Below are 144,179 nucleotides of genomic sequence, written 5' to 3' on the forward strand. Positions count from 1 at the left end.
AACACACCAAGACACATCATCATTAAAATGCCAAGAGCAAAAGACAAAGAGAGAATCTTAAAAGCAGCAAGAGAAAGAAACTCAGTTACCTACAAGGGAATACCCATACGACTGTCAGCTGATTTCTCAACAGAAACTTTGCAGGCCAGAAGGGAGTGGCAAGAAATATTCAAAGTGATGAATACCAAGAACCTACAACCAAGATTACTTTATCCAGCAAAGCTATCATTCAGAATTGAAGGTCAGATAAAGAGCTTCACAGATAAGGAAAAGCTAAAGGAGTTCATCACCACTAAACCAGTATTATACGAAATGCTGAAAGGTATCCTTTAAGAAGAGGAAGAAGAAAAAGGTAAAGATACAAATAGTGAACAACAAACATGCATCTATCAACAAATGAATCTAAGAATCAAGTGAATAAATAATCTGATGTACAGAATGAACTGGTGATTATATGAATCAGGGACATAGAAAGGGAATGGACAGACTATCCTTGGGGGGGAAAAGGGAATGGGAGATGCGGGAAGAGACTGGACAAAAATCGTGCACCTATGGATGAGGACAGTGGGTGGGAACTGGGAGGAGGGGAGTTATGGGGGGGAAAAAGAGGAACAAATGTAATCTGAACAATAAAGATTTAAAAAAAAAAAAGAAAAGAAAATATTTTTTAAAACCCCTATAGTCAAATTATTCTATCATTTAATAAGGAAATAATACAGAATTATTAGATTTTACTGAAGATAAAATTCTGGAAACTCAGTTTGACTTAAAGTTTTCCTGAAAATTGATATATTAATGAGAGAAATTGAATTTTCATGACACAAAGTCAATCTGCCCTACAAAGCCACCTGTATTTTATTCTATAACTTGGAATTCTCCAACCTTTCAAATATATTTCAAACTTTAAATTTCTTTCAAAAGTACCAACTATCGAATAGTGTTCAGCATCTTCTCTCTTATGACTTCTATGTCACGGGAGCACAATTTCCAAGATTTGCTTAATATAAGTACAATCTGTAGGTTAGAATTAGAATTAACACTTGATTTACAATGTGTATTATAAAATTTGAATCATTGTGGTTGGAAAATTGCAAGGCATTAAGAAACAGAGACCAGTGAAATGTCTTCAGTCCCTCTCAAATATAATGATCAAACAATTTTTATTTATTTATTTATTTTGTTGTTAATTCTCACCTGAGGATATTTTTCCATTGATTTGTTAGAAAGTGGAGGAGAGAGGGAAAGACAGAGAGAAAAATCAATTGGTTGCCTCCTGCACGGGCCCTGACCAGAGCCTGGGCCAGAGGGGAGCCTGCAACCAAAGTACATGCCCTTGACTGGAATGAAACCTGGACTCTTTGGTCCGCAGGCTGACACTCTGTCCACTGAGCCAAACTGGCTAGGGTATGACCAAACAATTTTTTATACCAAATGCAATGCCTCCATCCTTCTGCAAAATGGTACGACCTGCCAATAATCTGAGAGACTAGGCTCCCAAGCTGGTGTTGCCAACTGCGTCACCAGGAAACATATGACTGAGAGAACTTGGCCCCATATCTGCACTACAACCCAAGTGAGAAGTGTTAAGCAACTATTTGGGCAACAATTTGTGTCCCTGGGGCAGAAATTTTGGGGTAATGGTTAAATCTATTTACTATTTCCTTTTCCCTCACCTGTCAAATAAATAAATATGTCAGTAATATATCTATTAAAATACACATAAAAACCAGAATAAGCAAATAATGTATACACACTTTAACAGCTGATAGCTCAATTTTGAAAATGAAATGTATTTTAATAAACATCACATCTATAATTATTCAGTGTGTGTATACCTTTTTTGGAACACACTATAGAAGGAGTTTTTAAGTTAGGAAATGCAAACATGACCTAATCTCTCTAATGTGATACTAGCATTAGAGAATAATGTCCAATGATGTTGGATTAATTTCTCAAGAAAAATGGTGATAAAATATCATACTCATTTGTTTCCATGTGAAGAAAAAAAGTAATTATGTTTTATTGTAGGTATCTCAGCAACAACTTCAGGATTTTCTCTAAATTATCTTTGAAATAATCACATATTACCTTTTTGTTTCCTTATAAAAACAACAAATCCATGGAATCTACTGTATTGTGGCTTCTGCTTACAGCCTTCCTTTAATGTGTATCTATGCTTGACAATTTTGCTTCTCTGCCATGTATTAAATATTGTGAATATTGAGAATATAACTGAAATACCCATTTCCATTCAGAAGAGAGACAGTGTTGAACAGGTTAATTCATTGCAGTAACCACCAGCATGTATAGACTTAGTTTCCCTTAGATAAGCCTCTAATGACTGGTGTATTAGGCAGTGAATAAAATAGGAACATCACGTGCTATACAAATGATCATAAAAATACCTGTTAGTTTTCTGAAGGAGTCAATAGACTTGGTATGCACTTATATAATCACTTATGGCACATGAGGTAACAGATGTTATTTAAATGTTAGTAATTATTATAATTATTCTAATTGTTCAATTAATGGCTACCAGCAAAAAAATAAACATTTAGGTAATTAACAATTAATTATTTAAATTATATTTATAATTTTATGTAAATATTTACATAATGTATGAATTTTATTATAAAAACTACATATAAACTTATAAATAAAATATAAGTATAAAAATTAAAATGACAAATGGAATAATTTAAAGGTAAAACAAGATTATTATGCATAGAAGAGAGTTTTGGAACCTTTAATGATTCAATAACCTAAGGATTACATTCCATTTATTTCATTGGAAGTGATTCAAGAAGGAAATATTCTCAGGCAAATGTATGAAAATTAAAATCCTTTCAGAGAAAGGAAAAATGTATGAAGGCTAAAAATACTCAGGTGATTCTTAGATCATGTCTAAGGTAAGTTGTCACTCTAGTTTAGAGTCAATAATTTAGAAAGGACGGAGGTTTTATTATTATTTTTTCTCATTAATGCTTATAATATTTTTATAATACTTTAATGAAAGTAATGTATATTCATTCCCACACAAAAAATAAGCTTAGGGAAACTCTAAATTTAGAGACCTATAGTCTATAATAATAAAAGGATAATATGCTAATTAGACCAGACGTCCTCCCGAACATCCTTCCAAACGAAGCCGGGGCCAGTGGGAAGCCCAGGTCCCGGGTGCTGGACGGAAGCCGGTGCCAGCAGTTGGGGGAAGGAAGGCCTACTCTTGCATGAATTTTCATGCATCGGGCCTCTAGTATTTAAATAATAACTTGCCCATGAAACAGGAAAAAGAGAATATTTGGGTAAATACACTTAAATGTCAAATAAAGCTCATGCAATAGAAAATGAACCAATATACTCTAATATAAATTTTTCTATTAATATATCATTTGTTGATCAAGAAAATGTGTAGGTATAAGAGCACATAAACATTGTTGCCTTAGAAAAGAATCAACCATGAACAATATAATACGGAAAGAGCTAAAGTTCAAATAGATGGAAAGTAAACTTCTTTAAGCATACAATAGAGAGATATTCATTATAACCATAGAAACTAAGTAGACTTCAAGAACAATTGGTAAGATTTGAAGTGCAGAACATCAACTATTGAATCTGTAGGAAAAAGCATTCTGAATAAGAAAAATAAAGCAGCATAAACAAAAGAAGGAGGGTTTAAAAGGAAAAAAATTCATATCCTATTGAAGTGTGGAAAGTGGTAATTAGACATAAGGCTGAAAATGTAATTTTGTCTGAAAAGGTTTCAATTGTTTATTAATTTAGCAAATTTAATTGATTCTCTTCGATAGACAAACATAGACTTAGCTACTAGTAAATGTATAGTTGTGAACAAAACAGATGCACACTGTTATAAACAGACTATCAAGAAAAATGACTCATTCTAATTGTTATCACACTACAAATAAAAAAGTACAAGGTATTATGTGATGACATAAATGATAGCTCTTAAACTTCTAGTAAGGTGACCATATGTCTCAAGTTTATTTTCTCTTCCTTTTCCCACCACCAACAACTTCCTCATAGTCACACTTGATGAATGACCTAGCTTTTTATTTCACTAAGAAATCTCAAGTATGTGCAAAATCTCTTAGGCTAGAAAGAACTTGATGCCTTCAAGTGTCTGAGAAACCTTTAGGCCTAGAATATGATGGGAAAAACAAGAGTAGGGTGTGATTATGACTTTGGAGCAAAAGTCAGGGTCTAATAGACCTGACTTTAAATGAGGCATGTGGCCTGCCGGCTGGGAGTTTGACATGCTTGGTTGGTGCTGGAACTTTCATTTGTTATTCAACATATATTTACTGAGCATTTATAGTAGATCAGGTGCTGCTCTGATGCAGGAGACACAATAGTGAGCAAGAGTTGGGGAAATTCCTGATTCTAGTTAGGAAGTGTAAGGCAATAAATGAATAAACTTTTTATACATGTCAATCATATCTCAAAAAAGTGGCTAAAATATAATAAAAGTAAATAAAGATAATTTCATAAGTGCTGTGATCTCAAAAGGAAATGAAGAAGGTGATGTATTAGCAAGTGTGGGTTAGCAATTTAGGATGGGGAGCGGAGATATCTATTTAACTGGTGCAGTTAGAGGAAGTATCTCTATGGTGGTATCACTTGTGATTTAAATGAGGAGAAAAAGTCAATATGTGATGAATAAGAACATGTCAGAAAGACCCGTGTGAACAGGCCCCTTCATTAAGTGATATTGGCATATGTAAAGGAGAGAAGAAAAGCAAATATGACTGAGTTATTGTAAACCTTGAGGAGTGAGATAAGAGATAAAGTAAACAAGAGACATGTGATGCAGAGTATGACTAATGATAGAAAAATTTGGACATTTTTCAAAGTGCAAAGAGGAGCATGATTATAAGCTGGAGAGTGTCATGTTCTAAATTATTCTTCAAAAAGACTACTTTGGTAAGTAGAAAATGAAATGTAAGAGACTGAAAGTAAAACAAAAAGACTGTTAGGAAGTGTTTGGTAGTTCGTGCAAGAAAAAAATGTTGGATTATATTCTAAAGGTAGAGGTGGTGGCAGAAGAAATGTACTGCTTGGGATGTATTTTGGAATACACTCAGAGGAGTTGCTGATAAAATGGAAGTAGGAATTGAAACAAAGAGAGAAATCAAGGATAGGAGGCTGCTTTGCCGAGGAATATCAGAATGATCTTATTTTAAATGAATTAAGCTTACAATTATCTTTATTCATACAAGTAAGAAACTCAGTTGGCATTCAGATTTTGAAGCTAAAGTTTAAGGTTTTTGTTAGGATAGAAGCGATGTGCATTAATTGATGAAATAAAATTATTGTGGAACTCAATAAGAGGAACCAAAAGGACAAAAGCATTGAGCCTAGAGGCTTTTCATCATTGTTTATTGCTCTACAAATATTTATGAATTTCCTACTATGAACCAAGCATGTTCCTATGTTAATGAAATATACCATTTGAAAAATAGACAAAACTCTACTTTTATTGATTTATATTATTTAAGAGTAAGAAAAATATGATTTAATATAACAAATAAATTATATAATAAATTAAAACTGGTAAGTATTAATGCCAAATGCAGCAAAGTAATTAGGATCAGGCATACCAGGGTTGGAGGAGGTGCAGTTTTATATCGTGTGTTCAGGGTAGCCCTCTTTGAGGTGATATTTAAATATAGGTTTGAAGAAGGGGAGGTAAGTCAAGTAGATAATTGACAGGAGAATAATGCATGTGAAAGGAAAGCTAATGAGTAGGTCCGATAGTGGGAGATTACCTAAGGTGTCTGAGGGACAGTGAGAAGTCCAGTGTGACAAGTGAAAAATGATCAAGGAGAGTGGTTGGACAAGAGAACAGGGTTAAAAAGGAAGACAAATGAAATAGATTACTGATATATTTTATGACCTTCTGCTTTACTGCTGAATGAGATGGGCAGCCACTGGATGTTTGTTAAGCAGAAGTTTGACATGATTTTGCTTAAGTATTAAATTGTCATTTTATTAATTTTAATTTAAAAGAAACTTGGGAGTTTTAATTGGTACAAAGAGACCTGTATTCTGGGAAATAAGTAAATGTTGCTCAGATAATGGTGATAACAAATAAAGTAGTGAGAAAGAGATTCTAGATGTTTTGTAGGTAAATTCTTAAACATTTCAGGTCATTTGAGCTGGAAAATTGGAAGAATGCAATTGAAATAAGTCTGTTTAACTTGAAATGCCTACCAGATATTCAAGAATAGATTAAAAATAGGTATTTGATAACATGAGTCAATTCTCTAGGCCAGGAAAGAGATGTAGGTGGAAAATGTAACCCTTTTAGTGATGCTTTAAGTCATGAGACATAAAAGAAATCACTAGGGAATAAGTGTATATGGGAATTATAATGTGACCAAGGACTGAGGTTGAGGATTCCAATATAAAGTGATCTGAGAGAAGTCGAGGAACAAGTGACTGAAAATAAGAGGTGTGGTGTTCCACTGGCTTGGCTCAGGGGTTGAATGTCGACCTATGAACCAAAAGGTCACGGTTTGATTCCTGGTCAGGGCACATGCCCGGGTTGTGGGCCCAATCCCCAGTGTAAGGTGTGTAGGAGGCAGCCAGTCAATGATTCTCTCTCATCATTGATGTTTCTAGCTCTCTCTCCCTCTCCCTTCCTCTCTGAAATCAATAAAAAAAATCTATATATAAATAAAAGAGGTGTGGTTTGTGGTATCCAAATTAAATAAGTAAATCACCAAAAAGGGATGATCTACTGGGTTAAATGCTTCTTATAAATTAAGATGAGGGCTGAAAATGAGTTCAGTATTGATATGAATAAGCTGTTGGTGACATTGGTGAGTACAGTTTCAGAGATGTTTTAATGAATAAAGCCTTAGTGGGATGACTTTAAGAAAATAAGAGGCAGCACCATAACAACTCTTGAACATTACTGCAAAAAAGACATAAGAAACATGCCAGGAGTTGGTATGGAAGTGAGGTAAACAAAAGTGATGTTTTTTTAATGGGAAAATAATAGCATACTGTATGCTGAATCAAATAATTTGTTAGAGAGGAATAATTCTTTTTGAGTAGAAGATTAGACATTTGAGGGGAGATAAGGACTACAGTTAAAAATCTGAGTGACTTCAGAGGTTAATTAAATGTATAAATTGTCAGGACACTTTTTAATTAAACTTATTGGTATGACATTGGTCAACAAGATCATATAGGTTTCAAGTGTACATTTTTTATGATATATAATCTATATATTGCATAGTGTGCCTACCACCCAAAGTCAAATATCTTCTATCACCATATATTTGTCCCCCTTTACCTTTTACTAACTCCCTCCCTCCTATTCTCTTCCCTCTGGTAGCCACCATACTGTTGTGTCTATGAGTTTCAGTTTTATATCCCACATGGTTCTTAGTTTTTTCTGACTGACATTTCACTTAGCATAATAATCTCAAGATCCATCCATGTTGTTACAAATGGCAGTATTTTATCTTTTCATTTTTATTTTAAATTTACTTATTCATTTATTTAAAATATATTTTTATTGATTTCAGAGAGAAAGGGAGAGAGAGAGAGAAACATCAATGATAGGAGAGAATCATTGATTGGTTGCCTCCTGCATGCCCCCCACTGGAGATTGAGCCTGCAACCTGGGCATGTGCCCTTGACTGTACTTGAACAGGGGACCATTCAGCCTACAGGTCAATACTCTATCCACTTAGCCAAACTGGCTAGGGATAATTTTATTTTCAATTTCTATTGTAGTATTACATTAATTTCAGGTGTACAACATAGTGAGTCATCACTTATATACCTTATAAAGTAATCAGCACAATAAATCTAGTAACTATCTGTCTAAGATGCCCAAAGTAACCATTGTTTTAATTATTAAACATGTGGGGGCAGGAGAGTGTGAGGCATCTGTAATACTATTAGCAATAAAAATAAATATATTAAAAAAACAAATAAATAAAAGAAAAAAATTAAACATGCTACTAATGTGAAATTAGGAAATTTTTAAAATAGTAGTATTTTTTCAATATACTTTATTTCTTTTAAAAACTTTATTAAATTTATTGGAGTGACACTGGTTAATAAAATTATATAGGTTTTAGGTTTACAATTTTATAACACATCATCTATATATTGTTTTGTGTGTTCACCCCCTCCGCCCCCCAGTCAAGTCTCCTTCCATTTATCACCATTTATCACTGCTACATCCTCTTCTACTTCCCTCAACCTCCATTTCCTCTGATAATCATCATATCACCATATTGTTTCTGTGTGTTTGAGGTTTTTTATTCTTAATCCCTTCACCTTTTTCACCCAGCTCTGCAACCCCCTCCACTCTGGCAGCTGTCAGTCTGTTCTCTGTATCTATGAGTCTGTTTCTATAGACTCATACTGCGAATAATACTGTGATGAACGTAAGGGTACATATATCTTTGTGAATAAAAGTTTTCAAGTTTTGGGGGTTAGTACTTAGAAGAGGGATTGCTGGGTCATATGGTAACTCTATTCTTACTTTTTTTGAGGAACCGCCGTACAGTTTTCCATAGTGGCTGTACCAGTTTACATTTCCACCAGCAATGAAAGAGGGTCCTTTATCTTTTTTAAAATTTATTGATTTCAGAGAGGAAGGGAAAGAGAGAGAAAGATAGAAAAGTCAATGATGAGAGAGAATCATGAATCGGCTGCCTCCTGCATGACCCCCACTAGGGATCGAGCCCACAACCTGGGCATGTGCCCTGACCGAGGCTGAACCGTGACCTCCTGGTTCAAAGGTCAATGCTCAACAACTGAGCCATGCCGGCTGGGATGCTCCTTTTTCTTCACAAACTTGCCAACACTTGTTATTATCTGTCTTGTTAATAACAGTTATTGTAACAGGTGTGAGGTGGAATCTCATTATACTTTTGATTTGCATATTCCTAACAGCTATTGAAGTTGAGCATCTATTCATATATCTTTTGGCCACTTGTATGTCTACTTGAGAGAGGTTTCTGTTAAAGTCCCCTGCCCTAATTTTAATTGGATTGCTTATATGTTTGATGTTGAGTTATATGAGTTCATTATATATTTTGAATATTAGCCCTTTGTCAGACCAACCAACTGAATGGTAGGTGATATTTGCAAACAACTGCGCAGGATACTTTTGATGTGTCATCTGAGTTTTATTTCATTGAATTTAAATTCAAAGCAATAATGTTACTTCTGCAGCTATCTCTACCATTGTTAAGTTGCTTGAATAATGTTACAGAGTGAGAAAACACTTGGGATTACTGGTTATAGGATTTCCCAATTAAAATAGAGAAGTGTAACAGAATTAACGATATTTGATGTCATGTGATTAGTGTTGGGCAATGTGTTATTAACTATATAAGGGCAGGAAGAGATATTCATCATGTAGATAGATCAATTAATTGGAAGTTTCAAAATATTTTGTATAAAATAGGGAAATTGGTCAATACAGGAAGGAGCTGGTAATCTGATTAAGATGTTTATAATTGAGATTTTAGATGTTGCAGATATTGGTGGTAATGTCAAAAAAGAACATTCTAAGAAATTACAATTGATGGGAAGAAAAATCACTGGGGGTCAGAGAGTCATAAAGTAAGATCCAGTAGAGTTGAACATATCACACTTGTGGCTGTTTTTGTCTCCAGATGATGCTTGGAATAATTGTGAATAGAGTGATCGTAAAAAAAGTGCCAGAATCTGTGAATAAAGAGGAGTGTTAAGAAAGTTGGTAGGTAACCACAATGAAAGACAAAAGGTAATAGTGTATGGAGGAATACATTTAAAAATATTATACTTTTAAAAAATATATATTTTATTGATTTTTTAAAGAGAGGAAGGGAGAGGGATAGAGAGTTAGAAACATCGATGAGAGATAAACATTGATCAGCTGCCTCCTGCACACCCCGCACTGGGAATGTGCCCACAACCAAGGTATATGCCCTTGAATGGAATTGAACCTGGGACCCTTCAGTCTGCAAGCTGATGCTCTAATGCACTGGGCCAAACTGGTCAGGGCATTACACTTTTTGAATTAGAAATAAAGAGAAATGTGAAAACAACAGCAGTGGGGAACACATAGGATATGATACCACCTTCAGACTCAGAAGTACATGTTATAGAAAAAGAATATTCTTTGCTTAAGAGGGCTGCTGGAGGGGAAAATACCTTCAAGGCATAAGCAAGATTAGATTCTTGTAAATCACATTGACTTTACAGAATAAAATAAAAATAAGAGTCAGGGTGAAGACGAGAATTTTTTCAGTGAGTGGACCGAACAGGGAAGGGAGGCATGATAAGATTGATGCAGACTGTTTCCTAATAGTTCAAAAGTGTATTTAAGTGAAATTCTATTACTTTTTACACTGTTCAGCCCAAAATTGGTTAATATAGGCCAAAGTTTCAACTCTTTTGTACATTGAGAGTTTTAAGGGCATAAGTTTCCAGATACTCAACTTCTTTGGAAAATGGATGTTGAGAAAATGGCTTTAGTCAAAGTATCATGTTGGTTCTCACTTCTCATCCTTTATCAAAATCACTTTAATATATATCCTCCAAGCTAAATGTTTGTGCCTCTTGTTTTCCTTAATAGGAAAGGGTTTGTTTGTGTAGTTTTAAAAAGAATATTGTAGCATTCACAGGTATGAAAGTACTTTAGCATTTGGATTCCATTGCTTATCATTTTAAAAGGAAAATCACAGTTTTATTTTGCAAATTTGGCAGTATATTCATAGTTGAAATTGTGTCATTGCTCTGAAGTAAACTTGAAAATTTTAAATATAAGAAGGCAACTTAAAATGTTTAAGGAAGTACTGAGGATTAAAACAAACAAACAAACAAAAAAGAAAGTTAGCAAGTATATGACCAGAAATGTTTAAACAGTATTGATAACAGGCAATTATAAAATATTTTGAACTTATACTGAAAACCATAAAATATTTTTAATAAAATATTCATGATTATTGTATTTATACAAATGGTGTGCTACACAAATCATTCTTAATTTTATAGGAAACAAAAATAAAATTAAAAAAATAAATTTTGGAAGTTATGCTTCTATCCACAGCCTGTCACTACAACCATGAAATCTACTTGACATGACAGAAAGAAAACATCATTCTTTTGAATTGGTAAAAGCAAACATGTTACAGTGTGTGCATGTGTGATAATTTTAGTTTTAATTCTAACAAACATATGTGATGTACTTGATATGTGAAATATCAATCAATATATATTAATTCTGTGAGCATAAATCATTGGCATATTCCCCCCTTACACTTGGAGGATACATTCAAAGGCTCCCACCCATAATGACTGAAACCACAATATCAAGCCTTATATATACTATGTTTTTTTTTCTATACATACATAACTATGAGAAAGTTTAATTTATAAATGAGGCCCACTAAGAGATTGACACCATAACTGTTAATAAGATAGAACAATTATAACAATACACTGTCTTGAAGGTGGCATTATTAAGTAAAATAAGAGTTGCTTGAACACAAACGCTGCAAAACTGCCACAGTGGGTCTGATAATCCAGAGGACTGTAAGTGACTAATGGGCAGGGAGCACATACAGTTCGGATACTCTCTACAAAGGGGCAATTCTTATCCTGGCCGGGACAGAGCACATTGGTGCGAGATTTTATACTCAGAATGGTGTGCAATTAAAAACTTACGAATTATTTACTTATGGAATTTTCTATTTAATATTTTTGGACTTTGGTTGAGACCCCAGAAAACAAAACTGCAGATAAAGGGGGAATATTGTAACAAAATGTCCTCCATGATCTTTGCTGTGACACTTATTAGAGTTCCCCATATTCCAAAAGCCAAAACTGTCACACTTTTATCATGCTTACCAAGTTCACAATCATGGAAGATTTATGTTTTAAATGTGCACAAAATTATAATAAGACTAGGGGCCTGGTGCATGACATTCCTGCATGGGTAGGGTCCCGAGGCCTGGCCAGCAATCAGGGCCGATTGGAGCCATCTGGCTGTCAGCCGGGGCCTGCCTTCATTTCACGCTGCCCCGTGGTGGTCAGCGCACATCATAGCGAGCGATCGGACTCCCGGTCTCCCGGTTGAACTCCTGAAGGGACATTTCACATATTAGCCTTTTATACATATAGATTACCAGTACCTCAATATTTTAGAAGTAGAAGATTAGGAAGGCTATAAAAAGAAAAAAAAATAAGTTTCAGGTTAGCAGTTTAAACAAAGAAGAAAACTCAAGCTTAAAATATGCAGGAAAAATCAGAAAGCATAGAATGTAGTTTTTGTGTCAAACATCAGTAAAAATTTATTATTTGATTACTCTGTATTTGGGTGCTAATAATGATGACCTCAAGCCATCATAAAAGCTTAAATTATGTTAATTGTTCTCTGTTTTAGATGGCAAATCATTATAAAATATGCTATAAAATAATCAAAAGAATTATGTTTTTAAAATGTTTTTGCTGAAAGGCTTAAACTTTCATTAGCTGTCATATTTGCTATTTTGATACACTACAATGCTCAACAATATCAGGTCAAGCAGACATTATTTTACCAGTTTCAAGATACATGGAGCTCATTATATCTTAACATATTTGAGTGGACATTTTTACTTCAAATTTATTTAATGAAAACCACAAGTTTCAGGAGCTTTTTAGAATTGCCTGACAAGAGAGTGCTTGACATTTATAGCATAAGATAATGTTACTGCAAAAGATGACTGTTTTCTGATATTTCTGAGATTGCACATTTTCTTAATTAGCAAATCCATTTGATGTCAAGTAAAATGATTTACATATACAATTGATCTTTGATAGTATATATTTAAGATAGTTTTATGTTAACAGACTGTTTGGGCTAATACAACCAGGAATGGATAATTCTACTCTACCATTTATCAGATATCCAGATATCTTTTTTCTTTTTTTTACTCTTTATTGATTAAGGTATTACATATTCTCCTTTTCCCCTTATTGACCTCTCCCTGGCCACTCTCACCCCCCAGCACATGCCCTTATCCCCCTAGTTATATCCAGATATTTTTTATTTCTTCTTGTATATGAAAGAATGCAACATTAAGACTAGCCATGTACGTATAAGTATTACAGAATTTAAGAAAAACTCTTACATTTATTTTTAAAAATTTATCTTTATTGTTGAAAGTATTACAGATATCAGCCTCCCCACCATTTACTCCCTTCTCCTCACTCCTACTTCCTTTCAACGCACCATTGTCTGTGTCCATGGGTTATGCGTATAAGTTCTTTGGTTAATCTCCCCCTCCTCACCCCTTTCGCCTCCTTCCTCTTCCTTCTGAGAATTGTCAGTCTGTTGCATGCTTTCATGCCTTTGGATCTATTTTGTTTGCCAGTTTGTTTTGGTCATTAGATCCCACCTGTAAATGAGATCATGTGATATTGTCTCTCTCTGACCGGCTTATTTCACATAGCGTAATACTCTCTAGGTCCCTCCACGTTGTTTCAAAGGGTAAGAGAAAACAATAAGTGCTGACAAGGATGTGGATAAAAGGGAACCCTAGTACACTGCTGGAGGGAATGCAGACTAGTACAGCCACTATGGAAAACAGTGTGGAGTTTCCTCAAAAAATAAAAAAAAATGGAACTGACATTTGACCCAGTGATCCCACTTCTAGGAATAAATCCTAAAAAGCCTGAAACACCATTCAGAAAGAATAGATGCACCCCTATTTTTATAGCTGCGTTATTTACAATAGCTAAGATCTGGAAACAGCCCAACTGCCCATTAGTAGATGAGTGGATAAAAAGCTGTGGTACATTTATACAATGGAATACTATGCAGCTGTAAAAAGAATTATCTCTTACATTCATTTTTAATCAATTATATCTGATTTATGTTGAAATAACCTAAACACAACAATTTAACAAAAAAAACTCAATACAACTTTGTAAAGTTCTCACCAATTACACAGAGCTAAATATAAAAATAAATATATAAGATATGAAGCAGGATATATATCAGAAATCTTTTTAATTTTAATTTTACCTTAATATTAAAATTAGATTAGCTTTTATATATTCTCAAGGAAGACTAAAGATCAAATGTATAAAGCTCTAAAGACATATTTTATTACATTTAAAGAAAGATCAATCTAAAGTAACAACTATTTTGACTTTAATAACAATATTTTAAATGTCAGCCTGAACAGTCTCTAGAGGTAGTCACACATTTGGTGAAGTAGTTATATAGAGACAAAACAAAACAGAAAACAAAAATAAAATTTCCGTTAAGTAAATCCAATTCAGTGCCCTGAATAAAACTCCACAGAGACTTTGGAAAAATCTTACCCATCAATCCTGATAATAGAGAACACAATATAATCTTGTGGACATATTGTCTTCGCTAACATAATATAGTAATGATTTTTGTACAGATATTTCCCATAATGTCTCTGATCAAAGGCCAAAAGCACAACCACATTTCCTCAAAGCAATTCTAAAAGTGGCCAAAACAGGGTAGTTACATTACTGAGTGCCACAACATTACTATTATGTAAGTGATTAAAAATGGTGGTTACCCTGTACATCCTTCAGAAATCCCTTCAAAATAGCTATTCCTTCCAATATAACTTTAGATAAGAATTAGGCAGCACAGCCTTGGTGGTTTGGCTCAGTGGGTACCACGAGGGCCTGTGGACTGAAGGGTCCTGAGTTCGATTCTGGTCAAGGGCACATGCCAAGGTTGTGAGGTTGATCCCCAGTAGGGGGTGTGCAGGAGGCAACCAATCAATGATTCTCTCTCATCATTGATGTTTCTATCTCTCCCTCCCTCTCCCTTTCTCTCTGAAATCAATAAATATATATATTTTTAAAAAAGAATTAGGCAGCACAGAGTATAGGGTTATATTATCTGGGATAAATATCTGGAGTACAAATTTGATGCAGATTAAAGTCAGGTCCATATGTTTTTCCAATTAATGAAGCATCGTACACAAAAACTTTATTGTATAAACAGAGAATGAAGTGGACCAAGCAAGGACTTGTGGATGGGGCTGAAACATTCCTGAAGAATAGAGTCCTTGGAGTTTTTGTTCTAAATCACAATAATAAATAGAGCAGAGCTAAGCAGGTGTTCAATTTTGTGAAGAAAATATAATGAATTGTTTGAGATAGCAATGGCTAATCTCATTAAATATCAAATAAAAATATATCCATTTTAACAAACTAATTTCCTTTTGATTCATTAAATATATATATATATATATATATATATATATATATATATATATATATTACAGGAATAGATGAGTTATTTTTCTATGAAAAGATGTTAGTTCTAAGATTATTAATTAAAAGGTCTGCCACAATTTTGATGACTTAGTTTTGACAATAACAATTCTGAAATCATTCTCTTACAGTAATTTAGTAGTTGGGTCACTTGACTTTTGAAATCATACCTAATTCAAAGCAATAAAGTGATATCATTAGAATGTTGCCCATTCTCTAGTACTATAAAGAAACAGAGAGCTTATTCAAGAAGTTGTGAAAAAAAATAAATGTACAAATGGGTAAGGAAGAGCCAAATTAAGGACAATATTACAACTGAAGAAATTTTCCAGAACATGTTTCTGTCAAGATTGCAGTCATTTGTTTTTGGTTTTTTTAAGGACCACTAACAAGATGAAATATAGGAAATAGGTAGAATATGGGTTTATTTAAATTCTACATCATAAAAGTGAGGGCCAAGAAAATATTGGTTAAGTTCCTAAAATATACAATTACATGTGAATCCTCCATTATTTTTCTATATATGACTTTTAGTAGAATATGAATGATTATTAATATCTAGAATCCACCTCTCCTTATGTAGAATAATTAACTAAAACCACAGAATTACAACTTTATGAAGAAAAATGACACATTTAATATAATAACTACTAATAGGTTTATATTAGGTTGTCATTTAAAAATGGCATTCTGAATCCAAGAGATCAAATCATGAACTTATGTATTAACTGGAGGCCCAGTGCATGACATTCATGCACTGGGGGGATCCCTCAACCTGGCCTGAGACCTATTGCAGTCCGAGACCTCCGAGGGGTCCTTAGTGCTGCTACAGAGGTGGAAGAGGCTCCCGCTAGTGCCACTGTGCTCCCCAGCCTTGAGCCCAATTTCTGGCTGAGCAGCGCTCCCACTGTGGGAGTGCACTGACCACCAGGGGGCAGCTTCTGCATTGACCTTCTGCCTCCTGGTGGTCAATGCATGTCATAGCGACCAGTTGTTCTGCCGTCCAGTTGATTTGCATATTAGGGTTTTATTATATAGGATAAAAACTCTTAGAAATACTGTTGAGGTGACATTTAGACAAGAAAGCCAGAAAATATTAAAAAGTTGTCTCTATTTTGAACTTTGTCAATAATAATATATGAGAGATATTTTTACATACAAGACAAAATGTTTGTTGTAATTTAAAACATTTAGAGGTGTTGACTTGCATACATATATGAAGCAAAGAATAAGTCTCTATGTGTCAATCTGTATTTTGGCTTCAATAAGCTCCTTCACAAAATGTAAGTTGCAAAAAATATTCCTATCTTTCCTTATAAATTATTACCACCAGCTAATATTATAAGAACTCAGCTGTGAATTTTCTATGGAAAGATAATATTCTAATATAATTTAACTTGTTTTTTAAAATTCATATATTTATTTAAATTGCATTTTTGCATCCTCTATATTTTCTCCCTGAAATGAATATGGTGTGTGTGTGTGTGTGTGTGTATGTGTGTGTGTGTGTATAAGTATTATTGAAACTACCTCAAATTCTTGTCTACACAGGTATAAGAAAAATGAGCCTCAAGTTTTTACAAACACAGATGTGATGAAATTAGCTACTTCATCAACAATGTTTTGATAGGAGCTGTAAGACAGATATTTTTCCCAAGGCGTCCAAAATGTTGTTTTAAGACATACTCAGCTATGCTTTCATTAAATTTGTTGTATAAGAGTACTTATATCATTAAAAAGATGCTATAATTGTAAGTAAAAAAAATAGCTCATGAAACAGAATGCCCATTATGATTATCATTTTAAAATTATTATTTTTAAAGTATACCTATAAAATTATAAACTGAATTTATAAAAATAATTATTTCTGCATGGTGAAATTACAATAATTTTTTCTGTCAAATTTCTTGTATTTTTACAAAATATACCCAATAAGAACTTATAGATTATTAATAGAAGAGGAAGTAAATATTAGTGATTTTAAATGTTACCAAAGTTAACATTTTTTTTACTTCATATGTACTGCATCTCATGTATAATCATGAGTGTATATCCCAATTAAGTTTTCTCCAAATAGTGAAAAAAAGAAAGAGATAGCAATCAGAAATGGATAGTTTTTATTTAATCTATGACACCACAACATAAAATAGAAATAGTAATTTCTTCCCACTTTGTACCATGGGGTGTAGTTCTATATTAACAGATTTTGCATGTAAACATAGTGAATTATAATTCTCTTTTAGATTAACACAATTCACTGTAGTTTTTAAGCCTGTGGAATCTGCCTGACTTGGGCTGAAACTAGATTTTATCAATACTACCTTTGTGGCCCTAGAAAATCCCTTAACTACTTTATTTATCACTTGTAAAATGGGAATAATGGTAGAGTTGTTGGGATTACATGAGTGAATACAAGTAAATCTCTTAGTTGGCACAGTGACTGGCAAATTGTGAATGCACAATTCACAATTACTAGTATTATGTTTATTTTTTTGTTGTTGCTGCTGTTTTTGCTTTTATTTTCTGCCCCTATGACAATGAACCAAAATTAATCTTTCCTTTGCTCAATATCCAGTTATTTCTGCTAGGACTTCTTTTCACTTTTGACATTCAAATATTCTCAGATTTATTCAAAGTTTGAACAAACAAATAAAATAACAACAGAAGTGTATCTATGACCACTGTGGTCCAGGAATAACAAAAGCACAGCCTTATGTTAAACTAGAGGCCCGATGCATAAAATTCGTGTAAGAGTAGGCCTTCATAGCTGTGGAGGCTGCCTAGATCCCTCCCTCGCAGCTGTGGTGGCTTCCTTGACCCCGCAGCTGCAACCCCGGCTTTGTCTGGAAGGACATCCGGTCTAATTAGCATATTATGCTTTTATTATTATAGATCATATTCTCTATAAAAATAGTATTATCCTCATTTATAGATGGGTTAATTGTGGAAGTAACAGGTTAGGAATTGCCCAGTGTCATATTATAATTGGCAGAGTCAGGATTTGTTCTCTTGAGTTCTATTTCTTTAAACACACACACACACACACACACACACACACAAAACCACACAGGCACACACATATGTACGCACACGCACAAGCACACAAGTGCACACACGCACAAATACAGCCTATAGAAACAAACTAAAAACCATATCCACTATCTTTATTACAGTAATGGCAAAATATTTACAGTCAACCTAAGGATTAAAAACAAGAGGAATAATAACATAAATCATTGGACATGAATACTATAGAGTTACTTTAAAATTATTAAATAATAAAAGTATTTGGATTGGCATAAGCCTCTGTGATGTTTCATTGGCTAAACAAGCATGTTGCTAAACAATATAATATAAATAAATCTATGAAAACATGTATATATATGCATATATATATATATATAAATTATCTCGAAGAATTCTAATTGTTAAACTTGGTAATGAGGCAGGGCAAAGAAAGGGTGGTGAAGGTCTGACTTCCTTTTTACGTTTACAAAGAACACTCGTTACTATGAACTTAAAATAATAACTTTTTAATTATATTTGTACAATATTTGCTTTTATACTTGTTAAGGCATAAAATTCTGGGTGGCTTTGCTCATGGAATCCACATAGAGTCTTAGTTGAAAAGTATCAACTATATTCAACTTAGCCATTCATAATTGCAAGCTCCTAAGTAACTACATAGAAGTAAACAAACAAAGCTATAAACTCTGTCAGATTGGTTGTTAAAGTGCAAAGTACTCATCACTTCCTTACATAAAAAATCATTTTTGAGATTAAAGCCAAGATTATGTTTTAAATTAGCAATGTTATGATGATGGAAGAGAAGATACTGCAATGTTTCAATGTTTATTTATGAGAATAAAACTTTTTACTGGCTTAATTGTGCTTATATATCATGTGTATTACTTTTCTTCTGTTGGTATTCATTGGGAAAAAAGGTTATACTTGATATTACTAATTTATTGGCAGGAAAGCCCTTTAATATCTTTCTATTTTTTATATCATTGCCTCCAATTCATGAGATGTTGCACAATCTGAGGTATTAAAATCCTAATTCTTTCAATTATTTACATTTTTTTACCTTAGATAAATTCGTTTGCTATCTCTATTCATAATATTAAAATGAAGACAAATCTTTTAACTTAAAAGTGTGTTTTTTTCTGGATAATATCTAAAGTGATTATGAAGCACATTTAGAGCACAATAAAGTTGAATAACTATTTTCATTGTAATCATTTTCCTCAGGTTACCTAACACATCAGGGAGCAAATCAATATCCTTATTCAATTTCATTTTCCACTTTCACACAGCACAAATGCTTACACATATGTTTATTTCATGATTTATACAAAAGAAATGATACTAATTACCTAACATTTTATCTCTTTATCTGGAAAAGCAATTATACCACTTATGTGCTAGTATTTTCCCTTAACAAACAATTGCTGTGAAAGCTTTACTAGTTTGGTGTTCCTTTCTGAGAATTCTGTTCAGTGACCCCTCAAATATATTTTCTGGTGTGCTAAAGTATTATCTGTATTATTTCTGATTTCAAATGTCTTTTTTGTTTGTTTATTGTCTTTTGTTTTTATCACCAAAATTTAAATATATATTTATAAGATATATTAATCACATTACTAATTAATTATGTGGTTGTAGATAAAGAGAATGCTCAAATAAACATCAGAATACACATGATACAAGTGAACAAAACATAATACAAGTGTTAAATAATTCAAATAATTTTAAGGCATACTTATACAAAGTGATCTTGATGCATCCTCAATCTCTATTATTAATTTCAATTGCATATTAAGTATTTTATAAGTCAAGGGCTTTAAAAGACAAATCTATTATTAAACCACTTTATTTCTAAATTAATATTTGATGTAATTAAATTTAAAATTAATAACCCACATTTTATTAACCCTTAACTTTAACTTAAGAAATGCTTACATTTTCATATTTAACACTAAGTAATACTCTTACCCAGTTGTACCTGTTATTCTAATAATATTGAAAAATATTAAAACATTCAATGTTGCTTATTCCAAAACTTGGAAAACTCAAGTTTATTATTAAATTTCCTCACACAATAAATAAGGAGTACATATTTTGTATAAAATTTACAAGAATAAGATATCAAAATATCTTTAATCTCTGTGCAATATTAAATACACACAATTTGTTGTTTATTTTTCAACTAAAAATAAGTTGAAGTAAGGAAACATTTTGACATTGAAATCACTATGGTAGTTTATAATTATAGCTAATATGCAGGATTTTCACATAATTATAGGTAATTTACACCAGTCATATATTATCCAAATGATTATTAAACGTATTCCTAAACTAACATAGACCCTTAATATATGAGCTTGAAATATTTCACTATCTTTTCATTTATAGACACACATACCATCTGGTTACTCAAAATTCCCATTAGGAGAGTTATTAGACAACTAAAAGTCAGCCCCTCCTACTCGCCCTCCCAAATCTGCTTTGGCATGAAAATTAATTCAGTAATTTTAAATTAAAGTTAAATACTTCAAAAAAATATTAGTTTGGTTAATTTTATGTGTTAATTGGGATAGGCTATGGAGCACAGCTATTTGGTCAAATATTTGTCTAGTTGTTTCTGTGAAGGTATTATTAAAGATGTGGTTAACATTTATTTTTTCATTTATTTGTATATCATAAACTTTTTTAATTTCAATTATTAGTTTTTTATGTCATTATTGTTGAAAGTATTACAGATGATCCCCCCTCCCCTCCATTGCCATCCTCCACCCAGATCCCACCTAACCCCAGGCCTTCACCACCCCATGGGTAATGTATATATGAGTTCTTTGGCTAAACCCTTCCCAAATACCCTTGCCTTTGAGATTTGTCAGTCTGTTCCATGTTTTCATGCCTCTAGTTCTATTCTATTCATCAGATTATTTTTTCCACTAGATTTCTTGTTCATTTATTTTGATTTTTAGATTCCATTGTTAGATATGCATTTATTGACATTTTATTGTTCATGTTTTTTCTCTTTCCCTTCTCCTCCTCCTCCTCCTCCTCCTCCTCCTCCTCCTCCTTCTTCTTCTCCAACATACAATCCCAAACTGATGGTACATTGAGTGGTGATGAATAACAAGGGAGATGAAGTAATAGCTGTGGCAATAAACACATCAAGTCATGAAGACTCTTTAATGTTTCTTGTAACACTGTTTTGGTGGCAATGACCCTGTTACCTTTTTCTTGTCTGGGAAACTATTTATCTGACCTTCAATTCTAAATGATAGCTTGCTGGGTAGAGTAATCTTGGTTGTAGGTCCTTGCTTTTCATTCATCACTTTGAATATTTCTTGCCACTCCTTTCTGGCTTATGAAGTTTCTATTGAGAAATCAGTTGACAATTGTATGGGCACATCCTTAGAACTAAAAAAGCAGTAGGTAACTAACTGCTTTTCTCTTGCTATTTTAAGATTCTCTCTTTGTCTTTAACCTTTGGCATTTTTGATGTGGCTTGGTGTCGGCCTCTTTGTGTTCCTCTTGTTTGGGACTCTCTGCACTTCCTGGACTTGTATGTCTATTTCTTTCATCAGATAGGGGAAGTTTCTATCATTATTTCTTCAAATAGGTTTTCACCAATATCTTGCTCACTCTCCTCTCCTTCTGGCACCCTCATAATGTGAATATTGTTAAGCTTGAAGTTGTCCCAGATGCTCCTTATACTATCTTAATATTTTTGGTTTCTATTTTCTTTTTGCTCTTCTAATTGGGTGTTTTTTGCTTCTTCATATTCTAAATAGCTGATATGATTTTTGGCATCATCTATTCTACTGTTGATTCCCTGTAAATTATTCTTCATTTCAGTTGGTGTATCCTTTATTTCTGACTGTTCCTTTTTCATTTCTTTGATGTTTTCACTAATTTCCTTAAAAGTCTCATTAAAATGATTGAAATTCTCAATAAGATCCTTGAAGCTTTCATTAAGATCCTTGAGTAACCTTATAACCATTGTTTAGAACTCTGTATCTAGTAGTTTGCTTGCTTCCATTTTATTTAATTCTTTTTCTGGAGATTTCTTCTGTTCTTTCATCCAGACATGTTTTTTTTTTGTTTGTTTCTGCATTTTGGCTGCTTCCCTGTGTTTGTTTCTATGTGGTAGGTAGAGCTGCTATGTCTCCTGGAATTAGTAGAGTGGTCTTGTGTAGTAGGTGTCCTCAGCCTCCTTAGTCACCTGATCTGGGCACTCTAGGTGCATCTCTGTGTGGGCTATGAGCACAATCTTATTATAGTTGAGTCTTGATTGCTGTTGGCATCACTGGAAGGAATTGACCCACAGTCCAATTGGCTTTGAGGACCAGGTGGGACTACTGTGGAAGAGCTGCTGTGTAGAAGACATCCTATGGAGCAGGACTTGCTTAAGTGGGGCTTTGGTGCTCACTGAATCTGCTCCTTGAGTGTATCACTTGTGGATGTGTAGAGTTGTAATCTGGCATGGTCTGAAGCTGTCCACTGCATGCACTGGCTCTGGGGCCTCCTAGGGTATTCAGTCAGCCACCACCTGTGCCCTACCTGGGGCCAACCTGCATGAGCTACAGAGTGATCTATAGATGGCTACTACTGTGTTAGGCTTGGAGGTTCCCAGAGAGGTCAAGCTGTGAACCTTGGGAAGCTGCTGCTAGTGCCAAACCTAGGGCCACTTGTCAAGAGGTATGGACCACACTAAGTCCAGTTGCTGCTTATTTGAGAGAATTTAAGAAAGTCTGAAGCCTGAGCCAGAACAAGCCATTCTATGAAAAAGACACTGCAAATAGCTTGGGTGGGGCTGCAAATTGGGTGGGGCAGGATCTCAATGAATCACCAGGAAGGGGTGAACAGTGTAGGCCAGGTTGATGGAGACACAGATATTGCTCCTGCCAGTTAGCTATGTTGAGGGATGGGGTCTGGGAGAAAGCTGCCCCCCGAGTTCTTGCCCAGATGCCAGACAATTTAGTTCCTTTAGTTCCTTCCCATATGTTCCTGGATCCTTTCAAACTGCTGTCCCCATGCTGGAGCTCAGCGGGAATGAGTCAGAGGAAGTAAGTCTGTGAGCTAGCCCTTTAAGAGGAGTTGTCTGGGTCTCCTGCATACTCCTTGTCACTCAGTTATAATCCCTGCTGGTTTTTATAGCCCAAAGTTATGGGGATTTCTCTTCCTGGCTCTGCAACTCTGAGCTGTGGGTCTGGTGTGTGGCTGGGACCTCTTTCTCCTAATTGGGGGAGCGGGGGCTCCTTAGTCAACATATTCTTCCTGGTTAAAAACACACCACATGTAGGTGCCTGCCCAGCCCATTCTACACTTCTGTCCCTCCTATCAGTCTCTATGTGTTTTCCTATTTACTTCTGTAGTTGTAGGACTTCCATTCAGCCAGATTTTAGGCGATTCTAAATGATGGTTGTTCTGTATTTTAGTTGCAATTTTGATGTGGTTGTGTGAGGAACCAAGTTGGCAGTGTAGGTAAACATCGGTTGGGAATACCGATGTTTACCTACACTGCCATCTTGGTTCCTTTTCATGATTAACTTTTAAGTCAGTAGATTTTAAATAGAATGGATTATTCTTCATAACATGTATGCATCTCATTCCATCAAATGAAGACCTTAAGAAAAAAGACTGAAGTTTCTTAGGAAAAAGCAATTCAGCCTCAAGATTGAAACATAAAAACCCTGAACGAGTTTCCAGTCTGAAGGCTTAAGAATTAAGATTGCTACTTCAACTCTCCTTTCAATTTCAAGGCTGCTGAATTGCTCTACATATTATAGATTTGTCACCCCCTACAATCATGTGAACACATTTAATAAAAATCTCTTTCTCTCCCTATCTTTCTCTACACACACACACACACACACATAGTTCCCTTTCTCTCTTTCTCTGGAGAACCCTGACTAATACAAGCATTGACTTACTTCTATGAGCTAGTCACTGAGTATGGAGAGATGCATATAGCAGGAGTACTTATTCTCATAATTCTAGTGGGGGCAAGTGGCACTAAGCATATCAGGTTATGAAAAGTGTTATAAAATAAATTCTAAGGAAGTAAGAGGTGAGAGAATAAACTGAATTGGAGATGAAGCTTAACTTTCAAATGGTTAGAGAAACCTTCTTTAGGGTTATGACAAAGGCATGGATAATGTGTGGATTTGGGGGGCAGGCTTTAGGGTTAGGGCAGAAGCAAGAGCAGATGTAGAAAGAAGCTTGGTACCTTAAAGGAATAATATTAGGCTGATTTGTTTGAAGACAGTACTAAAGAGCAACACTGAATTTAGAGAGCGATGCAGAGACAAATCAATCTGGCCTACCGTAATGGTTAGAAGTTTTGATTTTATTCTAAGCCTTTGGAATCTCTTGAATAGAGGGGATGATTTAATCGGAAAACACCAATTACTTAATCATCTCAACATAGAAAAAGCCTATTATGACAGGCAAGCACAAATCAAATTGCAACTGATGAGACCCACTACATGATGAAACTGATTGTATGTTGAGTGGTGATGAATAGCAAGGGAGATGAAGTAATAGCTGTGAAGATCACTGACTCCACTATAAAGAGAGCATAGTCCCACACTGTTACCTTTTCTCAGACCTTCAAATCAGTGAATGATGCCTGACCTGCTGAATCTATTTACCTGAAGTCCAATCTCAAAAAATAATATTCAGGTGTTATTTCATGAGAACATCCATTACCATGATATTGCTTGTTAACACTGTGCCTCACCCACAGCTTTATTCTCACCTGTACTTCCTGTTATTTGCCTCTTTCTCTTCTGAATATTCTATTTTGTTCCCACCTCAAATCCTCATACAACATTTGTGGGAAAATACCCAGTATTCTGAGCATTTTTTGAGACAATACTTTGAGGAGAAAGAGGAGAAGTTTGATTTTTAAAAAATATAGATAATTATTATTTTTTAAATATATTTTTATTGATTTCAGAGAGGAAGGGAGAGAGAATCATTGATCATCTGCATCCTACATGCACAGGGGATTGAGCCTGCAACCTGGGCATGTGCCCTGACTGGGAATCAAACCCTGACGTTGATTCATAGGTTAATGCTCAACCACTGAGCCATGCCGGCCAGGCACTAATTCTTAATTTAGTTCTTTATATATAAAAATTCCAATCATGATTCTTCACATAAACTTTATCTTAGATATACTGTGTCTTTGTTACAGTCACAGGTTGGGTTCTTCTGGAAGCCAACTGAGATGAAAGACTACTAGGAACTTCTGCAGAAGATTTATTAGGAAGTACTATTGAAATCAACACCTATGAAAGGAAGAGAAGGGAAGCTGGCTTGGGTAGAATAAGTTTAGTTGTGATGCATTTTCCAACCATGATCTTGGCTGATCTCTCTGAGTGATCTGAAAGTGGAATAGTCCTTCAAAGTTCAGTTAAGATGGCTTGGCCTTTAAAGCTCCTGGTTGGTCAGTCATTGAGTTTGGGTCACTTTGGAAAGGCAGACTGGAGAGAGGCCTCCTTTTTAGCTATGGCATCGCAAATAAAACTGAAAACTAATAGATAGTATTCTAGCGTCATTCTCAGCAGTTGAGGTAACACATTCTTCATTCCTGAAAAGAAATCTGAGCATGGCATCATGACATTCACCACAGAGTGGAAAAAGGTGCTAGTGAGGTTACCTATCAGGGTAAATTGTGACCATAATCACTGGAAATAAAGATACGGGATAATGATAGAAATGGAGAACCAATACAGCTCATGTTTATAAAATTCAAGAAAAGCAAAGAGTTTTATTATGAGAGCTTTTAAAAACTTTCTATTCTTTTTTTTTCACCTCATGGCTTTTTCTCAAATAATTGGCCTTAACAGATAAATCAAAAAACCTCAAAACATCTAATCAGGGGTGGGCAAATGTAGGTTAAAGTTGTGAGTATGCAAAAGAGTGTTTATTCTTGTATTATTATTATTTTTTGGAAGTAGCCAAGAAAGGTCTATATTTACAAAATAAAAAAGAAGGAAGAAAGCCCAGAGGGAATAGGAGGACAATGAGGGTGGAGAGTCTCAGGAGTCACTATAGTAACCAATTCAAAAGGGAATATTGACCAATCAGAGGGATATCAGGGCACAGGAATTGCAGCCTTTATAAACCATGGAAACAGAAAGTCGGTGGGACCCTTTCCCCCTCCTCACGTGGGAGTCCATTCTGTGGGACTCTTTCCCTCTGCTCACGTGGGAGTCTGTACTTGTTCTTCAATAAATCTCCACAATTGCTATCCTCTGTTCGTGCATTCATTCTTCGACTCCGATGGACAAAGAATCCGGGTTCCAGTCCAAAAATTTCATTTCATATCCAAAATTAAACCTAAGGGAATAAGCACAGTGACTTTTATTATACAATCTATTAATGTTTCAGAATTAGAGAGTACAAAAAAAAGGAATCAAGGACCCTGCAAAGTCAATTTAGGTGTTAAAATATAATTAACACAATTGACAGGAAGATCAAATCATGTCTCAAATAAATATAAATTAAACACATTAAGTATTTCAACACATTAATTGCTGAATCAAAGAACATTTGAGAAGCTAAAGTTCTTAAAAGATGGCAAAATTGCTAGGTTAGATTAAAAAGCAGATGCTTAATGTTCCACAAGGCTATAAACTAGTATTTCCACGGTTATTTGCTCCATTAGACACAAATTGCATCTCTACTGAACAAAAAAAACCTATAAATTAACCAGTGGGTTCTCTAAGTCTGAGATAGTTAGTCAATAGTAAATACAAAACAGGATGAAATATATTCTCTTAGAATCTAGATAATTCTTGGATAACCTGAACCCCATAAACACTGTTTATGTTGATGTTTCAGATATTTTTTTTGACAAAGATTTAATGTAGAAGTATAAGAAAATAATAATTTATTTTAGATTTCAAGAACTAGCTACATAAGGATTTAAGAAGACAACTGGGATCTAAAGAAGAATTACCGAAAGTTGTGATTGAATGACAAAATACAGATTAAGAGAATCCTATCTAATAAAAGGGTGATATGCAAATCAACCATCACTCCATCACAAAGATGGCGGCACCCATAGCCACAAGATGGCGGTGCCTAGTCCCCTCAGCCTGCTGCTGGAGTGTCCGGTCCTGTCAGCCTCACTGAGGGGAGCAGCGGCTGAGTGGCATGGCTGGATCCGCCCTCAGGCAATTAGGTCCCCGGCAGGTGGGCCTCTGGCCAGAGGCCGGCCGGGGGGGGGCACGGGACACTGGCATTGTTGCAGGCCAGGCTGAGGGACCCCCTCCCACCACCCGTGCATGAATTTCGTGCACTGGGCCTCTAGTGCTACTATATTTTAGCATTTAAATTCTTTAATTAAGCCTTTGAAAAATTCTAGTTAATAGTTTCCAGTTACAGTATACTTTGGCTCATGAGTATTTTTATAAAGGTATCTACACACTTATTTTTTCAATGCCCAGAAGCATTTTAAGGTGCAGCCATCATTCTGATAGGTATTTACCTTTGAGAACAAGGTGCTTCTCAGTTTTAAACCAGGAAATAAAGACAAAGAGGGCTGTGATTGGAAAAGGAAGAAGCAAGTTGCAGCCTAGAGCATGACAAGGAAATAGAGAACAACTCATTTGCAAAACTACTAACTAGCCAGGAATGGAGAGTGGAATTGAACTAGATGAAAGAATATTAGAATGCCAACTCATATTTTACCCTCTTTCATCCATGTAATTCTGCCTTTTTTTTTTTTTCAGATATCACCTCAAATCTTTCCCCTAGAAAACTTCTTCACAGACCATGTCAGTCCAGAGTGAATTTTAGATGTCATAAAATAACGAATCTTACTCATTTTGTCTTTTATTATTTATTCAATTACTAGAGGCCTGGTACACAAAATTCATGCACTGGGGGGTTGGGGGTCCCTTAACTCAGCCTGCCCCCTCTCACAGTTCGGGAACCCTCAGGAGATGTCCTACTGATGGCTTAGGTCTGCTACCCGTCTGGCCGCAGAGGCTCGGAGCAGGTGCCCCGTGTGTGTGTGTGTGTGTGTGTGTGTGTGTCTGCTGGGGACCTTCCCCCAGCTGTGCCATGGAGGCTCGGAGCAGGCACCCCATGTGCGTGTGTGTCCACTGGGGGCCTTCCCCCAGCCACGTCATGGAGGCTCAGAGCAGGCGCCGTGTGTGTGTGTGTGTGTGTGCGCGCGCACGTGTCCACTGTGAGCATGCCCCCAGCTGCACTTCGGAGGCTTGGAGCAGGCACCCCTGTGTGTTGATCTCTCAGGCTCCAGACCACACCTGTGTGTTGTTCTCTCAGGCTCAGGGTCAGGCCAGGCTCCTCCTCCTGAGCTGGTTGTGACCCTTATGGAGTCCTGTCCTCATTTGCATATTACATATATATACACACACACACACACACACACACACACACACACACATGCACACACTAGGGGTCCAGTGCATGAATTCGTGCACCTTGAAAGGAATTGTGGACTGCGAGTGAGGCTGCTGTGGGCACAGGGGCGGGTCTTGGCCCATACTCAGCACCCTGCCTCACCCCTCCCTCCATGGCCCCCAGTTCCCTGTCTGCCAGCAGCCCCGCTCCCCCCACAGCCGCCACTCCCACGTGCTGATGGCGCTGGCCCTGCTCACATCCGCTGACAGCACAGAGCAATTGGAGCCAGAGCTAGCAGTGGGTGTGAGTGGTGGCTGCTGCCCTGATCACCCCTCAGGAGCAGGGGGAGATGGAGAAGCCCTGAGGACGATCAGGGCCGGGGGTCAGCACCGGCAGCAGGTATAAGCACTGGGTGGGACCACAGAGTGTGGGAGCAAAGAATTTTCAGTAACTACCAAAGGCTCACCCCAATGACAGCAACCAGCACCCCACCTTGGTCTGGAGCTCCTGCTCACCTTCTCCACCATCCTGCTGAGGCTTATGTCTGCCATGTTCCTCACACGCCCCAGTGGTCAGCGCACTTCATAGCTACCGGTTGTTCGGTTGTTCCACCATTCAGTCTATTTTCATATTAGCCTTTTATTATATAGGATAGATATAAAGTTTGATATATTTAATCTTTTTTAAACTTATGCCTAGCATTCAAAAGTATATTTTAAATTCTTTGAGTTAAGACACCATGTAGTTTTGCGTGTATACCAAAACATTAATGCAGTAGAATTTAGATCAATGTTTTTAAATTATTTGTTTGTAAGCAGTGTAGTTCCAAAGATAGAGTCACAGTGTCTTTTGTAAGATATAGAGAAGGAATGGACTTGAACACAGAAACAAGGCCAGAATATTCCTGGAAACACAGAAGAATTACAAATTAAAAATGTCTAAAAAAATTAACCAACAATGCTGATCTCTACATAACATTGGCATTTATTTTTCCTCACGTTTTATTTCCTGAACCTGATTCTCCACATATATATTTTTTCAATAAAATAATGACATAATATACTTGTGAAATATTCAATATTGTCCTTTAATGACTTTATTTGATTCCATTTGAGAATGTTGTATAAATTCCTTGGCTATCTAGAGAACGATGTGTGTTTAATTAAAAGACATTCAAGCAAAGTAGAACTCTTTTTTAAAAGGGGTATTCTAAAGCAATTTCTCCAGCTTTCCAGCATTTCTTTTGTCTTTAGTCAAAGCTTATCTATATATACTAAGGTTTTTTTTTATCATTTCATCCCCAGTAATATTAATGAATTTTACTTTTAATTGTATATTACACTAGTGCATGAAATTTGTGCTTGGCGGGTGGGGGCGGGGTTCCCTCAGCCCAGCCTGCACCCTCTCCAATCCAGGACCCCTCAGGGGATGTCCAACTGCTGGTTTAGACAGTTGGACATCCCTCTCACAATCCGGGACCGCTGGCTCCTAACTGTTCACCTGCCTGCCTGCCTGATTGCCCCTAACTGCCCCCCCTGCCAGTCTGATCACTCCTAACTGCCTCTGCCTGCTGGCCTGATGGCCCCCAATTGCTCCCCCCTGCTGGCCTAGTCATCCCTTACTGGCCCCCCTGTTGGTCTGGTCGCCCCCAAGTACCCCCCTCTGCCAGCCTGGCCATCCCTAATTGCCCCCCCCCACTGGCCTGGTCACCTCTTACTGACCCCCCTGCCAGCCTAGTCACCCCATACAGCCTGCTGTTGGGTCGTTTGGTTGTCCCTCACTAACCCCCTGCCAGCCTTGTTGTCACACACAGCCTGCTGTTCAGTCATTTGGTCATCCCTCACTAACCCCCTGCCAGCCTGGTCACCCCATGCAGCCTGCTGCTTGGTAGTTACTGTTACTGTGATGGTATCCCAGACAATTTGCATATTCCTCTGTTATTAGTATAGATAATAAAATATAACAACTTTTTGTGTTTGTTACCACACCTGATCTTCACAACAACCATATGAGAAAAATGCTTTGAATTCTCAACTTACAGGTAGATAAGTACACATAGAATTGATAAATAATTTGGCTAAGACCACAAAGCTAGTAAGTGAGGAAGAGAAATTTTGAAAAAGTAAATTCTTAGAACTGTTTTAACATAATTACACCACCTCCAATGTATGGAATTTCAGATATGTTATTTTCTATGTCAATTGGCTACCTTATTGCTACATACATTGTTCCGTCCCTTTGAGAAATGCCAACATATTGACCATACCATTTTTTCATTGTCCATAATTGTCATCCTGTCCTTAATCCTTTCCTTATTTATCACAGAGACCTGCTTACTTGTATATACTCTCACTTGCTGTGGTTGTCAGTGCTCTCCAATACTTGGTTTTCTTCTTTTTGTGAGAACATGATTATTGTACTTCTCAGTGGTCTTGTAATTGGGCTGGACATATAAATTGTTCTGGTTAATGGGCTGCAATAGAAATGACATGTATGATTTCCCTACTGAAGCATTTCAGGCCAGTGTGGGCTCTTCTACTGGTTCTTTTTCCCAGCTGTTGTGGAAGAGAAGGCTGAATCCCCAAATAGTGCAGCCAAAGACAACACCTGTATTCTTGGGTAGCTATATGGCTATTGAGAGTAGTTGATATGCAACATCATTGAGAACTAATTTGTATTAAGTCTGAGATTTTGGAATTGTTTGCTTCTGCAACATATTCTAGTTAATCTATATATATATAAAAGCCTAAGTGACCAGAACAACTGGAACGACTGGTTGCTATGATGCACACTGACCACCAGGGGGCAGACGTTCAATGCAGAAGCTGCCCCCTGGTGGTCAGTGCACCACCACAGCCAACCTCCCCCAGCCCCATCTGGCCAACCTCCCACAGTTCCTCCCCCGGCCCCTGGGCTGGGAAGGGGAACCAGGGGTGCGTGGCAGTGGATGCAGCCCCTTTCCCAGGGGGTGCTGAGGGTCCACTCCCTCCTCAGGGCTGGCAGCCAACCTCCTGTGCCCTGTCCCTCCCCCTGGCCGGCAGGCTCCATCAGCCTGCTGCCTGCCTGCTGTGGTGAGGGAAGGAGGAGGTGGGGAGGCGGAGAACTATGTTGTTGCAGAGCAGAGCGCCGATGGTTGCGTGAGCACCCAGCATCTGTTCCTTCCACACCCAGCCTGGTCGCCTCCTCTCTGGCCCAGCCCTGATTGACCTGGCCCCATCAGCCCTGATCGCCGGCCAGGCCTAAGGACCCCACCCGTGCACAAATTTTGTGCACCAGGCCTCTAGTCACAGCATAATCTTGCATAGATCTCTCCCTTTTAGGTGCTCACCTGGAAACACCACTTTACTCTGTTTATATTAACCTTGTCATTGGACAAGGCTTAAAGAAACACATATAGCCTCCACTTTATAATCTTAGATAGGATCTAAAAGCCAAGCATGCAATCTATTGTATATTTTTATCAGTTTTATATTTCATTCTCTGAAAAAGCCAGAAGGCATCTCCTCATCTTCTTGTAAAACTCCTACTACCTTCTCCACATTCTCACCTGAGGATGTCTTTTCTGATTCTCCTGAAATATAGAAACAATTTGAAGAGAACTACCTCAAATACCTACCATCAAGTTTAATGTTATCTAGGTTTCTGTATTCACACTTTTCACCTTATTTTTGGGATCAATTGTTTTTAATCCTACTTCAAAATCAGCTTTTCACTTCTGCATAATATCTTCTCCTGTTTTGCTGATTCCACTTGTTTCTTCTTACTATTCAAGTATTGATTTGCTACCTCTCTAGGATCATTTCAATTTCTCACACACATATTCCCATCCCAAACTAAACAAAACAACAGCAACAACAAATCTCCAAACAAATCCTGTTTTAGTCTCTAATCTCTTTCAATAACTGTCCCTTTTCTCTGTACATGGGAGTAAAATACACAATTATCTTTAGATCCTACAACATGATAATGGACTACTAGAGTGTCCGTTTTTTAACCCTGGCCCCTCTTAGCCACAGCCTATCATTGTAGCATCCAGAGTAGTCTCTGCTAATATAAATCATATGATACATTCAATTGAGCAGAATTCCAAAAACAGTTTTCTGTAATACTGGAATAAAGGCCAGACTCCTTACTATCGAATATAATTGTCTATATGGTCTGGCCCTTGCCTACCTCTTCAACTAATTTTTCTATGGTGCTCATTCTTGTCCAATTAGTTTTTTTAGTACACTATGCTAATTTCTACTTCCAAATTCTTTAACATACTATTTACTTTGACTAGAACATTTTCCTCCAACTTTCTTATAGCTTTTTACTAAGCATTTTCAAGCCTCTGCTCAAATATCTCATTCTAAAAAACCATTTCCTGAACACCCTGACTAAAAAAGCCCTTCATAAACACATTCAAATGCAAATACCTCTTCTCTCTCCATGTTCTGATGCTGCTCAATTTTTCTTTAAAAATGTATTATTTCCAGAACTTATACACATTACACATAAACACAGAATAAGAGTGATTAAAATTCCTAATCCATAGTTTTTCCACTGAAGTTTTCTCGGGGGGCTTCTGTAAATTTCAGGACTATAAAATCAAAGAAATTTTGTGAATATATGTGATATTGAAAAGATGGAGGAAGGGACAAGAGATAAAAGTGTTGCACAGCTGAGGGCAATAAAGTAAAGCTAGTTAACTGTTGGGAAATATACAATAATTTCCCCAGCAGGCTCTCAAAGTGCTATGAAAATTTCATGATGTATGACATCTGATGTTGATTAAGAATATTAGCCCACTGAGGGCTCTATTGGCCAATAATAATTCCTCTGCCTTTTTAGTTCTGTTTAATCAATTTTCTAGACTAGAACCTTCAAGTAGGTTTTCCTTATTCATCTACATAACAAAATCTGGTATTCCTTTATAATGATCTCTGGGTATCTCTACATATTTTGTTTAATTATGAACATCAAATAAGTTACTAGATTTGGAAAACAAATTAAAATATCTCCAACAACTATTTAACATACTTAAAATAATCCTACATAGGTTTTCAAAACCTATATTAAAAAGTATAATTTGCAAACTAGAATATATATCAGATGGAACAATCAACAGTGAAATTGTATTGCCTTAAATAAGTTTTGAATATGGTGAATATTCAGCTACTTTCTCACTAAATATCTACTTCACTTTTAAATTTTTATCAATTTAAATAAAATGAAACATAACATGAATTGTTCTTTCCTTTCTTTTATGATGTACTACATCTATATTATACTTAAATCTATATATATTTATTTTTTTCACAACAGCTTTTACTTCCAAACAAATATAAAATGGAAAGACAGTTAAATTATAGTAGCAAATATATTGATTAACTTAAAAATATATTAGTGTCTTTTTTTAACTTTTGTTTTTTTTAATGTTGAGTGGTTGATATTTATTATCTTATCTACTTGAAAAAATGCTCTTTCTCACATCACTTCATGTGCAATATGTGAAATATCTGAATGAGAAAAAGTGAACCAGAAAAACAGTTCCAAAAAATAAAAATAGTAACTATATATCAAACCATATCAAGAGTAATATTGGCAATAAAGTCTATTTCTCTCTCTTTCTCTCCCTGTATGTGTGTGTGCAGCTTTCTCACTCACTTTATTTTTAAACTGGATTTAGAGTTGTTACAAAAGTCAACTGCTGACTGAGTTTTTTAAATCTCTAGGCTAATTAAGACATCATGTTCTATCGGTAACTTATTATGTGGCTTTTATAACAATTCTCAGTCTCCTGTGCATGTAATAAATATTAAAATTAGAATAAAAACTCATAGTTCACTGCCTCTAATACCACTTACATAAACAGTTAATTTTAAAAGCTTTGAAAATATCACATAATGGAAATAATAATTTGTCACCACTTTTAATTATTCTAGTTCATCAAATGTACCATTTTAGAGAGAAGAAAATCGGACTGATAATGCAAACATATAATAGTTAAATGAACAAATTTAAGAGACACATTGAGGAAATATTTTGGCTAATTGGAGTCAAAGTGGATATACTGTTTTAAAATTCACAAGTAAGATGAGCAAAATTTTATTGTTACTACCATTTTTAATGTTCCACAAGACACGCACAAAATGATATTACGACCAAGGACATTTAATGGTGAAACTTCATTCTTATTTAAACATGTGTGATGATAAATGAAAATACAAATGTTGTGAAAGGTGTTCATGCAAAGCACTCCTTAACTATTAGTGATTGCCACAGAACCATCAATTTATGCCTAGATGTCAGAATTCTAAATCATGGTTATATTGCATAATATTTGAAAAATCAAGAAAAACAATAAATCTGGCACAATGACTAAATATAATGAGATAGCTAAGAGTACCCTAAATGTGGAAGTTTTTTTTTTTTTTTAAAGAACCAGCAATCTGAAACCCAGATGTTAAGAAAGGTAATTCAAATTTATTGAGTGCCTGAGGCCCTGTGCTAAGAACTTTCCATTTCTTTCATCATTTAATAGGTCTACCAATACCAGAGATCATTATTCATATTTACAGAAGAGTTAAACTACCAAGAATCTGGAAAATTTAAGTAAACTTTCCTAGCTTATAGGAGAAAGCCAAAGCTCAGAATTAGGTCTGTCTCTGTAAAGACTGAGTCTTATAAGGACTAAATTCTTTCTCTGAGGGCTTCTTGGCAACTCACATATGGAGGTTTACAGACCCATTGATATTTGTGTTGTACACATTCATATAGTGTCAATATTTGTTGAGATATTCCATGGCACTTCATACTATCAGTAGATCAAAGCACTTGGAGAAAAATAAATCAAACTCAACCAGGGGGCAGGGCCAGCCGGCCAACCACCTGCAACCCCTCCCCCAGGTCGGCCCATGCACGAATTCATGCACCAGGCTTCTAGTTGTAAATAATGCTGCTATGAACATAGGGTGTATATATTATTTTTAATTGATGTTTTGGGACTCTTAGGATACATTCTGAAAAGTGGCATCACTGGGTCAAAAGGCAATTCTATTTTTAATTTTTTTGAGCAAACTCCATAGAGGCTGCACCAATCTGCATTTTCACCAACAGTGCACTAAGGTTCCTTTTTCTCCACATCCTCGCCAGCACTTGTTGTTTGTTGATTTACTGACCATAGCCATTATGGCAGATGTAAGGTGATATCTCATTGTGGTTTTAATTTGCATCTCTGATGAGTAGTGACATTGAGGATCTTTTCATATGTCTATTGGCTAGCTGTATGTCCTATTTGGAGAGGTGTCTATTTGGGTCCTTTGCCCATTTTTTTTTTGAATATATTTTTATTGATTTCAAAGAGGAAAGGAGAGGGAGAGTGAGACAGTATTGTCAATGATGAAAATCATTGATTGGCTGCCTCCTGCGTGCCTCCCACTGAGAGTCGAGCCCACAACCTGGGCATATGCCCTTCACTGGAATCAAAACCCGGACCCTTGAGTTCACAGTCCAACACTCTATCCACTGAGCCAAACCAGCCATGGCTGCCCATTTTTTAATTGGATTGTTTGTCTTCTTGGTGTTGAGCTGTATCAGTTCTTTATATACTTTGAGATTAACCTCTTATCAGATGTATTGGCAAATATGTTTTCCTATACAGTGGGTTTCCTTTTCATTTTGTTGATGGTTTCTTTTGCTGTGCAGAAGCTTTTTAGTTTGATATAGTCCCATTTGTTTATCCACCCCCACTCCCCTCCTTATTTCCCTTGCTCTAAGAGACATAATGACAAAAATGTTATTTTGAAAAATGTCTGAGATTTTACTGCCTATGTTTTCAACTACGATTTTTATGTTTTTGTAACTTAAATTTAAGTCTTTTGTCTATTTTGAATTTATTCTTGTGTATGGTGTAAGTTTTTTTCATGTACCTGTCCAATTTTTCCTAAGACTATCTATTGAAGAGATTTATTTACCTTTTACCTTTTTTTGTCAAATATTAATTCACCATATAAGCATGGGTTGACTTTTGGGTTCTCTGTTCTTTTCCATTGATCTATATGCCTTTTCTTATGCCAGTACTAGCTGTTTTGATTACAATGGCTTTGTAGCCTAATTTGATATCTGCTATTGAGATCTATCCACATAAAAATTATTTTATTTTGAGAAAGCATAAATAATTGTATACAAATTTTAAGAAAACACAGATTCTGAAAATACTTCATCTTTTTATGCATTACATAATTTTCCCTTGATATGATCTAATAGGTTATAATCTTTCAACAATGATTTATTTTGTTGCTGCTAGTTAAATAGAGCATTTTATATCTCATCATTCAAAATATTATTTTCTTAGTGATGAAAATAACATTTTAATGTACTTTGATTAAAATTAGAAAGTTTAGAATTTTTATCTAAATTATCTTTCTAAAAATTTTATATTCAATAGTAAGTGGTAGTAAAATTACACTAAACTGATTCTTCATGAAAAATTAATGACAACTATAAGTAAGTTCTATAGCATCTACACTAATAAAAGAGACCGCTACCCTTCCCATTGGCTAATCAGCATATCCTTATGCAAATTAACTGTCAGCCAAGATGGCGGCCAGCAGCCAGGCACTGAAGCAAACAGAGAGGCTTGCTTGCTTCAGTGACTATGGACTCCAACATTCCCCCGCCTAACTTGCCAGCCTCTCAGCTGCAAGTCTAAGCAACTATGTACTACGTTGCAAATAAGAAGCTAAACAAAACCCCAGAAACCAGCCAAACTGAAAGCCAGCCAGACCGCAACATTGTATCGATGTTTTCAGCAGCGAGGCCTCAGAGCTAAAGCTGGCCCAGAATAAAAAAAAAAGAAAACAATGAGCTGTTAGGAGCTTCAGTCACCCGCTTCCGGAAAACAGCCCTCAGCCCCTCACCCAGACTGGCCAGGCACCCCAGTGGGGACCCCCACCATGATCCAGGACACCCTTCAGGACAAACCAGCCAGCCCCTACCCCTGCACCAGGCCTCTATTCTATATAGTAAAAGGGTAATATGCCTCCCGGCACCGGGATCAGCGGAGCAGTGAGGCTCCCGGCACCGGGATCAGCGTGACAGGGGGCAGCGACCAAACCCCCTGATGTCCTTGTGGCTCTGTGTGTTACAGGGGGCGGGGCCACAACCTCCCTATCCGCCCTGCTCTGTTTGTGACAGGGGAATGCGCCCCAACCCCCTGATCAGCCCTGCTCTGTGCCTAATAGGAGGGAGCTCCCCAATCCTCTGATTGCCCTGCGGCTCTGTGTTTGACAGGGTGCGGCACACCAACCCCCTGATCGACCCTGCTCTGTGTGTGACAGGGTAGAGCCATAACCTCTCCATCGGCCCTGCCCCGAGTATGACAGTGGCGGCACCCCAACCCCCTGATAGGCCCTGCTCTGTGGGTGATAGAGGGTGGCGCCCCAACCCCCCTCCATGGGCCTTGCTCTGTGTGTGACAGGGTAGAGCCATAACCTCCCCATTGACCCTGCCCTGAGTTTGATAGGGTGCAGTGCCCCAAGCCCCTGATCCACCCTGCTCTGTGTGTGATGGGGCGGTGGCCCAACTCCCCTATCGGCCCTGCTCTGTGCATGACAGGGGGGAGCTCCCCAACCCGCTGATCGACCCTGCTCTGTGTATGACAGGGTACGGAGCCCCAACCCCCCTGATTGGCCCTGCTCTGTGAGTGACAGGGGGCAGCACCCCAACCCCCTGATCGGCCCGGCTCTGTGCGTGACTGGGGGTGGCGCCGCAACCTCCCCATTGACCCTGCCTTGAGTGTGACAGGGGGCGGTGCCCCAACTCCCCAATTGGCTCTACCCTGAGCGTGACTGATGGTGGCATCGCAACCTCCCGATCCGCCCTGCTCTGTGCATTACGGGGCGGCGCCCCAACTCCCCAATTGACCCTGCTCTGAGCCTGACCAGGGGCTGCACTTCAGGATTGGGCCTGCCCTCTGCCACCCAGGAGCAGGCCTAAGCCAGCAGGTTGTTATCTCCCGAGGGGTCCCAGATTGCGATAGGGCACAGGCCGGGCTGGGGGACCTCCCTCCCCACCCCCCCGAGTGCACAAATTTTTGTGCACCGGGCCTCTAGTTATAAAATAAAAGAGCTAAATAGTACTCCATTAATAAACTATTAAGTAACCATATAACTGATTATTGTCTTTGTTGCTGTAATTTTTAAATTATTATATATTTTTTGCAAAATATTAAATGGACTTTTATAAAGAAAAAGAATGTCAAATTAATATGGACAAGATCAAAGTTTACAACAGATAAAGTGAAAACAAAGCTAACTGAAATTATTTATATTTGTCATGCTGAAGAATATTGGAGTAAATGTTGCAAAGAAAATCAATCATAAAAGGTTTTGAGTAAGAAAACTTTATTGTCTATTGATATAAACTGAAAGTTTGTGTCCTCCCCAAAATTAGTACATTGAACCCAATTCTCAGTGTGATGCTATTTGGAGGCCAGGCCTTTGGGAGGTAATTAGGCCATAAGATGTAGCCCTGATGAATGGGATTACTGCCCCTATGAGAGACCCCAGAGAGCTCTTTTGCTGCTCCCTCCACATGAGAACTACTGTCTTTGAGCCAGGAAACAGGATCTCAGCAGACACATCTGCCAGTGCCTTGATCTAGACTTCCCAGTCTTCACAACTGTGAGAAATGAACTTCAGTTGTCCATAAGCCACCCTGTCTATGGTATTCTGTTATAGCAGCTGGAATGGAACAAGAATATCTGTCATTCTAATCAAATTAATAGACAATTATCCAGTTTCACATTCTCTCTTCCTCAAGCATCAAAACCATAGATCTGAAATAAAATGAAAAATTGAGACTGAAATTATTTTCATGCAAGCATCTCAGAAGTTGGTCTTCTAAAATAGTTGGTAAAGGACAAACATCAAATTATCCTTGTCAAGGATAAATTTAGTCTTGTAAACCAATTGTTATCCTGCCATCATTTTTACAACAGTTTTTAGAACATTTTCTCTGCAAAGATGTGGAACCATTTTCCAGACGTCTCTGATCCTAGTTTTTACAGCCATTACCTATGGAACAGAAGCATATAACCATGAGTAAAGTCAAAGGCCAATATATTTAAGAGTTAGTCTCTGCTGTTTCGAAATTTTCAGTTATCTTGACTAGTAAGTTGTAAGTCACCTAGTTATGTTACACACACACACACACACACACACACACACAGTGCTCACAATAAAAACAGTGACTTAAAACCTTTGACTGTACAAATTCTTCACAAGGAGAACACATTATAATTTATTGGTCACATTTATCAAGTAAATTATAGGAAAGCATCATCCAAATAGTAAGCATGGCCCTAGCTAGTTTGGCTTAGTGGATAGAGCATCAGCCTGTGGACTGAAGGTTCAATTCTGGTCAAGAGGGCACATGTCCCTGTTGTGGGCTAGGTCCCCAGGAGGGGACATGCAGGAGGCAGCGAGTCAATGATTCTCTCTCATCATTGATGTTTCTTTTTCTCTCTCTCTCCCTTCCTCTCTGAAATCAATAAAAGTATATTTTTAAAAAATCAAATAGTAAAAATGACTGATATTTTTGATGAGACAAAATTTATAAAGAAGAATGAAAGTTTACTAATGTACAATGATGTTTATCCTTTCCAGTTATTGGCATATGAATGCTTACTATTATAGGAACATTTTTTTCTGATATCACATTACCAATAAAAACAAATTAGTAAAATGGCCAATTTAGGATAATTTGTTCTGGGTGGTCCAGAATTATATTTAATCTAATTTGGGGCAGATTCCGAAGTTTTATTTTTATTCCAATACAGAAAAAAAAAATCCCCAAGTTAGTGGAATGCTTGAGACTGTCATGTAAAGTTAACTGTTCTTAGGGAGTGGATGATAATAAGTAACTCATTCTAGCCAACCACAATAAATTGTGGCAATAAATTGGACCATCACAAAAATAATTAGTTCAATTGTGTCTGTTGCATTCCTTACCACTTATTGATGAGATTTAAGACCGATGTTGCTTAGTTTCATATATTTTAACTTATTTATGTTTTCTTAAAGCAAAATCCAAGTCATTTATTATGTAATGGGTCAAGATATCAGGAATTTTCAGCTCACAGCCCCTATGTACAAGCTGCACTGTTTTTTCAAATGCTGTAGTCTCTTCTAATTAGGCAAATATGAGGGATAGAATGTTGGCTGTCATAAACCTTCAGAAGAAATTCTTTCAAAATTTATTAGAATTGTCTGGTATTAATATTTTTAAGTTGTGGCATATATGTATATTTTCAACATATTTAGCCTTTGTAGATATAATCTTGGAGAAAAAAGAAAAGGATAAATAAAAGGATGTAATTTGTTATTTGAATTGTGTTATAGAACATAACGGTTTCTCTAAAAATGCCTCCACTGGAACTTTTCTGTAAACTGTCTTTCAGCATTTAGAACATTGAAATCAAACCTGAATATAGCCTCAGTCACCTCACCATGATTGTATTCTACTTTTATCTCTGGCACTTTTTAACATGTGGGCAGTTTCTTGAGAAATAAAAAGAAAAAAAAAACAACACCAAAAATTTTAAAACTAAAAGCAAAAGAAAAGGCTTGCCTCAAGTATGGAAAAGCATGTGGTCTTTCTAGCGTGAAGGGAGGGTAGCTTGGAGATTGAAATAGCTGCTTCCAGCTCTCAGCTGCACACCCTAACTTGCCAGATGAAGTCCTGTAAGCATTTCACAATAGAAAGCATTTATTTTTCAACAAGTCAGCAGTTCAGAGCAACTACCCCCTATGCATACCCTTTAGGCTGCATCTAAATTATCGGCGAGTTTACTAACTTGCTGATAGCAAAGTTTTTCTGGTCTCAGGCTTCTAGAATGCAAATGCTCAACTGTTTCTTCTTGAGAGTAAAAGCTTTCTTAATTGCCTCTGATATTTCATCAATAGACAATTAAAAGAGGAAAGAAAAGAGAAAGACAGGGGAAGAAAGAAAAATAAGCCACAAAAACTGAGTGGGGTGTATCACATAGCCTAATGGATCTCCCTCAAACAAGAGACAAAGCTGGGAGTTACAGATTTCATTTCTCGATATAAAATTTTAGAAGGAATCAATTGAAGATAATGACAGAATTGTATATTTTAAATGTTGAAATGCAAGTTTTAGAGATAGACTTGGTGACAGTTTATTTCAGGAAATAATAAATATTTTCTTAAATATATTTCTTTAAACCCTGGTTGGTGTTGCATAGTGGTTGGAGCGTTGGCCTCAGCACCAAGGATTTGAGGGTTTGATTCCTGGTCAAGGGCATATATACATATTTAGTAAACCATGCATTAATTCAGTGCTTTAGATACATTATTAGTATTATTTGGGCATGCAGATAATTAGGCACTACCACTTGACTACAGGCTTAATAATATCTGATGTTTTAAAATACAGTGGGACCTTGACTTACAAGTGTCCCGACTAAGGAGTTTTTTGAGATACCAGCTGTCTCTTGGCCGATTTTTTGCATTGAGTTGATAGAGTAATTTGAGTTAACGAGCTCCTTAACGAGCTCCTTAACGAGGTCTCAGAACGAATTAAACTCGTTAATCAAGGCCCTTCTGTACATAACATGAATATTGGCTGGAATTCTAAGTGGTTAGAGCATCAGCTATGCAATGAAGGATCTTGGGTTCAAATCCAGTCAAGGGCATGTACATGGGTTGTATGTAAGGGTGTGAGATGGTGGCAACCAATCAATGTGCTCTCAAATCTCTCTCTCTCTTTTTCTCTCTCTCTCTCTCTCTCCACTCTCCCCCACTCCCACATCTCTCTTCCACTCTCTCTAAAAATCAATGGAAAAAAATATCCTCAGGTGAGGATTAACAAAAATAATAAAATAAAATATATAACATGCCAAAAGAGGTTTAGAAGATAGAATGTCCCTGAATTCTCAAGTCATTGGGTATCAGTCAATGGGGGAATGACAGGGGGGAAAGTCATTATATTAGTATCTCTATTTCATTCTACGTCAAGTTTTCTCACCCTTGGACTTAGGGACCTTTTAAGCCTCACAATTCTTTGCAGTGGTGGGCTGTCCTATGAGTCATAGGACCTTTGACATCATTCCTGTCTTCAGCTCACAGACCAGTAGTCCCTTTCCCCAGGTGTTGACAACCATAAATGTCCCAAATGTTTCTAGGCATTGCCAGGTGTCTCCTGGTTAGGGTTGAAGGAGTCAGAATTACCCCTGTTGAAAATCACTGCTCTAGTGAGTGGAAATTCAATGACACATACTAGACCAAAGTACAAAAAAATAGCTGTTGTGTTCCTAAGATTGCAGAACATATTGGTTCTGCAACTCACTCATTCAAAGACTGTATAAATAAATTATCTTTAGAGTTAGGGTGTGAAATGTACATGATCAAATTGCAGTCAATTGCAGTAGTTTGAGCTAACTCAATGAAACAGGAATTGCATATGTAAAGTGCATGAATTTTCTCTAAATTTTATTTTTGTTTTTGGAATTGATTACTTCTAATAATTTGAATTGGAGCATCTTTATAAATTATTGATCCTTAGTCAATGAATGGAGAACTGATGCTTATAGTTTGGTGATTTCCATGAATTATATTACATTTATTCTTGAGGAAATATTTTAAAAAAAAGGTTAGGTTGCTTAAATAATATAGGTCCAACTCACATATTGATTGGTAATTAAAAACAGAATAACTTCTCTATTCTATTCATGTGTAGAGGATAAATAAACCTTAAAAAATCATTAAAAATAGTATTAACATTCATTCTCTGAACCCCAAGACAATATGGTAAGGCTTCAAGAAAATTGAATTTACTCATGAGTCAGTATAGTATGTAAAATTCTATGGGTTTATACAGAAGTGTCTGTATGTGTTTTGGATACCAAATAATTAAAAAAATTACTTTTGATAGATTCCAGAGCAATATGTAATTCCCCAAACTCAGAAACTAATCCAGGACTGCTAATTTTGTTTTTATGCAAGACCAAAATATGACTAAGAAGAATACTGTAGAAATATTTTATTCTGTCATTTTTGTTTCTTATGATTAAAAAAAGACTGTAATTTTAAAAGAAAAATATGAAGTTAATAATTCAGATGTTTTCAACATCTCTCAAATATCTAGCCTTGAGATTAATTAAAAACCTTATTTGTTATATTTGAATTTGATTTAACCATAACTTCAGGCTAATTTACCTCATTTTGAAAATGTAATACATACATATATTAAAATGTATACCCTTTCTATCATTCTTACAAAATTAGATTCTAAATCCCTCTGGTATAATATGGACTCTAGGAATTTGAGGTTTTTATTGCAGTCTCATTCTTTTTATTGATATAGGAAAAAAAAAATCTCTTGCAAACCTTCCTTTAACTTATCTAACGACATTATTTTTAATGGTTTAGAAATTTAGCCATCCTTTATTGCCACAGGTAGAAGTTTGGAGTATTCACTTGAGATATGCAAGCACTAATGTGTTGCTTATGTTTACTCTTTTACTCTTTTGTTTGACACTATGACAATTTTCTTACACTCATCATTTAAGTTTAATATATTGTTCTCTTCGTTCACATTCTTCTTTCGTGACTAGATTTCATTACGTAATGCAATTATCAGAAGTATCTATCTACTTCCAACCAATTTTTATAATCTTATTTTTTATAATCTTATCTCCTGCTATTTTCTATTACTTGTCATTGAATAGCTAAGTTTTTATTTTTCTGAGTCTTATTGTTTCTTCCGGTAATTATGTAATTATTTTCTCAAGGATAGTACTAATTCTCTACACTGAGTTGTTCCTTCTTGATGTTCTCACAGCCTCACCATTGTGCATCCATTATATAACCCAATGAGTGGATTTTTTTATTAAATTTTCTAGAGTAGAGATAATATTTAAATTATTTTCTATGTTTATTTTGTAAAACACAATCTGGCATGTACAGATTACTCTCTAAATCCTAAATCAATGACAGAATGAATTAATGACTATGAAGTTGGTTTATAAAGTCACACCAAGTCTTGAAGATAATTTTTCGATGTTTAGCTTACATTTAAAAGTAATAGTCCGTACAAGCTATTGATGATGAATTAAAATATATTACCTATGTATTTTAGAGGGTAACTGCCAGGAAATTGACATATGGCTTGGTAAGAGAGCAAGGCAGACAAATCAAACTGAAGATTATAACAATAATCTAGGCAAAATATGATGAAAGATTGAATTAGGTGACAGTAGTGATAAGGAAAGAGTGATAGAGAAGTTGTGTTTTTGTATTCCCATAATCTTGAAACAGTGTGAATATATATTTATTTAAAGCTTAATAAGAGCCAGGTAGCAAGTTAAGTAGCTTACAAACTTTATCTCACTTAATTTCTAAGCAACTTTATGTCGTAGGCATTGATAATTCTATTTTATAAATAAAGTAGTATTTGTAGGTCACAAGTTAATTCATGTTAAAAGCTTAATGATAAATTACTAATTTAATTTCTAATGTTAAAGTTTTCAATAAGAGGGTCCAATTAATTTCTAGAAAAATTCATTAATCAATTTCAGCTACAATACTTAATGATATCTAAATCTAAAACAATAGTGTTTATAAAACATATTAAACAAAGACTTATGAAGCAAAGGATAGACATTTTTAACATCTGTTGATATAGGTAGGATTACAGAAGGCACTTTCCTTTATAACAAACCATGTTTTCTGAGAATCAACTTTGTTTCTATTTTCTCAGAATGACAAGTAGGTTAGACAGAAGGTGAGCTATCCATTTTCACTAACATGAATATTCCATAAATAATGCATATTCATAACGCCACACAATGTGTTAACCTTTAATATGCAAATATATTTCCTATAAAATGTTTTCTAAATGATAGCAAAATGTGGAACTTCACTAGTCTTTGTCATGGATTTTAGTACACATAGAACTCTTCTTAACTTCAATTAGTTTTAAATATAGCATACAATTATCAGGAAATAAGTTCATTGAAATCCAGTTATAACCAGCATTAAGCTGAATCCATACTAGAACAATAAAAAAAAATTAACCCATTTTCAAGACATTCTTCTATCTAAATAAAATATTCTCATCAATTATACATGTGAGCTATACAATGTTTGTTATGCTTAGTTAACCCAGGTCCTATGCTGGATATACTGGATTTTGCAGTTGTGGATCAGTGAGAAAAGATGACAAATTGTCTATCTAAGCACATTCTGTCAGAGAAAAAAAGGATTCTTTCCAGGAGAATTTATAATCCTTTGAGGGCAGAAGAGATTATTCTTGCTTAGAATGAAGAGAATTTTGACATGGAAGTGCTAGTGAACACTCATGCCTGGTATAAACATCGAATTTCAAACTATGCTAACATATTTATGTCAATTAAACCCATATTCTAGTTTATTCTTTTTGAGTGTGTGTATTTATATATATATTTATTTATTTTAATATATTTTAATTGATTTCAGAGTGGGAGGGAGAGGGAGAGAGAGATAGAAATATCAATGATGAGAGAGATAATCATTGATCGGCTGCCTCCTGCACCCCTCGCCACCAGGGATTGAGCCTGTGACCCAGGCCTGATCCCTTGACTTGAATCAAACCTGGGGTCCTTCAGTCTGCAGGCCGACGCTCTATCCACTGAGCCAAACCAGCTAGGGCTGTTTGTGTGTTTTTTTTTGTTTTGTTTGTTTGTTTTTTTTTTTTCGTTTTTTTTTTTTCGCTTAAAGTATTACAAAGGGTATTACATAAGTGTCCTTTTTTCCCCCCCACCCTTGACAAACCCCTACCCTCCCTTACCCCCCAGTGTCTTATGTCCATTAGTTATGCTTATATGCATGCATACAAGTCCTTCGGTTGATCTCTTACTCCCCTCCCTCCTGCCCACCAACTCTCTCTGGCCTTCCCACTGCAGTTTGACAATCAGTTTGAGGCAGCTCTGCCTCTGTATCTATTATTGTTCAAAAGTTTGTAATGGTCTTTATTATCCATGAATGAGTGAGATCATGTGGTATTTTTCCTTCATTGACTGGCTTGTTTCACTTAGCATAATGCTCTCCAGTTCCATCCATGATGTTGCAAATGGTAGGAGTTCCTTCTTTTTAACAGCAGCATAGTATTCCATCGTGTAGATGTACCACAGTTTTCTAATCCATTCATCTACTGATGGGCACTTAGGCTGTTTCCAGATCTTAGCTATGGTGAATTGTGCTGCTATGAACATCTGGGTGCATATATCCTTTCTGATTGGTGTTTCTGGTTTCTTGGGATATATTCCTAGAAGTGGGATCACAGGGTCAAATGGGAGTTCCATTTCCAATTTTTTGAGGAACCTCCATACTGCCTTCCATAGTGGCTGCACCAGTCTGCATTCCCACCAGCAGTGCACAAGTGTTCCTTTTTCTCCACATCCTCTCCAGCACTTGTCGTTTGTTGATTTGTTGATGATGGCCATTCTGACAGGTGTGAGATGGTACCTCATTGTTGTTTTGATTTGCATCTCTCGGATGATTAGTGACTTTGAGCATGTTTTCATATGTCTCTTGGCTTTCTGAATGTCCTCTTTTGAAAGGTGTCTATTTAGATCCTTTGCCCATTTTTTGATTGGATTGTTTATCTTCTTTTTGTTAAGTTGTATGAGTTCCCTATAAATTTTGGAGATTAAGCCCTTATCAGATATGACGTTGGCAAATATGTTTTCCCACGAGGTGGGTTTTCTTGTTGTTTTGTTGATGGTTTCTTTTGCTGTGCAGAAGCTTTTTATTTTGATGTAGTCCCATTTGTTCATTTTCTCTTTAGTTTCAACTGCCCTAGGAGCTGTATCAGTGAAGAAATTGTTTTGGCATATGTCTGAGATTTTGTTGCCTTTGTATTCTTCTAGAATTTTTATGGTTTCCTGTCGTACATTTAAGTCCTTTATCCATTTTGAGTTTATTCTTGTGTATGGTGTAAGTTGGTGGTCTAGTTTCATTTTCTTGCATATGTCTGTCCAATTTTCCCAACACCATTTATTGAAGAGACTATCTTGGCTCCATTGTATGTTCATGCCTCCTTTGTCAAAAATTAATTGAGCATATTGGTTCGGGCTAATTTCTGGACTCTCTATTCTATTCCACTGATCTATATGTCTGTTCTTGTGCCAGTACCAGGCAGTTTTGAGAACAGTGGCTTTGTAATACAGCTTGATATCTGGCATTGAGATCCCACCTACTTTGTTCTTTCTCAGGATCGTTGCAGCTATTCGGGGTCTTTTTTTATTCCAGATGAATTTTTGGAGAGTTCGTTCTAGATCTTTGAAGAAGGCCATTGGTATTTTAATGGGAAGTGCGTTGAATGTATAGATTGCTTTGGGTAGTATGGACTTTTTAATGATGTTGATTCTACCAATCCAAGAACATGGTATGTTCTTCCATCTGTTTATGTCTTCCTCTATCTCTTTTTTCAACGTCCTGTAGTTTTCTGAGTAGAGGTCTTTAACCTCTTTAGTTAAGTTTATTCCTAGGTATCTTAATTTTTTTGGTGCGATGGTAAATGGGATTGTTTTTCTGATCTCCCTTTCTGAAAGTTCACTATTGGTGTATAGAAATGCCTCAGATTTCTTGGGGTTAATTTTGTATCCTGCTACATTGCAAAATTCATGTATTAAGTCTAGTAGCTTTTTGATGGAGTCTCTAGGGTTTTGTATGTATAATATCATGTCATCTGCAAATAAGGACAGTTTTACTTCCTCTTTTCCAATTTGGATGCCTTTTATTTCTTCTTCTTGCCTAATTGCAATGGCTAATACTTCCAGTACTATGTTGAACAGGAGTGGTGAGAGTGGGCATCCCTGTCTTGTTCCTGTTCTTAGGGGAAATGGTGTTAGTTTTTGTCCATTGAGTATGATGTTGGCTGTGGGCCTGTCATATATGGCTTTTATTATGTTGAGGTATGATCCTTCTATTCCCACCTTTCTGAGAGTTTTTATCAAAAATGGGTGTTGGATTTTGTCGAATGCTTTTTCTGCATCAATTGATATGACCATGTGGTTTTTTTCTTTCAATTTGTTTATGTGATGTATCACATTTATTGATTTACGGATGTTGTACCATCCTTGCATCTCTGGGATAAATCCTACTTGGTCATGGTGTATGATCCTTCTGATGTACTGCTGGATCCGATTTGCTAAGATTTTGTTGAGGATTTTGGCATCTATGTTCATGAGGGATATTGGCCTGTAATTCTCTTTCATTGTGATGTCTTTACCTGGTTTTGGTATTAGGGTGATGCTGGCTTCATAGAATGAGCTTGGAAGCGTTCCTTCCTCTTGAACTTTTTGTAGTAGTCTGAGGAGGGTAGGTTTTAGTTCTTCCTTGAATGTTTGGTAGAACTCCCCTGTGAAGCCGTCTGGCCCTGGGCTTTTGTTTGCTGGAAGCTTTCTGATGACTGCTTCAATTTCTTCCATAGTTATTGGCCTATTGAGGTTTTTAGATTCTTCCTGATTGAGTTTTGGAATGTTGTATTTTTCTAGGAATTTGTCCATTTCCTCCAGGTTGTCTAGTTTGTTGGAGTAGAGTTGCCCGTAGTATTGTTTAACAATCATTTGTATTTCTGTGGGGTCTGTTGTTATTTCGCCTCTATCATTTCTGATTTGGTTTATTTGGGACCTCTCTCTTTGCTTCTTGGTGAGCCTGGCTAGGGGTTTGTCAATCTTGTTTATCCTTTCAAAGAACCAGCTCTTGGTTTCATTGATTTTCTGTATTGTTTTTTTGGTCTCTATTTCATTGATTTCTGCTCTAATCTTTATTATCTCCTTCCTTCTGCTCACTCTGGGGTTTTCTTGTTGCTCTCTTTCTAATTCTTTGAGTTGTAGAGTTAGATGATTGACTACCATTTTTTCTTGTTTTTTGAGATAGGCCTGTAGAGCTATAAACTTTCCTCTCAGGACTGCTTTCATTGTGTCCCAGAGCTTTTGGATTGTTGTGTTTTCATTGTCATTAGTGTCCAGGATGTTTTTAATTTCTTCTTTGATGTCATCGGTAACCCAATCAATATTTAATAACATGCTATTCAGCTTCCAAGTGTTTGAGTATTTTGGGTTGTTTTTATTGTAGTTTATTTCTAACATTATGCCATCGTGGTCTGCGAAGAAGCTTTTTATGATTTCAATCTTCTTGAATTTGTGGAGACTTTGCTTGTGACCCAATATGTGGTCTATTTTTGAATATGTCCCATGAGCACTTGAGAGGAATGTATATTCCGCAGCTGTGGGGTGAAGTGTTCTGAAGATGTCAATTAAGTCCATCTGATCTAGTGAGTCATTTAGGATTGCTGTTTCTTTGCTGAGTTTTTGTCTAGCGGATTTATCCAGTGATGTCAGTGGTGTATTAAAGTCCCCTACTATGATTGTATTGTTGTCGATCTCTCCCCTGATATCTTCCAGAAGTTTTCTTATGTATGTGGGTGCTCCTGCATTGGGTGCATATATGTTTACCAGGGTTATATCTTCTTGTTGTATTGATCCCTTTAGTATTATGAAGTGGCCTTCCTTATCTCTGGTTATGGCCTTCACTTTGAGATGTATTTTGTCAGATATAAGTATTGCTACCCCAGCTTTCTTTTCCTTTCCATTTGCGTGAAAGATATTTTTCCATCCCTTCACTTTCAGTCTGTGTGAGTCCCTTCTAATGAGGTGGGTCTCTTGTAGACAGCAGATGTATGGGTCATGTTTTTTTATCCATTCAGCCACTCGATGTCTTTTGGTTGGAACATTTAGTCCATTTACATTTAAAGTTATTATTGAAAGGTACTTTTTTGTAGCCATTTCTTTTTGTGTGTGTGTGTGTGGCTGTTTTCTTTCTGAGCTTGATATTTCTTCTTTTTACACCAGTCCCTTTAGCATTTCTTGCATGGCTGGCTTGGTGGTGATAAACTCCCTTAGCCCTTTTTTGTCTGTGAAGCTTCTTATTTCCCCTTCAATTTTGAATGATAGCCTTGCTGGGTAGAGTATTCTTGGATTCAGTCCTTTGCTTTGCATCACTTTGTAGATTTCCGTCCATTCTTTTCTGGCCTGATGTGTTTCTGTTGAGAAATCATTTGATAATCTAATGGGAGATCCCTTGTATGTTACTTTCCGTCTCTCTCTTGCAGCCTGTAAGATTCTCTCTTTATCTTGAACATTTGCCATGGTAATTATGATGTGTCTTGGTGTGGGTCTTTTCGGGTTCACCTTGTTTGGGACTCTCTGGGCTTGTGTGACTTTTTTCTTCCCCACCTCAGGGAAGTTTTCTGATATTATTTCTTCGAATAGGTTTTCTAATCCATGTTCATCTTTCTGTTGTTCTGGCACCCCTATTATTCGTATGTTGTTTCGTTTCATGTTGTCCCAAAGCTCCCTTAGGCTCTCCTCCTGTCTTTTAATTTTTTTCTCCATTTGCCGTACAGTTTGAGTGTGTTTTGCTTCCTTGTCTTCTAATTCACTAATTCGGTCCTCCGCTTCTCCCAGTCTACTGTTGATACTTTCAATGGAGTTTTTTATTGAAGCTATGTCACTCTTCATTTCTTCTTGGGACTTACTTAAGTTGTTGATTTTTTCATCTGTTTCTTCTAGCTTCTTGCATAAGTAGTTGAGTTTTTCATCTGTTTCTTCTTGCTTCTTGAACATCTGGTGCATGTACTCTAGGAACCTTATTCTGAATTCTTTTTCCGTCATGTTGCATATCTCTGTCTCACTTAGCTGCTTTTCTGGCGAGTCCTCCTTTTCTTTCCTTTGGGGGTTTCTTTGCCTACCCATGTTTGATCTCGCTGACATATGTAGATGTTGAGATGTTCAGTGGCTGCTCCCTGGGTGGCAGGGGCTCTTTGGGTTGTGGTTGCTGCTCAGACGGTTGCGGTAGCAGCTGCTTTCCAGTTGGCAGCAGCTCCTCTGGTGGGTGTTGTTCACAGCTGTGTTGGCTCTTCTGGCTGGTGGGGGGAGGCTTCACGTACAGCTGCTGTTCCACAGACAGAGGGTGTGGTGATCAGGAGGCTGTGGTGATCAGGAGGCTGCGGTGATCAGGGGGCTGCTGTTGCTTGGATCTGCGGTCTGGGAAATGCTCCTCTCTTACCAGCACTGCATGGTCTGGGAAACGCTCCTCTCTTATGGGCACTGCATGGTCTGATCAGTTCCTCAGGATGCCCCCTTTAGTCTCAGTTCTCCGCAATCACAAAATCCAAATCTCAAATCTCCTGGCGCCAGCAAACCCGCGGAACTCCTTACCCTGGTCAGGGTCTGTGTCTGTCCCAAGAGACGCGGCTGTCTGCCATGCGGTCTCCCTCCGACCCTCTGGGCTCAGGTCTGGCAAACTTTCCTGCCCAGATCCCTGGTTTTTAACCTTTCCAGGGGAGGTCTGCCCTTCCCGGCTGCAAACCGTCTCACCAGCTGAGTAAATTTGCCAATTCGGGGTGGGTGTTATTAGTTTCAGCTGCTTACTCCGTTTGCTCCGGGACAAGACCTGGGACGCGTCTGCCTATATCGCCGCCATCTTGCTTCTCCTCTGTTTGTGTGTTTTTAAAGAAAATCCTTTATCCTTTATTTTATATTATAGATTTTGATGAAATCAAATGTTTTATTCAAAATACAGTAAACTTTATTGCTTCTCAAAATGCATCTTTGGCCCTGGCCAGCTTGGTTCAGTGGATAGAGCATCAGCCTGTGGACTGAAGGGTCCCAGGTTTGATTCTGGCCAGGGGCACATGCCTGGGTTGAGGGCTCAATCCCCAGTAGGGGGAGTGCAGGAAGCAGCCAATCAATGATTCTCTCTCATCATTGATATTTCTATCTCTCTCTCCTTCTCCCTTCCTCTCTGAAACAAATAAAGAAATATATTTTTTTTAAATGCATCTTTGCACAAGCCAATGTTATGCCTGAGGAGCTGAAGATTGAATGTAGTTGGCTCTTGGCTACTATATTGTTTTAGCATTTTCAGGATCACAGTTAGGTAGTTTATAATTGACCTCATTTCCCCCTAGGCTTTGATTTTATATTTAGGTATTTGTTAAGAATTAGAGTGATCATGTTCTATAAAAATCTTACCTATCTCTCAACCAAAAAATTCATAGTTCTGGTGCAAAACTGTTTAGATAGAAAAATTAATTAGAATAGAAGAATAGATGGAAGTTTCAGTATCTTTTTTAATAAATCAAAATCCTGGTTTATTGAAAGAACAAAAAAATTTATTAATTAGATTATCCAAGAAAAAAAATTTAAAACCTCTTTTCAAATAAACTTGAAAACCTGGATGAAATGGATAATTTTCTAGGGAAACACAGGTTACCAAAATTATCTCCATTACAGAGAGAAAATTGAAATAAAACAATTATCATGGAAAAAATAGAGAGAGCTCTTAGGGAGCCACAGTGAAAAGTAAGCACCAGGACCATACGGTTTTGCATGGGAATTAACCAAACCTTCAAAGTCCAGATAGTTCCAATGCTCTTCAAATTGTTCTATAGCATGGAAAATGAAGGGAAATTTCTTTATTGCCTTTTCAAAGCAAATCTATAATAATAAAAGTGTAATATGCTAATTAAACCAGACAGCCAAACAGAGCTGAGGCAGAGTGGTTAGGGCGATCAGGCAGGCAGGTGAGCAGTTAGGGGTGATCATGCAGGCAGGTGAGTGGTTAGGGGCAATCAGGCAGGTAGGCAGAGGGGTTAAGGGTGATCAGGCAGGCAGGCAGAATGGTTAGGGGCAATCAGACAGGCAGGTGAGTGGTTAGGGGCAATCAGGCAGGCAGGCAGGCAGGCTAGAGGTTAGGAGCCAACGGTCCCAGATTGCGAGAGGGATGTCCAACTGCTGGTTTAGGCCCGGGTCTAAACCCACAGTCAGACATCCCGCAAGGGGTCCTGGATTGCGAGACAGTGCAGGCCAGGCTGAGGGACCCCCCGCCCCGTGCAGGAATGCACCGGGCCTCTAGTATAACACTAATAACCTAAGCCCAATAGTGACAGTATTAAAAATACCTTTCATTAATATCAATACAAAAGTGCTCAATAAAATATTAGCAAATGGACTCCAAACCACACATGATTATTAAAATGTACTTAGCTAGTGTGTGTGTGTTGGAGGGGAAGTCAGAAAGATATCTAATTATGAAGTTAGAAACTCAGTGCTCCTGCCTGTTGTCTACCTAGCTTGGGAGTCAGGTCTCTCATCTGAGTCACACACCTTATTGCTATGTCTTTCCTCAGAATTCTGTTGTTAGGTAGGGTTAAACTTTATTAATGTGTGCAGTTACAAATTGTTGTCAGCTGGTACAGGTGGCCAGTTTCAACTTTCATGTTACATTTAGCATAAACACTGAACATTGCAGACATGTAGGTTTTTGGCAATTAAATTATAAATGACCCATTTGGAATGTTCTTTATTGTTGAATTATACTTTAAACCTAGCCATCTAGCAAAATAGTTATGTATGATCTCTAACAAAAGTATATCATAATATTTTTAGTGTTTGAGACAATTTATGATTTCTAATGGAAGAAAAAAGAGGTTCACTCTTGTATACATTTTTAATGATTCACTTTTGTATGACAAGGGCACATGACCAGGTGAATAAAGAGGAAACTAGTGTATTTCCTTTTCTTTATGACTAATTTGAAATAAAGTGTGTTTTGTAATGAGGTGCATGTATTTGGAGACATGAAATTGAAAGTCAGCTATTTTATAAACATTTTGGGTGAACATGGATGCTTCTAAAACAAGATTCATGACGTTTGATTAAAAACAAATAGAGGATGTTTATAATACTTGCACTTACTAAAGACATGGGCCACTTCTGGCAAATGTGATTATAAGCAGATTGTCTTGATGTTCTCTCACTTTAACCTAATAATATCCACAGAAACCAAGGTGTAGGCTATATGATCTATTAGCTATTTGAAGCATGGTATTTACAAAAGAGAACAAATTTTTAAATAACAGAAACTAATTAGGTAGTTGGATTAATTTGCTTTAAAGTTGAAATTATGATTAACGTGGAGCAAATAATTTGCTTTAAAGTTGAAATTATGATTAATGTGGAGCAAATAATAAAATTAATGTGCATCCTTCCTTAAATTAGATTCAGACTATTGGCCAACAGGTGGACAGTTAAGGATAGAAATGTTCAATGATTTGTTTTTGATGCTGGATTATTATCATATGTATTTTCTCATCTAAGACTGGCTCTGTTTGTACCTACAACCTGTAGTAAAAGAAGCATGGTCAATAAAAAATAATACAATGTGGCTCAGCTGGTGTGGCTCAGTAGTTGAGCATTGACCCATGAACCAAGAGGCACCAATTAGATTCCTGGTCAGGGCACATGCCCAGGTTGTGGATGTGATCTCAATTGGATGCATACGGGAGGCAACTGATCGATGTTCCTCTCTCACATCAATGTTCCCCTTTGTCTTGCTGATCTGTCTCAATCTTTCTCTCTCTCCCCCTCTCCCTTCCTTTCTCTATAAAATCAATACAAAAAAGAGTCTGCACTTGATATAAAAAAATCCCTTGATAGCTGCAGAGGATTGAGTAAATTAATTACTTATGGCTAACAAATAATCTAGCTATAAAAGATGAAGAAGATGGACAATGATGAGGGTATTATTTGACTTGTATAAAATATTTTATTATTATGCAATAAAAAAATCAAGATATTTTAAGATAAAAGCTGATGTTAGCCATTGACCTACAAAATGGAACAGGCATTGGAACCCTTTGAGAAGGACCAGGCAATCATAGGAGTATACTAGAAACATTCATTGATCCTTCCCTAAAAAGATTCACAGCTATTTACCAGGTTAAAGTGCATTAGGCAAAAGGAAATTTCTAGACCACTTTAGGACTACTAAGTATGGTGACTAAGCAGACATAAATAAGAAGATATCTATAAAACTTCATCATCCCCAATTAGAGAAAGGATTTATAAAGAGTGGATAAAATAAAATTCTTATTTTTGTACATCTCACAAGGTATCCATCCTATAGGTGTTTGGGGAGAAATACTGTGTTTTTTTCCCCTTCCCTAGTATATAATTATAATAGATACTAGAGGCCTGGTGCACAAAAATTTATACACTGGGGTGGGAGGGTGTCCCTCAGCCCAACCTGTGCCCTCTCACAGTTTGGGAACCCTTGGGAGATAACCACCTGCTGGCTTAGGCCCGTTCCCCCGGTGGCAGATGGCAGGCCCTATCCCAAGGTGCCTGCCCCGCCTCCCCAGGTTGCCCACGGCAGGCCCAATCCCACGGTGGGGTGGGCAGCGGATGTCCCTGCCCTGCCCCGCTCCACCGGGCTCCCTGGGTCGCCCAGGGCAGGCCTGATCCCGCAGTGGGGTGGATCCCGCTGCTGCCCCTCCCTGCCTGCAGTATGCAAATTGAATGGCCATCTTTGTTGGGATAATTTGCATACTCTTCTGATTGGCTGATGGGCATAGCGAAGATCCAGTCAATTAGCATCTTTGTCTTTTATTAGTGTAGATTCTCAGTAGCTTATTATATCATCTTGTTGACTTTCTGATCTATAGATTAAAAGCCATTATAAAGTGAGCTTCTAACCCAGCTGGTGTGGCTCAATGGACTGAGTGTTGTCCAATGCATCACGAGGTTGCTGGTTCAATTTACAGTCAGGGCATATGCCCAGGTTGTGAGCTCGATCCTTAGTAGGTGGTGTGTAAAAGGCAGCCAATCGATGTTTCTCTATCATTGATATTTCTATCTTCTCTCCCTCTCCCTTCCTTTCTCTAAAAAATAAATAAAGTCATATTTTAAAATGAGCTTCTAAGTGGAAACTTTTCACTCCCTAGGTAACATAGCACATCAGAAACAGTATGGCACCCGAGAAGGTATTGCAATGATGAGCAACAACATCAAAGGCTGAAACAATGCAAGGTATTAGTCCTTATCATATTTCTTTTATATTAATGTTACTATTTTAAAAACTGGATCAGTCTTGCCATAAATTTAAACACTTTGTGTAGGACCCAGAGCAAGCTGGAACTCTGTTGCAATCTTCTCTGTTATCCAGAGATGTTAGAGATATTTGAGGCAAACCATTGTGCTGCTGTGGTTCATCTTTGAAGCCTCAGTAGGAGAATTTTTGATAGATATCGAAGGTATTAGAGCAAGTGCTTAACTTCCTGGGCAGAGAACTGGTCTCAGTTTGAAAATGAAGTCTCTGGAATAATGCAGAACTTTGAAAGTGAATCATAATGGGCCTGTGGATACTAAGTGACTGCAATCAGACTTTCCTATCATGAGCTGAATCATCAAGTCAGCCAGATGTAGCAGTAACGCACTGTATAATAGAAATGACAAAACAGGATCGAGCTTAGCCAGGTCCAAAAATGCATTACATGAACATTTGGCACAAAATCTTTGATAAACATTCCTATTGGACAAATGCCTGCCATTCAGCTCAGGCTTATGGATTATGTAGCGATCACCTATGATCTCTTCTCAATCAAGAGGAAAATATTAAATGTGGTTCACAGAAGGGGCAGAACAATATGTTGTTGATGCTAGTCATAAATATACAGGTTGCTGAAACCGGTTTGGCTCAGTGGATAGAGCGTCGGCCTGCGGACTGAAAGGTCCCAGGTTCGATTCCGGTCAAGGGCATGTACCTGGGTTGCGGGCACATCCCCAGTAGGAGATGTGCAGGAGGCAGCTGATCGATGTTTCTCTCTCATCGATGTTTCTAACTCTCTATCTCTCTCCCTTCCTCTCTGTAAAAAATCAATAAAATATATTTAAAAAATAAATAAATAAATAAAATAAATAAATAAATATACAGGCCCCATGTTATGGTGGCACCCTGTGCTGGCCTGTGTCCTTGAATACTGTCCTTCAGATTGTAGCATATGACCATTGACTTATAGTGCTGGATTCAGAAAACAGTGTGTAGTGTGTAGTGTGTAGCATTAGCTTCTCTCACTATAACTCCCTGAGGCCCAGTCTCAGAATTTATGCATTTCATCCCCACAATCCTAGGAGCTGTATAAATATCTATGGGATCAAACTCCAACATAAGAGGGGTTCTTTTTTAGAAGAAAGGACACTTCCAATGGAGACATATTAAGCAGGGTTCCACTGAACTGGAAGAAACAATCATCCCCTGGTCACTTGTTTTTTTCTTATGCTGGTAGACTAGCAGGCAACTACAGGAGTTGCTACACGGATGGCAAAAATTGCCCTGACTTCAATGGCATTCTCAAATTGTTTCCAGAAAATAAGAGAAGGATGTGTTAAGTCTGAAATGAAGAAGATTCAATGGGCATTCATATCAAATGTTTTGTCCAGTAGCATGTACTTACCATTTTTATTCTCAGGCTTATCTAAGCTAAGGTGGTTCTGTGCAAAGGGAAACTAAGGTATCGGCATTAAAAACAAAACCTCATCAAGCTTATGAAATAAAAAGATACTAGAAATCCTTCTTAAAGCTGTGTCAGATATTTTAGTCTTACTGAGCTGGAACAGTTGTAGTAACACTAACAAAAGTAGAGAAGTCAGAGAAATCATAGTTTTCAAACCTTGTGGATGGTGATTACGAATTAGTAAACATGTAATATTGGTTGCAAAGTGATTAAATAATACCGATTGATCAAGCTGACTTAGGAGTAGAGGCATATGGAGATTTATTTAAATTACATATTAAGCGTCCTGGAATGGAAGATTCCTTTCATAATTTTCTTAAAATTTTATTTCAGACCTTTACTAGTTTTGCTAAAAGAAATTGTGAGGAAAACTTTCTGTGCAATGTGTTTTTCTAAATGGGGAAAGGATGAAAGTAGATGAATAAATGCTTCCACCTTTCCTTCTCAAAGAAATAGTGCTTTGGCCACATTTCTTAAGGCAACTTAGAAGATCCTGTGGGATTTTGCTCCAGGCATCTGAAGCAGTGGCCAATTTTAAAAAGCATCCTTTAATTCTATATCCTTTTGACCCTGTTCCCAAGAGTCTCTATATCTTCTTTTAGAATCACATCTCCGAATACGTCACCAGTACACAAGATTTTTTCTCAGGCTCTGGTTCAAGCCATCCTAGAATAATGACTCCAGCAGGAAAATCCTTGAGACATATAATGTCAATAACTTAAGGTGGAAAAAACATTAGAAGAGCCCAGCGGTGTGGTCAGTGGTTGAGGGTCAACCCATGAACCAGGAGGTCACTGTTTGATTCCTGGTCAGGATACATGCCAGGGTTTCAGGGTCGATCCCCGCTAGGGGGCACACAAAAGGCAGCCGATCGATGAATCTTTCTCATTGATGTTTCTATCTCTTTCTCCATTCCTCTCTATGAAATGAATAAAAACATAGTTTTAAAAAAATTAGGAGAAAAAGCACTTTACAATGGCATGAAAAATCACTTTATAATAACATACTTTATTGATATATTTGTCAACATTGCATTTATTAATTACCGATCACTATACAAATATTTATTGAACTAAGCACTTGCCAATTTCAGATGCTATTATGGTGAATGGGACATTATTTCTGGAATAGGGTTAAAATATACTTTTAAAGTTATTAAAATTAAAAATGGACCCTAATTACAATAAAAAATGAGTAATATGAAGTAGGACAATAGTAAATAGGAGGATACTGTTTTTTTAGGTGCTCAATAAAGTAATGATAGTGGATTACTACATTGTTGACATTAAGAAGCCTATTTATTTTTGTTTCTCAGGTACTGTCTATCTCTTGAACAGTACCATCAAATTCTATAGTTTTGGCTCATAGAACTCAGTTTAAAAAAATCATCCAACAGTGTCTCATTGACTGTACTATTGAACATCTCTGTGGGGATAGAAATTAAGTAGAAAACGGAATACACAAATTACCCTATCCATAGGAACATATGATTCCTTTTCATAGCAATGCAGAGGATGGTCCTACAGAGAATAAAAATCTCGTTCTCATTTGAACCAGTTGTAATAGCTTACTGATTTCCACATTAACTAGTGAGGTAAATAAAATCTTTGACACTTGTTCATTTTTAAAATTTATTTTATTTATTTTCCCAGTACAGTCTTCTTTGAAACATAGCTCAAGAGTGAATTTTTTTCCTTATAAAAATAACTCTAATATAGATATTACTTTTAAAAAATTCCCTCTTTTGTATCGTTAAAATGACAAGAATTTAGTTGAAGTATATCTGGGCACTTTAATTGATTTATTAATTTATTTTTGGCAAAAAATAAGTGTCATGGCATCCATCATATTTATACTTCCTCATATAGGGTGGGGGCAAAAGTAGGTTTAGAGTTGTGAGTATGTGAAACATATAACTTAATAATTATTGTATTATTTTCCGTACGAACAACTGCAAACCTATTTTTGCTCTACCCTGTATAGTCAGTGGCTTAATTTTAAGTTGAAAAGAGAGCACATTTAGGGAAAGAGGGATATTTCATTGAAAAATTATTTGAAGCAGTAACATAAACATTATAAAAGGGCAAAACAAATTAACGAGCAGCATAGTCAGTCTGATCTTTTGAAAGATCTCATTTTTCAAAGAACTTCTTGAAAAATTGCACATGTAAGTATTTTACTGCTATATTTAAAAACTGATGTTAAAACCGATGGTTTAAGTAATATTTTAGAAAAAAATAATTTGATGCCAGAATACAAGAAAGATGGTTGATAAAGAACAAATTTGGAGGCTGTAATCCCTGTGAAGGGTAAAGGCATGGTATAGTCAGGAACTAAGCTAAGGTGGTTCTGTGCAAAGGGAAACTAAGGTATCGGCATTAAAAACAAAACCTCATCAAGCTTATGAAATAAAAAGATACTAGAAATCCTTCCTAAAGCTGTGTCAGATATTTAAGTCTTACTGAGCTAGAACAGTTGTAGTAACACTAACAAACGTAGAGAAGTCAGAGAAATCATGGTTTTCAAACCTTGTGGATGGTGATTACGAATTAGTAAACATGTAATATTGGTTACAAAGTGATTAAATAAAACCGATTGATCAAGCTGACTTAGGAGTAGAGGCATATGGAGATTTATTTAAATTACACATTAAGTGTCCTGGAATGGAAGATTCCTTTTATGATTTCCTTAAAATTTTATTTCAGACCTTTACTAGTTTTGCTAAAAGAAATTGTGAAGGCTCCACAGAATAAGGAAAACTGCAGCCAAGAGAACATGATTTCAGAGAGCGCATTTACACAAAGAGCCTTCTCATTACACAAAGAGGTAAGCTATTTCAAGTGTGTTTAAAAAGTAAGGCAAACAGCCAGAATTTTGTAAAGCAAATTGAAGGAAAACAAAGAATCCCATAGACAACTACTGATAAAGAACCGGTACTCAATGAACATGTTGTATTGCTAAGGAAATTATGGCATTTTTGCTAATTAGTAATAAAAGCCTTGAAGCAAGAAGTGGGCATCCCAGTACAGCTGAGTGAGGCAAGAATGGGACCTGAATAAGCAGATCTACATTGATTCAAATTAGGGTGGACCCATATCCAGTTTTGAAGCACAGCACTTACTATGTGAGCTTCCAGATTCTGACAGATATTAGCAATTTTTGATTTTATGTTTGATTCTTTTGCAAATATTTTACTTACTATGCTCCGTGCTGTGAGTTACTTTATCTACTCACTCACACAACAGAAAAGTGCAATCATGACTGGCCCAGGAAAGCAGGTGCCCAGGCATATAGAGCCAATTAGAAACATTGTACCTAGAGAATGGGTTTTGGAGACATTAGTCGTCCTCTGTGTCCTACAAAATACATTAAGTTATAATTAATTGGGAAGATAGCATTCTATATGACACATTAAAGAGTGAACCAAGGGGAACTTGAAGAGAAAAAATATATTTATAATATCTAATAATCATTGGTCACTTTATTTATGTATATGGTAAAAGTACTCATTTATAATACTGGATTTGATTCTGACAGCAAATGGGATGTAGATCTTGTTATAACATCCTCTTTACCGTAAAAAGTATGAGAAAATGAGTGATATATTAAGTCACACCATAAAAAAAGTGAAGATTGAACTCAGTTGTATCAACATCCAAAACCTTATCACTGAATTATATATTACATTTTTTCACAGATTTTTTCTGAAGTAATATGTTTCAATTTTATTACATAAAATGAATTTTTATGTAACTTCACAAATATAATCTATATTGTTATTTTTGAGTTGCTAATATTTCACAAAGATTTACGAATAATAATTTTATTATATAATTATAATTTAATTGCACTATAAATAATCCTAGATTCTATAAAATTAAATATGACCAAGTTTAATATTAACAGAGATAAATATGTGGACAGGATTGATTTCAGGATCTTCTCTGTGTTTTCCTTCTTATTCTGATAAAGTGAGCACTGAGCTTGGTGGTGGGAAAATTTGGAAGGTGAGAGAAGGAAATGAGGTTACAGAATTCAGCACTACCCTCTACTGCAGGGGTCCTCAAACTACGGCCGGTGGGCCACATGCAAATACAAATATTGTATTTGTTCTCGTTTTGTTTTTTTACTTCAAAATAAGATATGTGCAGTGTGCATAGGAATTTGTTCATAGTTTTTTTTTAAACTATAGTCCGGCCCTCCAACGGTCTGAGGGACAGTGAACTGGCCCCCTGTTTAAAAAGTTTGAGGACCCCTGCTCTCCTGTTTACATACTGCTAGAACAGTCTGCATCCCAGACTATAAATGTAAACATGCCAATTTTAAAGATTAATGGCTTTTAATTTGAGTGCATATGCATTTAATTTTTTTCTAAAGTCTAACATTCCCTTCTAATTAATGAAATATATACAAAGGGGCATACAATTTATGGAATATTTTTTCCCTAACATTAAAATTTAGCAAAATTCACATGATTAAGAATTGTTAAAATAATATTTCTCTCAGGTATTTAAACACGAAGCACTCGTTGCCCCAGTTGAACACTCATGATTTGTGCAGAAGAGGTGGGAGAAAAATGTCCTAGCTGCACTTGACAGATGAAAGTAAATAAGGGCAAAATTCTAAAATATCAGGCTATCAAACCATCTGGGCCTGGGGAATTTCAATGAAGTGGACACAGAACAAGTCACCTCAGTGATGATGGTGAGAAAATACCTGGGGGGATTCACAAGAAGAGGCTTAAATTACGGATTAGTTCTGCATAATAATAGTGAATGAGTTTTAGCCTTTGTTATAGAAAATAGGTTGGTTCCCAGATTACCTAAGGATGTAACAGAGACCTCCACAGCACAGATGGGAATCCTGAAGAAAAAAAAGGAAAGAAAAAGAAAGGAAAAAGAAAGAAACTGTACAGTTTCATGGTCATTTTAGTGATACCTTTCATAATATATGAATAGAGCCTTAGAGAGACAATAGAATAGGCTAACTAACAGAAATTCTAACCCTTCCAGTTGTCCACAAGTGGCAAACTTCCAAGAAGCTCCTTAGGATAAAAAACACTGAAGTTCATGATGTCCAAACCTAGACAAATACCGGAATACTGCAACTTTGAATATTTTTTTTAATTTGCACAGATTACACAAACTTTTAAACAGTTCCACAATTAATGGTCTTAATCCAGAACCTAGATGTTTATTCATCTCCATTACATTTCCTGTTTGCCTTTCAACTATGAAAGCGACATAACTAAATTCTGTATGTTTTGCAATGTAGACTTAAAATACAAATATGTATGCAATAATGATTTAATACTTATTTTATGTTGTTCATGTGCTTGAATATGTTACATTATAACAGATATATGAATGTCTTATGTCTTAAATATATCATTGATTTATTTAGCAAATATTTATTAAGTGCCCATTATGTAGTAAGCATGTTATAGAATAGTAAGAAGCTAGGAAAATTCTAGTACAAACAGAATAGGGAAACTAAGACAGATAGTTAAAAAGCGATTTGCGGTCACCTAGTAAATCCTATCTTCCCTAAACCACGGATAGTTAAGAGTAAACGGTTTGCACTTCTCCTCCCCAATCAAAGGGTAAATAGTTTAAATCATGCTACTCAGGGAGACAGATAACAGGAATCCAATTAAGTGCCATTTGTCACCACACCCAAGGGCAGGCAAATTCAGAGAATAAATCTCATTTTGGTACATTAACATACAGCTGATGAATATTCTATTGATCCTTGCCTAGACCTCCCCTAAATGCCTCCCCTCTAAAACCCCTGAAAACTAAGGTCCCAGAACTTTGTTCTCCCTCCAGGGAGCACACCCATGCCATTCCCTTCCCCCTCTGTTCTCCCCTCCCCCCAGCACATATCCCCTAACCTCTAAGGGACCCCATGAGAGTTGCAACAAAGGGAGCAATGGGCAGCAGCAGCTTGTCCTGGGCTAACCCCTGAACCTGTCTCCAAGGCCCGGGTTCCCTGTTTTCTCTGACTTCCCAGTGGGCCATAGCAGCCCAGCCTGGGCTCTCCTGTTGCTTCTTCTCTGCCCTTCCCTGTTTCACCGGACTAAGTATGCTTTTGCTGCGGTCAATAAGTTATTTCTTGCTTTTCTACACTTTGTCTCTTGATTGAAATCTTTCCCTCAAGAAGACAAGAACCAGGCACGAAATAAATTTTAAATGAGATTTTAGATATGAAATGATCATTCACTTCTTTATGATTGTATATGACTTCCATAATAATACATATACTATTTTCACATTTAATAATGTGTAAATCAGCATTCTACTAGATTTTATATTCCATGTGTTTTATATGCATATAGAGCCTGTTACATAAAGCTCAATTTATATATTTAGCAAATGGACAATGATGTACTATCATAACTTTGCAGGAATAATATGAATGTAATATAATGATTTATTCTTGAAATTTATCTGGCACTCTAATAAGTTCTGTAAATTAGTAATTCTTAAATTGTAATACCTCAGTATTTATTTTTTCCTTTGCCTTTATGTTAAACACTCTAATATTTAGGGAAGGTGTAAGGCTTTCTGCTTTATTCACCTCATTCTATCCTGGAGGGTGAATGATATCATACAGATAAATGATAAATGTCAGTATCCAAGAGGATGGGATTCCTTTGGAAATACACAAGACTTGACAAACAGATATGGTGCTCTCTTTGTAGTTCAATGAAGCATCTTCCCATTCTTGCTCTTGAATCCTTTCTAATTTAGGTGATTTTTTTTTCTTTAACAACCTATGCAAAAATATGAGTCTAGGGGTGGTTCCCACTTGGAAGGACAATCTCATGTTTGAAATATATCCTTAAACAAAAGTAGCATTCAAAAATAAAGGAGGGACAGAATGACTGTTTTCCAATGTTTCTTTAATCTTTCTTGTTACTTAAAAAATCTATATTAATCTCAACTTCAATTCAATAGGAATTTAAGGACGGACATTAAGATTTAGTATAGGTTTGTATAGAGGCCCAAAATGATTCCTCCACCAGTTAGTTCTGGTTATTTTACTATAGAGGATATGTGGATTGTCTGGCTTACAGGAAATCCTATTCAAAACTCATTCTGGTTTGCATTGCTATAGTGTAATGGCTGGAACATTAAAATTTTTATTTCTCAGAGGTCCTTTAAGATTATATTTAATTTAAATTTTGGCAAAACAATCAATGCCTTTATTGCTAACTTGAATTAAAACGGTTTATTTGGAAGAGAGATGAAGTGAGAAATAAATATATCCATGACACTGGTCAGCTGAGGAAGAAAAGGCAGGATTCTAGAGTTAAATGAAGAAGAAGGAACTTCTTGCATCATCTGGCAATCTTTAGGGTCTTAGCAGGAGTAACACCTTTGGCATCCTGGTCGATCCTGAAAATTGGGAATCATTTCTGTATGATTCAGCCCAGGCTAGCATTTCCTTTTCAGTTCTCCTGACAGTTGAGTAAATATTTTAAATAATATTTATTAAATCTCTTTTACTATAAAACTAGCTAGAACGTATTTCATTCTGTATGACTAAACCCTGAGCTGTACCTCCAGCATTATAAGAGAACACACAATTGTATGAGTTTAGAGCCATATTGTGATTAGCAATATAATCAGCATGCCTTCTCCTTGTGTCCCTCTACACATCTTTGTTGGGAATCTGGTTCTTGTAGCTAGACTAGGAGGTAAATATTAAAACCAGACACATACTAAGCCCCAAGCAAATATCCTCTGATACATTATTCTATAGCTAGTCTTCATAAGGTTTTAAGGTACACCGTAACAGCCCAGGACACCCTCTCTGCTTTTCTTTTTTGCAGCTCACATAATGTGAAGTATATGATTCTTAACAAAATGGTCTATTTACTCACTTATTTGTATGGAGTGTGGCACATTTACTGAATTTCAAAAAATATAATCCCTTTACTAGTCTACTGACAGATACAAAATACTTTGGAAAGCTTGAACCTGATCATTTGGAGTGAGTATACTTGCTAAAGTAATATTTCTAGGAATTATATCATATGCTAATATATTTATAGTAGTAACATTTGTAAGAATTGTGTTATAAACTAATATAAATTTGCAGCTCTAGTATTGTTTATAGAAATCTATATATATAAAAGCCTAAGCGACCGGCTGATCAGCTGACCCAGCCAACCAACCAGCCAGCGGGCCAGTAGCTATGACATGCACTGACCACTAGGGAGCAGATGCTCAACGCAGAAGCGGAAACCACAGGCATGGAAACATGGAATAGACTGATGAATCTCAGAGGGAAGGGATGGGGGGAGAGGGCGGGAAGAGATTAACCAAAGATCTTATATGCATACTAGAGGCCCGGTGCATGGATTAGTACACTGGTGGGGTCCCTCTGCCTGGACTGTGGGAATCAGGCTGGAACCAGCTCTCTGAGATCCCCTGAGGTGTCCCGGATTGCGAGAGGGCACAGGCCAGGCCAAGGGACCACACCAGTTCACGAATCCGTACACTGGGCCTCTAGTTATATTATAAACTAATATAACAAAAATTCATTATTTTAAGTGTTTTCACTTTTCGTTCTGCCTAAATTTTTTGTAGCTAATAATTTATGTGATTCATTTACCTACTTAAACATCCCCCAAGTTGAAACACTATGATATAGTTGTCCAAATCAGGAAAAGGAAAATGTGGTCTTTAAGCACAAAGCCTTTTAATTTGTTTTAGAAAAATAAGCCTCATAACAGTATCTGTTTCTGAGCTCATTATTGTAGCAAGTGTTTAAAACATTAGTTTTATAACACTAACATCTCTTCACCTTTATTATATCTGCCTGTATATCCAATTCTGTGGAAGAAGTATAATAATTATACTACATAAAATTAAACTGCCATAAACCAGACCTTTACAGATGTGCCTTACACAAACAGTGTAAACTGTAACAACGGTTTTGTATATCATTTAACATCAACACCTAATCAAAGTTATTTTTTCAGTTTTGTTTTGAACTGTGAAGCTATGTACATGCTCATTATCTGATACCAAATTTCTTCCTGGATCCTGTGAGAGAAAAAATTGAATTGAGAATCTGCAGGATAAAGCCTGCTGGATGAAGGCAAGTGGCAGAAAAAATTATGCCAATGCTACCAGTTAACCATAGCTCTTTAATACTTTTCTGTTTGATGGTGACCAGTCCCCTTGGACACATTAAAGGAATGTAAATGCTTATAAAATAATTTACTTTTTAAAAATATATTTTTTATTGATTTCAGAGAGGAAAGGAGAGGGAAAGAGAGATAGAAACATCAATGATGAGAGAGAACCATTGATAGGTTGCCTCTTCCACACCCCTCCCCCCCAACTGGGGAACAAGCCTGCAACCTTGGCATGTGCCCTGACCAGGAATCGAACCATGACCTCCTGGTTCATAGGTCAACACTCAACCACTGAACCACACTGGCTGGACTAAAATAAACTACTTTTGACTTACACTTTTTAAGTGGTAGATCCTACTGTCTGTTAATTTTATCAACAATACTCCCCTTATGTCTTGCTGTAGTTTTTTTCCTATTGAATGATATGTTCTTTGGAACATGGCCTGTCTTTATTGCTCAAATAATATTGTTTAGATAACTTGGACTTTTCCAAGATTTTGAAGAGATGGCTCATGGTAAATTCTCCAGCCCAATATGAAATCAATACCTGATTTTCTACTCCAGAAGACTAGAGACAAGATGTAAATGGCTATATCTTCCATTAAGGCGGGCAGGAGGGCAGGATCTAGACGGGGCAAGGATGAAGTTGCTTGTCTTCAAGCATTCTTCTTTCTGGGTCATTAATCATCTCTTTTAGCTCTCTAGTCATAGAGGTACATTCAGCAAAAGAAGGCACACCAGACTCTGCTCTTACAACAGATGGCCTCTGGGGAAATAGGTGATCTCACTTTCTATCAAAGTGTTTCCACTTCATCCTCTTTAATGCCCTATATGTTAACAGACTGTGTCATGGATGTTTTTTATATTGACCTACTTGCTGCAAGCCAGGGATCCCTCTAGTTTAACTATTGATGCAATCTCAATAAGAACTGTCTGAGCCACTCTCCCTTACCAATCTTCCTTGAAACTTTAAAAATCACCCCTATTGAAGTTTTATAAGATGTTTATTTCATGAGAAACCTCTCACAGACTGGCTTAGACATGGAGAAGAAATGTCCAAAAGTTTTCAATCTTAATAGTTGGGAGGACTTAAAAGAGCATTTAAATGATTCAGTCCTTTTATAGATAATTGACAGTGAGACAATATATATGCTTTATTTACAGACCTGCTATTAGCCTGGGCTGAACCAGTATTCTAGTCTAAACCCAATAGGCTATACTTGATATATCCACCATTTCCAAGTATATGTTAGTAATTTTCTATGTAATATAGATAATTCAAACTGCCTTTATAATAGCAGGTTTCACAATGGGCAAAAAGATAATTTGACCAATTATATTAGGTGATATCACTTTTTATATTATTAAAGAACTGTCTGAGCCACTCTCCCTTACCGATCTTCCTTGAAACTTTAAAAATCACCCCTATTGAAGTTTTATAAGATGTTTATTTCATGAGAAACCTCTCACAGACTGGCTTAGACATGGAGAAGAAATGTCCAAAAGTTTTCAATCTTAATAGTTGGGAGGACTTAAAAGAGCATTTAAATGATTCGGGTGTTATTTGAAGTCAATTTACCAAAATTTGATTTTATTACTTCTCAGAAAATAACCATTGTCACATTTTCATTTATAATAAAGTACCTTCCAATTACCAACTTTATTATACTAGAGATTATTGCCAAACATGAAAGTCTATTTTGTAATTTGTAAAACTTCCAAATGACTACTTCATGTAATAAAATATTTTTATTGAAATAACTATAGAGTGATATTTTGTCTGAAATTAAGAATTATGGAAAGAGGCTGAAATTCAAAATAATTCATAGCAGTACATTCTAGTTTTTGTTATTCTTTCATAGCATAAATATATATATAAATTACTAAGATATGGTATTAGTCTAATGCATGACTTTGAAAATAAAAAACTTCTATATTTAACATTCTGTGAAGCATCACTTGGAATAATTTATTTGTAAAACTAAATTTGAATATTAAGAATAAAAATGTTTAAATAAAGACAAATTTATTTTTGATTATTCACATTATAAATTCATAGGCATATTATACTTATAAGAAGTTATTTTATTTCAAAACCTAAATATTTTTATTGACTACTCAAAGTTCATCTCATTAATGATATTTCAGGAAAATATTTTACATTTATAACATTAGATTAATAAAAGTCAGAAATTTGGGGAAGAATTAGAAATGAGGATATAAGGGAAAATTATCTTAGTGTACTGAAAATTTTAATTTATTGCTTTTGGTAAGAAGTTGCTGAGCTCAGAGAGATAAACCTTAGCTCTATGCTAGAATTTGACCTAAAATATTTCTCATTTGGTTCTTATGGGTCAGAATCCCACACTTGAAAGAAAACTATTCTGTTATTCAATTTGCAAGCAAACTTATATTTAGCTCTGATACCAAATAGCTGAACAAACACAATTTCCTGAAATCCCAAAATTAAATAAGATGAGACAGATAGTAGGACTTCATTTTCTACATGGTGTAATAATAGCAGAGAGAGCAATATTTGGATGATGTTGCTTGATGAAATTACAGTACCTTTGAATGAAATACTTCACAAAAGATCATTTGATTCCAGTAGCCAGAGTAAGGAGGGATAGATTGAAAGTCACTGCTTCTTATTAGCTGTTGACTCTCATGCAAGTTATTAAATTGCTCAAGTTTTGTATTCTCAGGAAAGATTTGGGAACTTCATTTCACAGAAACTTGAGTTTCCTCTCTCAATAAAATGGTGGGGGCTGAGGAAATGTATAACTTAAAAAAAATAATTTCATTGATAAAAGACTCATTTTTAGCCCAGCCAGCATGTCTCAGTGATTGAGCTTGGACCTATGAACCAGGAGGTCATGGTTTGATTCCCAGTCAGGGCACATGCCTGGGTTGTGGGCTTGATCCTTAGTAGGAAGCATGCAGGAGGCAGCCAATAAATGATTCTCTCTCATAATTGATGTTTGTTTCTCTCCTCCCTCTCTCTTCCTCTCTGAAATCCACAAAAATATATATAAAAAACTCAGTATTACCTCAAAAATAAAAGGAGACAAACCTTTATTGAATAGCTACTATGTATTGGACACTTGACTATTTACATTTTGGAGAGACTGAATTTTGCAATGGTTATAGTCTTTAGCAGTGCTATCCACTAAAACTTCTTGAGAAGATAGAGATGTTCTGTCTGGCTTGCCTTCCAGAATAGGCACTAGCCACCTGTGTTATAAAGCACTTGAAATATGGATAGTTTGAATATTTAATTTTATTAATTTAAATTTATGTAGATACTCTAGCGCCAGACAATCTCCATGTATCAGCTAAGTCTCATTTCCATAGGTCTCCATTTTGTTATCTAAACAATGGAGATAATATATACACCATAACTCTGAGTGGTTGTATGGTTTGAGTTTTCGAATGATGTGGTTACTAAATATTTTTGCTATAAATTAATTCTCACAACAGACTATCACCTAAACATTATCATTCACATTTCACAGAAAATGAAAATATGAGAAGATAAATCATTTTAAGAAGGCTAAAAGGCTAATTCCAATGTAACCCCAATATCTGGGGGGCCTAGCAATCTGAATCTGTGCCAGCAAGCCCAGTGTATATTCTTGATAACCTATAATTAAGTCACTGCCTCTTTCCCAGAAACTGGTCTTGCAAGACCTGTTACCTAAATACAGAGGCCATAAACTATGAACAGTGTACAGCCCCAGAGGGGGTGGTTATTAGTGCTGGCGCCAGGCCAGACAATTAGATATGGTCTCAAGACCCCCAACATCTGGGGCCTTTTTTTCAAAGCCCTCGAAAGGACAGGAACCATAATCCATATTTGGGGGACAAAGACACCAGAAAGATATAAAGGAGAAGCTCCCTGCATGTTACTTTGCTCAGACTTGGGAAATTAATCCGCTAGTGTAATAAAACTGTGTAACTCCATTTCTCTAAAGCGTTGCTTGGTTTTTCTCCAGTCTTCTACAACAATTTCACTTTGCAAGGGTCACAGACTATATAAGTAGCATGACTTACTAATTATTCAATACATTTTTTCCACATGGACTGATTATCAGTCAATAGTGATGGATATTACTACTTTTACTATCTTTAGTGGATTCCATGCTTTTTTTTCTGTGCATCATAGAATCCATGGAGTTCTTCCTCTAGTACATTTCTGCAGTTTAACACTCAGTATGACCCTTTTGCATTCTCCTATTTCTGATTCACTGAGCTTATGATGGTATTCTGGTGATTTTCTATCAAACCAGAATCCTGGTTAGATCCTGATATTTTATAGAAAATTATGAAACAGTTCTTATAACTTTTTTCTACCAAGACACAGGATTAGGGTAACTGAGTAGGAAGCTTATTCAATTAAGAAACACCATGCAACATTCAGAATCACTATAAAGTTTAAAAATTGGACCTGAATCTTCTTTTGCCAAAGGCTACATAGTGTCTCATGAGAGTATATACTTATAAAATCTTGCCTTACCAATTTCTAAATCTTGTAAATTTTAACCTAGATTCCTGTGAAGCCCCTGATCAAGAACACTTTAATGTTCCTTTCTGCAGGTTTAAATTTTAGAGAGTTTTTTTTCTTTATTTTTTTAAAATATTATTTGATTGTAAAAGAATACTTAACAAGAGATCTACTCTCATAACAAACTTTTAAGTGTACAATACATTATTGTTCAATATATGAACAACATCATCATCAGATTTCTAGAGCTTATTCATCTTGCTGGAATAAAAATTTATGCACATTGATTATTAACTCCTACTACTTTGCTCCCTGAAGCCCTTGCAACCATTATTCCACTCTTTGATTCTATGACTCTAACTATTTTGGATACCTCACGTAAGGGATATCAGGCTCTATTTCTCTGTCTGTGATTGGCTAACTTTGCTCAGCATAAAGCCATAAAGGCTCATCCAGTTGTCACATATTGCAGTCTCCTTTTTAAAGACTAAATAGTACTTCATTTTATTTATTTACCACATTTCTTTATTCATCACCTCTTGGTGAGCATTTAGGTTATTTCAACATCTTGGCTATTATGCTGGACTAAACATTGAAGTGCTAATATCACTTTTAGGTTTTGATTTCAATTACTTTGGGTAAATATCCAAATGTTGAATTGCTGGATCATATGATAGTTCTTTTTCAATACTTTGAGGAACCTGATACTGTTTTTCACAGCAGCTGTCACATTGTGCATTTCTAAAGTGTTGAGAGTTCCAATTTCTCCACATCCTTGCCAACACTGTTGTCTATTTCTTTTTTTTTTTTTATAATAGCCATCCTGAAGTGTGAGGTAATATCTCATTGTACTTTTGATTTGCATTTCTCTGATCACTAGTCTAGTAGAGTACTTTATCACATACCTGTTGGTCACTTTTACCTATGGACATAGACAATAGGATGGTGAAGGCCTGGGGTGGGGCGGAACCTGGGTGAAGGGGATATGGGGGGAATAGAGTGGGGGATCTGTAATACTATCAACAATAAATATTGATACAGAATTTTTGGACTGGAACCTGGATTCTTTGTCCATCGGAGTTGAAGAATGAATTCATGGACAGAGGGTAATATAGCAAAGATGGAGATTTATTGAAGAACAAGTACAGAATCCCATGTGGGAAGAGGGAAAGAGTCCCACAGAACAGACTCCCACGAGGGGAGGGGTAAGGGTCCCACTGACTTCCTGTTTCCACGGTTTATAAAAGCTACAGTTCCTGTGTCCTGATATCCCTTCTGATTGGTCAATATTCCCTTTTGAATTGGTTACTATAGTAACTCCTGAGGCCCTCCTCCCTCATTGTACTCCTATTACCTCTGGGCTTTCTTCCTCCTTCTTTATTTTTTAAATATAAACCTTTCATGGCTACTTCCAGTTCCCTTATCTTATGGAAATGCAACTGCAGCTGGCTTCCTTGTGTTCTGGAAATGTACCTTCTCCCAGTCTGTAGTCCTGTGTTTTTCCATGGACCCCAATTCTAAAAATTCCCTAAGCCTGCTTATATTCCCCTAAAGTTCCTGTTTCAATTTTTTTTTTTTAAAAAAAAGAGAATTTGAATATTTTCTGCACTATGTGTGATGTAATCCCATAACTAATTCATTCTATGCATTATGAAGCACTTTAAAGATAGATTTGTTCTTATAAAATCCACATATTTTGATGTTAAAGAATATCTCAGTGAACAAGATAAGCAAACAGAAATTGATGTGATTGTAATACTATTTCTAGCATTACAGGAGAAAGCACAGACCAAGTCTGGACATTCAGCTCTGTTGAAACAAAGGGGTAAGGGGATTTTATGTCTGGTACTTGGCTTTACCCAAAGGAAAAATAAACTTTCTCTTATCTTCATGACAGGAGATAGTGTTACATTAGGAGCATGGTGCCCAAGGAAGTTTACCTTCTACTCTTGCCACAGAGATTGGGAGGTGGGGAGCTATTTTCATTAGTGATTACATGTCAAGACTCCCAGATCCTTGAGAAAGAGAGTTCTAAGTTGTAAAACTGGCAAGAGGCTTTTAAAAACGTTTTTCAAAGATTTACATCTCAAATGGACAGAAAAGGAATTTATAATTATAAACTTTGTAAAGTAAATGCTTTAATAAAAGGGAGATCAGGCACCCAGGGTCAAGAAGAAGCCTGTCTAATTTTGTTCTTTTACATGTAGATACCCAATGTTCCTGACATTATTGATGAAGACAAAATCTTTTTCCCTGTTGTGTATTATTGGCACCCTTATCAAAGATCAACTGACTGTGTATAGGTAACTTTTTCTGGGTTTTTCTATTTTGTTTCATTGGTCTAAATGCATGTCTTTATGCCAGTAGCACAGTTTTGATTACTATAGCTTTCTAATATATTTTAAAATCAGGAAGTGTGATGACTCCAGCTTTCTTCTTCTTTCTCAAGAAGTTATTTGTGTTCTTTTGTGGTTCCAGTCCCTTGAGCTGGGCACTCTAAGTGCACCCTTATGTGGGCTATGTGCATTGTCCTATTGTAGTTGAGCCTTGATTGCTGTTGGTGTCACTGGGAGGAATTGACCTCCAGGCCAATTGGCTGTGGGGACCAACTGTGACTACAGTGGGAGAGCTGCTGTGCAGGAAACACCCTTATGGGGCAGGACTTGCTTCAGTGGGTCTGCCCCTTGAGTGTGCTGCTTGTGGATGTGTAGAGTAGTAATCTGATATGATCTGAAGTGCTCCCCTGGGTGCACTGGCACTGAGAAGTACCCAGACAAGGTCAAGTTGTGAAGAAAGGCAGGCTGGTGCTAATGCTGGGTCTTGGGCCTGTTATTGATGGGTTTGGGGCATGCTGTGCTACCTGCTGCTTGTTTGAGAGATGTTAGGAAAGTCTGAAGCCTGAGACAGGACAGGCCATTCATATAGAAGAGCCGCTGAAAATGGCTTGGGTGGGGCTGCAAGTTGTTTGAGATGGGGAAAGGGGGGTTCTCAGGGATTCACCAGGGTGAAGTAAACAGTGTGAGCCTGGCTGATAGAAGCTCAGATATGGCTGCCAGTCAGCTCTGTGATGGGAGAGGTCTCAGCACTGGAACAATGGCCCCTGCGATCATCACTGTATGGGAGAAAGCCACTCCTCCCCCACTTCCTACCTCCAGTTCCTACCCTGATGGCAGACAATCCAGTTCCTCCCTGTATGTCCCTGGTTCCCCAAATGCCACCACTCAGAGCAAGCAGGACCATGTAAATTCATGCCCCATTCCTTTAAGTGGAACTGCCTAGGTCTTCAGCAGCCTCCATGTCACTCAGCCACAATCCCTGTTGGTTTTCACAGACTGAAGTTACAAGGACTTATCCTCCCAGCTCTGGAACCCTCAGCTGGGGGTCTTGTGTGGTCCTGGGACCATTGCTTCTCAAGGGAGGCCTCCACAGCTGAGATATCCCTCCCGATTAAAAAATGCCACACTTGGGTGGGTGGTGGACCAGCCCATACTGCGCCTCAGCCCCTCCTACTGCTATGGGTTGGCTCAATGAGATAGACCACCGACTTAGAATTTAAATTTAAGAGCCTTTATTAAGCAGGCCAGCTGACCACAGCCCGTACCTTCCCCCTCTGGGAAGCCTCGCAGCATGTGGCCAAGAGCAAGTGTGCAGTATGATTTTTATAGCAAAATTACATAGTGTTAGAGAAAACAAAACAACTACAAAGCATTTCTTTAGAAGTTCACAAAAAGTTCATGAGAACGGAGGGGAGGTAAACAGAGTCACACCTGGCTGGAGCGTATCATAACACATTGTTTTTCTAAGACAATCTAGCAATTTTTCTTCCATGCTCTCTGACCCTGACACAATCTTACACAATCCCTCTCCATATGTCAGTCCCCCCTCCCAGTACATTCAGTTTCTCATGTTTCCTTTTCTCCCCTTAGCACATTCTGTAACATTTTGCAACCCTTTCCATGGCTCAGTCCCACACCCTGTGACACTACCAGTGTTGATGTACTTTCTTCTTTACTTCTCTAGTTGTAGGACATCTATTCAGCCAGATTCCAGTTGGTTCTGAGTGATGGTTGTTCTGTATTTTAGTTGTAATTTTGATGTGGTTGTGAGAGGCAGTGAGTACTGGTATTTACTATGCCACCATCTTGGTTCTCTATTCAAATTTCTTTTTAACCATCTTTGCTCTTTCTACAAATGTTGACTGTATAGCAACTGCTATGTCTATCTCATCTCTCTTTTCTTTGTTTTTTAATATATTTTTATTGATTTCAGAGATAAAGGGAGAGGGAGAAAGAGACAGGAACATCAATGATTTGAGAGGATCATTGATCGGCTGCCTCCTGCACACCCACTATTGGGGATCAAGACTACAACCCAGGCATGTGCCCTTGACCAGAATTGAACCCTGGACCCTTCAGTCCACAGGCCAATTCTCTATCCACTGAGCCAAACAAGCTGGGGCTCATCTCTTTTCTTCACAAACCTTTCTTTGGAAAATAACCTTCAGCCACATAGTTTTGAATTACATTTCTAAATTTATCTGAAACACCTTTCACTGAGATTATTTTATTAATCAACACAAGAGCTACACAAACTTAATAATTACCTTTAACAATCTCTGGTGATAAATTTCAATTTGATAATTATTATCACATCATAAAATATTTATGATACAAATAACAAAACAAATGAGCATGGGCATAAACCAATAAAACTTTATTTACCCAAACAGGAAGTCAACAAGATTTGATCCTGGCATATAATTTGGTAATTCCTGCTCTAGACCCTATCAATTTTTATGGGCAATGCAAATAATACCAATTTCTAGTTTCAATACCTCCAAACTTGACTTACCCCACTCTTTAATAAATAAAGTGGTATTTCAGCCATGAAAACTATTTGAATATGACATTGATTTCCTTAAATCATAGTGACTTTATTAACATACTTGGTCTGGCTCTTGCGATTGGAACTTGAGAATGGGGTGAATCTTTTCAAACATCCAGATAACTTCTAACTGTTTAAAGTAAGGATTCAATAACATTTTTTGTGACTCCACAGAGGGACTGAGGAAGGCATTAAAATTAGATGAACACATTTTTACATCTTCCAAGATAAAATATTAAAATATTCTCTATAGGATTTAGTTCTGGGTTTTGAATTTAACAATAAAGAAAATTTACAAAGCCATATAATACAATTTTATGCCTATAGCAAATAAAATTTATTGAAAGAATAAAATAATATTCAAGTGCATGTGACCTATTAAACTAGGGAATAAATTAGTTGAAAAGTTTTTTAAAAAGTGAATTGTAAAGGCCAGTGCAAAATTGGCACAAGATGGAGTAATGGATCTGGAGGTAATATTAGAAGTGTACACACTTTAAATCTTATCGCTAGCTAAATAAATCAATAAATAGGACATGAAAAACGTGCTATAATTGTCACAATAAGCAAACAAAAAAACCATTTTTATTTTGTTATAAAATGGAAGTCATAAGCTATTAAAATTATGATGAAATTGAAATGTAAACCTGGAGTAAAAGAAGTTAACAAGAGGCAAATAATTTTATCTTTACAAGTCCTTCTCACAAAAGAACAGTAAATGGTGATAAAGGTTACCTATAATGCAGGCAGGACAAGAGAGTGTAGCCAATACCAAAGAAGTCGTGCTAAAGCTTTTAAAAGGACCCAGCGATTTTTTTTTTTTTGCCACACCTTACTTCAGGCCACCAACCCTTTGCCACCTTTTAATCTAGCAACAGAGGCTTATTCTTTGGAAGCTTGAAGTAGTTTCTGGACACCAGGTCCAGTTGAGAATGGTGGTAATATTGAAAGTCAACAAATTCAACATGAAAACCATTGAATTTATACTTCCCCTAGGCCCCAAGACACCAATAGCCAGGTTTATACCTTTCGGACAGGTAATTAGAAATTATCTTCTGGAGAAACTGATCACTCCAAAATTATCTATACATATGAACACTTTCAAGTCCCTCAAAAAAATATCAGCTTACCTGCCCAATAAACCCCCAATCACCAGCCCCACAAAGGCATATAATATAGCGCTTTAGCAGCATACAGCCAATGATTGCCATATATTTGAAGAAGGTCTTCAACAGCAACAAAAAAGAAGATTAAAGTAAATAAGCCTTAAAACAAACTAGTAGAGAATAGAATCAATGCAGAGTTTAAAAATGTCAAACTAAGTTGAAGTTAAAGAAATAATCAAGAAGGCAGAATCAAAAGACAAAGGATGGGTACAGAATAAGGGAAATGATTTTGTGAAATTATATTTTTAAAAGTATAAAATCCAAATAATCTTTATTTCAGAAAGAACTGTGATTAGAAAAAGGGAGCAAAAATTCCCCGAAGTGAAGGCAATAGATTTCAGAGGTCTCACTGAGTTTCTAGCAAAACAAATAAAACAAATACTCAGTAGGGTATATTACTGTGAAATATCAGATCATTGAAAATAAAGAGTAAATTCATAAAATATTGGGCAGGGGGATAGATGTGACTAATGTATAAATAATCTGCAATAGTAATGCTTTTTTAAAAAGCCACCTGGGAAATTATAAAAAATTATAAACTGTTATCTTAAAAATTATAAAGAAATATAATTATTCAATCTAAATTCTAAATTACCAATTAAGATACATTTAATTAATTTAAATAATCAGTTTAAGCTAAAGTATCAATTCAGAGGGAAGGCAGAAAAAAAAACTGTTTGACAAGCTAATTCCACAAATTTTAATATCCCTTTCCTACTTTCTCAGAAAATTAAAAAAAATATATATTTAATGAACAAAAACAAAGAACCACAAGTAAAAAAAGTTAATGTATGGAATATCTGTATTGAGATTTAGTCTTTGAGAGATGCAGTGCCAAAATCTCAAATTTGAAAAAAGAAATAGTTCTGGAAAAACAAGAAAAGTGAATAAATAAATGCTTACTAAAGAAGGGATTAGAAGCTATAATCCAATATTGGAATAATATGAAAAATAGGAGCTGTTAAACATGAGATCTTGGTTCTCCTCATGTCTTCTGGTTCCAAAATTTATGACTTGCCTAAGAAATTTATTCTAATTTGACATGTACCTAACACTCAAGAGCCTTGCAATCATATTGGTACATGAGCACATGATTGACACTATATGTATTTTTGCTCCCATATGTAAATCTAGAGTGCTATTGAGCAAAACCTTTAACAAAGATGCTCTCTCAGATTATTGCACACAATAGGTGTTCATTGAATATTTGCTGGAAAAAATGTGTTCTTTAGTTATATTAACTTTATAGAGATTTCTCTGACTCTTATAGAAATATAGGGGTGGGCAAAAGTAGGTTTATAGATGTGAATATGCAAAATGGAGCTTATTCTTGTATTATTTATTCTTATATTATACTAGAGGCCCAGTGCACACGGAATCATGTGCAGTTAGGGTCCCTTGGCCTAGCCTGGCCTCTGTCGCATGGCCTCTGCAGCCCTGCAAGACTACATGAAACTCCCTGCCCCAGGATGCTCCGTGATGCTCACAGCCCCTCGACTGCTCTGCGAGGCTCCTCCGGGAGTCCTGCCATGCTCTGAGAAATTTCCCCCTCCCCACCACTGCTCTGAGAGGCTCCACCCGCCCCTCCATGCCCAACAAAATTGCCCCCTCCCCACCACTGCTCTGAGAGGCTCCACCCGCCCCTCCATGCCCAACAAAATTGCCCTTGCCCGGCCACTGCTCCAGGAACCAGGACTGACTTCCACTGTGGGTGGCCAGGACCCAGGACAGCAGTTCAGCCCGCTCCCCAGTCCCCACCCACCAGAGCCTCCTGCGCACGCAGCCTGGCGTTTGGTTGAGTCTTTGGTCATTTTGGATGTTATGGACACTGGCTACTTATATATATATATTTTTTTTCCATAAGAAATATTTAAAAGATAAATGTATAATATGTATATCCTATATAATTAAAGAGCTAATATGCTAATTAGACTGGACAGTCGAACCACCTTCCAGATGTCCTTCCGATCACCCTTCAGATGAAGCTGGGGCTGCAAGGGCCAAGCCCCTTGCATGAATTTCGTGCATTGAGCCTCTAATATGTATATAATATCTATGGTATAAAATAAAATTAACATGTGTGCATAATCTCTTATCATAATTATGCAAATGTAAAATTACCTTAAGAAAAGCATATTGAATGCAATAGTTGAGAAATCAGCTGATGAAATTTACAGTTTACATACCATATTAAGTTTTCAACATGGGAATTATTGTGTAATATTTTTTACATCAGATGGTACAAAAATATTGTTTTAGAGTCATTTCCAATAAAATTGTTTCTATTTCTGGACACTGGGCAATAAAATAAACTAATTACTTAAACTGAAGGATTGGTGAAATAAAAATTGTTTTCGAATTTAGTTTGATTTTAAAAAATACAAACCAAAAGTTTTTTGTTGTAATAATTTTCAAAATGAGTCAGAAAAAAGAGAAGGCTATCAGGAAGAGGATAAAATAAGTTTATAAACTTTACCCCTGTTTCTTAAATTTCTGCATTTATTTACAGTTAGTATGGCCCAATTTTTAAAATCTTGACAAATAAAATCTACATTAAAATGCCACTGAGAGCATGCATTATAAACTTTCTTCTTTTAATTAAAAGGGTATTATCTATGGGATTTACGTAAAGAGAATGTTCCTTAAATACAGGGCATTTGTAATGTATTAAACATTGTTCTGCTAAATGTCTGTCCAAATTTACTTGGTCACTTTGTAACAAGGATCTAAAAGGGTAGGGCTGGTCAGAGAAAGAGTCTCTGTTCCAGTGCTAATGAACATGAGGCCAGTTGCAATAATGATGTAGACAGTCTAAGTCAGAGAAACTATTTCTGAACTAGAGGCCTGGTGCACAAGATTTGTAAACTCGAGGGTGGGGGGCAGTCCCTCAGCCGGGCCTGCACCCTCTCACAGACCAGGAGCACTTGAGGGATGTCTGACTGACGGCTTAGGCCTGCTCCCAACAGAGGTGACCTGCGGGCTGATCGGTGGATGGGGCCAGTCGGCGAGCCGTCGACCCCCCCGCCCCCGACCAAATTGCCCCTTTGCCACTGCTAGTCGCCACCCCCCTAGTTGCTATCCTTTCCCTCTGCCCTCTGGCACCCACCTTGGCTGGCCTGGCGCCACCTGCTCGCCAGCCCCACCCCCTGCTGACTGGTTGTTCTGCCGTTTGGTTGATTTGCATATTAGGCTTTTATTGTATAGTTTAAGGAAGATGGTGGCTACAGTTTGTTTTAATTGGATGCTCACATCCTTGGGTGTGAGTTGTGGAAAGCCATTTGTCTGAAAACATGGCTAGATAATACTTTAAATCTATTCCAAAAATATTCCTCTATAAATGGATAATATATACCTCAAACTCATTTGTCAATAAACATCACTTTGAAAAAAAAAGAAAGATAATTTTAAGTATATAAATTATTAGAATATCAAAATATATGAAGAAAATAAAATTACAACTATGTTAAAAGATTCATAGAAAATTTTAAAGGAAAAATACTAGTAGTTACTTGTAGCTATTTGTTTGTAGGATATGTTAAGTACATCTATTTACTATTTCTCATTTAAGCAATCTCTACTTTTTTTTCAAAACTGAGCAGAGCAGCTTCTATTGGTATAGGATAGTGATTAAAAATTATGTTATCATAGGTTTTAAAATGAAAACCTTTTAACAATAGCATATTATAAAACTACTTACTGCTTAGCCCATTCATTGAGTTAAATAAGCTATTATTGAAACACATTTATTTTCTTTAGGTGTAAAGACAGATGCTTACCAAACCAAGTAGGCACATTTTGATTTGAAGATATACCGGTAACTAAGAAATCACCAGTCCTGAATTTGGCAATAATCCATGTTGCTAGCTGAGTTTTGAGAGCCTGTTACTATTTACTCTCACTGAGGTTTCAAAACCAAGGAACTCCCCTACAATCCCCGTGTTTTACAGTAAATCTGTGCTTTTAACTACTCTCTACTCCTGTCCTAGCTCAAGGACAGTCTTTCAAAGTTTTAAAAATCTTTATTACTCTGTGCTCCACTTCCCTTTCTGACTTTTCAGCTTCCCCCAAAATTATCATTCTAAATCTTGTATCTACACTTCCCTCTCTGCCATCTCTTTCAGATTGGTACCCTCTAACATGGTCTATCCAGAATTTTATTTTATTTTTTTCTAGAATGTCACATCACGAATCACTTCCCCAGCTGTATTTATCACATCCTGAAGTCAAAGTGGAATTCTCAAACCCCTCGCCAGTAGATCTCAACCCAGATCCAGAGCATCAACTTCATGAAGACTGCATTCTAAACCAGATAGTAGTACACTGATTTGTATATGAAGAGGGTTTAAAAATATATAGCTACAATAAAAAAGAGTAGCATTTTGCTTCTAAATGTGACAAACTATGTGTTAGACTTTGGCAAAACTTATGACTGTACTGAAATCCAAAGAATTATCTTCACCTGTCACTTGATTAAAGAGACTTCTTAAATTTAAGTAGAAACCATTATGTGACAGCTTTAGAAATATGCAGCAGACGTTAGAGATAATATCCAGGTAGACATCAATAATGGATACTTTGTGTGAGCTGTCAGAATGTTTGCATTGTTCTTACTGTCTTAGTTAATTTATTTTATATTACCCTTTTAGCAGTGTTACTTCATTTTTGAAATACTAACTATCTTAATTTGTATAGTTGAAGATATTGCTTCTTTTTGAAAATGCCTTTCAGAGCATATTTAAAGATGTGGGGCAAGTAATGTCCAAGTTGGAGAACATGTGCTGGAGTGGACAACTCAAGTTCAGGCAAAGGAACAAAAACGTAAGTCATAAGGATGGGCAAATTTATTAAGTTAAAGTGAAAACTAGAGAATGAAGCTATAGAAATATGAAGAGTAACATTGCTCTACATTTAAATATGGAAAAAAGTATTCCAAAATACCTTTCAAAGACAGTAAGATTGGAAACTAAAATACAGAGCAAATTGAAAACAGACTATGTGGTTTCAATAGTATTTCCTTGTCTTTTATCATGGGTGATCATAGGGAAGGGTCATATGAAAGAACTTCTGGATTGACTATACACTTTCTGTTAGACATCACTCGTAAGTTGTGATTTAATGCTGCTTGTATAAGGTCACTTTGGACGTGGAAAGTTAGAGATGTTTTCCTTTGAATAGCCTAGATTGCTTCTTTTAGGAGATAAAAATTATATAGACATCCCTACCCCCTTAGATATTTACTTTTTGCTTTGATCACAAAAAGTTTAAACTTGAGCATGTTTAATCCTTAAATTGGTAAAACTGTACTCCTCCAACTTTAATCTTTACAGTTTCTTAGTTACAGATTTCACTGTGTCATTGAAGAAGTGTGTGGATCACAAATAATTAGATATTGACTGTGTCAGGCTCTTTTCGGTTGCAAGAATCAAATTCAAATAAAGGTTGTCCCAGTTGATAAAGATTTTTCATGAGGGTTAAGAAAAACTAGGTCATGGCTTCAATGGCCCCACGTTGAAATTTGAAGGAAGCCAGGAATGCTGCTCAGGACACAGGAGCTCTGAGTGCAGCAGCCTTCTTTAATGGTCCAGCATCTCACTTCCTCTGCAGGCAGAACACAGTGCTCCCCACTCCAGCAACCCTGCTTGTGCTGTGATTGTGATACAGAAATCTTTTGTCTCCGCTTCTAACTGAGATTATTCTTTCTGATACCATCCATATCTCTCTACATTACTGCCTCTGCTTCTATGTTTTTTTTCCTTTGACATGGCCTCTGGTATATCTGCCAGATTAAGTCCTCTTCTTTTAGTGGTGTTTAATTAGCTATGATTGTCTCATATACCCAACAAGAAGGTTAGGGTGTACTTCATTCATGGGCCAGAATGGTGAAGTTCTGTTAAGTAGAGCTCTTCTCCCTGACAGCACTAGGCTGTTGCTTAGCCTGTAGAAGACTGCCCTCCTCTCTGATTCAGTCAGCTGTGGCACTTTGTGGTTCAAGATAATTGACATGTCAGAAGCCCTTCTATCTACAATGTTCTCCAAATGTAAGAAAAATTTTTTTTTAAATATATATTTTATTGATTTTTTACAGAGAGGAAGGGAGAGGGATAGAGAGTTAGAAACATCGATGAAAGAGGAAGATCGATCAGCTGCCTCCTGCACATCTCCTCCTGGGGATGTGCCCGCAACCCAGGCACATGCCCTTAACCAGAATCGAACCCGGGACCCTTCAGTCCGCAGGCCAACGCTCTATCCACTGAGCCAAACCAGTTTCGGCAAATGTAAGAAAATTTTATGTAACCTTAATTCTCATAACTATACTGATCCTTGATACAGAGTAATATATGTATTTTTATTTTAAAAGAGCAAAATACATTCTTTTAATAATATAATTATACACTATATTATTTCTAGTATATTATTTATTTTAAACATGTAGAACATATTATTTTACTCCTGTAGCAAACTGCCTTTTTACTTGGCAGTGAAGAGACAAATATTTCCAAAATATCCAGGAAATTTAATTTGAGTGTATAAATAAATTATTAAGTTAACTAATAAAATATTTAATTTTGCGATGTGACAACTTAACTTACACGTTATCCTGTTTAAGAATAAATATTTAATTTTATTAATACATGATGTATTCAACTATTTACAAACATTATCTGAAGTTGTCAAATTTTGCAATTATATCAGACTGCACTATAAGAATGGAAATCATGCAGTATGAATTTTTTGGAATATGTCAAAGGTCTATGCAAGTATCTTTTGTAGTATGTTAAGTTCTATGTATAAGACAAATATATATATATATATAATTTAATAATAAACTTTCTAAAATTGTAAAAGATAAATGCTTGCTATCCAAATTCTTGTTTATCAACCATACTATTCAAAGAAGCCAAATATAAACTTAAAGAGAAATCACACTTTGAAAAAAAATGTATTGTATATGTATATATTCCTTCATATGAGTTTTATCATTATATTCCCAGTATTCCCAAATGAATCATTTAGAATTAGACCAACAAAGAGTAAGATAAACAGGTGTTTTTTTTGAGCTTTTCTCCTCCAGCCCTTACTTACCAAATTTTCTCACTATCTCAGGGACAATTTGCTTTGCTCTAAGTCATTGTTCTCACAGTTATGGTCATATAAATAATAATCTCAAGTTTTAGTCTCATTCCCAATCCAGGTTTTTTCAACCTTTTGTGTTCGTTATCAGAGATATTGATCTCCATATTGATGTGAGAGGGAAACATCTATTGGCTGCCTCCTGCATGCCCCCACTGGGAATCAAGCCCTGACTGAAAATCAAGCTAGCAACCTTTCGGTGTATGGGACCATGCCCAACCAAATAAGCCACACTAGCCAGGGCAGTGTGTCCTCTATTTTAATACACATTATTGGATGCCTGTGCACAAGAAATCTAGCTCTTTTTCTTAGTAACAGCCAGCATATTTCCATCAAATATTCATAGTTCATCAAAGGTGTCCCTATCTCTAATAAAAGGGTGAATTAGAATTAGTCTAAATAAAGCATATCATTCCCATTTACATGGGAAATGATAGGTTTGGGGTACTATAGTAGTATTTTTGGACAAATGAATGTAACAAGATATTTATTTTATTTTTTATTTTATTTTTTTTAAACCAATAGGGCTTTTTTTAAAAATATATTTTATTGATTTTTTTACAGAGAGGAAGGGAGAGAGATAGAGAGTTAGAAACATCGATGAGAGAGAAACATCGATCAGCTGCCTCCTGCACATCTCCTACTGGAAATGTGCCCGCAACCAAGGTACATGCCCTTGACCAGAATCGAACCTGGGACCCTTCAGTCCGCAGGCCGATGCTCTATCCACCGAGCCAAACCGGTTTTGGCGTAACAAGATATTTATTGTAGAGATAAAGTATGTGTGATTATCTCACACTTAACAAATAGACAAAAATAAGTTAGGTTTTATTTTTTCTTTTAAATTTTCTTTTTAACTCTGAATGTGGCTATTGTTGGTTGTAACACTTGTAATTACTGTATTTGTCTAACTATGAGACTAACTCAAAATATTACCAACCTACTGAAAAGAAAAAAGAAAAAAGAAAAAAAAAAAAAGAGGAGGTAATCAGAGTAGGAAGAAGCTTAAACTAAGTGTAAAATGAAAAGAAAAGCATGGTTTTAAAAGACTGAATATAGTAGTTAGAAACCCTAAACACACTATTTATAAAAGGGTAAATTATGCAGTATCTCAGGGTTTCTGATTATTTTGTTCTCTATTTAAGAACAATATGTCAATAAAATTTAGCATTCATGCATGTATTAAGAATGAGATAGATAAATCTTATTTCTGTCAAAATCTAGTATCTGAAATGTATGGCCACTAACTGATCCTCAAATTATACTATGCTGTTGCATAGAAAAGGAAATACTCCTGAATTATTTATATAATAACCAGATGTAGAGTTTCACTGCATGTTTTAGATTATAGCAGAAACCTCCTTATATAAAATAACTAGGAGCCATTCTTGTTTGGTTGATTGAAACCCTTTTTAACATGGAAAACAAAAAAATGTCATATAAATACTCAGTAATATTTTGTTTTAATCAAAATATGAAAGGTAAATTTGACAGTTATTTAACACAAGGTTTTATTTAGCATTATCCTTTTATTTGCTTATGTTCATCTGCACTATTTTGCCCATAGATAACAGAAAAAAAAGTGTGTTATTATTATCATTGTTGTGTACAAAAAAAAAATAACATAAATGCATGCTTTTTTTTTTATATATATTTTATTAATTTTTTACAGAGAGGAAGGGAGAGAGATAGAGAGTTAGAAACATTGATGAGAGAAACATCGATCAGCTGCCTCCTGCACATCCCCTACTGGGGATGTGCCCGCAAACCAGGCACATGCCCTTGACCGGAATCGAACCCGGGACCCTTCAGTCCGCAGGCCGACGCTCTATCCACTGAGCCAAACCGGTTCCGGCAACCGCCTGCTTTTAAAAAATACACTTTCATTGATTTCAGAAAGGAAGGGAGAGGGAGATAAAAACATCAATGATGAGAGAGAAACATTGATTGGCTGACTCCTGCTTGTCCCCACTGGGGATTGAGCCTGCAGCCAGGGTATATGCTCTGACCAGGAATCACAACATGACTTCCTGGTTCATGGATCGATGCTCAACCACTGACCTATGCTGGCTGGGCTAAACTACTAGCTTAAATATATATATATATATATATATATATATATATATATATATATATAACGTTTTCATTGGTTTTAGAGAGAACAAGGGAGAGGGAGAAAGAGATAGAAACATCAATGATGAGAAAGATTCATTGATTGGCTGCTTCCTGTACATCCCCTATTGGGTATCTAGCCTGAAACCTGGGCATGTACCCTGAATGGGAATCAAACCAGTAACCTCTTGGTGCATGTGACAACACTCAACCAACTGAGCCACACTGGCCAGTCAAATTGCTTGCTTTTACGTCAATTCTTTACTGGACACATTTTTTTAAAAAAATAAAAACAATAAACATAAGTACTCAACATATCAAGGGCCTTAGTCTGTATGCTTAAAAGGGAGTGTGCTGTGGTAGTTATTCTGGTGAGTCTGTGAAATGGAGGCTGGGGGAGAGATAGTCTACTGTAGTCACTTACATTTTCTTTTCTTTTTGAGTTAATACAGTGCACTTGTGTTGGATTACCTAGACTTATTAATATAACTTACCTTTAAAGATATTTACATGCCATACCTTTAATGGTTAAATGTAATATGTTATATATAGAAATTTATATAGACATTTATATAGAAACTAGAGGCCCGGTGCATGAGATTTGTGCCCTCGCTTGGGTCCCTCAGCCTGGCCTGTGCCCTCTTGCAGTCCAGGAGCCCTGTGGGGAGTGGGCCTGTGCCAGCAGTCAGACATCCTTAGCGCTACTGTGGAGATGGAGAGGCTTCCGCCACCACTGGTGTGCTCGCCAGCCATGAGACCAGCTCAGGGCTTCTGGATGAATGACTCTACTCCTGTGGGAGCACACTGACCACCAGGAGGCAGCTCTTGCATTGAGCACTGCCCCCTGGTGGTCAGTGTGTGTCACAGCAACTGGTTGTTTCACTGTTTGGTCGATTTGCATATTAGCCTTTTATTAATAGGACTAGAGGCCTGATGCACAAAGATTTGTGCAAGAATAGGTCTTCCTTCCCCTGGCTGCCAGCATTGGCTTCCCTCCAGCACCTGGGGCCCGGGCCTTCGCTCTGGCCACCGCCTTCCGCCTTTGCTCCAGCTGGAGCTGCCTTCCACTTTCGCTCCAGCTGGAGCTGCCTTCTGCCTTTGCTTTGACCCTGCTGCCCTCCTGTAGCTCCCTCCACTCCCCGCACCCTCCTCATAGCAGACGTCCCGCCCAGCCCCGGCTGCTCTGCGCCTGTGTGCGCATGCGCTGCCCAGAGGCCCAGAGTGGCCGGGGTGAGACAGAATGGCCCTCCCCAGCCGTCGCCATCTTTGTTGTGTCAATTTGCATAGTCCCTCCTTATTGGCTGTGGGCAACACCATTTTTGTTGCAGAGTGATGGTTAATTTGCATATTCCATCTTTATTAGATAGGATGGGAGGGACTGACAGAGGTCAGAGGGGAGGGGGATGGACATAGATAAAAGTGTAGTGATAGCCAGAGGTGGGAGGACTGGGTAGAGGAGGGTAAAGAGGGGGAAATGGGAGACATCTATAATAGTGTCAAAATAGAATAAAAACAACAATGATATACCAGTACACTACACACCTATTAGGAAAAAAAAATACATTATGAACTATGTATTTACTACTTTGATAAAAGTAAAAAATTTCAAAAGAAAGGATTTTGTCAGAAAGGAGTGTTGTTGGAATGTTTTTAAAAATTTTTTAAATTTTTATTTATTTATTATTATTTTTTTTTATGGTAAAGTTAATGAAGCTTCAGAGGGCTAGATTTGTTCTGGGAGAGAGATCAAGCAAGTTGCAACCAGCAGCATTTTGGATAACCTGCCTGAAATGATTTAAAAGAGAAAGGGACAGATTCCCGAAGCCTAGAGTTATTTTTAATTTATTTTCTTATTCCAAACTAGAGGCCCTGTGCACAAAATTTGTGCATGGGAGGAGGGTGTCCCTCAGACAGGCCTACACCCTCTCCAATCTGGGACCCCTTGGGGGATGTTTGACTGCCTGGGAGATCTGGCCTAAACCGGCAGTCGGACATCCCTCTCACAATCTGGGACTGCTGGATCCTAACCACTTGCCTGCCTGCCTGCCTGATTGCCCCTAATAATTTCTGCCTGCCAGCCTGATTGCCCCCTAACCGCTCTGCTGCTGGCCTGATTGACTCCTAACTGCTCCCCTTGTCAGCTCGATCACCCCCAACTGCCCTCCCCTGCAGGCCTGATTGCCCCCAACTGCCCTCCCCTGCAGGCCTGGTTTCCCCCAACTGCCCTCCTCTGCCAGCCCGATTACCCGCAACTGCCCTCTGCTGCCGGCCATCTTGTGGAGACCATCTTGTGACTGCCTCTGCGCTGGGACGGGGCCTGGACAGGAGGGAGGCTTCTCCCTCCCCCACTGCTGGGTGGGACATTGTGGGGGAGGGGCTGTGGATGCCTAGCCCAGACCCACCCTCCCAGGGGCAGGTCGCGGGCTCAGGCACTGCCGAGGCTGCAGGAACTTTGGGGGTGGGAAGGAGCATCTGGGCCTGGCCTGCAGCGAGTCCCTGACTCGAGTGTGTGGAGGGAGGGCGGCAGGTGGTGAGAGTAGGTGAAGAATCTGGCCCCCGGCCGATAGGTGAGGAGCTCAAAACTTCTGCCCAGGCAGCGCCGGGGCCGCGGAGTTGTGACAGATAACAAAGCGCTGGCATCCGTGACCTCGATGCTGGCGTGTGGGGTCTGAGAACCTGGCGGGGTGCGGGTTGTGCCTGTCCTGCCTCTGCCTGGCACAGGCTCCGCTGTGCTGCCGCCAGGAGGAGGCTATGGGCTGGCCCAATGGGCAACCGGTCATCGGTCATTCCAGTCGTCATGCTTTTGGCCTTTTATTATTACAGATATTATGGGGCTACTTGGCTAATAAGAGCACATTTTTTTATGTGTACACAGAATATAATAATGACATAATATTTGATTTGAAAATATCCCTTGAGGATTATAAAATTCTAAGGTCAGAGTACAATAAAGAACCTAAAAATATATATTTTTTTAAGATCATCATTATTAGGTAGAATTAGACTGGTTGTTTTTATGGTTATTTGCTTATTTGTTTGTCTTAGTATTTATACATTTTCAGATCCCTTATACCATATTCATTTCTTCTTTGTTTGTTTGTTTGTTTTTATGCTCTACTTGTGGAATACAACATTTAGTTGGTTGCTTTGATTGCCATTTTAAAATAAACTCTGAAGAGTTATAAATATATACATTGTAGGGCCCAGAAAATAACTAAAGAAGGAAAGATAAGATCAAATAAGAGCTGTTGGATTCCTTATTCTTCCTTTAGGCTCTTTTCCAGAACTTTCTAGGTATTGCAAGTTGACACACTCATAATTCATTTAATTTTAAACTACACATTCCTTCAAAAATTTACAGTTGCCCAGTACTTACTATGTGCTAAAATATAGTAGCTAGGAACTTAACTATATTAACACATTTAATAGTTTCAACATGACATAAAAGGTACGTACTATTCTCACATCTTCATTGTACACATGTGGAAACTTAGGCAAAGGAAGGTTAGGCAACTTTGTCAAACAGCGAGAAAATGTTGGAGCTAAGGTATACTCAGCCACTCGGTCTTTAGAGTGTGCACTACAATAACTATTGAAAAGCTATATGAAAATGAAAGAAATTTATTTAAATTAGGTATTTTAGATATTAAAGTGGGTATGAAACTTAACCTCTCTTTTACATTTGCATGCAGATTTGATTAAGAAGGCAACAATATTTCAAATCATCCCCTCTTCTTTCTTTCATTGTCTCCCTCAAACCTCTATGCAAAATGAATTTCTGGGGTAAGAAAGCAAAATAAATGACTAAATATAGTGATAACTCACTTTTATAGTCATGACATTATAGGTAATTCAAGAGAGGTAAAAGGAAGCCTTTTGATTTTTGTATTATATAAAAAGAATCTAAAAGCAGAAATTCAAAAGGATGCTTCTAAAAGTAGAAAAACAAACAAAAATGTTCTAATAGTCACAAAACTGGCCTCTATTTATAGTGGGAATATATGCAATATTTTAATATTAAAATTTTTAAATTCTAATAGGTTGCACATAGTACATTGTTTCATGTAAGTTGCTAAGTACAATATTTAGATGTGTATGGCTAGCTTTGAAGAAAATAAACAATTGGTTATTATGTTTGTCTTCTGAGCAGAGAAACTATTTTAAAATTACTTTAATGGGGACACCTGTAATAGTGTCAGCAATAAAAATAAAGGAACAAAATAATAATAAAATAAAGAAGTACTTCAAAAATTGATTTCAAATTGAAATCTTAACTAATACATTACTGAATTTCATTTATTATGTGACCCTGAATTCTAGTTATAAAATTTTTCTAGCTGGAAATTTGCTATCACATTGAAGAGATAAGAAAATGAAATAAGAAGATAGCCTCCTATTAGAGATGTAGTTAATAATGAAAATCAACAGAATATGTGGTCACAAAGAACATAGCTTTAAAAATCAAGTTCTGTTTTTTGCCCTGGTGTTGTTATTTGAGAATTAATTCACCTGAGACCTAGATTCTTCATCCATATTATTATTATGTGCATATTCATGCCTACAGAAGTCTTCTTTTCTAAGACTTCTTAAATCTTTGTAATATGTATAAAATATTAAACATAGACTTATAACAAAAATAATTAAATTTAATTGGATTTTTATATTTACAAAATAATTGAGAGAAAATAAATATAAAAGTGTGAGTTCTGTAATAAGAGTTTAGCTATCCTATTGTAAAAATAATTATGTTCATGTAAAATGTTTTGTATATTGGCCAAATATTTTCAATGAACAGAATATTTAAATAAATAATTTTAACATAAAAATTAATTGTAGACATTCAAATTTTAGTATTCCTGTCGATCTGCAATTTTTAATCCTTAATATTCAATAATTTATCATTCTAAGAAACTAATTCATTTAATTAATTAGATTATCTTTAATGTACTTGGCTTAAAGCAAAATATAAATCAGCTAAAATCTTGATAAGCATTCTAGTTCATTTTTTAATTAATAACTACATTTAATTTATTGATTGTGTGGGAGAGAAGGAAATTGAAAGAATAAGAATTTAGATAATTTCTCCTCAAAGGAGGAAGAAATACCATCAAATGTTTTAATATACAGAGCACTTTAAATATCAGGATAAGGGCAAACCAAATATGTTTATAAATCATAGGACTAGTAAAATCTGAATATTTATAAAAGAATTAAAGGGTTCTGTTGACTTCAAATTCCTTTGGTCAATGATACAACCCATATAACTTAATGGGCAACCTTGTAATATTAACAGGATTACATATTTAGAACAATGAAGATAAAGTACTTTTCTATACTTTGTGGCTCAAACCATACCTGTGTGAGTCTTTCCTTCAAATTATTTCAGAAAAGAGTGATGATAAAGTAAAGTATACTCAGTGAAAGCAGCCATGGTGACATGGGGGTTTGAATTCACCTCATGAAGTATGATGGAACCTCTCACATGGAAGTTGAGTTATGTCTGTGTTCCATGTGGCACCAGATTCATGTTGTACAGAAGTTCAGGGAAGGTAGGACAGAAGGGAAGTACTAACAGTGGCAGGGCAAGTCTGTGATGCTAAACAGATCTTTGGTATTTAAATGATGGTGATAATGAGTCCAAGCAGCACTGTTGACAGTACTGTATATACTGGTAATAGAAAAGTGTCACTGGTATCACACAGATTCAACTGAAGTTGATAAAGCGAGGACTGGGGGAAGCAAAAACAAAACCTTTGTCTGTGAGTGCCAGTCAAGTACTGCTGGGAAATTCCAGAAAGTCCCGGAGTGGGGATGTATTCTTTTCCCATTGCTGCTTTAACAAATTGCCAAAAACTTGGAGCTTAAGACAACACCCACGTGTTTATTATCTTTCAGTTCTGGAGTTCAGAAGTCTAAAGTGAGTTGGCAGCACTCTACTCTTTCTGGAGGCTCGCAGAAGGAATCCATTTCCTTGTCATTTCCAGTTTCTAGAGCCTGCCCACAGTCTTTGGCTCAAATCCCTTCAATACTTAGACCTCTGTTTCCATTGTCACATCTCCTTCTCTAACCCTGACTCTCTTACTTTCCTTTTTCACTCATAAGGACCCTTGTGATTATTTTGGGACCCTAGATAAGCCAGAATAAGCTCACCATCTCCATCCAGATCCTTATTTTAACTATGTCTCCAAAGTCACCTTTGCCATGTAAGGTAAGATATTGATAAGTTTCTGGCATCAGGACATGGACGTCTTTGGAAAACCATTTTTCTGTAGACCACAAAAGATGATTGGTTTTCCTATTAGCAAAGGCAGCAAAATCTTACAAATATGATATTAAATTCAAAAGAAAAATAATATTTAGATGGATTAAACAATATAAAGGACAGAAATATTCTTTAAAAATCTGGAAATAAAAAAAAAACTTGCATAAATATATTTGTAGAATAAATACACATTAATTCAGTTTATGTCTTCAAGTTAATTATATTTACCTCATGCAAATGATAAAACTATAATTTGTTTATTTTGACTTAAGTTATTTGTTTTATACCATGCTGGCTATAAATCCTAATCAAAGTAAGTTGCTGGCAATTTCAACAGGGTCCTAATAATTTAATAAATCCACTCGATGTGTATGCAGGCCAGAGCCTAACTACCTAAAGGAAAGTTTAATTATAAAAAAGAAAGAATAAAAACTGAAACCACATTCCCATACTTGTAAAAAAAATTCATCACAAATAGGGAAAAAATAAATTGTTTACAGATTAATTTCTGAGAATGACTTTCATAAGGAACACCTTATATTTTTTTAACAAAAAAAATAGTTCCCTATTTGTTGTTTACATAATCTATACAGTGGAAACAACTGTATAAAATCCATCACTGATGTCAACTATTAAACCCTTGTGTGAGCTTCTATGTGACATTATAGGACCTATTTCTCTATTAGTATCTTGGCTCATTGGAACTCACTTGGAAAGGAAATAAACTGGGGTCATATGGATCTGAAACATAGGTTTCTAATAAAAAACACATGAGCTTGAGGAAATGATTTACTGAGCCAGTCTGTTTTGAGAAAGGAAGTGGAATTTCTGAGCCAAGACATTTAATGATTGCATAAACGATAGAGCTGAAACTGTTAATCCAAACCGTCAACCAAGGAACTGAATGTAGAAAAATGTATGATATTTGCTACTAGTGATAAACAAAGCTCTCTCCAATAATCCTAACATTGGACTTCTCATCTGAAAACCATTGTGTTAAGTCATTTACAATACAATTATACTGTCATTGTTTTAGGTCTTTCAGGCTGATACAAATTGATTGGAGTATAGAAGGTGATGCAACATTTGTCTATATGTCTGTGGTTGCATGTCAAACTATGTCATGGCCTCTCATTTGGAATCACATGAAACAGCACATTAAAACATAATTACATCATACTTTTGTTCTATTTAGTGAACATATTTGAAGAGTGGGATAGGTACTGTGTCAAATATAATTTTTGACCACCATTTCAAAATCCTTTGGTCTTACCTTTTGCTCCAGCCACTAATAAAGGCATCAGTTTTACACAAACATTGCAGACACAAACTGGCAGCATGTCACCCAAGGCTAAACATATTGCCTGGGGGTTTATCTGATGCTGACACATAGATATCTTGAGAGCTGTTCCACACTCACTGTGATACAACTTAGAAGTGACCCAGCAATTAATTGTGTAGGGTCATCCTTCAAAAGGTGAAGAGGAGACAATAATAAGTTTTCCCCTCTTCAATTCTTGGCAGCCTGTTCTGAAACACATTTTATAAATTTCTCAGAAATTCCATACTGATTCAGCATCAGTCATTTATTTTAGTGGTCAAACCAAATAGTATGTCTTCGTACTAACGTTTTATTATTCCCTGCTTTCTCTCCTAGAGCCTAACTCCCATTTGCTGATTTTTTTTTCTTCTTCTAAATAACCTACTTGCAATGAAAGCCTTTGTTTGATGCTCTCTCTCAGGGAACTAAGGTTAAGACAATATTCCATTGGAGATGGTTTAGCTAGAATGGAATAAAGCAAAGTGCATGGCTCACTGCAAGATAAACCTGAACAGCAAGGCAAGTGCTGCCAGTTTGTGACCTTGATCTTAATATGATCATATATGAAATGGACTCAGTAATGCATTAGAGATATGTAACAGAGACCTGAAAAGAAGCCAGACAGATAATACATGGTAAGTGATAAATATAAAATATAGCTGACAAATATAAAAATAAGACTTACCTATAATTTTGATTCAGACTTTTATATGAACTACTTTATAAATATTCTCTTAATTATAGCATAACACTGATACCCTCATTTTTAAAATGATGAGAATGGAATATTGGATACTAGGGAAACTACATATTTTTAATGATAGATCCCTAATGTTCCAGAGACCACTTATATTAGCTCATGTGATCTATTTCTGCATATCTCTTTCCAACTCTGCTTTCAGTGGTAACTTAAAATTGGTCATTATGGGATTATTTACACCATGGAAAACGATAAACAGTACAAATTAAGGATTCCCCTTTCCCCCAGTAACGTTCATCTCAAGAATGTCTTTCAATTATTTTCTGTGGTATCACTAAATTTAAGACATACATACAAAAGGATTTTAGAAAGTAGAGATATACTTTTAAATAAATCCCTTTCAACAATTGCCCCTTTATATATTCTAGTTTGCACTGATCTCTGAAGCTACTGATATATGATATATGATATGTAGCATATAAATATGATATATATACATATATTTTTAATTTTTAAAAAATATTTTTATTGATTTCAGAGAGGAAGGGAGAAAGAGATATAGAAACATCAATGGTGAGAGAGAATCATTGATTGGCTGCGTCCTGAATGTCCCTTACTGGGGATTGGGCCTAAAACCTGGGCATGTGCCCTGACGGGGAATTGAACTGTGACCTCCTGGTTCACAGGTCAATGTTCAACCACTGAGCCACACCAGCCTGGCTTAAGCAATATATTTTTACTTTACTTAATCATTTCTCTAAAACATGAAGCTTTTACTCAGAAATGCTTTTACTCACTCTTTCAAATATATTTGAATACCAATTATAAATTAAAAACACAAATGAGCATTTTTAAATCCCTATTAAGTTCTAAACTTAAAAAAATATTTAAGGTAGAACACTATCAAAGTGTATCTTGTGTCAAACAAAGAAGCTAAGAAACAAAACAAAACATCTCTCCTCTGGTGATCAACTTCTCAGAAGGTACAAATTAGATTTAAAATATTATTTAAAAAGAACTACTCATGGGAAATCGATGATCTCTAATTTATCATCATACCACTCTTCTTAATATAGTTAATTGTCTGTCTTGAAAAACATCCTATGATTTTCATTATAACAGATGATAGAATATTGCTACAAAAATCATAAGCCAGGAGGGTAGGGTTCTGAAACAAATACAAATATGACTTCCTATGAAGGTCAGTTGTACAGTAAACTATTCATGATCCTCAGGTACCTGGAATATTACTTGTTTTTATGGCTTTGAGCCCAAATAAAAATACATTGCCCCTAAAAAATTAGTATATTAAAATATTATTTGAGTATTTTATTCAAGTTTGGAAATATATGAGAAATATTGTTTATTAATATCAACGATTTATATTATCCTATATAATAAAAGCCTAATATGCTAAGTGTCTGGTCAACTGGTCGGCCATTCAACTAATCAAAACAAAATATGCTAATGATATGCTAAGGCTGCTCAATCGCCCACTATGATGTGTACTGATCACCAGGGGGCATATGCTCCGACTGGTAGGTTAGCTTGCTGCTGGGGTCTGGCCAATCAGGATTGAGTGAGAAGGGCTGGACATGCCCTGGAATTCTCCCACGGTCCCTCCCCGGCTGGCCAACCTCCCATGTCCCTTCCTGGCCCTGATAGTGCACCAGTGGGGTCCCTCATCCTGGCCTGCACCTTCTCGCAATCTGGGACCCCTCGGGGGATGTTGGAGGGCCAATTTCGGCCAAATCCCACAAGCCAGGCAGAGGGACCCCACTGGTGCAAGAATTTGTGCACTGAGCCTCTAGTATTCTATATTTCTTCCTGGGTTGATCTGCATCTAGTTATGGGCATTATCATTGGCACCTACGGAGCAGATGTCAATGGTAAAAGAAGAACATGTCTGATACCATTTGGTAAAGTTTCACAATTGTGGGCACATGTGATATGTTAAGATACTTTTTAAAGATTCCAATAAATCATAGGATTATACTTTGAGGAGCTGATAGAGAGTAGAAGTGTTGCAGACATTTTATTTTAATAAAAAATAAAATTTTTTGTTAACTACTTTCTGTAGAAATTATTTGGGGAATCTTACTGCTAGTAGAACATTTTCTCACTTGATCTTTAAAATAACCATTTACATTGAGTATTATTATCCCTATCTTACAGATGAGTTAACTGAATAAATTTCCTCAGTCATATAGCTAGTAAGTGCCACAGCCTGGGTTCAAACATAGGACTTTCAGACTTTGAAATTCATGTTGTTAGCCATGATGTCCATTGAAAATCATGATGTGCACATGTGGTATATGTATAACACATAAGTAACTGAAGTTACTCAAGAACAGTGATCATTCTAACAAAGAAATATTGTACACAACTTTATAATGATTTCACTTGAATTTTCTCTTATTTTCTAAACTATGACAATAGCATGACAATTTTAAACATCTGTACATTTTGAGTTTCACATACGTGCCATTTTAGATTTAATTGGATTTTTAGCACTTAAAAACAGTATTCTCTAAATAAGAAAATCAAATTAATTTATTTAATTAATAAAAAGAAAGACATTACCATTATTTGTTCATGTTATTTACTAAATACCTAAATAGACTGGTTTGCAAAAACGTCACCTCATGTTATGCTAAATTATTTCATAATATGAATGTAGATCAGTTTTCCCATAAAAGTTCATATGGATAACAGGTGTTATGCTAAACATATCTTTATAGAGCTTCTACATATTTTGAAAAGTAAATTAAAAACATACACACAAATGAGGAAAATAAGGCTCAGAATTTAGTTGCTTAGTTCAAGAGCAAATTGGAAGTGATTAATTTATTATATGTGCACACTATATCCCAATTATTTATGCAAAACTTTTGAGATAGCTTAAAGTAATAAAATTAAACTAAGTAATAAAAAATAAATACAAGTAGCAAATAGGAGAAAGGAAAAAGTAACTATGCCTACTAAATTTCACATGTGGCTTTGATCTTAGAAGAAGAGGAAAAATAATAAAGAATCCTATTATTTGTTCAGTACTTTTACTCATAAAGGAGGAAGCACAGCAGTGCTTTAGGGAATATAAATATTTAAGAACTGAAAATTATGTAAGGTAAAAATGTCACAATGATTTTCTATAGTGCAGTAATATATACCTTCAAAAATAGCATCATAGTAACCAAAGTCATGAATATTGTGTTACTGAATATTGTGAAATCCCTTAACAAAAGCTGAGACTAATAAAAAACACCTTAATCAAGGTGACATTGTGTGTGAATAATTGAATGAATGTGGTAAAACTTGATTCAAGCCTACAATGTAAATATTGTGGGTCTCTTAGTTAATTTTCAGTTTCAGGAAGAGTATCCATTCTCTTATTCTGGTTTGGTTAGGTGTAGAGTAACCAGCAGTGCCACTTAATGCCTGGAGTGCTGATATTCTGAGTTGTTGGTAAGGGCACACCCATGCTTTGAAAATCACACGGGCAAATTGCAATGCTGACATTAAAAGCCACCGGGTGTTTTCAACTGAATGGAAAACTACCCCAGCCCCTGCCAAACAGTAGCTTCAGAGTGAAGCAAAATGTATCCTCAGGAGGGAACCTTGGATGTGCTCAAATAGGAAAACATGCAGAGTTCTCAACTATGTAAATTACAGCAAGGAAGAAATAATTTTGTTCCAGAAAATTTCAAATTGGGACATTCAGTTATTCAATAAATCGATAACATTTCTGTATTAAGCAACCCATCTCTAAAATGCACTGGCTTCGTGCTCAAGAAGCTCAGGGTTTGGTGGAAGTTACGCGCAAGGCCATTATAACAATACAGATTGTAATCTTAGAAAGGACAGAGTGCGATGAGAGCAGACAAAAAGAATGTAAATTCAATGCCCCATTAATGTGGCAAGTATTTATATGCTTTATAAGAGTGTAAGAAGTTAATGTAAATAATAGAAACAAATAAAAATGACTAATATGATATAACATTATATAACACTAAGTGTGTTGTTTTTTTCCAGGACAGTAACACATGCAGACTATATTTATAATATATTTATAATATAACTTTTACTCTTCCCTACAATAAAAGAGAGAGAGAAAGAGAGAAGAGAGAATTCCTTCACTTTTTTCTTTCACAGAAGTTCATGGTTTACTCACTCCATTGAAACATTTGCTCAAAATATTTCTTCTCTGAGGCATCTTTGACCAAAAGACACCCTTGCACCCTTTGTCCAGCCTCATCCCCTTCCACTTTCATTATTATTTGTAGCGCTAATCACCCACCAGATATAGCATACATTGGTCTACTCTCTCACACACCAAGTCTAATGTAAGCTCAAAAAACAGAAGCTTGTTTTCACTGCTATTTGCAGCCCCTAGAAGGGTACCTGACATTTATTATTTCTTCAGTATTTATTGAATACATAAATTAATTAATGCACCATCTAACCTTCTAAATGTGCCTAAATTATTTTCAGAAATTAAATAAATGGTTATTATATATAAAAAGTAGAATAAGAATTGGAAATTATATTTACCATATTTAATAATGACAAAAACTGTAGGAGAGGATAATCATGAAAATTACAAAATTCTATCACTTTCTTCTAGAAGAAACCTGTACCTCATATTCTATGATTCCCAACAGCAAAACACTTTCAAAATTATTTTTGGAGAATTGCTGACAATTATTCTCATTGGCAAAAAGAAATAATTTCTTCCACATTATCTTGACCCGCTCCTCCCCCCGACTGCCCCATATATGTGAAGGTGTGTATATATTTGCAGGTGTTGTATTGTTGGTGTGTGTCTGTATTATCACAGATTGGGGAAATTTGCTTGGAAAAGACAATAAAAAATGGTGTTTAAATCAATGCAATTAAGCAATTACAGGATGCAATCAAAACAAATAAGATGGGATTTGTCAATACACAGTTTTAGATTTATTTTTAATCAATAAGTCACTAAAATGTGCAAATTCCCCCATTAGTCTTTTTAAATGGGATGCACCTTCATGTTCAAGAGAACTCTGGGTTTGCACAGGGTAAGGTCAAATTTCCACCTTAAGCCCAAGTAAGCACAATATACATGGAGAGGATAGAAATATTTGTTTCTTTTTCCCTTCATAGAAATAAACTGTTACAGAATTTACCAGGCGACCAAAAAATACACAGGAGTATCAGAGACACAGGAAAAACCCATTTATTTTCAGATGTTTCACATGGACTAGTACAGGCCTCAGGGGAGACTGTTTCTCTCCAAATCCTGCGCAAACCAATATGGAGGAAGCTTGCCCTTTATACCAGGGGTTCTCAACCCGTGGGTCGCGACCCCTTTGAGGGTCGAAGGACCCTTTTACTGGGGTTGCCTAAGACCATAGGAAAACACATATATAATTACATATTGTTTTTGTGATTAATCACTATGCTTTAATTATGTTCAATTTGTAAAAATGAAATACATCCTGCATATCAGATATTTACATCACGATTCATAACAGTAGCAAAATTACAATTATGAAGTCGCAACGAAAATATAATTTTATGGTTGGGGGTCACCACAACATAAGGAACTGTATTAAAGGGTCGCGGCATTAGGAAGGTTGAGAACCACTGAAGGTTGAGAACCACTGCTTTATACCCTTTTGGTTTCTTTGTCCCCCAAATATGGGACTTCCGGACCTTTCACCAGCTTTGCAAAAGTCCTGTGTGTTGGGATGGGGGCCGTGAGACCACACCTAAAGGCCTGGCCTGGCGCCAGCACTGGTTACCCCGCCTGGGGGTTGTTTATGGTTTATGGTCTCTGTAAAATGGGAGTAGTACTTATCAGGGGTCCTCAAACTTTTTAAACAGGGGGCCACTTCACTGTCCCTCAGACCGTTGGAGGGCCGGACTATAGTTAAAAAAAAAACTATGAACAAATTTCTATGCACACTGCACATATCTTATTTTGAAGTAAAAAAACAAAACGGGAACAAATACAATATTTGTATTTGCATGTGGCCTGCGGGCCGTAGTTTGAGGACCTCTGACTTAGGTAAACAGGTCTTGCAAGATCAGATAATTAAGAAAGGGGCAGTGACTAGACTATGGGCTAACAGGAATGTGCATTAGGTTACTGGCACAAATTCAGATTTCTAGTCCCCCAAGAATGTCTTTTCTCCATCAAAACAGGTTCCGACATTCAGGTGCATGTTTTTGTTAGAGGGCGTCATAACCTCTGGGGTTAGAGCCTTTACAACTGCTTTTGGGGGCTGGAGCATGAATGTCATTTGTGTATCTCTCTAAATTTCTCATAAAGTGCTCTCACAACATTTTCTCAAATACAGTGGGGCCTTGACTTATGAGTGTCCCAACTAACGAGTTTTTTGAGATACCAGCTGTCTCTCGGCCGATTTTTTGCATTGAGTTGATAGAGTAATTTGAGTTAACAAGCTCCTTAACGAGCTCCATCTAGGAACGAATTAAACTCATAAGTCAAGGCCCCACTGTACTAGTATTTATTCACTATGTTCTTAACTAATAGGTAGATATATTAAAACAAAACAAAAAACACCTGTTGAAAACATTCAACTTCAGGAGACATGATTTGGAAAGTAATACTTACCCTCACTATGCTCTTGCCTATACCCCACCTTCTGAATGATAATGCAATGGTAAAGCAATGTTGCAGATCCTGAAAGACTGGATTTGGTTCCTGGAACTGGATAATTGATACTTGTGTTGCTGAGGAAAAACAATTGCCATGTACTAGTATGAACCTAGTCTTTTCTCAGAATTAAGTCAACACAAGAATGCCTATCTTATCTAATTATCATCAATATTGAATATAATTTGGAGCTAGCACAGTGCTTGGTACCTGGAAGAGCCTAAGGGGTTCCAGTTTCCTTCATTCTGCTTTTTTCCCTCTTTTCCCACGCCTACAAGCAGAATTGTGAAATGAACCATATCATTTGGCAGCTTTCAAAAGGCAACTTCAAGCTGGACACTCCCAGGATAGTGAGAAAATAGTTCCCATCAAATCAGAATAGTCCATGAGTGAAAGTACTTGTCTTTACCTCAGTGATCTATCCTATGTCATAGGATAAATACATATATTATTTTAAATAAAAGTAGAGTAGACGTGGCTTAGTCTGATGCTATTTAAAGAATGATAATATTTCCTTTTTAAATGAGAGCCTTAAGGATAATGGAAAGAAACTTGAATTTGAAGGTAAGATGCAGATTCGTTCTGTCAAATACAAAGCAGGGCTACAGATTCACCACAACATGCTATAAAAAAGAAAAGGAAGACCTTCATGGCCTTATTTTTTGGGGGCACAAGGGCTAATTTGATGAAGCAAATCAATAGAGCTGGTCCAGCCAGGACATATGGTATATGGTCTTTGGTGTCACTCAAACTCTCTCACTTTTCCATTGTGCAAATCAAATATAAGTGGTTTGTCATTTCAAATATGATGCTTTGGGCTTAGATTATTACAAATATGCTTGATATGGTCCAGATAATGTGTCTGATATTGCTGTCAGGGCATCATTTATGTGTTGAACAGAGAAAGAAATAAAATACAGACTGAATAATGTCCATCTAAGCAAATTCCCACTTTTGGGGATCCTGACAAAATTTTTGAAAATGTGCCCCAATACATTGTATGACTTTTTAAAAATTTCTTTATTGATTAAGGTATTACATATGTGTCCTTATCCCCCCATTACACCCCCATCACCCCCACTCATGCCTTCACCCCCCTGTTGTCTGTGTCCATTGGTTAGGCTTACATGCATGCATACACGTCCTTTGGTTAATCTCTCCCCCTTTTTTTAAATTAAATCTCTTATTTCTAAAATGTGATGGCCAAGATTTTATTAAAGATAAAATTGTATGGATATGGTTGCCTTCAAGTAGCATGTAATCAAATTCATATTTCAAATGCACGAGAACAATTGTAATTGTTTCATTGAATGGTGTAAATAATGAGAGATATATATTTTAAGTGTTCTTAAAATATTAAACAAAATATTCTCTGTTATTTATATCTGTATAATTAGGTTGATATTTAAAAAAATTGGAAACATGGTACTAATTAATGCTACCATCTCTTCTCATAAGTTAAATATTTGGGTTTTTTAATGCATAAAAATTATATTCTTAAGTATAATTTTAACACTTTACTTTTAAAAATGTTATAATTTTAAAAGTATAATATAAATTAAGTTAAGAAAACATGTTAATTCTTTGAATTAGTAAATCTATTGACATATAAAATATTTTTCTATATACATAATCTGAAATGATACTATTATGTTTTAAAGAGAGTTATGTGAATTGGACCTTCCAAAAAACTTTTACTTCCTTAAAATAAAGCAATTACATTGATAACTACAACAAAGAACTACATATAACCATAGAGAAAATTTAGTTGCCTGCCAAGGGGTCAAGATATAAAAGCTAAATTAATGTCTAAGCTGTTATTTCCTTGAAATCTATTTTGATTGTATAAATTCAAGTTCAATCTACGGTTGTTGTTTGATTCAACTCCGGTTTCAAACAACTCAAATAACTCACACTTCCTCTCATATAAAAGATTAAAATTACCTTGAGTATGGTAATAGAAGCCTCATTTGCAAAACAGATGTTCCATATGAAAAGACAAGGGTTTTCCAGAAGTGGTAATAACCATACGTTTTCATTTTACTATTAAATAAAAGTGTTATTTTCAAATGTGATAATATATTTAATTTAAAACTCTTAATTAGAACTAGGTCTAAATTTCAGATCATTTGGTATATCACCATTAAAAGGTTCAATCAGGTTTCTGATCAGTTTGATAGTGGCTATTCTTAATTCTCACATTAGCATTAGACTTAAGACTAAATGTACTTAAGACTAAATGTTATGTCAGTGGGACTTTACTGTGAAGTTTAATAAATTAATCATTTTCTTCAGATTTGAAAAGTGATAAATAAAATTGGAGTCATAGGATATTGATGCACAATTTAAGGATTAAGTTTTTCATTAATCAATTGTAAATAATGAATTATCATATTAGGTGTTGATTTCCTAGTATAAAACTGAAAGAATAAAAGTATGTTCTCCAGCTAAAAGAAAAAATCAACATTCAGTGATTCTTTGATATCATATGAATGTGCAAATATATATTTGCATAAATGATGTAAGATGATATGGATTATATGCATACACAACAACAAAAAACATGTTGTCTTCTTGTATTTGGATGTAGGTATCTGTGTAGTAATGTAGAAATTGATTTATCTTCTTTATAGCAATATATATATGTATACATATATATAGTATATATACATTTTTTTTCTACTATAGTTGTGAACCCTCATGGCATAAGTCAAAGACTCATCTTAGATTAACAGGTGAAAATCTTCTAAATAACTGTCATTAGGTCAAATTGAATACACACATGCACACTCAAACACACTCTTTGTGCACATAAACATCAAGTCAAAGTTAAAAAATAATACTTGGAATAAGTATATTTGTGATTCACTTTGTGTTTTAGTTTTGAGTACACAAACACATCCATGTGTAACAAATAAATACAAAGCATACAGATGTTGATATGCTCCTTCATAAATAAAGACAGATGACTTCAAGTTGCAAATGATTTCTCACATGTCCATAAACCTTCAGCATATGCCATTCCATCAACACACTCAGCTGAAGACTTTGCTTTCCATTTCCCTGAGAAAGAAAAACCATCTGTTCCTCAACCCTGCCTTTCCTTCAGCTATCAAGAAAGACCTGCTCTAGCTTCTTGTAAAAGCCAGAATTTTAATATGTGGAAAAACTCAATATCATTTCCCCAAATTCCCTTGCATCTGACATTTTCAATTTCTTCTCTATTTTCCCCAAATAAGTTAGACATATGCTAGTACTTATTTTGTTAAAAAAAAGTATCAGTCAGGAGATGAAGGTTAATCAATCACGTAATCAAGGTTCACATATACAGTAATAAACTGTGTGGATAGCGTGTACCCTTGATATGAATAGAGGAGAATGACATTTCATCTCTGTGGTCTCTCTCAAAACTCAGAAAGCCATTTTAATCATGAGATAAACAGCAGGCAATCCTAATTGCCAGACATTCTACAGTATACCTAACCAAGACTCTTGAAAACTATCAAGTTCATCAAAAACAAGGAAAATTGGAGACATAACAGGAGACATGACAACAAAATATATCTTGGAATTTAAGGAAGAGACATTGGATGAATCCAAAGAAATATGGATAAAATATGAACTTTAGTTAATAATTTCTTAATATTTGTTCACTAATGCTAACAAATGTACCATAGTGATGTATGATATCAACAAATAGAGAAATGAGAATTTCTCTGGTATTTTTGAAATATTTCTCTGAGCCAGACCAGAGGCTGCACCTAGGGATTAGGCCTGCCCTCTGCCACCCGGGAGAGGGCCTAAGCCAGCAGGTCGTTATCTCCCGAGGGGTCCCAGACTGTGAGAGGGCACAAGTGGGGCTGAGGGACAAACCCCGTCTACACTAATAAAAGAGAAACATGCAAATTGGTGTCACTCTGCTACACCTGCAAGCCACACCCAACACCCAATTAGGAGTTAGTATGCAAATTAGATGGCTTGGGTTGCCCCCGGCAATGGAGGAAGCCAAGCTTCCCGCCTGCCCTGGCCAGCCCTGGCCTCCACTCAAGACTACAAAGTTTCAATTATAGAAGATAAATAAATCCCAGATACCTACTTCCCTCCACTCAAGGAGGTGCTGAAAAAAAAGAAAAAAGAAAAAAAGGAAGGGCTGGGAACTTGTGTTGCTGGGGGCTGTGGCCAGCCTGCAAACAGCCATCAGCCCCTCACCCAGGCTTGCCAGGCACCCCAGCAGGGACCCCCACCCTGAAGGGTGTGTGGCCAGCTTGAAAACAACCCTCAGTCCCTCACACATGCTGGCCACACCCTCCCAGTGGGGACCCTCACCCCATGCAGGTGTGGCTTGCCTGCAAACCACCACAGGCCCCTCGCCCAGGCTGCCCCACGCCCCAAGGGAACCCCCACCTTGATCCGGGACACTCTTCAGGGCAAACCAGCCGGCCCCCACCCATGCACCAGGCCTCTATCCAAACTAATAAAAGGGTAATTAGACTGGAAGACCTTCCAGGAGACCTTCCAGACGTTCTTTTAGACAAAGCCATGGTGGCAGGGCTGAGGTAGAGGTGGTTAGAGGCCAAGAGGGGATGGCAGTTGTGGGTGATCAGGCTGGTGGGGGGCAGGGCCATTGCAGATAAACAGACCAGAAGGGGTCCAGTTGGGGGCAAGCAGGCCGCCAGTGTGGGTCAGCTGGAGGTGATCAGACAGCGGGGGCTGGCAGATTGGAGTGAGCAGGCCAGCAGGAGGGCAGTTGGGGGCAAGCAGGCCAGTGGGGAGGGAAGGTGGAGACAAGCAGGCCAGCAGGGGGGAAAGTTGGGGGTGAACAGGCTGGCAGGGGAGGCAATTGGGGGTGAGCACACTGGCACAGGGGGGCAGTTGGGGGTAATCAGGCTGATGGGAGGCATTTGTTGGCAAGCAGGCTGGCGGCAGGAGGCAGTTGGGGGCGAGCAGGCCAGCAGGTAGAGTGGTTATGGGCAATCAGTCAGGCAGGCAGGCAGGTGAGCAGTTAGGAGCCAGCAGTCCTGGATTGTGAGAGGGATGTCCAACTGCCGGTTTAGGCCCGATCCCTGTAAACCAGCAGTAGGACATCCTTCGAGGGGTTCCAGATTGGAGAGGGTGCAGGCTGGGCTGAGGAACACCCCCTCCACCATGCATGAATTTTGTGCACTGGGCCACTAGTCATATATATGCTATAATCTTTACATGTTTATTTTGTCTATAACAGTTTTTTTTATGATTATATCCTGAGGAACTAGAACAGAAAAACATAAATAACATAAAAATGTGTTAGACAGTCACATTTAAATATAAGTAATAGTTGAGACAAATATAAGCCACAAGAGACAAAAGCAATGCTTCAGAAGCTCATAGAATAATTTCCCACACACTGATTAACTTCTCGCTAAGTGCCTTGAGAATTTGAATGATTGGTCTTATATTCTAATAGTGATCTTAACTATCTATTCAGGTGGCACTGTTTAATGAACAATAGATTGTGTCTATGACTATTAACATCATATTCTACCAGTCATAAAATGTTTCCTAATGGTAAATGAAGTTTTTGCAGAAATCAATTTAATTTTGTCAGTTACACTAATTATTTAGAAATATGAATGATATCTATGTTTGTTTCTCTGTTTACTTAACCCTTCTAAACTTTCTAAAGCCGTACATTAAAGACTATCTTAAAGCACACCTTATTTTAGGCAATGTGGTAACCTAATGGAAATATACACTGAGTGGCCAGATTATTATGACCACCTGATGTTTGTAGGCAAATTAGCTATAATTTCACGCTGAAGTTGCTGGAGGGCCAGACCATTATAAACGTCTGAATAGCACAACATACCTAAGTATCATTGCTGATCAAGTTCATCCTATTATGTTGATGGCGTATACCAATGGAGATGGCTTCTTCCAACAAGACAATGAGCCATGCCATGGTGCTCATATTGTGCAGGAGTGGTTTCAAGAACATGAGGGAGACTTTACCTTGCTTAGGTGGCCCCCACAATCACCAGATCTCAATCCAATTGAGCATTTGTGGGACGAAGTTAAAAGAGCCATCAGGCAGCTGGTTCCACAACCATCAAACCTCACAGAACTGAACAGTGCTATTCATCAGGCATGGTGTCAGATTTCTCGCATCACCTTTCAACATCTCAAGGAGTCAATGCCAAGAAGAATTGCAGCAGTATTAAAGGCAAAAGGTGGCCCAATGAAGTACTGATGGAGTGGTCATAATAATCTGGCCACTCAGTGTATATAGACTTAACATATATTTTTGTTATATAACATATGTAATATGATATGTATAATAATTATTATGGTTTTAGTGTATGTATACACATATATAATAACTATATAAAATTATTTATAATATATAGTTATATATGTACTTTTATCCATAAAAATGTAATTGTATATATTTGTGTGTGTGTGTATATGTGTGTGTGTATATATATATATATATATATATATATATATATATACTTATTTATTTATCTGTTATATCGCTCTTAAGAAAAAGGTAATGAGTAATTATAGTCACTTACACCAAGAGTTATCTGTGCAAGATTTTATGATAGCATATGGATAGGGCACTTATTCATAATTGAGGTCAAGGAAAATTTCAAGTGATGACATATTGAAAACTGAGTTTGATACTCTAGAAAATATTAGCTAATGAATAACTTGGACAGGGTATTCCAGAAAGTTAAAATAGTGACTATAACAAGTTGAGGACAAATAATGCTTTGAAATGAAGGACTTCCCATTCTAGATAATATGGTTTGGTTACAAAAGTCTAACTCTTCTGAAAACAACAAGAAAATTTGTTTGACTACAAAAGCAGCCAGGAATTGAGGAACCTAATCTCTGGAGATAGAAGAAATACTGAGGTGAGCCTAATTTGCTACTCTGATTTTTCCTTTCAATCATTTCTTCATTAGTAAGCAACACTGTGCAAGAAGTTTACAAGTAGAGAGTTGTGCACAAAGCATTAGATAAGCAGAGCTTTCAACAGTTTCATGAATTCAAGGGGGATAGTGCAGTATAAGAGATAAACTAATGAATTTAAGGAGGTTAGTAAAAGCTTCACAGAAATGATATTTGAACTGAGTTTTGAAAATGAGTATTAATGTAATAAAGGGATGCATAACCAAGCCAACAGAGAAAAACAAATAAGTAAATCACTCATGTGTTTCAAAGTGAATAATAAATAGTCCTATATTTTATCATGGGATTAAAGTGGCAAAGGGGAGAGGTAAAAAAAAAAGATATGATAAAAAATAAATTGACAGCTCTTGTGTTATGATGATAATTTTAATCTGTCATATTAATTAAAAGTTTTAAAATTATTAACATTCTATTCAAAGAAAATATTACATGGATCCCCACTATTTATGATAAAAAAATCCACTCAGACCTTATAAACCTGTGAGATATAATTATTAATAATAATTAAAATAGTCTAAAAGTCTGATTTGTTCATCTTTTCACAGAATAGATAGTTAGAAATATGTATATTTTAAATGGGACACATTCTTGGCATTTTGATACTTATTGAAACATTCTATATATAGAGAAATACTTTTCCATTAGTTCCTATATTCAGACCAGTCCTTGAGTTCTCTAAATAAAGTACCATCTGTTTATACTTTATGTATATAAACTTTAAGTATTCTGTCTGCCAACAATCTCATCTATAGTTAAAGAGACATGAAGCAAAGACCTTGAGAAGGAAAAACCATCTTTTTTAAATATCCAGTAGAACATGGTGCAGCACACAACATAGAGCCCAAGAAAATAATTAGGATATGACTGTAGCACTTGCTTTCCTTTTCTTAAGCAACAGCATTAGACTGCCTGCTCATACTGCTTTACTCCCTCACTCTGACACTTTTGGTCTTTAATGACAATCTGCATATATTTATCACATAATTATGAAGCTTAATTTTTCTCTGCTATAACTCGACTCCCTAGACTGCATTTTTCTCATTTTGGACATGATTAAGTTTCTTCTTGACTACTTCAATTTAGCAAAGTTATGCTGAATTCTAATTCTCTTCAGGATGGACTGTGCATAAACTAATATATATTATTTCAAGTATAGTCATTCCATAATGCTAAAGAATTCTCATTAAAAATAGTAAAAAAAAATGCCCTTTTAGAAAAATTTTACATTGTCATGGATGAATGCTTGTGAGAATGAATTATTTCCCTATGAATTCATAACAGAACTGTGATATTTTATTAGTTAAAGAAAATTAACTTCTTATGGTTAATATATATCAATGAATTGATTTCTTGCTATTTCTGCTGCCATTCCCTTGAATTTCTATTGAATATTATTTTTTCAGAATTATTTGATAAATAATAATATATTTGTTTAATGTATACAGGACTTTCATTTTCTGTTTATAAAGAAAAAAGAGGATAAATCATTAGAATAAAATTAAGATTAACAGGTACACTACTTGCTTTTGTAAAACTGTTTACCATTATCAATTTTCTAGAATTAGTTGGTTAGTTGAGAACTATTATGCACATTGCACAAAGGTTATCAATGAGTTAGTCTATTACTGTGTAGTACAGTAATAGTATACTATGGCAAATATTATGGCAGATTTCAGATTTTTCAATTACCTTTTCTGGAAGATGGAAGCAATACTGCCTATTTAAAGGGACTTTATAAAAATTAATATAACATCTGTAAAATATACAGTATATTATGTGGCACAGGGAAGGATGGCAAGGAGACCCAATAGGGAGGGCTACTACGTGAAGGACTGAAATAAGGGAAAACCAGGAGATACAATGTGAAAGAAGTCTAGGAGAGGATAGTTTCAAAGGTGCAATATGGACATTTTTTCTAATAAATGCTCTGCCCTGTGCAATGTGATTTCCACCTGTAACCTTATACAATATCAGTAATAAGAAAGAAATTAGAAAATATTTGCAAAGATGAAATTTCTTAAGAAAACCAGTGAGAGACTAAATCTATCATTTTGGTATAAACCATATAGATGAAAGAATACATGACAATTTAGACTTTCTGTTGGTGTTATTGTTAGTTTATTATGCTAAAAAAATCTCTTTACTTGGAAGATATTTTTTCTGGATATCTCATGCTCAGTCTCCTGGTGTCTGAAAGCAGAGAAATTAAAGAAATGGGGAACATCTCATCTTAACCAAAACTCTCAGGAGGGCTTGTACCTAGAAACTGAGTTTGATAAGAGGCAGGGTAGCAGCAGAATAGATCAGAGGAGGAGCTGGACTGCTGGCATCCAACACCCACAGCTGTCAACCAAAGGCTTCCCAACTCTGACCAGCAGTGGGATAGAAATCAGATTCAAATCTGAGACAATTGAGGGGACATCACCATCTCTAAGCTTTAAATCACCACCCCCCCCAATCAGTATTGCTATTGGTGGGCAGGGAGTTATCCTCCTATTCAGTGATGTTTTAAGAGACATTAATCTACTCAGGCTCTGTTGGGAGGGGTTTTGTGAGACAGACACTATCCTTGCCTTCAAAGAGAACAGCCCAATGGATTCATTAACATGGTAGGAAAAGCATGAAAGAATCACTGGAATTAGGACATGCATATAGAATTATTAAGGAAAAATGTTGGTAGGCTCTCTCTGAGCAGTGGACCTTGTAAAATAGGTGTTATGCAAAAATAAATAAAGTAGATGTATGTGTGTTCAAGTAACTTTGGTAAACTGTGTTCAATGAAATTAATGGGTGTCTTTATTACAGGACTTTTCAGTGCTTTTAATGTGATGCTGTGTGTGACCTGTAACTCTCGCTGGCCAGAATCTTCTGGGAAGCATGTCAAAAAGACAAATGTACCACAGACCTATCAAATCCGAATCCCCAGAAGTGAGGCTCAGGAAAGTTAGTTGAGAGATGTTAAGCATACAGCATCATGGTTAAGCACACGGGTCCTAAGGAGATACTGCTAGGGCAGGAAAGGGGGATATGGATTCTTGGCTGTGCCATTTGCTGTCATCCTTTGATCATGGGGTTTATTATCTCTTTGCCTAAGTTTACTTATGTTCAAAACTCGGATAAAGATCATATATATAGATATATATACATATATATTTAATGTTGTTTTGAGATCAAATGTGCAAAACTATGCATACAGCCTATAGAATGATTACTAATACATATCAGTTATTTAATGTGTCTATTTGTTGAGAAAAATCTATATTAACAAGTTTCATACATACACCAAATTATCATTGAAATCTGGCAAATGTGGCTATAAATAACAAAAAAAGACTGTGGAATATAAATATGACCATAATATAAATAACAATAAATTTAAGCAATTTGAATAATGAAGATAATGGATGTAGTGGGGTTAATAAACCAAGAGGGGGGAAATGTAATATTTATTTATTTATTTATTTTGTTTATATACTAGTGCAATTATAGTTAACGCCACCTGGTTTTTATTTTTTTAGATTTTAAGCCAACCTAGGATACTGACTTGAATGGAGGTGCAGCAGTATGCTACAGAATAATAGGGGAAATTGGAATAAATGGCAGTCTTACTCTTACTTTGAAGTTAGAAGCACTCTGAGAGAAAAATTTGTGTAGAAAAGTTACTGTGGAATCAGAAAATAGAGGAAAATGAATGAAAAAATTTGAAAGAGAAGGGGTCAACACAGTGTACAGCAATGGGAGTTACTGCTGCAGCTAACCGAGGTCACGTCTCACTGGGGCCTTCTGGAAATGTGTTTAGAAGCCAATTTAGTGCTGGAAACACATGAGAAGTGAAGGATCTGACATATCTGTCGATCTAGTTTTTTCCACCATATGGTAATTCTCCAGCAACTTCAGCCTGCCCCAATTAGGACCAGACATGTCTCTGCATCCAGAGAATGTCCTCGGGCAGTGTCTTCTGTTTGTTCTGGAATGAGGCACTTCACTCCTCATTCTTAGATCCAAGCAAGATGGATGCCTGACAAGGACCCACCTTTTAGAGAATACTGTATACCACGAACTCCCAAACACAGAGAAGACTTTTTCCCCACTTTGGGACTCTATATGAAACATTTTGTGAGTTTGGTTACGGTTAAGTATATGGGCTTTCAGGAGAAGGTTGTTGTGAGTGGAACCGAGCCCTCCATGTCATGGAATGTGAAGCAAAGAACAAAGGAATGAATGTGAAGCAGGAAAAGAACCACAACTTGTCTGTGAAACCAAGGAAAAAGTATGAGTGGCTGCTTTTGTTGGACAGTGTGAGTAAAAAAAAAAAAAAATTAAAATATATAATGGCAATAACAGGAAAAACGGTACCAGATTCCAGAGAATGTCTATGAGTAGAAGAATAGAATTTATGAAAAGATGAAATCTGTTATTAGGACTTGGGAACTTGAAAACAGAAAGGAACAAGCTACTATTTGGACTAGATATGTGTTGGGAAGAGTTCAATTTTGCATAATAATTCTTGGAGTACATGTGCCTGAGAAGTTTTAAAGTTTAGTGTTGGAAGTGTTTGGAAGTCTCCAGGCCAAAAACAGAGTGGAGCTTTTATAGAAAGGAAAGATGATGGGAAAGAAGAAAAAAATGAGATGGGATTTGGTCATTGAGATTTTGCGGTGTGTTGCCCAAAGAACGGTGTATTTGGAAGTCAAAGTGATATTAAGAATAGTTCCAGTAATAAAAAAAATAATTTAAAGAGGTTTATTCTCTGCTGAGTTGAAAGAATTAGGGATTGATTCTGAAATTTAAATAGTGTTATATATGAGACAGGCAGGGAATTGTGTAAATATTTGCCAGAAGAGAATGTAAATTTGGAGTTAGAGGTGGAGTACACTAAGGATTCTTATTGGAGATAAAGTTGGAAGGGCTCAGATGGTGGGAACAGGGCTTCAAGCCAGGAGAAAAGCAAGACACAAGCCAGAGCTGAAAGAAGAATGGAAACAAGCCAAGGCTATTACAAAGATAAAGTAGAATGAAAGTTTCAGAGACGGGAAGGAAAGAGAGATGGAGCCCACATGTGGCATTAGAGACTACAGAATGGAAAAGGATGGAAAGCAACAAGCTACTGCTGCTGAGTCCACAGAAGCTTTATTTTTCCAATAATTAGAACTTTAAGATACATATCATAAAAAATAAATAAAAATTAATGAAACAATAGACATTTCTTTAGTATATACCCTAAGCATACAATGGCCTAATGTGGAGGAAATGAACTTGATAGGATCACTATTCATCAAAACTTTATTCTCCTTAATATTACAATGATGTCATGTTTATCTTCTTATTATATTTTAATTTTTGGAGATAAAATAATTTTATCAGCTTGAATTAAGTCTTTAAATATGTAATATCACTACAGTTAAAATAAAAGAGAAGTATAAAAAACAAAAGATACTAGATTACAGTTAAATGAATAATTAGTTTTAGGGAAAAGGATAGGTTTCATTTTATTTTATTTTTATTCTACCACTCATCCTTCCTCAAATGGAGATTCCTTGCTTCAAAAATTAGACAGTTGCCGAAACCGGTTTGGCTCATTGGATAGAGCGTCGGCCTGCGGACTGAAAGGTCCCAGGTTCGATTCCGGTTGAGGGCATGTGCCTGGGTTGCGGGCACATCCATAGGAGATGTGCAGGAGGCAGCTGATCGATGTTTCTCTCTCATCGATGTTTCTAACTCTCTATCTCTCTCCCTTCCTCTCTGTAAAAAATCAATAAAATATATTTTTAAAAAAATTAGACAGTTGAATGAAAGTCCAAAGGAGAGACCAAATACCAATTTATCAATATTTAGTAAGCACCTAAATATTTGTTCCAGTTTTAGATAAAGCTTGATTGAAAAATCTGATCAACTTCAAGACACTTGAATGAGGTTTACTACTTTTTATTGCAAATCTAATTTACCAGTTGTAAAGGAAAGAGTCACAGAACTCTTCTTGAAAATCTGGGAGAGTAAGATGTGGAGAATCTGTTTACTATATCCATTCAAAAGGAAAGGGTGAAGTCCAAAGAGCTGACTTCAAGGGAACCAGTTAAATGTGGCCTAGTAGAGAATCAATATAAATCGTGTCTCTCCTCTTAAGGAAGTAGGCAGTGCTGGACCAGATGTGGGAAAGAATGTAGAAGCTTAAAACCCGACAGCAGGATTTTCATTCATTCATTCAATCATTCATCCATTCAATAAATATTTATAGTGTTCTATGTGCTAAGAATTTCCTAAATATTGGGGATGGATTTCTTGGAAGTCAAGATAGAGGCAGTCTCTACTTTGGGGGACTTTTCAACTCTAGTGGAAACAATAAAATAGTAACTAAGCAAGAAAATATCAGGAATTGGTTTATGCTATGTAGATAATGATTTGCCAGAATGAAAGAGTGACCAACATACTTCCTAGAGTAGAACAGACAGGTAGTTTACTCTGAGGGTGTGGAGGTTCAGCCGAGGCCTTGATACTAGGCCAACATCAATATTTCTGTGAAGAGAATATTCCAGTCAAAATAATTTTTAAAAAGAGATATTCACCATGTTATGGTGAAGAAGTTTGATTAACTCTAGGGAAAAAAAGACAGGCGGGGTAAGAGTAATTTAATGACTAAGTAACAGGACATGATTTTATAAGGGCAGGGCAAGAGCCATGCAGGGTCCCAGTAGAAAAGAGTACTTACTTTATATTTCATCCTAAGTTTAATGGAAAACCTTTTTAAGTTGTAAACAGGTAAATGACATAAACTTCTATTTATAATAATTTGAGTATATTGTCACAAACTAGCTAATAGGTTAATTAAACTGACAGATTTTTCATTTCATTTTATTTAGATTTTTGTTAATCCTCATCCTAGGATATTTCTTTCATTGATTTTTAGAGAGAGTGGAGGGAGGGAGGCAAGGGTTGGGTGGGTTGTGGGGAGAAAACGGAGAAAGAGATGTGAGAGAGACACACTGATTAGTTGCCTCCCTCAAGCACCCTGACTGACCAAGGCCAGGTACATGCCTTTGATCAGAAATTGAACCCTCGACCCTTCGGTGCACAGGCTGGCACTCTAACCACTTAGCAAAATCAACCAGGGCAGATTTTTCATTTAAAACAAATGACACAATTTATACCAGAACATGTGTTTATATATAGCAGCACTTACAAAACAAAATGTAAATCATTCTCTTCAACTTTTTTAGGAAATGAGGAAAGAAAAAGTCATCATATTTTTAACGATAATTTGTCAATCATTGATTGTTTGCTTTGAGACTGTATTTCTGCCCTGCTCTGCTTGGTTTCAAAGCCTGATCCTTGTAAATTGTACTTCCTGGTTCCCTGGTGAACTAGATTTCAGTTAAATTCCCTGTATGATAGACGCTGGCAAAATATTTGAGGGAAAACCAAGGTACTCTCTGCCCCTCTATGTCAAGTGGTGTCTTTTGCAGTGACTGCATGGACTCATGGAGAAACTCTGGCATAGTTATAGAATCTAGAATTTACCATGCTGCTAGAGCTCCCAACTTATAGTAACATCCATGTCTCTCTTGGAACCTTGAGCTCTGTAGGTGCAGTTCCTTAGACTGTTACAAATTTCTATGTCTCACCATCTTTGCCCTTTCATCTTTTTGCAACTGCTATAATCAGTTTCTCCTATTAAATTCCCTCTATTTAATAACATGGGTTAGTTTCTGGTTTGTTTTTGTTGTTGCTCCTCCCTCCCTCCCTTCCTCTTTCTTTCTTTCTTCCTTTCTTCCTTCCTTCCTTCCTTCCTTCCTTCCTTCCTTCCTTCCTTCCTTCCTTCCTTCCTTCCTTCCTTCCTTTCTTTCTTTCTTTCTTTCTTTCTTTCTTTCTTTCTTTCTTTCTTTCTTTCTTTCTTTCTTTCTTTCTTTCTTTCTTCTTTCTCTTTCTTTCCTTTTTTCCTGTTGTTGCACCTGAGTGATTTAAGTTCTTATTCTCTATCTGGCTTGTTTCAATATGATAGAAGAATTGTTTAGCTATTTACCTTATGCTTAGTATCATGCTTTACTTTTAATGAGCATTTACAATATTTGTGTTAATTTAATCCTTTAAAAAATTATAGGGTTCCCAGTGCTAAGTCCATCCAGAAATAAGGACATTAGACACTTACTGTGTTAGAGAACGGAACTTTTGCAGATGAGACTCATTGGTCTGGTTGACTAGGGTCAATAATTTTGTGATGCAAATGAAAGTTAAATGGTAAGTAGGCTTCTGTACTATAATCATCAAGGTGTAGAAATATCTACTCTTCAGATAAATTCCCTGAAATTTTATCATTATTTTAATAGCTGACTCCTTTAATATATAAACAGGTATGGAAAATCTAACACTTTAAGACATGCTCTCAGTGATTCATAATGTATTCCTTATAGATTTTATCAGATGCTCTCTTTTTCTAATAAACCAGAGTAGTAAAATGGAAATGAGATTTTGTGTGGGTTTAAGATACTAAGGATTTTGAGTCGGCTGTTTGTAGCATGGAGGTAAAAGATATTGAGAGGCTAATAGAAAGTATTAAAACAGAGTAACTAGGTGGAATGCAGATAGCAGAGGACATGATAAATGAGAAAGGGAGACTGAGAAACCCACTTAAGTAAATGTGTGCTAATCTGTCACTGGTATATATATTTCTGTAACACCTGTCATTATTAAGGACACATATCATGAATCATTAGCTTTTTGCCAACAGATCCTATAACAGGGATAGTCTTATGTTAGTCATGGGTTATCATCACTGAATGAATGAAGAAAGCAGGGAATTTATTATTCTACCTTTCTCCCTTTCTTCTTTCCCTCCATTTCCCCTCCCATTTCATCTCCCTTTCTTTATTTTTTTCTTCCTTCCTATATTCCTTCCTTTCTGTATTCCTTCCTTCTCTCTTCTAGGTGTAAACTAAATCTGAATATAAAGTGTCAGTTGAAAAAAGTTGAAGATATTAATCTATACAAAGTAACTTGTATTTTACTTGGGGACTCTAGGACTGTCTGAAAGGAAAAAAAACCTTAAAGAAAATAAAATATTTATTGATTGAAAATAATCAAATCTTTAGTGGTTAAAGTATAGACCCCATTAAAGACCATGCTTGGAAATGAAGAGCCTATCTCATGACATTCCAATGAGACCACTTTTGTGATGATAATGTTTTTATGTATATGTATAATATATAAATTATCCATGGATATTAAAAGTTTGGAAAAACTTTGTTATGAGCTTTTTCTAATTAAATTTATTGGGGTGACATTGGTTAATAAAATTATAGTTTATAAGTGTACAATTCTATGACATGTCACCTGTTTAATATTGCATTGTGTGTTTCCCACCAAAAGTCAAATCTTCTTTGAGCTTTAAACTCCAAAACTTGAAAGTAATGTTATAGTTCAGAACACAAGCTTGAAACTGTAAGACTGCTTTTATGCAAAATACAAAGACAGAAATACTTCAATTTTATAAATTTTAAAATATTCATCTAATTGAAGATTTTTGTTTCCACATAAATTATTATCATGTAGCTAAGTTTTTTCTATAAATATCTGCAATTATTCTAGCATAGAAATAGAGAAAGTTTCATGTATAATGTAAATTATTTAAATATTTTATTAGGTAATTATAATAATTACAATGGAAGCTGTTATTTTATGGTCAGAAAATGCATTCCAGCTCATAATTACTGAAAAATGATAACTTGGTAAGCTTTGTGCATTCTTATTAATTCATGGAGCCAATAGTGACATTTGAAAATGTTTTTTTTCAATATGAGTCAATTTATCAAAGTCATCTATTTTCATAAAACATGTGCTTGTTTCACTGACAAGCTTTTCTCTCATCATTGAAGTTTTGTTTATAATAAAGTCTATATTTTTAAAATGTGACCATTCTAAGTCTGTATGCTTATGTATATTTAAATCCTGCTTTATTTCCTTCAGGAAAATACTCCTCTATAATAGTAATATAGTTTTAAATAAATCCAAAGAAATTTAGTAAATTTACCAAAAATACCGTATATTTAAACTTTTCATTCTTATTCAACAAAATTTTTGTTTTTATTAAAAACTATGTCCTCATGGTTAGCATGGCACTCTGACAGCTGTGTTCTTTTGCAAGGTTTGTTGTAAGATTGCTGTATATACTACTAGAAGAACATTTGAGTCTCGATTTATAAAGGCTTCTACTTCTTCGCTCAGGTTCTGAGTTTGTACACTTTAAAAATAGAAGTACTTCATAGAGTTCTTTGATATCTTTTCATCAAAGAAACTAAGCAAGACCTATTTCATTTTTATTTTTACTTTGATTCATATTTTTTCAGCATTAGAACTGGGTTAAGCTCCTTGTCATATTATATAACAGAAATATCTTGTCATATCCTGACATCTTGTCACCTAAATAATGACTCATGGTCCTGGTGAGCTTTCAGAGAAAGGTTCTGGCAATTATCAAATGTCTCAGCTCTTCCTTTGGCATTTCACAAAACTAAAAATCCATTTGATATATTATCTACATTTTTGCAGAAAATATGGCCCTAGACACTCATTCTAAGCCAAACTGAGGGTTTCCATATGCTTACATAGGATGAGAATAATATGCAATATTCCATATGTTTCCAATTTATACATATGTTTAAAAATCAGAATATACTTACCTTGACTACTGCTTAAGGATTCCAAGAATATGAATATAAATAGAAATGAAATATAAATTGGAAATATTAAAAACAGAGAAGTGAAGAGGTAAAGTTCATGGGTACCTAGAGGAAAATCATTCTCAGCAGAAGTGGCTGTTGCACAGCTAGTTTAACAACAAGTGGTGCAGCTGATATGGCTGAAGCAGGCGGAACTATGCAGAAATTGAGTGAGAGAGTTAGAGCAGAGGACCAGAACATGGGGCTCATTGTAGGGAGAAAAGCACCATGTACTTCATTTTAGTGAGATGAGAAGTTGTTAGAAGTTAGTGAAAGGCTGCCATTCATTTGTTCAACAAATATTTATTGAGCATCCTAATGTGCATCAGCTGCTATTTTAGATGCTGGGGATATGGTAGTAAACACAAACAGTTTTATTTAAATCATATGACTTACAGATTTTTGAGTGGGGCTCAAAAATTGGTTATATGGATAATAGGCCAATGCTAAGCAACCACCTCTCTCATATTAGAAAGTGATAAGTGCCATGGAGAAAAATAAGACAAGATAAAATGACTAGAAAGTTCACTCTGTATTGAGAGGTTGCTGCTATTTTACATAAGGTTGTGAGATACAACAGATATTTTTGCAATACCTGTATTCAATAAGGAAGGGATTTATTAGAGGGAGGCATGATTAGAATCAGGTCAACCAATTAGGAAGGTATTATAATTAAAGGAAGAGGCGAGTTTGGCTTTAACCTTGCAGGTCAAGGCAGGGATGACAAAAAGTCATGGGATTCTGAATTAATTTCAGAAGGATATTAGCCAATATGATTGGCTGTTGTATTGCATTCTAGGAAGAGACAAAAGGAGCAACCAAGGATGACTCCAAGAATTATAATAAAGCAACTAAATGAGCGGAATTACCTGAGATGAACAATATTAAGTTGAAAGGTAGATTGAAGGAGTAAAAATGTGTAAGTTTCAGTTCAGTGTAGCACATAAAATTGCCATAGAACTTTAGAAAGAAAAGGACTTAATAGAAAGGTAGATGAGTTGATTAGAAGGCCTTAAATAGTGAATTATATTTTGAACCTCCAGGAATAATTCCTAGAAACTTTGAGAAATAATCTAAATGGGGTTGCTGCTATGAATTATTCGCTTTATAGCATCATTAGAATAAAAATTCCTGATGCTGATCCAATCAGTACAACTATGTCCAGATACCAAGGAAGTTAGTAAACGGACATTTCATTGATGCAATACAATGATTAGGAAGCCATTTCCATAATCATTAATGATATTTCCATTGTTACTCCACACTCATGATGCTGAGGAATAGCATAATAACTGTCTTTGACAATAAAAACACTTAAAAAGAAGTAAAAATGACTTACTTTTCCAAAACTGTTCTGTATTTAGAAGCTAATACTATCTAGTTTTTTACTTCTTTAAATAGAAACACACACACACACCATGATTGCATTAGTATTGTGGCAATCAATGCAGACTACTTGCATAGTGTAGCGTCAAGAGCAATGGAATATGCGATATTTGAAACATGTTAAGTTTTCAGGTAGGTATGTGATACCTTTAGGAGATTGCAAATACAACTTACATATATGAATCTGATAATCAAAAAAAGTGGTATATTAGGAAAAGGTAATGTATAGGTAATGTTGAAAGTCATGAGACAAGATGAAGTAATTTAAGGATTGGGTAAGCTTAGGGAAGAGAAAAGCTGAACTTTCCCTGAGCGTGTCACAAATGATAAGGCTATTTTCACCATCTTCTACTATTGATAATAAAGCTTTTAACCACTTTTTCTAGTTCCTAATAAAAAGAGAAAAAATATGCCATATACAATACAGATATGAAAATTTTTAATATCAGAGAGAAAGCTGTGTCACCTCATAATAATAACATGAATATATATATTCAGAGAAAATCAAAATTAGTTTTTATAAGAAATCAATTGTAAAGTTGTACTTCTAGTAAATTCATTTATGAGGAGTAGGATTTGATTTATATTCTGTATTTGTTATTATTTCTGAGTTACAAATTATTCTGTAATAGGGCCGTTTAAAATAAATTTATTTTGCACAATTTTTGTGAGTTGAAAGTGACTCAGCTGTGCAGTTTTGACCCAGAATGCCTCATGAGATTATAGTCAACTTGTTGGTCAGGGCTACAGTCCTATCTGAAGACACAACTGGGAAGGATTTGCTTACAAGCTTATTCATGTCATTGTTGACAGTTCTCAGTTTCTCAATAGCTATTAGCTGGAAACTTAGCTTCTTTACACATGGGATCTCCATAGGGTTGCTCACAATACAGCACCGTTTTTTTCCAATAGAAAGAGAGAACATGAGCTTGCCCAAGAAAAAAGATGCAGCTTTTTAATAGTCTAATCTTAGAGGTGATATATAATTGCTTATATTCTACTAGAGGCCGATGCACAAAATTCGTGCAAGGTGCTTGGCCCTTGCAGCCCCGCCTGCCTTGGTGAGCCCTCGCAGCCCCAGCTTTGTCCAGAAGGTCATCAGGATGGTTGTTCTGCTATTCAGTCTAATTAGCACATTAGCTCTTTATTATATAGGATTGGCCACACAAACAACCCCAATACCATGTGGGAGCAGGCCACACAGAGGTTTAAATAACCGGGGGAAGGGAACATTAAGAGATCATATTAAAAGCTGGTTACCACAATCAACATTTATTGACTCCCAACAGTTGTGGGAGCTAGTTAAGCTGTCTAATAACTCTGTTGTCTTCACATATAATGCTAGAGTCAGAAGGCCTCAAGACCGTCTATTAGAAAGGGACTATGACTATAAAATGAGAGAAATCAAGCACAAGCTGGAACCCACAAGCACAAGCTAGAATCCATGAGGAAGGACTCCAACTATGTCAGTTCTTCTTGATTCTGACCTTAGTGGTATAAGTGTCCTCAGAAACCTAGGCCCTTGGTCACAGAGCTAGACACATACATTTGGCTCAAGTCTCCAAGGTTGAAGGAGGATCTAGGGGCGGTGGTGTAATTGCTGACTAGCTGCTGTGCCACACTAACAAGATGAGCCAGCATGTAAGTGACAATATATGTAGGCTAGCAAATGGCTCCTGATTCACTTCCACCTTCCAAATCTCCTACAGGAATCTCTATGGTGGCCCACTCTTACCAAAAATTTACAAAGAAGTAAATTCCGGAAAATGTATTTCAGTCTAAAAAAGTTATTGCACTATGAAACCACCACAGATCCTGAAACAAGGAGCAACATTCCCAGCTCCTCTGTGAAACAACAGTAATTTGAAAGCATATAAGAGATTCTAGACCAGGGGTGGGCAAACTTTTTGACTAGAGAACCACAATGAGTTCTTAAACTGGACCGGAGGGCCAGGACAAAAGCATGGATGGAGTGTTTGTGTTAACTAATATAAATTCAAAGTAAACATCATTACATAAAAGGGTACGGTCTTTTTTTTTTTTTTTTAGTTTTATTCATTTCAAATGGGCCGGATCCGGCCTGCGGGCCGTAGTTTGCCCACGGCTGTTCCAGACTAAATAAAAGTATTTTTGTAGTCAGGCTGATTAAAACTTTTCTCTATTTCCATTTTAAGAAGCAATTCATAAAAAATATTCTAATTGAGATTTTATATTCCTTATTGTTTTTAGATTGACCTGTCTCTCTTTTTTTTTTAAATTAAAGTATAATTGACACATAACATTATATTAGTTTCAGGTGTACAACATAATGAATTGATATTTGCATAAATTATAAAGTGATCACCAAAATAAGTCTAGTTAACATCTGTCACCATACATAGTTTCATTTTTTTTTTTTTTCTGGTTGTTCCTTATTGATGCCATCCTAAAGTCTTGGCTGTGGGGGAGATAGGAGTCTTGGTCAACATCTTTGCCTAAACTGAGAAGATGTTGAAAGACCTAGGCTTATGGTCTCTTCTCCTATGAAAGACAGACAAACAATCACTTTTCAGGCACCTCCATGTTCCCAGTATCCCCTGGAGCAGGATCCCTGCCAAGGCCTACAAACATAGATGGGGGACATTTCCAAACTGACCTCCCCTTCACTTTCTCGGAGACGGGGAAGTTGGCCTTTGACCATGTGAGCAAGCCTCATCCACCAATCATAAGAGAGCAGCAGAGAACTCAGATGGATGAGAACCAAAGTGGTTTTCCCATCTTCCTAGTTTAGTGCCTTCCTCAGCCTCAATGAGCCAAAGTCTTGTTTGCCTGGGGTTCTTGCAGGATGCTTGATTGTGTTGGAGTTTTTTAAATATACATTTTTTAACTTTGTGTAGAGAATGAGTGTGCCACAGGGGTGCGGTGGACAGGGCTGGGGGCAGAGGACCACCTGGGTCAGACATTCCTAGTATGAAGGCCACCGCAAGCAGGAAACTCCTGCCTGTAGTCCGTCCATCAGTGTCTCACTCCTTTAGACAACCTTCACTACCCCTGTCAGTATTCATGATTTTGTTTTGTTGGGTATGTTTTCCAAATCTTAATTTATTATTATTACATATATAATTAATATTATATTATAAATAACATCAAATGTATATATAATATTTACCAACATTCTATTTTTCTGGATTAAAGATGTCTTTGTAAATATGAGCCCTCACAGATACCTGGATGATGTGTATAATAACTCAACGTTAGAGACTGATTCCAATATTCACAACAGGAATAGGTAGGGAAATAAACCCTCATGTTATTACCTCAAGCATTCAATCTTTTTTTTTATTATTATTATTGTTGTTGATCCTCATATGAGGATATTTTTTCTTCTTTTTTTAAAAAATATTTTTTATTGTTGATAGTATTACAGATATCTTCCATCTCCCCTTACCCCTTTCCTCCTACCCTTCCTCCCCCCCCCCCCCCCAACCAGGTCTTCATTATTCTATTACTGGTGTCTATGGAGAATTTTTATTATTATTATTATTATTATTATTATTAGAGAGTGGAAGGGAGAGACAGGGAGAGAGAAAAACATCAATGTGAAAGAGACACATTCCTCAACCAGGGCTGGGAAGCAAACCTGCAACCCAGATAGGTGCCCTTGATGGGGAATCAAACCTGTGACCCTTTGCTGGCCAATGCTCTAACCACTTAGCACTAGCCAGGGCATCAAGCATTCAGTCTTAACAAGGTTTATTTCTGTTTGAATGGGAAGCAGGTGATTAGACTTTCAATATTATTGGTTATTTTATTTCTCATCAAATTCCAAAGTGATGTGAACATATTCATGTTTATCAATTTTAGTTTTATAAAGGGATTATGATAGACTCATGAATGTTTTTGTGCTTCGTTCTGTATCCTTTAACATTTCTAATGTACTTGGAGAGTTGAGAAAGTTGGAGGATTTTATCCCATAGTCCTAAACTCTATAAAATTGAATCGGTACATGGAGCTGAGGGCAAAGAGTAAGAGAATTTAAAAAAGAATTCCCAACTTAAATTAAAGCGACCTGTTTCATCCTCTTATGCCATCTATGCTTTCTAAAGCTTTGACCTAGTGTAAATGAGGAAGGAAAATAACTTGACATAAACTATATAATAAATGTGCAAGTGCAGACTCATGAATTGTATCATAAAATTCTCTTTACTATCATTTCTCTCCACGAAAAGTCACTGGTTATTTTACGTAATATCTTCCAGTTTCATTGTTTAGAAATATTTCTGATCAATGGGCATGATTCACATTGAAATGAGGAACTGCAAAGTGCTTTTCTGTCAGATAACTCCCTCTTAATGTTTTCTTATGGATTCCATTTTCTAACGGTACACATTGAATTAAAACATTCATTATATGTGCCAGTTAACATTTTATTTTGGCTAGTAGAGACATTGGTAAAGAAAAGATCCCCACTATGCCTGAAATAATTGGTTTGATGTGTCAGAGAAAAGTGTGAGCTTTAGAAATATGTCTGATTTAGCCAACGTTCGATTTATTAATCCCAGTTTGTTCACCTCCTGCTGCTACTTTATGGGCTTCAGAGTTTCCTAAACTTCAGCAACTTTAAAGATGCTTAAAAGAGTTTTCAAATGTAAATTTTTTTTTTCATTTGGCAAGTTGTTTCTGGGATAAACATGCTTATATTACAGGTTGAGTGCAATATAAAATGAGAGCTAGAGCATCTCAGAAGAAATAAGCATAGCTATGAGACAACCTTGTTCAAAAGACATGATCCTGATACTGTAGACAATGGATCAGGATGGATAATATCCCTCCTGTTTTCCTTTTATGACTTCAAAGAGTATATTATGTTTTATTTCTTTCCCATATGTTACAGAATATCCCAAATATACATAAATAATTCAGCACTTTATAAGAATAAAACTCTTTATGATATGTTTTAATGTAACGAAGAATTGTAACAGTCAAAAAATTAGGCTTGAAATGAGAAGGGAGATGACAGGCAGAAGGTGAATAAAAGCTAAATTGATACAATCTATTTGGCATCGTTTCCATTTGCAGAGAATAACTATGGAAGCTCTGTCAACAAACATACCAAAGAATATCAGTTTATTTAAATTATATTCTGTTGTCTACATGCAATCATTTAAAAATCAGACCAAAGAAAATGGAAGAAGCATGCTTATAATTTCTTGAAACAGGCTAACTTACTCACTTTCATTCAGGAAGACTCAATATTTGTTTGAGGTCTACTTCGTGTACATACATAATGTTGAATAAATTGGCCTCTGTCCCTTGATGACAATCTGTCACCCTTCAGGTCCATGTAAGTATATGTCTCAGTAAATCTAAGTTAATCCCACTTACATTTGGTATATTCCAGTCACCTACTAACACACTGTAGTCAGTGCTCTGTTCCTATTCTCTTTATTATTCAACTGTTACTTACTATGTTTCTACTAAAAGTTGGAAAGGTAAAATATAAAACATAAATATAAAATTATCCTAATATCTAATCTAGATTCTGACAACAGTGCATAGTAGTTTTGCTTCTATCCTCAGAGCTGTAGGAAATTAACAACTCCTGTCCATGAACCTGAACCTATTTAAAAAAATATAGCTTTATTATTAGTAGTAGTAGGAGTAATATATATATATATATATCTACACTAATAAAAGAGAAACATGGTAATTAGCATATGGCCACTGCCCTTCCCATTGGCTAATCAGCATATCCTTATGCAAATTAACTGTCAGCCAAGATGGCGGCTGGCAGCCATGCACTGAAGCGAGCCCAGAAGCTTGCTTGCTCCAGTGACTGTGGACTCCAACGTTCCCCGCCTGCCGCTGCCAGCCTTTCAGCTGCAACTCTAAGCAACTATGTACTATGTTGCAAATAAGAAGCTAAACAAAACCCTAGAAACCGGCTTTCATTCAGCCAGGTTCAGCCAGCCTGACCGCAACATTGTATCAATGTTTTCAGCAGCAAGGCCTCAGAGCTAAAGCTGGCCCAGAAAAAAAAGAAAAAAAGGAGCGGTTGGGAGCTTCAGTCACCCGATTCTGGAAAACAGCCCTAAGCCCCTCAGCCAGCCTGGCCAGGCACCCCAGTGGGGACCCCACTCTGATCCAGGACACCCTTCAGGGAAAACCAGCCAGCCCCTACCCATGCACCAGGCCTCTATCCTATATAGTAAAAAGGTAATATGCCTCCCAGCACCGGGATCAGCAGAGCAGCGAGGCTCCTGGCACCGGGATCAGTGTGACAGGGGGCAGCACCCAAACCCCCTGATCAGCCCTGCTCTGTGCCTGATAGGGGGGAGCTCATCAACCCCCTGATCAGCCCTGCTCTGTGCCTAATAGGGGGGAGCTCCCCAAACCCCTGATTGCCCTGCGGCTCTGTGTTTGACAGGGTGCGGCGCACCAACCCCCTGATTGGCCCTGCTCTGTGTGTGACAGAGTGCGGCACCGCCCCCCCCCCCCCCCCGACGGGCCCTGCTCTGTGTGTGACAGGGTAGAGACATAACCTCTCCATCGGCCCTACCCTGAGTGTGACAGTGGCGGCGCTCCAACCCCCTGATCGGCCCTGCTCTGTGGGTGATAGAGGATGACACCCCAACCCCCCTTTACGGGCCTTGCTCTGTGTGTGACAGGGTAGAGTCATAACCTCCCCATTGGCCCTGCCCTGAGTGTGACAGGGTGCACCACCCCAACCCCCTGATCTGCCCTGCTCTGTGTGTGACAGGGGGCGGTGCCCCAACTCCCCTATCGGCCCTACTCTGTGAGTGACAGGGGGGAGCTCCTCAACCCCCTGATTGGCCCTGCTCTGTGTGTGACAGGGGGGAGCTCCCCAACCCCCTGATCAACCCTGCTCTGTGTGTGACAGGGTACGGAGCCCCAACCCCCCTGATGGGCCCTGCTCTGTGAGTGACGGGGACAGCTCCCCAACCCCATGATTGGCCCTGCTCTGTGAGTGACAGGGTACAGAGCCCCAACCCCCCTGATGGGCCCTGCTCTGTGAGTGACAGGGGGCAGCGCCCCAACCCCCTGATCGGCCCGGCTCTGTGCGTGACAGGGGGTGGCGCCACAACCTCCCCATCGACCCTGCCTTGAGTGTGACAGGGGGCGGTGCCCCAACCCCCCAATCGGCCCTACCCTGAGCATGACTGAGGGTGGCATCGCAACCTCCCAATCCGCCCTGCTCTGTGCATGATGGGGCGGCGCCCCAACTCCCCAATCGGCACTGCTCTGAGCCTGACTAGGGGCTGCACCTAGGGATTGGGCCTGCCCTCTGCCACACGGGAGCAGGCCTAAGCCAGCAGGTCATTATCTCCCGAGGGGTCCCAGACTGCAAGAGGGCACAGGCCGGGCTGGGGGACCCACCTCCCCACCCCTGAGTGCACAAATTTTTGTGCACCGGGCCTCTAGTATATATATAAAATACTTGTAGTAGTAGTAGGAGTAATATATATATATATATATATATATATATATATATATATATATATAAAATACTCTTAGTAGTAGTAGGAGATATATATATATATATATATATATATATATATATATATATATATATATAAATTAAGAGAGAGGAAGGGAGATATAGACAGAGATAGAAACATCAATGATGAGAGAGAGACCTCCTGCCCACCCCCTACTGGGGATCGAGCCTGCAACCAGGGGCATGTGCCCTGACAGGGAATCGAACCATGAATCGTGACCTCCTGGTTCATGGGTTGATGGTCAACCACTGAGCTACATCGGCTGAACCTATTTTATTCTCTGTATCTCTTTCACTTTGCATTTGATTGCTTAATCACTGAACTTTTTCTACTATCATTCTGTGATCTCCAATTCTACAAGCCAAAGACATGGCAAAGGCCACGTTAGAAGAATGACCTTATTTGTGCTATCCTCATTCTCAGTTAACAGGCCAAATGACTGTCTAGCATGCTTTATTGATAACTCTTTCAAAATGATTCTAAATCGGATGCAACCACTATGGACTCACTGCTTTGAACAAAAACCAGGTTGGGGAACCTCCTCTACAGATCAGGTTGATTCATATTATTATCTACACTAAACTTAAAGAGCAAAGTTCTAGGACTTCCACTATTAATTTTTTTTTTTTATGATTACTATGGGCAGTTTTCTCACAAACCATGTAAATATGACATCCTCAGCTGTTGGATTCAATATGCCTCTCCCTGCAATGTGCAACACACGTGAGAAGTTGGCTACAAATTAAAGCAGCACAGGCAATAGCAATAGCAAGAGAGGAAATGACCTAAGGGAACAGGCAAAACATTCTCTTCTGATTGCTTTAATCTTAGAAAGTTAACATGTGAATACATTTCACATTTCTGAAAGTGATACAAATGCAAAATGTACTTAATAATAAAAGCTAACTTTAACGAGCTCCATAATTTATTTTCCCTCAGAAATGTTTACAAACGTTACTTTGATCTAGTAAAGAATGAGGAAATTACTAAAATAACCACTGAAATGTGAAAACCACATGCAACATGGATTTGGTGTTCTCATAGCCTAGATATTAGAGGTCATTGCCTTGTCCAATTCCTCAGAACCTCTCCTTTATAGTCTGTGAAATCTCTGCAGGTGAATTCAGTCATAACACTAGCTTTGCTTCTTGATCTGCAGCATCACTAGCTCCCCAACACACACACACACACACACACACACACACACTCATGCATGTGAGTGAGTTATGAGTAGCTATGATCACTCAAAATATGTCAAGCATGGATATGAAAATTGTGAACCCCTTTTGATACAAATGGGCTCATATACAGAGTTAATATCATCAATAACACTAAGAATTTACCAGGGGTGAAAAAGGCTAGAATCAGTAAGCAGGACTTCAAGGAGAAAGTTCATACATTCTCAGATTAGAGCAGTGGTTCTCAACCTTCCTAATGCCCCGACGATTTAATACAGTTCCTCATGTTGTGGTGACCCCCAACCATAAAATTATTTTCGTTGCTACTTCATAACTGTAATTTTGCTACTGTTATGAATAGTAATGTAAATATCTGATATGCAGAATGTATGTTCATTGTTACAAATTGAACATCATTAAAACATAGTGATTAATCACAAAAACAATATGTAAATTATATATGTGTTTTCCGATGGTCTTGGGCGACCCCTGTGAAAGGGATCACGACCCACAGGTTGAGAACCGCTGGTTTAGAGACTAATCCATTTTAGACACACTTAAAATGATATGGCTATTAGAAATAGCATTTTAAAAGTTGAAGATGGTAATTATAGAATTTTACAGTCCAATACAGTAGCCAATACATTTTTAAAAAAATGATGTTATTCATTTCCTTGAGGAAAAAGTCATGTGATCTCAATGGATAAAAAAAAAAAAAAAGATATTTAATACAATCAACATAATTGACAAAAGTCTTTGTAAATTAAGATTAAACATAACATTTTAACCCAATAAATGGCAACAACAAACCTACTAATATTATCTATATCATTAAAGGCCTGTGGTCATGACGCTGTAATGATCAAATGAGCAGCGACTCTTGTGGTGGGCAGGGCGGAGAGGGTGAGGCATCAGCAGCATCCACGGAGTGTGCGAGGCATCACGGGGCAGCACACATGGCCCTGATGGCAGGCTAGGCCTAGGGGACCCTACATACACACGATTTAATTGTGCGCTGGGCCCCTAGTCCTAAACTATAAAATGATAGACCCATTCTACTTAAAAACAGGAAAAAAGAACATCTCATTATCACCAAGTCCATTTAATTTTATATGGATGCTCTACAGGTGAACTAAAATATAAGAAAAAAATTCAAAGGCTTGTAGGAAAGAAGTTCAAATAAAATCTCATAATTGATTTTTTTGTTGATGTAAATAGGACAGAATAAATTACAAAAATTTATGAAAAACAATAGGAGAATTTAGCAAGGTGGTATGACATCAATATTCAAAACTAATTTTCTTGAGCTCATCTATCATTCTCCTTCTCCTTTCTTATTCACTTTCCTTGACTTCTTACTGTTCTACAAACATGCTAAGCTCCCTCCCACATCAATATCTTTGCATATGCTTTTGACTCCATCTTGATATGCTCTAGATTTTACATAGCCAATGCTTCCACTTTCTATAGGTCTTTATTAAAATATCTCCTTCACTATTAGGCCTCCCTCCCTGCCTTATCTACCATGGCTGCCCTGCCTCTACCATTTACTGGGTGACAATTCTCCATAAGCCCCTCTTATTTCTTCATTAGTTGTAAAAGAGGCACTAAATAATTTCTTTCCAGACTACTTTTGCAAGGATACTTGTATAGTGAGCAACCTTGGAAGATATAGTGTCTCTTTCTAGAACAAAGGACAACTTTGCTCACTATCTTGGAGGATACTATGAAATAAACAGTGAAATACATCTATAACCTGTACTAATAAATTTCAAATCTATAATATCTACTTTATTCACATCTCTCTCAAAAGTTGCAATCTTGCCTTATATTTCAGGCTATGAATATGACTACTACTTTATCTTGAATTTCACATATATTTTTCCACCTTAACATTTTGTCATATCTAAGTATGACTTTACCTCCTGACCACTATACTCTATTTCTCACTGATAATTATATCTTTCCCCTCTTCCTAAATCAAAATTCTGAATTAAAATTACTCATCCATATATGGAAATACGTAGTAGAACAAGTAAAAGCCTGCCCTAACCCTGCATAAGGGTTGAGTATAGCAGTGAGGGAAACTTGTATACCTTGAAGATAGAAAGTTCTGCAAAAAGAAAAAGGACACACTAAAGAAGTATCTTCAAGATCACTATTCAGGTAATTCCAGTATGTGAAAACAAGGAAAAACATCCATGAAACTCAGAGGCCAAGGGTCTGCTGAGTCCTCTCAGCATGTGTTTGAGTTATTGTTTAAGTTTGCCTTACTTCCCATTTCGTGTTTTAATATTATGGATGATATAAACACTGATTGTTTTTAGCATCTCCAACAATGGTCATCACAAATTATCGCATTCAATTTATCATGTACAATGAACTTAATAAAAAATATGTAGTTTGATGAAATAATAAATTAATTTTGATCATAGCCATCAATTCTAATATTATTTTACTAAAAAAAATTAGCCTTCTCCTTGTATTTAATTTAGATGACTTATTATATTTGTTCAGATTCTTAAAATATTATTAAATTCATATGGAGTTGATTAAAATTTGGATCTTTTGGTACAACATCTTTTCCCAATTTCAATCTGGCATATATTTATCAGTGAAACTTACAGACCTTAAATTAGATTTGGTTTACGTGCCATTTCAAGGAATGTTATTGAATTCTCTCATCTTGTTTACATTTTATTCTGAACTTTTACATGCTAAAACTTTCTGATAACATATGAGGTGTTTATAAAACTCTCAATCCAAACATGTTTTCTTGATACTTTGACAAAATGATGTATATCATCTGGTTTAAAAATATTTTTCAGTGCATTTTCCTTCATATGATAAATTTTGAAAATTTTAAGCATGTATAAAATAAATTTGTTTACAAAATGTGTCAAGTAATTTCCTGCTCTTCATAAGCAAAAAGTTATAGCATTGCTTATAAAAGAAGCACAAATAAATTAATAAACCATCCCATATTAAACAACTTGTAGTATTAAAAATTCAGTTGTTACAATGAACAGAATCAGTCTGATGGAAGAGGTTATCTGTAAAATGAGTCCTTATTAAATATTAATCATAAATTAAGTTCTCTAGCAGAAGAATGTGTTGAAGTCTTAGGTATGTAAAACTCAAGAAATTCTAAATAGAAAAATATTATGTTTAATATATTTATTAATATCATACTACCAAGAAATAAATAGGTCAAGTAAATAATAGGATTTAACCTCAATAATGCATTTCATAATGATGTTAAATATTTACTGTAAGTCTAAGCTTTAACTTTTTTTTGCATATTCATGAATTTCGTATTTGGAAATCATTATTAAAACTATCTCCTGCTCATAAGCTAGAGTATGAGATTCAAAACACATCCATACACCTGAGGGTTTAATATCATAAGATTTTAGAGTTTAGAGTTTAGTTAAATAAATTTCAATATCAGGACAGTTATTAACTCCAAACATACAGATTAAAAGTCCCATTATATAGAGCCTTTGCAATCATTGTTCAATGAAGGAATATAAATTCAATGTGGTCAGGGCATTTATGTTTCTCTACTGTATATACCACATCTAATACAACATTGAAGTAAGGTAAATACTACTGAAATATCTAAAAGAATATGTAAAAAATAGATAATTGATATTGAAGCTATCTAAAGAGTTGATTATACTCTACTGAAAAAAAGAAAAATTACTGTTGATCATTGCATTTTTTAAATATTAAAGATATCTGTGTTTATGTAATATAGCTGCTATTGATGGGTTGAGATCATGGTTTTGAACTCAAAGACACCAAACTTTTACATAAGACTCAATGTATAATTCCTACATGCACTATGCACTTTGAAGTTGTTGAATTAAAGTAGGAATCAAACTTTGGAAAATATTAAATTAGATACATTTTTTGTATTAAACTTTTCTATTTATTGAACATAAAATTTTTTTAATTTCATTTGTTAGGCAAAAAAATTATTATGCAAATTGTACTTCTATTTTCATTTTTTGATTTAACAGATTTATGTACCAATTTCAAAAAGGATTGATTTAAAGAGAACATTAATATTCACATACTAGAGGACTGGTTCACAAACAGGGGCCTATCAGGCTGGGCCGGCCAGGGGGAGGGGCCATGGAGGGGGAGGGCTTGTGGGCAGGTTGGCTGGCCGGCCCCAATCCCTGGTCAATCTCCCAGTTGAGGGGACAATTGGCATATTAACCTTTTATTATATAGGATAGTTCTTGTGTATGTTGAGCTTTATATAAACAGAGAATTGCAATGCAACTTGTTCACTGCATTATTACATTATTAAAAGAATATTTTATAAAATAATGGAACTTTCACTTTAGTTGTTAGCTATTTAACATCTCCAGATACCTTCTGTATCATAGAAAATACTTTAGGAACACAGAAAGAAATAAAAGTTGCAGTAATCCTGGGTACTAAAACTGCTGGTAAATCCCAGGAGAGAACCCAAAAGAAATTTCCAGAAACTAAATTATTGATGGAGCTACATAGAAGAAAAGCAAAGTCATGTAAGAAAGAAATTGGCCATCCTCACTCCACATTGACCCTATTCCCAGAGAAACAAAGAAATTACCATTCCTACCAAATTGAGCCTGTTTTCTGAAAATGACAATGTAATTTCAATTTTTCTCTTAATGTCCTTCATATATAGAATATAGCTCTCATTAATCCCTGTCTTTCTTTAATAGCGAGAGATTTGCAATTAACCACCACAGAATCTAGATGTAATCTAGATATAGCTAATTTTATATAAACTCAATTGCACAAACATTTTATTGAGTAGCCAATATGCATTGTGATTATAAAAGAGTAATACTTATCCATAGAGAATAATAGCCATATTAACTTAACACAGAGATATATGTATGGCTTCTTTATACTATTCCAATAAATTCCTGAAAAACATGTTGATAATTTTTACCAAATAATAATAATATGCTATAATAAATAAATAGATAAATAGGTAAATAGAAAAACACACAACATGCTGGTTGTGGCAAGTCTGACGATATGTAAGCAAGAAATATAAAGAACCAGGTTTTAATTACTGGATGGGCCAAAATGTCCTACGTTTTATCATTTTTCTTCCCTTGTAGGGTCTATGTAATTTTTGAAAGGAAAATTTATTTTTTCTACATTACACTGTAAAATATGTAACTTAAACACTTAAGAAATATTTTATGTGCTATGTTCTATTTATACTTTTTAAAAGTCTCTAGAAAACATGTTTAAAATATACTTCTATTTTATGAATTAAAAATACCTTAAAAATGGTATTCAAAAAAGCCAATTAACTGTAGCCTACACTAATTTCAGTCTACCTACTGAGCCTTATTAGACACCTCTCTCTATAACGTTCATAGGTGCTATGTGACCTTTGGTGTCTTTGAGAGACAATGCAGTATACTGTGCTTTGACATCTGAAATTACTATTGACCTTTGGTTTCTAGAAAGCATCCTCTTTCCTCAACAAGCATAAAAAAAATACAAACTCAACAAGACAAAACAAAAAAATAAAGAATTATGTATTGTCATCCAAAATCAAAAGCTTAAAACATCATTTTTCCTGTTAGCTATCTTTCCAGTGCTTTATAATTTTGTAATAAAGCATTAAGTATAGTTGAGGCAGATATAATTTTCTTTGTTATTATATCTAATAAAATAATTACTTTAATCTTTTCAAAGATAATATGTCTATTGTAAAAGGGGACATAGCCTCTGTCTCCTACACTATCAGTGTATCATATTAAACACTAACAATAATCCATTTTCTTTACCTGATAGAGAAAATGATATTTTACTGGAATGATACAATGGTGCAATGACATTATAATGAAAATATGACTTTTTAAATGTCTTTAATGAAAAGCCAAAGATATTATTGGAGTATAAGATCGAGAGAATTTGTCTATAAGTATGGCATTTGGGTCTGTAATACAGAAAAGATTTAAAAAATGTGACATGGTAAATAGACTGTATTGTTGAAGTGATGAAAAACTGAAATATTCATTGGAGTGTCCAAAACTGCCAGCTGGAAAGGAGACAGAAGGATATCAACAGTCTGCATTCAGAAGGAATCCTGATGTGTTGATGTAATAGCCTGGTAATGAAATGATTTGCCTGCCTCTACTTACAAAGAACTCTTTGATTCTTTGAAGTGGAATGCTTTGGAGATCACATAAACATGGCCTACCATAAAAACTGTGTCTTTAAGAGTATTCTATTTTCTCTGTAAACACCAATTCAAATAAATCAGTTACCAAGGTTCATGTATTTATTACACACATTATAATTTAAAATTTTTTAATATCTGCTATTTGCTCTGCACTCAATTCAAACTATACTTAGGGAAAACAACAATAACTCAAAACTGAATAACAAGCCTGTCTAGACTCAAGTAAATACATTGTCACCCAATTTCATGAATAGATAATAGAGTACTTGTTAGAAACACACATCAGAGTAAAACCTTGCCAGAACTGGAAAATGTAGAAATAGCTCCCTGGAATCCCTTGAGGAGCTCAGTGGAATATGAAGAAAAGTGGAAAGAGTGAGAGAGAGAGAGAAAAGAAAAAGAATAAGAATATAAATTTTACTATGAGAGGAATTAGAAAATGATTAACCCTAAATTATGAGATGTAAATTATCCTCAAACTCTCTCATTCTAGCACAGCATACTAATTGATGTCCTGAATGCATTATCCAACACAACTAACTGAAGATCTGCCATTACAATCCCGGTGTAGCCACTTACTAGTTCTGTGATCGAGCACGTTCCTGGCATCTCGTATTGAATGTCTTAATATGACAAGCCATATCTCTGGGGATACAGTGGTAAACACAAGCAGAATGGTCCTTGTGATTATGAAGCTTACGTTCCTATGGGGAGAAATAACACACAAATAGAAACAATGAAATAATTTTAGATAATTATTAATTCTGTAAAGAAAAACAAAACTGGGATAGAAAATGGCTGGTGGGGTGAAAAGAGATCGTTTATTATCTAATTAACTGCTTTAAGTAATAGTCATCTGGAGAAGTGTATCAGTTGTCATAAAGGTGGGGATATTCACCAATGTATCCCTAGAGGGGTCAATACTCTCCCAGCAGTCATTCCAGAGAGTGAGAAAAGATGACTCACTCCTGACTTCACACTCTTCCCATCTCAACTCACCTCTAATAACTGAATTAATTTGAAATAACTTGGAACATTACTTAGCATTAATATAGACAGTAGCAACTTTCTTATAAATGATATCAATCACCCTTGTCTTTGGGATCTCCGCTTTGCAAACAGCTCCTGTCCTGTTTTAACAAATTTATTGTTTTTGTTAATCCTCACTTGAGGATATTTTTTCCATTGATATTTCAGAAAAAAAATGGAAGGAAAGGAGAGAGACAGAGAAAGAGATACATCGACCGTAATCAAGTCTGAGGGTGAAGCTCTAACCACTGGAGCTCTAATCCTGTCTTAGCCACCAACCCAAATGTAGTTTTCACATGACATTCCTCTTGTAATTCAGCTGTGAGATTATAAAAAGACTATGGAATAGAGTGTACAGTGCATTGATTCTTTTTAATTTCAAAAAATATCAATTTTATCATTTGCACAAATCACTTTAGAAGATATTTAATAAATTATATTAATTTATACTATTCTATGTAGGCAAAAATGAAGCAAAGGCAATGCCATAATTCTGCTTATGGAAGTAAAAAATCATATAGACCTTTGAAAAATGACCTTTACACCACAATGGAAATAAAAGTAAAACCTAGCTTGTTGTATTCTTGTCAGGTTTAATTGAGATAATCCATCTAAAATGTCAGTGCCTGACAGATAGTAAGTGTGCAACAATTTGTTGGCCATTATTTTTATTAAAATATATTATTTTTGTTAACATTGGTTTAAATAAAAAATTTTAATTGTTGTTTTCTACATTAAAAACTTCATTTGGAGGTATACGTCAGATATAAATAAATGATACTTAGAACAAAAACATACACTTCCCATTGTAACTTCTATATTACCAAAAAATAAACTTCTGTTGAAAAATATCTTTTTTCAATCAGTCTTAAATTTCTGTCACCTTTCTGCTTTATAAAACAACTTGACTATTTTATATTATCTCTAAGGTTCTGTCTATATATGACATTTTCTAGTTAACCTATGACTCAAACAATAAAAATATTGGAAAAATTTCTTAGACACATGAAAACATTTCCCATATGTAAGTATTTTAAGAACACATTTTATTATACATAAAAACAAAATGCACTAATAGGGTGGTATCAGGGTGGCTACGTGGAAGCCTTTATAATGGTACAGATTTGTGGAATATTTGAACTATACCATAGGAATAGCTTAATCCTGGATGTGAGAAGTTAAGTGTTTCCTACTCTCTATTTAAACGTGGCTCTAAGAAAAATTGGAGGAGAGCTTACTCAAGATAAAAGACTTGTTTGTGACCATGCAGTTATATAATAATTAACCACTGTGCTGGGCTGATTTCCCGAAATGACAAAGGACACTTTCACTATCAATGGTTATTGACTATGATGTGTGGTTAGAAATTAAAGGTTTTATCTACAATGACATACTGTTACTGTTGAAAATGTCATCTTTCTGGCTAATTTTGGTCACTCCTATTAATATTATTTACAAGAGACAGTCATTTTGAAGATACATGAAAGTTTCCATTTATTAATAGATTCTATGATTCAATTCCTTGTGTTCAGGACTAAATTATGCTAAGCCTTGAGATTTCAGAATAACAATATCTGATTTCTGCACTTGGGAAATTTTCATGTTCCCAAGAAAAACAGATTAAATACAAAACAATGTAATAACGATAAAATCAATGAGTATATAAAACTTGGTAATTGGATAAAATTTATCTCAGTGGACTAGATCAAAGAATGAGTTAGACATTTTCAGTAACCTAATATTAAAAATGAGTCTCACAGGATAAACAGGAGTTTAATTGGTAAAAGGAATAATGGAGTGCTATTTGGAGATGGTGATAGAAGTAAGAACAGTGGCCCAGCAGAGATTTAAAGGAAAAGAAAGATCAAATGGGTAAGGCCATATGGCCAGTACAGGAAATGTCACCTACTTAATATTTATTATTGTGGTAGAGAAAGAAACTTTACCTTCAAGGTTCTTTAGGCTGGTCTAATAATTTAGTCTACATGAGAGATTAACAAGTAAAATAAACAAATTTAATTACATGTGTACACGTGAGAACACCACATATATGAAAGGTTCAGGGACAAAAAGTTAAAATTAAGTGTAGATGGCATTCTGAGTTAAGAATGAGATAAGGCACTTTAGGGCTTTAAAAGGTCATTCCAGGAGAACAAGAACAGCAGAGATTGAGTTATTAGAACTTTGCCCTACTCTAGAGATAAGTCATAAAAAGTTATTTTGGGTGGTAACTCTTAGATGGACAATGCCCTAATTTAAATTATTTAAGAGAAAAGTAAAAGTTTCTTGTGAGCTTGCAGGGTCTTGATTGTCTTAAGTTCAAAATAATTCTCATGTTAAAGTGGCACATTTTGGAGAGACTGTTCTGAACTCATAAAGTATCAAAGATGAATAAACTTTGGACAAAACCTTTTTCCAAAGGTTGAAACTTATACTTGTAGAACCTTAACAGGTAACTCACCATTTAAAAACACTAAACATCCAATGATCCCCATATGCGTGACATTCTTCACCAAAAATGAACACAAAAGCAGTCAGTGAAATGCCTAATAATAAAAGTGAAGAATACAGAAAGTTAAAACCGTGCAGTAAAACAAGCAGTCTTGCCATGGCCATCTTACATGTTAGCATTAAAAGCAAAGAACACATTTTCAATTACTTTCAGTTGTTTCTATTTGGATATACAATAAAACAGAAACTGCAGTTTCTAAAAGAAACATTTAGATATCTGATGAGCATTTTGAATATTGTATTTAATCTTTTTTTTGATCATTTACATTTTCTATTTTGCTCTCAGAATCTTTATTATTCCAGGAAATACTGAGGTTTGAACAGTATGCTGTAATTAGTCAGTTTGTATGGCCTGTTAGCTCCATAATTGGCCTCCCAGTAGTACTTTTTGTTATTTAAACAATGTGGCTAATATAATGTGCATGATGAAAATGTTGGTACTATTGTTTTGCAGCCTGTGATGTTTTTAACTCTTTCAAGAAAATAACCATGAAGCTTGGACTATACCAGAACAAATGTCTAATTATATAGGACCTGTATTTTATTTTTCCCTCTCTGAATTTTATTAGTATATTCAGAACTGTGTGTTTTATAGCAACACACACAAGACAGTGGTCTACATGATTTTCATTCTAAGACCATGTGTGCATTGATAAAGCAAATACCCCCTCCCCCGCTTCCCAGACACAAAAAGGCAATTAAATGACATGGTCTCTATTCATTATGAATATATTTTTACCTGACTTAAATATCTTTAGGATATAGGATTGTACTTGATAATTTATTTTGCTGCTCCTTTAAAATGATTTTGACATACAAAGAGCTGTGTTTTCACACTTTTCTTATAACTTTTAAACTAGGAAAGTAAAAATACAGGTACTGATACAATAAAGAAAGGGAATCAATTAATGTCTTTTGTGAATATGTGCACACTGCTGAATGGCTTTTGTTCTTCTTGAATCATGTAATGTTAATAATTACCTTTTCCGATCCCGTTTTATGGTTGAATAAAATAAATAAATTATATACATACACTTTATTTATTTTTTTAACTAGGGAGAGAAAGAAAAAGTGTTTCCTTTGGTTGAATGTGATGAACAACAAGAAGAAAATGCAGTATCAGACATCTACTCTGCAGCTTCCCATTTGCTATCTTGGGTCACACAATAGTTTTACATCTGAGTATTTTTCCCTGAGAGTGGAAGTAGCTAATGGCAGATGCTGTGTTAATGGCTCTTTTTGGGTTATGACACATTTGGGCTTCCCTCTTGGCAGGGCACCTGGAAGAAGGGCATGATTGGGCTGCAGAAACCAGGTCAGCATGGAGCAGGATTCTAAGCTTCTTCCTCAACCTCAGACTCCTGAAATAAAGGGATTGGCTGTATAACCATGAAAAACTCCATTTATTTAGCATGACTCTTCTCTTTTCTGTCCATCCACTCCCTTCCTTATTCATTAAGGCCTTAGGGCATCAGATTCTGGACAGCATCTAACCAAAGAACAAAGCCTCAGATCTGTTGATCACAGAAAAAGAGTTTTGGTCAAACTAAAGTTAACATTTTAAAAAACATATTTTTATTGATTTCAGAAAGGAAGGGAGTGGGAGAGATAGAAACATCAATGATGAGAATGCATCATTGATCGGCTGCCTCCTGCATGCCCCTTACCGGGGATCGAGTCTGCAACTTGGGCATGTGCCCTTGACTGGAATCAAACCCAGGACCTTACAGTCCGCAGGCCAACACTCCATCCAATGAGCCAAACTGGCTAGGGCTAAAATTAACATCTTGACTTCAGTTGTGTTTCAGTCCTAGGCCCATGAAAGCAGAAAACCCTACTGACCATATCTTCATGAATCTAAACAGAAAGATGTTATGGTTGACATCAGGAACTCATACAATAACCAACTACTTCCTACACTGGCCCCAACCAATCAGTAGGGCCTACAACCTCAACTCCTTTAATCACCATGATTAATAAATTTTTCTGTATTAATACTTTTTTCCATATATAATCTATCCCCATACAGGTCATCTGAGAGCCAGGTTTTAGAACACAAGCTCGCCTGTGCTCTGGGTTTGCACCATTTCCATAAATAAATGTTACTTATCTTTGCTGCACACTCTTGTTCTCATATTACTGGGCTTTGATGTGTGCAGACAAGGGAACCCCTTTAGTTCAATAAAAACTATATCTTCATCTTTCTATCTTTTCTCAAAGTTGTTACATTAAAATTAGAGCTCTATCTTTATTAGAATATTGGCTCCTAAATTCTGGGCAAAACAATATCTATTTTTCTACTTTATGGCTCCACTGTTTATGTCAACAACATTTTAATAAATCAAGTCATTCTGTAGGCTAGGTAGTTCTGAAAAGATCAAAGCAATACATGGTAAAGTTTAAACCAAAACATACTCATTATCTTAAGTTTAAAATTATTCAATGTAATTTTTAAATGTCTCTTTTATAAGAAAAAAGAGAAAAAGATTTTGTATAAAATTTCCTGAAACAAAGCTTATTTTACTCATTCCATAAGGCTAATTACAAAACAGATTTATGGAATTTATATTATAGTATCTATCTACACAATGGTATGGAGTAGAATGTCCTATTCAATTTTATTCTAAAACAGTGTTATTGGAGAGGAACCAGGCCTGGAGTGGGTATGCCTCAGGCAGCCCATGGTGGGTGAGTTCTTGACTTTGTGCAGGAGAGATTTCACAATATGAGTCCAGGTGATTTTGAGAGTATGTTTACTAGAGCTGGGGACAGAGAAACAAGGAAGTGCTTAGGATAGAAGAAACAACAGGAGAGAGCCTCGGTGGGGTTGTTTTCTTCTTCTAACAATGTTACAGAGAAAAAAAAGAGCCTAAATGGCTATATGTATAAAATATATATTTACATACCCCAGATAAAGAAAGCAATGTATTTAGGTAGCTTTTTTGTTTATTTTGCTAACTTTTTTTCCACTCCTTTTATTTTGATAATGTAATCCTTGTTTTTGGAAATACCATGTCATCCTCATGAGGTATGAAAAGTAATTCTTGCCTCCATTTTCTAGCTATTGCAATACATTAGTCCATGATCATGTGACTAGAGATGAAACAACCACAAGACCTTGCTTGTAATTGTACTTCTGGGAAAATCTATTTTTAACTACTATGCACATATTTCTCTTTAGAACAGGTGCTAGTTTATGCACCCCGATACCTACTGCCACAGTAATAGGGGACATTTGTTTTTCTTAAAAACTTAAAAATTATCTGGCCTTTATTACCAGTTTAGGGATTTAAATAACAATTAAGTGCCATTAAAATGTAATGTATTAAAATATTATTGACTACATTCCCTAATCTGTACTTTAAAGCCCTTTGACTATTTTTTAAGTACCAATTTGTACTTTTAAATCCTTTCACCCTGTTCACTCAGCCCTCCAAACCCCCACCCCTATTGCAACATCAGTCTTTCTCTAATATCTATGTCTGTTTCTGTTGTGTTTGTTCATTAATTTTGTTCTTTAGATTCTACATATAAATGAAACCATATGGTATTTGTTTTTCTCTGTCTGACTTATTTCATTTAGGTAATAGTGATGTATAGTACCAGGTGGGTACTTGAAATATCTAAGGGATAACTTGGTAAATTATATTATTGTCTAACTGTATATTGTATAACTGAAACTAATCTATATATATAAAAGCTTATTATGCAAAGTTTCCCCTAGGGAGTTCAACTGACTGGGAGTTCAATTGCTCGCTATGATGTGCGCTGACCACTAGGGGATGGCACAGAATGAAGGAAGGCCCTAGCTGGCAGCCGGCAGCTGCTAGGGACCCTACCTGTGCATGAATTTTGTGCACTAAGCCTTTAGTATAAAATAATATTGAATATCAACTGTAATTGAAAATTAAAATAAATAAATACCTACATACCATATATACTTAAGGTAGCTGTTAGTATTTTTTACTGCCTGAGTACTTTATAGGGTAGTAACCAACATAAGAGATTTCTTACAATTATAATATTTGAAACTGGAGCCCGACCTTGTGGTTTATGACTCTGACCAATAGGTCTTGGTGCTCTGTCCTTTCTGTTCTAAGCTTTCAGTGATTCCCATTTTTGTTTTCACTGGCTCTAAAGTAGAACTAATTTTCCCCATGAAGTGAAAATACATCCTATTGAGTTACACTTTAAAATAGAGATTATATTGGGGTCATTCCGCCTCTCTTTCACAAATGGAGACACTGAGGCAATGCGGAAAAAAAGACTTGAGGGTTCACGGGAGAACCAGTGCTGGGACTCAGACGCTGGGCCACCAGTTTGGTCTTATAAAGAAAGATCCTGGGGACCGAGGACATGCTACCTTTTCTTTATAATCCTGTCGGGGAATCCTCCCGAGCGCCGTGTAAGATCCCTGATGTACAACCTGTATTTAAACTAAGCTCTGCCCCCTCCAGCGTAAGGGTCAGGCTGGCGCTCGACAGGCATGGTTGTTAGGCGAGGCTGGGTCCAGAATAAGGAGTTGTTGAAAAGGGTTTCTTCCTGAAAGAGATGAGAAATTCAAGACTTATAGCCTAGTAGCGGGTCTTCCTTGCAAAAACGGAGGGACAGCACAGCTAATTTGTAAACGATGCAATGTCCAGTGCCTGCCCTAGGTTTGAGGCCCCCGGTAAAACCAAGGTCTGACCGATCCCCCGTTTCCTTTTCTACGAAAT

General features: G+C 36.2%; 1 long non-coding RNA gene across 1 annotated transcript; it reads left to right on the top strand.

The window, feature by feature from the left end:
- The first annotated feature begins 4,872 nt into the window (after nucleotides 1-4,872).
- Nucleotides 4,873-114,183, top strand: LOC139004981 (uncharacterized). The gene is made up of 4 exons (XR_011470634.1): nucleotides 4,873-4,941; nucleotides 56,527-56,611; nucleotides 82,529-82,618; nucleotides 112,460-114,183. It is a non-coding gene; the product is annotated as an uncharacterized lncRNA (long non-coding RNA).
- The last annotated feature ends 29,996 nt before the right edge of the window (nucleotides 114,184-144,179 follow it).

The sequence above is a fragment of the Myotis yumanensis genome, unplaced genomic scaffold (assembly GCF_028538775.1).
Source record: "Myotis yumanensis isolate MYYU_CA2020_CCGP unplaced genomic scaffold, mMyoYum1.0.hap1 SCAF_3, whole genome shotgun sequence".
Lineage (NCBI taxonomy): Eukaryota > Metazoa > Chordata > Mammalia > Chiroptera > Vespertilionidae > Myotis > Myotis yumanensis.